Here is a 143070-nt window from a genome sequence, read left to right on the forward strand (position 1 = left end):
TTTTACCGTCATTTGTAATGAAATAAGAAAATTAATATAAAGTAAATTTAATTATCATTTAAATGCAGTATTAATAAAATGTACAAACAAGCATTGCATATTGGTCGGTGATGCTGTATGAATATTCTTATTTGTATCGAAGGTATATTTGTCTTCATTTATATCTTTAATACAAATAGGAATATTCAAGAAGCATCACTGACTAATATATAATGCTTGTTTGTATATTTTACTAATGAAATAGTGAATTATATCAAATACGTACTACCACGTTACTCACTATGTGATATTAGAGGCCATGTACAAGAAGGCATTTCGCGACGGGTAGATTTCTGAGTCAAAGTGACGTGATACTTATATTTTGATATATATCTTACATTGGCTTTGACGATGGGATCGCCCGAGGATTGTTCAATATATCTAGAGTCATACATATATCTTATTGCAAAATCTTGCTTAGAGTCTTGATAATTAAATTGTACAATATTAATAAATAATCAATATTTGCTTATCAATTTTTATTAATATAAAGTCGAGTCACTTTTATTCCAAGAGAATATTAGCCCGTTAGAAGAGAATGAACTATGTAATATGTTTTTTAGTTAGGATTTTCAGGATATTGATTCCGTGTTCGTTGCTCAAACCCTTTCACGTGCCCAGGTGCTACTTGATTGGGTGAGAGCAACGGGGAACGATGACTTGATTTCATATAAATAACATGTGTATGCGACTGGCGAAGTTAGCTTACCGTGCACGACGTATTTTCCACTTGTGTGTATGGTTAGGCAGTGGAATTGCGTCGGTTTCTATTTCTATCAATTAACATTTCATCTGTAATTGTACCTTTGAACAATTTTTTACAATTTCCGGTATCAATCGTACATATTCCTTTGCTTTATACAATGTCTATAATAAAATGTCCATGGAATATGTACTGATTTCGAGTCTCTCGTTATCATGCGAGAAATTTAACACGTAATCGATTTAAAGTATACCAAATATACGTACTTATAATACTCAGAGAATTTCTCTATTTTCGCAATGGATGCTAGTCTTTGCCAGTCGATTTCAGGAAAATGGTACGTACCTATGTAGAGTGTGAAAGTTGTGTATTACGCTCGGGTGTCGGAGGCGTCCCGGGACGTCCTCCCTAGGTGTTAGGCTAATTTGCACCCGGGCGTATGATTGAGAACCGTGGAGTGTTGTGTGTTGGTGAGAATCTGTTTTTTGCCATTTCTTTTTAAATATAGGGTCAGGTAGGCAGGTAGCATACCTTCTTGTGTGTGAATGTATGATTAAATTGTAAGTAGGTAGGGGCCGGGGCAGGCTATCACAGTCTCTGATCGGGTAGGCCCCCCATTTCGCGTGATAGTCCTGCTACCGGGTAATTTGTTGTGTCGATTCGAAACTGGTCCAGACGGAGCATGCTGTCTGCTTCTGGTTTCGATTTCGATTCTTTCAAATTTGTCAAATAGTTTTGTCGCGGTCGCGGTCGGAAGGATAGGAACGACGAAACGAACGACCTGCTCGATTGCACTCGTGGTACGATCGTACAAGACTCTTGCGAGTTCGGTTGATCGTCCACAACCGAGCAGTTTTAGGATTTCAGATTCGGGTGGACCGCCGAAGAAAAGAAGTGGCCCAACACAAACTGTGTATCGAAGAGGGCAGCAACGAATGGCTTTGCATCTTCGGATGCGGAGTCATTACTACTTTGTCACTGTACTCGCTTGTAGTTGTGTAGTAGTTAGTATTTTTGGCCAATGTACCCGGCCCAACGAACAGCAAGTTTGGGCAAAATCGCGGTTTGAATTAGTGCTGCGGATGAGACTAGATCACGGGTTGCATTAGCCTTGTAAATTGTTAATATTGATATTCCTAATTGCTTGGAGAATAGTGTTGCGAATGATGAAATCGTGTTTGCATTAAAATCATTTTTATATTTTCAGGGTAGTGTTGCGAATGATGAAATCGTGTTTGCATTAAAATCATTTTTATATTTTCAGGGTGGTGTTGCGAATGATGAAATCGTGTTTGTATTAAAATCATTTTTATATTTTCAGGGTAGTGTTGCGATAATGACTGAGCGCGATTGTTTATACTTATTATTTGAATGAAAGTCTTGTTGGATTAAAGATCACAATTTTAATTGATTCATATAGTCCTTGTCTTTTGTTGAATTAGTGTTGCGAGATGAATCGATCGGGTTTGTATTAGTGTTGCTATCAATGAAACGCCCAAAACTATGCTGCAACCATTATCAGAACCACAAAGCAGCAGCTTATATTGCTGCAAAGAGTGGTTCACACGCAGCCCAAAATGGTTGCCCTGTTTATTTCAACCTAAAGTTAGTGTTGCGTATTATGAGATGAAGGTGCACGGGAGTTTTTTCATTTTTATATTTATTAAATTAGCGTGGCGAGCAAAGAAAGCACCACTCGCGTTTTTTCAGAATTTTCTGAACATAAATTGATATTAAATGATTAGTGTTGCGAGCGATAAGCACCCTACGTGGCTGCTCTCGGGAGTTTTTTCATATTATATTCCATTAGTTAGTGTTGCGTAAAGAAATATAATGGTCCACTCACGGGTTCTTCTTTGAATAAAATAAAATGTACAGAGTGGACAGTTTTTGTATTTCTTGCCAAGTGTTTGCGTTGGAAATACTGTTGAGAAAAATATATATTTTGCCGAAAGAAGTGTTCAATTTTTGTATAATAACAGAATCATTGTTTTGTAATTTCTTGGACCATTAATGTCTGCTACACACACATTGAAAATCTTATATTTTGATTGAAGATTTGATTAGTTACTGACATTTGAGATAAAAATAATGAAAATTAAGATCACTTGAGATTAAAGTTTAATTAGAGTCTTTTAAAGTAGGCGTGACTATTTGTTGTTAGAGGTGTTAGTAGGTTAATAGTTGAATCGTTATACGTTACTTGCATACAATATTGATATCAAAATAGTGTACATTTTTGTAAATGTTTGGAATCTCTCTGTAAAAATCAAAGTTTCTTCGCGATTGTTGCTAAACATGACAATTAATGAAAAGCTTGCAGCTGAAAAAATATGCAAATGCAAATTCGATACTTCATATTGATAGCAACTTCTCAAGTAGAGTCGCCGTTAATTCGTTATTGCTATCTCTGTACGAGTATAATTTCAATTTCGATACAGTAAAATACGATTATTTCGATTTAAATGCTTTTATTCTGTTAAATATTGATTATTCCATATCACAAATGAAGTAATGGAGTCGCGATAAAATCTATTCTTGTTTCATCTTTGCACAGAGACATAATTCATTTTTTGCTTAAATGCATTTGCTTAATAGTCGAGTCTATACCGTTCTAGTAAATTCATTTTTTTCGATAATAACGACTGATAATCTTAATATTTTGTGTGTACTAACCCGTTTCCTTTTCAGCTTCTTACCCAATGAATTAGTTTGTTTCAGATGATCTACATAAATTCCTACAATGAACACAAGTTTGTCAACACATGAGAAGATAATATGTACCATGTATCAAATTCCTTGAGTTTTCTGTTTCAGGTTCGGTATCGTCGTGGGATCATATTTCAACTCCACCGAAATAAAATGTCTATAAAACCATGCTATTATATTATGTATTATTATTATGTATATGTTGTTATTGAAATTCTTATTGAAATTTATGTAAAATAAAATGTTCGTAACTATGTTTTATTCTGATATGTATTTTGAATTTCTATTATCGAACTAAAATATGTATAAAAATGTGTCCGTATATTTTTATTCTTATTGTATGTTGGTATTGAAATTGTTATTGCACTTATTATTGAAATTGTTATCGCACTTATTATTGAAATTGTTATTGCACTTGTTATTTAAATTTATGCATCATGAAATGTCCATTAACATGTTTTATTGTCATCGTTGTACTTCTGTTTCTCTTTAACATTCTGTTTCAGGAATCATCGTGGATTCAAACTTCAAACCGAAGTATACCCACACCTAATAATAATGTCTCGTTCTAATCTTTCAGAGTCTGTTTCAGAAATCATCATATGAAGACAAATAATAATGTCTCGTTCTAATCTTTCAGGGTCTGTTTCAGAAATCATCATATGAAGACAAATAATAATGTCTCGTTCTAATCTTTCAGGGTCTGTTTCAGAAATCATCATATGAAGACAAATAATAATGTCTCGTTCTAATCTTTCAGGGTCTGTTTCAGAAATCTTCATATGAAGACATCTCTTCATATAATGATCACATATGATGAGTTACTCTTCACGTGAATTTCATACTACGTATCTATATGTAGATGAAGTTCACGAGAAGAGTTCGTGTCATATGAAAATCTTCATGGGGGCTGATTCGATTCAAGCAACAACTAGATTCGTTGGGGAAAATTGTGCAAAAAGCACAACGGGAGGGGCGGTGTAGGCGCGATGGGGGGTGGGTCTCCATTCGCAGCAACCTCCACGTGGTGAGACCTGGGCAATCATTATTATTTGGTATATAATTGACAGTCATAATCATCTACCAGTTGACGAATTATATAGCAAATAATATGAGCTAATTGGCTGCGAGTTTGTTCTTTCGATCAATTGATTCTTGCTACCAGCTTCTTTACTTGGTTAGCTGTACGTGGCAAGAATCTTTTGTTGCCTATATAATCTGTTCTCATATCACCTTAGACGAGGTATACCGAAAAAAAAACCGTGTTCGAAAATCTGTATTATGTAGAGGAAACTTTAAGGAATGTGACTATATTCTGTTCAAATTTTTAACCGATAGTCCTCGATATTTGGTTTCCAAAATATAAATATCTTGCTGTTTAGTCCCAGATTCTTAGAAACAATTAATTGTAACCTTCAGTAATTATTAATTCAAAGAAAATACATCTATGAAAAATGAAAATTAAACAGCCCTAATAGTTATGTGATCTCCATTTGATTGTTCTAATGAAACAGGAGTTTACACAATTTATTCATCTATGTATACATATGTATGAATATATGTATGTACTCAGCGAGATTCTCGTTTGTGGTATATATTATGTATGTATGCATATATTGAGCGTCTATTGTACCTCGTCGGTAATAATACCAATCACTTCTAGTACAGTAATTTGTTAGTAGGTTAGACATTTTACCGTAGATGGCGGCTCCGGTCTCTTTGACTATACTGTCATTCAAGAGGATTGTAAAGGCAATCTGACACGGTTAAAACAATTTCTATTCGCAATGGGTAGATTTTTCTTTTGTATTTTTTCGTAATCTTTATTTCGTGAAGTATCACGACACCAGACAGAACTCCTGTTGTAACTTAATAACTTTCAAATTGTCAGAGTAGGATAGGCAGTTTTTTTAACCGTTATTGGGTAGACGTCACGTACGAGTCGTTGTCAACTTTTTGTCCTTTCGTTTCGATTCAAAAGTACAACATCTAAGAGACATTGGAGATACATACTTTGCAAATTATCATTGACAGTTACATTTACCAACAAGGGTATATGTAACTGTGTGTTTATAATTTTATACGATGTACGGAGGAACCAGTGAAAAATTGATGGTCGTCGTTCTATTGGTGTGCCAAAAGTGCCCGTCAGTGCCTAGAGGTACACGATAGCTTACTCAACACAATAATGCATTGTTTCTTGGTATGTAGAAAATGAAAACCGTAGAAGGAAAAGTTGTTGCTTTAGGATCTCAGGGTAAGTTGTAGATCACGAATAACAGTAAGAATTATTTGTAATTTTGTGAATACCGTCTGCATTTTCCTTTTATACTTGTTGCATTTCATTTTCTGTATAATGTTTAAAAATGTCAATTTTTCGTTGCTACCATTTTCCATTATTTTCTCGATTTTCGTTGTCTGATTTCAAGTTTTCAAAGAAATTTATACACTGTAGTACCGTATAACGTGTTGGTTACTTTCAGAATGGTATTTAGGTTAGCTTTCGGTTTGTGTGTGCGTATATGTATATGTACACACATTGGCACACGTGCGTACATTAGATTCTAGCAATAAATTGGATACACTTGGGTCACTTTTTACACGGTGGATGCATACCGTGAAAGCAAAGAAACATGCAAAAAAAGGGCTGGGTTAAAGTTCATGAGTAAAAGAATTCAACAGTTCAGTACTTAACAATTTAGATTTTATTATTTTATTACCCTTGAGGAAGAGAGATTGTCTGTGCTATCGCTGAAGCTGCACTAATTACCTGCCAGATGCCTATAACTAGTCACAAGCACATATATAAATCTTATATTCCTACACTTTTATATATCTTGCAACATTATTTTTCTAGATTTTGTACACAGAAAAATTTATTTCTATTTGCTTGTTAACAATAAGGGTACCTGTCATTTAGTTAGTATACTTACTGTATATGTTTTAGGAGAATTAGAAAACAAACATAACTGCACTATGCAGTATATTGAAGAAAAGATGGATTTGAAATCTTCGTACAGCATACGTATGATTTTTATAACATGTTCTGGGCCCTAATTAGTGTGCATTATTGCAACCATGTTAAAGTAAGTAAAACGCTTTAAAAAACCGTGTAAAAGTAAATAAAACGTTTAAAAACTTGTGTAAAAGTAAACAAAACGTGTTTAGAAAACCGTGTAAAAAGAGCCTGGATGTAAGACACTGACATATTCATGTTACCACATTAACAGTACATACATATATTGCCAATGTTAAATTGTAAATAAATTTCTTTGCATGCAGACACAATAATTTTCTTCTGAACGGACAAATGAAGCTCGTGGTTATAATTGACTGCACGACGTATTAATTTTTCAGGTGTCGGAAAAACAAGTATGATCATTCGTTACGTCGGGAAAACTTTAAACGAACATATAAATCCTACAATAGGCGCGTCCTTTTTCACGTGCAAACTGAACGTGGAAAACACAAGAATACTACTACAGGTATCACGTTAGACAAATTAAAACGTCAAACGAATTTTACTATTTTTTTTTTGCTTCTCCCTTCTGTCTGTACTTTCGAACGAATTGCAACACATACGTGACACTCGTTCGGTTATTAAAACTCGATCTCGTAGTAAATGTATATAACCCTAGTCTTGTACAAAAACATGTGTATACATATATCACATATATATGTTTCGAATGTGGTCGTTTCCTCGAAAAAAAATATAGTTAAAGATGCATAGAGTACTTATACGTATAATGAGTCGTTGACGGATTTAACGAGCGTAACTTGGCATACATAGATTGAGTTGTTCTGTTGGGTATATACAGGTCTGGGACACAGCGGGACAGGAAAGATTCAGATCGATGGCACCAATGTATTATCGAAATGCGAATGCCGCTATTTTGGTATTCGATTTAACACAATACAACACATTCAGAGCGATGAAGGATTGGGTAATGGAACTTCGTAGAAACATTGAAGAGAGCATGGTTTTGGTCGTAATTGGAAATAAGTCGGATCTAAAGAAGGACCGACAAGTTGACGCTGAGGAGGGTAGAGTTTATGCAACAAAAATCGGCGCAACCTATCACGAAACATCGGTGCTACAGAATGAAGGAATCGAAAACGTTTTTTTAGACATCGGCATGGGACTTCTCAGACTGTCATCGATCGATCGTGATTTTACGTCTGTCAAAGTGTACGAGTCAGTGAATTCCATTTGGCCTGACACGAACACACCCCTTGTACCATCCCTCGAGGAAAAGCCTCAAAACGTCAGTATTGCGCATGGGATAGACGAGAAACCGTACGCGTGTTGCTAATCTGCTTTCTCGTCGTGCCTGCCAATGATTCGAATACATAATACATACATATGGAGTGTACTCTTCACATTTCTCCCCTTTCTACTACAATGTTAAGAGTACATATATACATATATGTATGTATGTGCATTCGTAATCTTTTTCGCCCTTGTATGATTACACATGGCCCACCCTCGCAAATATAAATACGCTCAATTCGAATGCATTCTCGTTTAATGTAAATATGTTGGAGGCATTTGTAACGACAGCAATATTTTTTTGCATAAATCACATTTATAGTAACAAAAAAATCATTCGTAACAATTCGTTCTTTTTCATGTACCGAATAGTTTTATTACGTTTTTCAAAAAAGTCGAAAATATTCTATGCATTCAATAGGTAGAAACTGTCGTACGTACCGATGAGACTAGGCAAAAGTCCGTTTCTCCGAAGCAAAAAGTAATGCACACACCTCTCGTAACTAAATTACGGATAGAAGAATTCCGTGCTCGTAAGTCGAGACTAGAACGATAATCGAAAGATGAATCATCCTCTCTTTGGGCCGGGCTTCAAGAAGCGTGACGCGTCTCAGCTTTGTTTAACTTATCTCATTCTTCTTACGTAAGTATTCCCGCGGTAATCTTCTACACTACATATAGCGATTCAAAATAAGGACATTAGAATACGTTTCTTCAGTAATCGTGTCAAATCGACAGATTGATTACGTACCAGGCTGGGCGGGTATTGATATTTTATTAAACGTTCAACATATACTCATCGAGAAATCGTATCCACAATCCGATCTATTTATTTTCTATTTAACTACACGATTACAGATTCGCTTGGTTACGTAAAAGTTTGGTCGTCCTGCATTCGATTCCAGGCGTTGAAAGTTACATTTTCTGTATGAGATATTTAAACTCTCTCATTTCGCGCTATTCCAACTTGTACAATGACGTGCAAACTCGACTTCCGCTCGGGGAAAAAGTGTCGTATGGGAAGGGCCGCCTCCTACTGCTTGGTATCGTGAATTACTGAAATTTATATGAAATTAATATTCGATTTAACCTTTATTTCGGTACTCGAAATAAATTTACCAAGTGAGTAGGAGGTCCTTCCCTTACGCCACTTTTTTCCCTAGCGGAAGCCGAGTTTGCTCGTGAGGGTACATATTACTACACATATGCGTGTGCATACCAAAGAAGAAACGAAATCCCGCGAGCACGATCTGTTTGGATTGTGGATGTATGCGAGAAAAAAGGTGCGCGTTACAACATTATGTCGTACCTGCTACACGATCAATTATCACACACAAATACGTATACAATACGTAGTACGGGTGTAGACTGGAGGAGTTTCTTCATGTTTACAAGTAGGAAAGGAGGAGAGACCAAGAACAGAGAGACGATTCTAACGTAATGTTCACTTTAGAGAGCTCCTATTATGTCTTGTATGAGAGAGTAGTCCGACAGTTGGGTGGGAACTTTGGTAAAGTTCAGATCGCTGAACATTCGCAAAATATGTGTACCCCCCTAGTGTGGCACGTGTAATTCTGTCTATCGCGCACGGTGAATGCGATGCGTCGGTATATGTGTGATTGCGAGTGAATGTAATACCTCTGATGATTTTTCCATCGGTCTAATCGGCGTTGGACCATCCACTGTTGATTAACGATCCAAAGAATTCATTGTACAAAATTATCCGAAGCATCGGTGAAACGGTAAAAAAAATGCTTAAACGGAGATTTGTAGTTTTACCGACCGTGCTTCATATTTTTAACATTATTGGACAATGTTTACGAGTGCAATGTCTGACGATCGATAATCATATAGTTGTTGCTGGAAATGGTAAAATTCATCGACTGAACAATCTTCGAAACAAAACAAACGGAAAAGAAAAGAAAACCATTTCATTCCTTAGATTGTTACGGAAGGATATCGGTGGGATCTAAATTGTCTGACGCGGATATCGTATTGCGAGTCGACGTCACGGATTTAACGGAATGCGAGGAACAATGTTCGAAAAGTGAACATGTCTGTAATTCATTTACATTCGGGTAAGAAAAATGCTCGATAAATCATTCATACGATAAACTTGTTACTTGGTTCTCTCCTCAGATGTAAATATTCAGAAGATACGCATAAATTTCTCAGTTTAATTTACAAACTATTTTTCTATTCTCCCTGTTAATGTTCGGCTTCTTATTAGCGTTGGCGTAAAGGGTAATGGTACCTGTGCCATCAGCGCCCTTATACCGGTGCTGGAAAATCTAGAGATTAATCCTGATTACGACGTATACGTAAAAACACGGCACGGTTCGTCGTGGTGTACCGGTGACCCTTCGTATGGAGACTTTCGACATGGAAATGGAAATCTGTTGATGAAACCTAACGATCGATCGAACGCACAAGGACACGTTACAGACGTCGGCGGTAGTTCATTTCGAAAATCGTTCAAACATTTATCGTCGATGCCAATTTACGCCTTTTTATATCCGAGGTAAAATAATCCTGTTCTGTCGTCATCTTTTACCTTCTTTCTTCTTTTCATCCCTTTTCTTCCTCTACTCTCCTCTCGCCCATCCTTCAATTCGACATTCAAAATTAGTGTATGTATGAGTATTCCAACAACGAGTCCTCATAATCGTACTTTTATAACCAGTTGAAATGAATTTGTAAAAAGGAAGACGTGTTTTGGTAATTTTAAGAAGTAAAGATAGCAAGACAAACTACGGACTCGCTAGTATCTACGATCTGTTCATCGATCACGACGGACGTTTTCTTTCCGGTGACGACAACCGTAGGGTCTTGGATATACTCGCGACTAGAAACGAACAGAAAGCATCGAGTAGTCCTTTCGGTAAGTTTCAACACGAGAGAATGATTATTATAATAATTAGTAATCGGGGATATTTTTTATAATAACCGAGATAATTGATAAACCGAATTGAAACACCCCTACTTATATCTATGTATTTTGAAACAGATGAAAATGAAAATTTAATAAAATAAAGCAATTAGAAATGGTTCTTGGATAGTGTAAATTGGCATACAATAGACGTTCAATAAGACTTGTTGGTATTTGTCGTTGTCTCTAATAATCGGCCAAAAACTCCAGCGACTCTAGATGTGCTCCTTCTCCATCATGCGCATAACTCCTCCCACTATTTCCACGGAAACGTTCACTTTTCTATAAAACCGCACGCGACTGTAATTTCTCCATTACTTCTCGCGCCATCTCGTCGAGTTGTTACACGCGTGTATTTAGTATACATACGTCTGTCCTTACAATCGTATTTACAGTTTTGCACGTACTTATCGACATGTAAAATATGTGCGCCAATAAATCTCGAAAAGTTTCCTGTAGCAGGAATACCGATAAAGTCGGTAAAAAAAAAAGTTGTAGGTAATTTCGAACACCAACGTCGACTGCTGACATTATGAAATATCATCGTTTCGGAGGAATCGACAAATTTTGTTACATCGAATAGCGACCAAAAAAAAAAGCAATTTTAATTTCTCGTATCGATTCTACGAATTATAAAACATGTTGACGAAATCCTGGCTGTGGTCACTTCTGATTTCGCTGATCTTTCTTTGTATCGTTCAAAGTTCGTCGTTACCGCGGAAGGAAAGTAACAACGATTTCACGCGTAAGTTTAGCAATGGAGCATTCAATAATCTAGAAAGTAAATACCATAATTAATATATTGAAACACCCCTACCCCGAATGTTTAAGAACATTGTTAATTGTATTGCTGTGTAACGAGTGTGATTCTGATTCATTGTGCCATTTACGTAGTCGTGACTTGTCATCGAAAACGGCAACCTGGTAAGAAGACGATGGAACTGCTTGTCGAACGTGTCGTAAATTGTGAGAATGTACAGGATTGTTATCGCGCATGCGAACACGAAAAGGCATTCGATTGTAAAGGTTTTAACTACAGGTACGTGAGGCAACAATTTTCGTCGACGATGCCTTTGACTTCGAGGTGAACAATTTCATGTCCTTGGACATGATACACGTAACAATGAATCGTTAACGATGGTTGTTTGTAATTTCAAGGCCTGAAACGAATAGATCGAATGGTTTATGCGAACTGACAGCAACACCATACTTTCGCATGAACCTTGACAAGGACTTCATAATCGATTCTCTATACGATTATTACGAAAAGGATCAAAATTGTTTTCGTTCTATGAGAAACGGCGGTACTTTTCGTGAGCAGATTCAACCAAGCATCCCGTGGTCACAGACGGAACAGAAAAATACAAATAACGATATTTTCCGTCAACAATCAATATCGTCGGGTCTCCCGCTCTACCAGACACTATATCCAACGAGTCAAGAGTCTAGTGAAAATTTTCATGATAACAAACACGGACGATTCGATAAACAATTTTCCCAAGAAAGTCTTCGGGGTGAGTAACGTACTCCTCTATATCCACAGAAAACTCCAACACATAAATATGGAGTGGTATACTATACCAACACTTTTCACTGAAGCATACCTTTACGTTTTTCTTCCTATTCACTTTCCTTATTACCTACTCACGTTTTCCTTTATCTTTCTGTTTTCAATCCTATGCAAGATACACGTTGGTCGTTATCGTAGTTTGTTTCGAGAATAGATGCCGTCTATATATACGTCTGTATGTATAATACCTCGGTAACACAGAAAAGAGAAATACATTTTATACTCTACAGAGTTTGCTTTCCATCGAAATGCACCTTCGAACTACTGGTACGGTGACGGGAGAAGTTCAGGAAGTAGTGTTAACGACAAATCTTTCTACGATTCTCGCATTGACTACAACAAAGGATTTTCAAACGAAAGATCTTCAGTTTCTCCCGTGTACCGGCTCGACGACCAGTCGCTACAACACGATTCCTTCTATTCCCGCGGCAAGGAACATTCTTCTGACAAATTATACAATTACGGTGGTGCATTTGGATACAGCGAGAACCACGTCCCATCCTCGAAAGAGTACCCTTTCGAGGAACAGGGGAAAACACCGGCAACACAGAGGTGTTCGATTAGATTCGCAACAGGTTCAAAACTCGGTAGAAATGTCTTACGGAAATCATATCTTGCACGTGATCTGAAACATTGTGAACAGCTTTGCAACATCGAAACGACATTTACCTGTGGAAGCTTCGCTTATAGGTAAGGGTAAGGGATGAAGAACTTGGTCCCAACTTCGTAATATAAGAAGGAAACGAACAAAGAAGCATTGATTTGAACAGAAACACGAAACGACGTTAACGCTTCTCGAATACAGTAATGTCTCGATGAGTCCGACGTGTTCGGGTCCACTTCGGAGCATTCGTGGCTAAGCGGAAAGGTTTTCAGCCCCTCAAAAATATGTTTTGATTGGTTCTTCAGGGGAACTCCTCTAGTGGTGGAAATAACGCCGTTGCTCGTGTCGCATTCATCAAAGAATCACTGTAAAATCACGTTAAATGCCGATATCCGGGCCGATCTTGCTCGAGTTTTCCCGACCCGTGGCTTAGGAATCCCATGACTTTGAGTACCGTACACTCTTAGGAATTCTGATGTGATCGTGACAGTTTGCGATTAATAAGCGTCAACGGTGACTTTGTTTTCTCAGTGCTTCAACAAGCTTTCCTATCAACTTGAAACGCGTCTCAAGTCTTGCGTCGTAAATCCCTATAATTCTCTTATTTTCATTCTATGCAGATACAACGTGTTAAGCACAAATCCCAGCGACAATTGCTTGCTAAGCGATCTCTTGTATCAAGATTTAAATTCTTACACGGATCTCGAGCCAGATCGTGATTACGATATCTACGTGGTGATCCAAGATTCAAAGATTTGTCTCTTAGAAAAGACAACGACTCGTTACCCATCGGAAGAATGTTTTTCGAGGGTGAGAAGTGGATTTGGTATACCGACGGATATAACGAGGAAATCAACGTTCGCGCATAATTTAGGGGAATGTCAGTTTGCATGCACGATGTCGCAAGAATTTATTTGCAAAAGTTTCGTTTTTGTATATGGAACCATCAAGTACCACGAAGAACGCGCTCCAGAGCATGTACACCCCAATTGTTTCTTGAGCGATTCGCCTTCGAGGGAAATAAATCCTGTTAATATGCCCGACATGGATGGCGCTGAATTATACGAAAGAAGTAGCTTCCCCAATGGTTGCGAAACGTATCGTTCGGTAGCATCGGTATCCGATACCACTGCATTATACGAGAAGGAATCTGTTCCAGCCCGCTCCGACGAGCTTTGTTACACTCGGTATCACAGGCCATGCAAATTAATGCCTCACGCAATAGTGTCATCGACACGAGCACCTACAAAGTCGGAATGTCGTCGGGAGTGTTCGTTAATGAGAAACACGGGCACGACAACATGCATGTCTTTCAATTACATGTAAGCACACTTCCTTATTTTTAAACTAAACATGCTTTTCTCTCCTTACGCGCAATACAATTAATCGAATCAGGAACTCTAAACGTACGTCATCCAACATTTATTCATTAGGATTACCGGTGACAGTGCCCAGGAAAATTGTTTGTTAAGCGACATATCGATTCAAGACCTGAGACCAAATTTCGACTATACCTACGACCACGATCATATGCTGTATACGTGGAAAGATCTTGAGCCATTCTGCGGTTTGCCAATGAATGCTCTTTACGAAATAAATGTTGCACCGATACTCGAAGAACAAGGCCAGCCGTTGCCTCCTACACTAAGCCAATCGAACCCACAAGACATGTTTAACAGTAAAACCCATTCAACAGGAACGATTTTCCACTCCGATTCTCGAGCGAGGAACAAGTCCAAGCCGAAAACATACGGACGTTATTACGAACGGAATTACGAGGAGACAGATAATTATGGCGTTGTCGATAGTGGCGAGCCTCAATCGCCATTGTCTGTCGATAGTTATGAACATGAATTCGACTTCCTCCATTGTAAGTAGAAATTAAAAGCAAAGAAAACTTGAACCCACACCATGAGTAACGCATCAGCCGAGATTGATATTTTCCATTGTGTGTCACCGTTATTATTTAGCAAGGATGCTTTCTGCATTTCGACGTTACACAGTAAACGGCCATCCTTGCAAGAATGGCACCGTTTGTCAACGGAACGAGATTGCTGGTTTTTGGTCCTGTGAACTCGATGGAACTGAGTACGGTGACTGGGATTATTGTTGTGAACTTAACCACAGGTGTGGTTTCTCACAAGGATATCACTATCCCTGGTAATAATAGTAGTAGTAATAATAATAATAACAAAGTGATCAAGCTTGTTTTATTTCGACAGTTTTCACTATCAGCAATGTATATTTTAGGTGCTACGTGGGTTCGAATTACGACCAATGGAGACCTTGTAGCGAAACATATTATCCTTATAATTTAACCAGAGATCGTTCTTTTCATCGACAGTCACCAGTATACTCGGCGCGTCATTGGCCGGTCATTTATCAGCATGATACGTTACCGCCAAACTGTACCATCAGCGACTTTACAGAGAAAAGAAGTTATCGTGATTAAAAAAAAAAATCAATGAATAAAGTTTCGATCTAACACATCACAAATGTGTCTAATAATCGTACAATCTCAGACTTTGACCAATGTATTATCCGCTAGCCAGCAGTAATTAAATATTTTAATCCCTACCGGAAATGATTACGATTAAACCTAATCACATTTAAACGCGCTTACCACACACCCGTACTCTTCCCTTTAAAGGAAAAGGCTCATAGCGCTATCTGTAGCGGAACATTCAAGCTACTAATCAATTAGTATGATAATCTTGTTACAAGATGCCATCATGGATCTATTTTCTATATTAGATTCTATATTCTATATTAGAAATATGTGATACGATGCCAATTAATATGTCGTATGGTACATGCGCCAACCATTGGCTGGTAAGACATCTTTCCCCTGTGCTGTTCAGCTTATTGGAGCTCGACAAGTTCAGCTCCCAACTATACACATGTATGGTATTTGTAAATGTGTGTGTATACATATGCATGCGTATATTTTCTATCTCAGTAATAAATTTTGCTTAAATACTCCAAATTAATATTACACGTGTATTTACATAATCGACAATTCAAGTTGCGTAAACAACACTTGTAACGAGTAGCGCTGTAACAAACATGAGCAATACGCTGCCGCTCAACAGAGGCCGCCTCGCCTGTACCTTTCCCATTTCGTCTTTATCGTGACGATTTCATCGTTAGCGTCCTTTTATTATTGAATCGTATTGCTGTCCCCCTCTCCACCCCCTCGTCAACCCGCGTTCTAATAGTTATTGTTGTATGTACATGTGTTGTCAATCTCGTTTTCGTGTATAATCAGTCATTAACGTTATGTCTTTATTAACTGCGGTGATTTATCGAGGCTAATTTTGTCATGGCGGCGTCACCGGCGCCGCCATCGTAACTTATTCCCGAGACATTTGGCGACTCTAGAATCGAACGAGTTATTTGTGAAGGAAAAGAAGAAAGTGTAGCAACTGTGGACAAACAAATATTGGCTTTATATTTTTTTTTTAAGTGCATGTAAACTCGTTGCGCCCGCAACAGTTGGAAAAGTGTGTATGGTAACGAGATATATATATACATATGTATACTAGAAATTTAGTCACGAATAGCGTATGTATGTATGTGATGTTTTCTTTAGAAAGTTTTACCTCGCATCATAAAAATGCCGAAAAATCGGTTAGTTTCACGTGCCGTGGCTGGTGCTCGAGCGTCTCACGTCACCTTAAATTTGGAGTGCACAGAAGAGCCACTCAGCGAAGCACAATTAATGTCAAAATTAGAGCTCAAAGAAAATTACGACAGAGTATGTTTTCCAACTTATCTTATAAAATATTGCCTGTTGAAATATAATTCTTTGTAGGAGGTTTCTACTTCCATAATTTATAATGTCTATTTGCTCCTGTTTAGGTTGCTGCCACCTTAGAAGAAATGATTAAAGATCGTGGAGGTAAATTAATATGTCAAGCTGGCAATGTCAATGGTTACCAATACACATTGTAAGTGTCATTTTCTTTCGAAATGTTGTGTTTTTGCGATTGCTACTTCTTCAGTAATCTTAGAGTTTGTATTTTCTTGTATACCAGGCCTTCAAATGCTCCACCAACAGTCGTTAAAACTAATCCTCCACCCATTGTCAATGTAGTGAGTATTAAGGCAAATGTGTGTAGATCATCCCGATTGTTGACATGTTTCTACATTCCTAACATTTACAGAATCAAAATAAGAGTCAACCACCCATTAAACTAAATGTGTTGAATAACACAAATGGTTCCCAGAGTAATATACAATTGGTTGTGGACTCACGAATGGGAGTTATTCTGGGTTCAGTAGCTCAACCTCAAGGTAAAGAGTTATTTGTTATAGAATGCAATAATGTTAGAATAGCGATTAAAAATCGCACTAATTATAGTAACTTCTATGACAACCACTTCGTCAGTTTCTATACCCACCACCCCATCAACACCTGCATCGACATCCACATCTATGGTAACAGCTCTGCCTACAGCTCTGCCTACAATTACGCATTCACAAACGGAAAATGTACGAAAAATATTATTATTCTCTTATTTAGTTAGATGGAAGATGATATATTAAGAACACGTTAATTTTTCGCAGTATAAATACACGCGATCTGGGCGTAGAACAAAGGTACTTCAACCACAACAACCTGATATAATAGAGGAAGTATGTTATTCATAAATATTGTTTTGCTTAATGTCTTTTGATTGAACTTATTATCTTACTCTGATTGTATGCAGCCTGTATTAGTCACTCGGGGCAGACAAAAAGTAGGATCTTCGACACATGTTGTCACACCGAGTAAGTTACACAATATGGTATTTGTACATGCATTCAATGAAAAAACCAGTAAAGTGTAACAGTGTCGGCGCGAGTGAACGTAAAGATACAAGTATGTTATTTTCAGCTACTACTAGCCCCCAAGGTGTAACCAATCTTAGAATAAAAACAGTAAGCAAGCAACAGATTACTCCATCTGTGTCACCAACCGTGACCACTATAGGCACCAATGCAGGGACAACTACGAGATTATCCATAACTAAACCCACCGAACACACGAGCATCGGTGGAATATCAGTCGGGAATAAGAACGCAGGTTAGAAAGGGTGTCCTTTCAGGATTAAAGCTCTCACGTTAATTGATTTATTTTAGCACGAATATTAAGATTCTTATTGTTCAAAATGTTCTTGTTTCTTTGTAGTAGTTAATTTATGAACGAACGAATAGGGTCAGCCACTTTCAACAATTTAATTTTTGTGTAGCTTGCGAGCAAATTGATGAATCAAAGAAGAATCTTCCAGATGGTAGAGAAGTAATCTTCAACAAAATGAATGGCGGCAGAACATTTCCTTCGTTGGTTGTCATAGCTAGACCTAATCTTCGTACAAAGGATATTGCACCACAAATAGCTCAAAAAGAAAGGTCGGAATTAGGTATTTATCTAAATATAGAAATAATCATCGCTTGGTGTCTTATTGGTCTATACAAACATGCTGATACATGTGCATTTCAGATATCAAAGTCAAAAGCGTACTCATGTTTTCTGCCACTAAGTTTGCGGAATGGTTGATACAGCAAGGATTGGTAAAATCGGAACAGTATTGTGCTCAGCATAGTAATACTTACCAAAAGACTAAGTTAAAATTAGGAATGTACAGCGATCAAGGTACATTTCCATATTCGGGAGGATACGTTTGGATCTCAAGTTGCTGCCCTGATCGTTTCGTGTCCGTTTTCTCCGGCTCTATATTTCAAGGAGCCCCGTATACACCTACAATTCTTTTAAAGTTAATTTATCACTGGGCATGTCAAACGAACGTTCAAAATGTTGTTTCCTGGGTCAAAGTTACGAACGTGTACGTGAAAAACTTCTACACGCATCTGCGTAGCATTTGCACAGCGGCGGTTTGGGATAAATCACGTAAAATGGGAGGCAAAAATTCAGTGATACAAGTCGGTGTGATTAGTCTTGGTACAACGTCGCAGGATGGAAATTTACGGCAAGTTAAAGTCGAAGTGCTTGGTGTGCTAGATTTCACTACCTTAGATTTAAAATTGAGAGCGTGCGATCCTGTGCAAGATGGCGATAGATCGTACAAGAGACGATTCAATAATATTTTACATCCACTGAAGGACTGGGTTCACACAGATTCGAAGATTATGACGGATTTCACTGTCGACAAAAGTACACTCGAAGAAATGGGCTTCAGTAACGTTACGCAATCTGCATTTTCCGATCAGAATCCTCGAAATGTTATGAGTAATTATCACATTATGGAATATTTAAGAAAAATTGTCCCGAGGATGTTTCAAAATACTCTCAGTTTACTTAGTAGACAAATGATACAGCAATTCTTGGACGAGTTAGTATGGAGAGAAATGTATGGCTCGACCACTGCTCGGGCATTCGACAATATTATCGCACATATTGCGGAGCAAACGAGGATAGACTTTAATGAAAGTCTGTTAGATCGTTTGGCTAAAATAGCCGCAAATCCTTTCCAGAATTGGTCCTACTCGAATGTAAATCCACCTCCTTTAGCGCCCCTTGGAACGGCGAACAAAGAAGAAATTAAAGCTGGATGCGATATTTTGGTTCAAACAAATAATGTTGTAGTAGGTAGTAACATCAATCAGCAGCCGCAGCAATCACAAGAAACGTTGTCGTCTTTTCCTCAAGCAACCAAACCTGGACCAAAAAGAGGACGTAAAAGAAATATTACGTTAGTAACGGCAGCGACTGCGAATAGCCCAGAACCCGAAGCGAAAAAGAATAAGTTCGATGCGAAAATTACCAGTAGCAAAGACTGGGAGAAGGAAAGCAAAAATGATCAGATATCGTTGCAAGAATATTACTATGCCACCATGGAAGGAGAGAAAAGTCTACTGTTGAAAGAGCACAAATCTACGTTGTATTTTAAATGCTTCCTATGCACGATGACGATGCGTACCAATACAGACGTGATGGAACATACAATCAGTCACGTTCCACCTCAAGTGCCTGGACAATCGAATTCACCCGTGTGTCGATACTGTTGCACAGCTTTTTCGTCTCAGCATCAAATGGTTACCCATGTTACAGAAACGCACAGTAATTTCGGCCATTCCGACAGTGATATGGTTGTTTGCGCTATCTGCGAACAAAAATTTGGAAATACCGGCCTTTTGATCTGTCATTTATCGTCCATACATTATCCTTCGGAAATGCCATATCGATGTGAGAGCTGTGGTTACCGCACTTCCAGTCACAAGGACGCTATCGATCACTTTTATTCTGTTCACGAAAAAGGTGAAGGTTTACAATGTCCTTATTGCCTGAAAGTAATACAGTTTGTGAACGAAGGCAGTCCTAGTATTACTAGCGTGCACGCTTTCTTACTGCACATGCAAAGGCACGTTATCAGAAGGGAACAAGGACGAGGAAACAAGTGTTCTAGATGCTGTCTCTGGTTTAATCAAAAGGGTGCGTTAAAAGCTCATCAGAGAGAGTTGCATGACTGCGTTTCCGGTCCCAAAGTTGTTCCATATTCGGGTGGTAGTAACGGTATAATGATACCAAAGTTGCGAACACAAACCAGACGATTCGACATTGACAGTCCTATAACGGAATTGCCACACGACGAGAAGGTTAAGAAATGGGCAACGGGTCCAATCACAGTGAACGTTCCAGTGGAAAATCTGTCTTGTCAAGAATGTGAAGAGGATATAGACGAATATGATCATTATCCAGGCGAACAAAAATGCCAACAATGCCGCTATATAACCTGTTGCTGGCGGGCATTTAAAGAACACCAACAACAAATTCATAACGAGCGCCCAATGACCAGCCTCGTAGTTCCTTCTCCACTCATCAATACTCCGTTGGACAAGAAGATGCAATGTGCGTGCGGTTATGCGACCGTTGATGGGAATCAGTTAGCTACACATTTGATCAGGTGTAAAAAGGTATCTGCCTATCCCATGGAACCTACAGCACCGTCCGCAATGTTGGACAGTTTGGGATTGGTTCCAAAAACTATTTCCGAGGACACGGATGTTGATGGGAAAAGGACTAATAATTTACGTTAAAGTACAAAACAACCGCAGGACACAGTGTTAGGAGGTATGTCAGTGAAATACAACTTCCGGACGTGACTATCTAACATGGTGGCTAATCAAATGACGTATCCGCGATTTACAAGATCAGATTGAATGAGTCAGCATTAAGTGCATTACATGCCTGTATTATTAAGTAATGTAGAATGGAGAATGGAATAGTAAAATAGAATAATTCGAATCAGTTGCTTGTTTTACGTACGTACGCGTATAACTAACGCATTCGTTCTCTATTCCGTGCGGGTATAATTGTAATATATAATCTTACCCGCGTTTGTTAATTTAATTCGCAACTCTATCGATTTCTTGTCGCTTTAAGATGCATAAAGTCGAAACTAAATGACCAATGTGTATGCGTGCGTTTAGCTGGGATTACACTCGAATGAATGTACTGAATCTACTTGTTGAAGTACGTTTCATTACCACGATATATGTTGCTGTATCGTGCATTGTTTGGTAATACTGTTACAGTAATTACATTTTCAATAAACATATTTTATCGATAGCATTAGTGCATCTTTGAATTGATATTAAATTGAAAATTGTACCATTATAGAGCATAGTAAACGAGTATCTGAGATTATGTGCGCGTTTAGTTACGAAATTTATAGAAAGACATACGATGTCTTTATACGCATTCAGTGCAAGAGGTGCTTGGTTTCTTCCCGTTCTTTTCTATACAGGTTGGTAAGGGATACATACAGACGTATGTACAATCCATACAGAAACAATTTATTTTCTTAACGTTTATTTAGCACGTACGGTTTTTTGTACGAACGATAAGTGTAGCATACATGTATTTTTTACGTGGTCAAATGTACGAATATATTATATATATAATACTAACTGATAAAATAAAACGTACGGAATAGACGTTTAGTTGGGGGAAAAAAAATAAGGCAAACTTGAAACTATCTGCATTAATACATAATAGTCCATCACTCTGTACTTTACATATCTATATCTGTAATAATAAGCTAGTAACTCCCTTTATTCTTTTTTTTTTACATTTTGTTTTTTTCTGTTTTCCGCAATATCGTCTGTTATCGAGTCAACACTAAAGAACATATCTATTAGCAAAAACTCTGCAATGTTAATTGATCGGGGATTACGAAGGACATTCTCTTTCATCAATGCATTTGCTATCCTTAATATCTTCGCTTACATCTAAATATAATAAACAAAAATTTACGCAATAATGACTGCAACGATCCACGTCAGTGTGTACGTGTGTCCGGCTTACCTGAGAACAAATATCTCGAAAAATATGAATGTTACGAAAAAATGTTAACATTCTTTTTACATTACATAATATCGCGTGGAGTGTACTGTACTCGTGTCTATTTGACCTTGCGATGACCTTGAAACGTTCTGTAAAGATCCATTAAAATTTTTAAATTAGAACCTGCAGTTGATATCGTACAATGTTTGTCTGAAACATTTTTTCGTACCATTCATATTTTCCGAGATATTTGAGTGTTTTCAGATGAACTGGACGCACTGTGTGTGTCTCTCTCTCTCTCTCTGTGTGTATATATATATTATATATATGTACACATTGATCACGTTTCGATGTCACCACGTGTACAGTACAATATGCAACTAATAATTGTTTTTTTTTTTAAGATTGCAGGCAGTTGAATGTATAATCTTTTACCAATAATTTATACGTGACGGCTGATTTATATTATGGTAAAACCGATTGGCATCGCTTGAAGATGTTCGACACTGATCATACATCGTTACGTCGTATGCATACAGTATATATTATCGATATTGATAGTAATACTTATAAATGATATGAAGGTATATAGTAATAAAAAATAAAGCACGATGATACCCAATTTGTCGCAATTAACATTGAGATTTATCGGTAATAAATTTCTTCTACAACTTGACGGTTCGTTGTCTTATACGTTAAATGTTAAACGTGAATACCGCCAAATTGTTTCACGTGGGAAAAGCTTCGTCAGCTGTTTACGTGCTCGTAAGAGAATCATTAACATTGTATTCTTAAGAGAATGAATTGGTATCTTCGACGATATCTTTATCGAAAGCCTGTGTTAAGGTACCTGTTCTACGTGTTCCTGACTATTAACCTCAGTCATTACTTATATCTTCGCTTCTCTCCGTGCCCATGTTCGTCGTACGTACGAATCTATAGACATATAAACGTAGTACATTCGCGTTTCTCTTAAATTTAACCGCAAAACTGTGTTAAAACATCGAAAGTGTTACAGGCTTTTAAACTTAATTCACGCGTCGACTGTAAATTTTAGGAAGAAAATCGAAATAATCAAACCAAAAATATGGAAAATATAATCGATAACGAGATAAATTATTTCAGATGTCTATTCGCGGGTGATAGTACGTAGCTTGTTCTATTCGTTCCACTGGACCGAAATTGTACTTGTCTTTCGCTAGTATTGATACCTGTAATAATAAAGAAAAAAAGGAATCAGGATAACAAAAATTATTATGAAACAATCAAAGATGAAACATACGGATATAATAAGCAATTTATTCGTGAAATTGTACCTACGCGTTAAATTTGAGAGAGAAGCCGAACACCTGCTAGTCAATTATTCGATGGTATAGAGCATGTAGAGATTGCCAGCATCACTGCCCGGTGGTACCAAGGCGTGAGTTGGCGGTAGAACAGTGAAGCCCAAAAACATGAAGGTACGAACCAGCATTGCTAAATCATGACAACAAGGTGTTTTAGACAGGAGAATGTTATTATCGATGGCGTAACCGCTTTCATTGATACGAAATAACGGTGGACAACAAGTACCTCGATCCGCTCTGTCTTTACGTAGGCAAACTATGACGTTCATGCATTGCAGTGTTTCTTCGGCATATTCCAGGAGAGAAACGAAACCCTCTTTCGAGCCCTCTGGTAGGAGACAACTTGGCACACGAATGTAAAGACAACGGCGCCATACTACTGTTTCCCACTCGACGGACGTGCTCTCCGTTAAGTGTAAAGTGAAGGTTAGGCGTAAAGATTCGCTATTTTTCACGGCTTTCAATAATTCATCCTCCTACAAATGAAATTTTAATTAATGGATCGACACACAAATTTGATGAAATATTGTTTACTATCATCGCAAGAATGGGTGAAAAATTGATTTCAAGATTTCATCCAGGACAAACAAATAATTATACCAACCTAAATAAAACTGTGTAAAATGAAAAAATTACATGTCGATCTGTCGTAACAGAAAAAACCAATTGGGAAACGGAAAGAAATTTGAATAGTAAATTATCGATGAGTTTGTAATAATACATATTCATTTCGTTAATTCACAGGGAACCCTGTTTGTATAGTACGAAGATCATGCATCGATCAATCTTTAGAGTTTTGCAACACTTACTTGTACAATGTGGGAGCTCACAGAGAGCTGACTCTGCTTGATCCCCACGCCGCGGCTCTCTGTGTTGACTGTAGATACAGACAATGCGGCATGGGGCACATCAGGACCACCACAGAGGCCCTACACCCAGCGTTATACAATAATGTTGTTGCAGTGTGCAACTTTCTTCTAAGGTCTCCTCCATACACTTGGTTGACATTTCACTGTAATAGCGAGCTCAACGATAGAAACGCAAGAAAATTCTTCACAAGGTACAGCAAAGATAAATCAAATTCTTGACTTTCAAACATTCATTAAATTATAGTATAAATGTAATAAAATCGTATTACAAGGCAAAGTGAATATATTCACTACAAATACTTTCAAATGAGGGACAAAGAAAGATCCGTATCAATGGAAAGATTTTGACTTCTTTTTATTTATCGAAAACGGAATATGATTAGCTATCGAGTAATGATAGGAATGATAATAGTAATGTAAGAATGTACTGGCCGTGTTCGACAAACAGACGCACACACACACCACATATATATTGGCAATCAACGAAACACGACGACGACGTTACGAAACATTCCATGCCCCCCCCGCCCCCTGCCGCACCGCTAACTCGGCAGTGTACCATCGTTACATGAAAATTATATTATATGCCGAGTGTTCCAGCAAATATCTGTCGCAGTTTAGGGACCATTTTTATTAAAACATTACGAATGTTTTCATGTGTAATATGAATGCAACAGTAACTGTATACAATACAGCAATGTGTACAACAGGATTTATGTAGGTAGTGTACAAACAACACAACAGCTGACGCATACCACACGGTATAACATGAGGGGATGTGTGTGTGTATGTACTCCCCCCCCCCTCCGCATACAAACATATATACGTTGTCGATCTACGTCATACAATTGATATTTAAATTCACGTGGCAATGTAACGGTGTTTCCTCGCCCCCGACCCCGCACAAAATTCAAAATCTATTGAGGGAACAGTATGACACACATGCCTTTCTTTCCGCCATCGTATTACTCTTTTGCTGCACTACTTTCAATCATTCGATCCTATATATCGTACACATTTATACAACGTATTGTATCAACTACGAATATCAGAGTTATAACAGTACAAAAGGAAATTAATGTTGAATCTAATGGGACGTATGTGTCTTCTTATTCATTATCAAAGCTGAAAAGAGCATTCAAATCGCAATAACGTGTCAATCGTTGGTAGCCTACTTGTGCATACGAATTCAGAATTAATAATACGCGAATGACAAAACAACAGACCACTTTAAATAAATATCAATACTCATAAACTTGCGAATTAATTCGTGTCATCTGGAAACGTTAAAGGAAATAAACGTGTAACAATAAATAGTCTGCAAGATGGAGGTAACAAAGTCAAGATAAAAATGGCGCAGTAATAGTCGCACAGTACTTACCAATTGCTGGATATTAGACTCGGTATTATTATGCCCTTTTTACTACTTTCGCAATTACTTAAGGGTAAACTGGAATTAATATTCATACTTCTTTCTTCGTAAAATCTTGACGGCCGTAAAATTTACTCTTTCTCAAGAAGACGCGTTCGTTGTCCGAGCGATGTTGCGTGATAAGAATTATTGTAGAATCACCACTCGCAAGCAACTGCTCACTCCGAACGAGCGGAACGTACTGAACGTTGCTGCTTGTCGAATACTAATCTCGAATTTATCCCGTCGTCTGTTTCGATACGATTTAATTAACTTCGACTCGATAAAACTCGATTTAACTCGAATACAAGTTTTGTTTTCTACTTGTTCTCAATTTTCATATAATCTACATGAAAAGTAAAAGTGGTTCTGTACAATGTATTTTGACCCCATCAGTTTATATAATCAAATATGTAATGCATAAATGGGACATTTATATTATAAAGTGTGTAAATTGCCATTATAACAATTGCCGATAATGTTAGCACGAGGGATACGTATATATACATTGGACACATTATAATAGCTATAATAAGAGACTAGACTTGAGCCAGCCATGAAAATGTTCAAACTTCCAGCAGCATTCATATTCCAATCAAAGCATTTTCAGAATAAGGAAAAGGAATCTAAAGTAATTTTCAGTAGTTCCATACATCTTTATCTCGAATAATTTTCTAAAACATTCAAAGTACAAAAACATTCAAAGTACTAGACATTTTTACACTTTGAATCTCATATAGATTTCTAAAATAATCCAGGTTCGATGTGATATAGAACGTCGTTTTATGAGATAGTGTGAAACCATAGTCTCGGTTCATAAATTAATATCTATATTCTAAAAATTACATGAATTGGTAACGTATATATAAAAGACCCCGTGTGTGAGAACGTGAGGTCACGGAGCCCCCGGTGGAGGCGCCGTAGACCCTGCGCGGTGAGAGCGTGGGGTCACGGAGGCCCCGCTGGAGGCGCCATTGATCACGTGGGCTCAGAGCGTGGTGTCACGGAGCCCCCGGTGGAGGCGCCATAGACCCTGCACGGAGGCCCGGTGGTGGCGCCATTGATCACGTGGGCCGCGAGCGTGGGGTCACGGAGCCCCCGATGGAGGCGCCATAAACCTGCACGGAGGCCCGGTGGTGGCGCCATCGATCACGTGGCCCCAAAAGCGTGGGTTCACGGAGCCCCCGTTGGGAGGCGCCCTAGACCCTGCACGGAGACACGGTCGTGGCGCCATCGATCACGTGGCCCGAAAGCGTGGGTTCACGGAGCCCCCGTTGGGAGGCGCCCTAGACCCTGCACGGAGACACGGTCGTGGCGCCATCGATCACGTGGCCCGAAAGCGTGGGTTCACGGAGCCCCCGTTGGGAGGCGCCCTAGACCCTGCACGGAGACACGGTCGTGGCGCCATCGATCACGTGGCCCGAAAGCGTGGGTTCACGGAGCCCCCGTTGGGAGGCGCCCTAGACCCTGCACGGAGACACGGTCGTGGCGCCATCGATCACGTGGCCCGAAAGCGTGGGTTCACGGAGCCCCCGTTGGGAGGCGCCCTAGACCCTGCACGGAGACACGGTCGTGGCGCCATCGATCACGTGGCCCGAAAGCGTGGGTTCACGGAGCCCCCGTTGGGAGGCGCCCTAGACCCTGCACGGAGACACGGTCGTGGCGCCATCGATCACGTGGCCCGAAAGCGTGGGTTCACGGAGCCCCCGTTGGGAGGCGCCCTAGACCCTGCACGGAGACACGGTCGTGGCGCCATCGATCACGTGGCCCGAAAGCGTGGGTTCACGGAGCCCCCGTTGGGAGGCGCCCTAGACCCTGCACGGAGACACGGTCGTGGCGCCATCGATCACGTGGCCCGAAAGCGTGGGTTCACGGAGCCCCCGTTGGGAGGCGCCCTAGACCCTGCACGGAGACACGGTCGTGGCGCCATCGATCACGTGGCCCGAAAGCGTGGGTTCACGGAGCCCCCGTTGGGAGGCGCCCTAGACCCTGCACGGAGACACGGTCGTGGCGCCATCGATCACGTGGCCCGAAAGCGTGGGTTCACGGAGCCCCCGTTGGGAGGCGCCCTAGACCCTGCACGGAGACACGGTCGTGGCGCCATCGATCACGTGGCCCGAAAGCGTGGGTTCACGGAGCCCCCGTTGGGAGGCGCCCTAGACCCTGCACGGAGACACGGTCGTGGCGCCATCGATCACGTGGCCCGAAAGCGTGGGTTCACGGAGCCCCCGTTGGGAGGCGCCATAGACCCTGCACGGAGGCCCGGTCGTGGCGCCATCGATCACGTGGCCTGAAAACGTGGGGTTACGGAGCCCCCGGTGGAGGCACTATAGACCCTGCACGACGGCCACGGTGGTGGCGCCATTGATCACGTGGTGTGCGTGCGTGGGGGTCACGGAGCCCCCGCTGGAGGAGCCATAGACCCTGCACGGTGGCCCCGGTGGAGGCGCCTTTGTTCACGCGGGGTGAGAGCGTGGGGTCACGGAGCCCCCGGAGGAGGCACTATAGACCCTGCACGACGGCCCCGGTGGTGGCGCAATTGATCACGTTGGATGAGAACGCGGGGTCACGGAGCCCCCGCTGGCGGCGCCATAGACCCTGCACGGATGCCCCGGTGGAGGCGCCTTTGATCACTTGGGCTGAGAATGTGGGGTCACGGAGCCCCCGAAGCATGCTGAAGAGACCCCGTGTGTGTGAGATGTATGATGTACAATTAGAATTTCAACGATTTTTAAATAAAAGTAATCTGGAGTAATCAATAAATTATTAACAAACTTCAATATTCAAAATTAACGCGCAAAACTATAATCAAGTCCCGACATACATATTTATTTATCGCGTATATCTTATATGACGGATATTGTTTGGAATTTTTACATATGTTTATGTTTATATATTTTAAATTTTATATTAAATATTTAAATAAATAGATAAAGTGTAGCATTGTATTTTATTGTCTCTCAACGCAGAAACAACTTGTGTGTTGGGCGATAGGATATCTCATTGAGGTTGAATCGATAGCACCAAGGTATCGATACTTACTCGGTATCGAAACTAAAGTATCGATACCTACTTCTATCGAATATGCGAACGCTTGCAGGTTGTACCTGTGTCAGGTAGTACACACGACACACGTGACTTTCTGGCAGCGTAAGCAACATAGCTAATACAATAGAACTGACGTGTCCTTAATATAAAACAACGTGGCAATTTCGAATAATTTGAAGTTATTCTTTTTAATTTTGAAGTCATAAAAAGTGAAGTATTTTTAAATACTTGATTACCACTGTTTGTTACAGCAGAGACTAAAGTAAATTTATTTAATCATTTTTAAAATTATACTGGTATCTTTGATAAACTATTGATACAAAATATTAAGGTTATATATCAATGATGACCACGTCAATGTTCATACTTGTTACAATATAAATAATTCATTTCGTTGTCGTGTAAGTTGTTCTTCTGTTGGGAAATGACTTTGTGTCATTTAATTGAAAGATGTATCTGCATACGTATAATGGTGGAGTAGCCGGTTGATATTTAGTTATGGTCTAACTCATGAAACACGTAATATTGTTGAAAGTAAGCGTGACAAAAGCAGGCAGTTGACGAGTGTACGAGTGAAATCCTGATTCGTCGAAAGTTGACTCTGAACCTGACCATTTTCGTCGTCCTCCATGGGTACAAGAAGGAAAATGACAAAGGATGGCAGGGTGGAGGATGGGATCAATGAGTCCAATCACGTATACGAACATTCGGATCTACGAGGTGATGAAAAGAATATTGCAATTCTCTTGTTTCTGTACCTGCTGCAAGGCATACCACTGGGATTGTGTGGTTCTATTCCCATGTTACTACAGAATAGAGATGTTTCCTATCGTCAACAGGTAATTCTTATGATATGGCTTCAGATATACTGACTAAATTAAAAGAAATGATTTGCAATTTCACATTACTTTTTTGTTGCTAGGCTGAATTCAGCTTTGTTCAATGGCCATTTTCATTGAAACTGTTTTGGGCACCTATAGTAGATTCTGTGTTTTCTGGAAAGTTTGGAAGACGAAAAACATGGTTGATTCCTACCCAATATTTAATGGGCTTCTTTATGTTACTCTTATCCAGCCATATAGATCGGTGGCTAGGTAATGAGACTAGGAAGCCTAATATAGAAATGTTGACTATATTATTTTTTGCTTTAAATGTTCTCGCTGCAACTCAGGATATTGTAGTAGATGGTTGGGCACTGACAATGTTAAAAAGGTATGGAACGATCAATGTGTATAGTTTGTAACAATCTGCCTACAGCCAATTATTCTCTTTTATATTAAGGTGTAATGTGGGTTATGCATCAACGTGTAATAGTGTGGGACAAACTGCTGGTTATTTTATTGGATATGTCCTGTTTATGGCTTTAGAATCTGCTGAATTTTGTAATAGCTACCTAAGATACACTCCTTCTAAGGAGGGTATATTGACCCTGCCTGGTGAGCAATTTTTAAAGTTGAATAACATTTCATAGGGGCAGAGGTTGTATATTGTTATTTACTTGTACAGGATTCCTTTATTTTTGGGGCTGGATGTTTGTAATTGCAACTACACTGGTTGCATTGTTTAAACACGAGGGTTTAGAGAAGGGACACAAAAACGAAGAATTAAACACAGACATCAAACACGCGTACAAGTTACTTTGGAATATTGTCAAGCTACCATCGATAAAGACAATTATTGTACTTTTGTTAACTGCCAAGGTCAGAAAGTGTATAATGCGATGTGAAGTATAGGTCAATAACAGGAAATAATACGATATCATTACCGATTTTAGATAGGATTTTCTGTTTGCGATGCGGTAACGGGTTTGAAACTAGTAGAGGCTGGTATACCGAAAGAAAAAATTGCTCTTATGGCTGTACCAATGGTACCCCTCCAAATTTTATTACCATTAGCGATTTCAAAGTATACGGCTGGTCCGAAACCGATGGACGTGTACATAAAAGCGATGCCCTACAGGTAAACAGAAACAGTGTACGAATTATGTTTTGGTCTAAAGAAGGTATTCAATGTACTTACCTAATTAATCTTATAGATTAGCTTTCGGACTGGTAGCAGCTTTTTTGGTGTGGGTCACACCATATGTAATAACGGGTGGTCATGTTCCAGCCTACTATTTTGTTGCTCTGATAGCTCTGTATCTTGTACATCAGGTAAACTAGCAATAAGTATTATAGATACGAGGAGATAATAATTTCAAAAGAAGGAATAATACAAGTGAAGTTTCTTTTGCCTTAGGTTTTCACGAGTAGCATGTTCGTGGCATCTATGGCGTTCTTCGCCAAAGTTAGCGATCCGACGGTCGGTGGTACTTACATGACACTACTGAACACGTTAGCTAATTTAGGAGGTAACTGGCCAGCAACGGCAGCACTTTGGTTCGTCGATCCGTTAACGTTTCGGCAATGCAGCACCGAACCTTCGAACGACTGTAGTACAATTTCGAAGAGAGAGGTAAATATTTTATTTTTATATCGAATTTCGAACCACTGACCCCTATATCTGCAGATGAACTCCCAGGTTACACGGTATCCGATTAGTTTCGGGTTACATGAACAATTTCCATTTTCAGCTCTGCACGGATACGCACAATGGCGTTTGCAATATGCAGCTCGATGGCTATTATATAGAAAGTGTGTTATGTTTAATCATTGGGTTGGCGTGGCTCAGATGGGGTCGACGAAAAATTGAGATTTTACAAGCGCGACCGATATCTGCTTGGAAAGTTATACTTTCGAAGCAGAACAGATAACAGTATTAATTCGATGTTAAATATTATTCACACGGTACCTGTAACTATACTAGGAAGTTGTACAAATTGATTTTGCGTGGGTCGATCGCGTAACCGGCTGTGCGTCCGGGTAATGTTCCGCACATTTATCAAGTGTTCCAATTTTCTCAATGCAACGGGAACCGGTGAGGGTGTGGGAGGGGAGGGGGTCTCCTTCGGGTTCGCGTTTCCTCTTTTTCTCCTCGTTGCCTTTCGATCGAACGGGTATGTACTTTTGGCAAGGAGCAGCTTTCGAATATGTACGTCGGAAATACGAATTACAGCGAGTACGACACCGTCAACCGAATAATCCGATGCCCAATTTGTATCGAAAGATTTCCGCGATCCCCATCCGCATCTGGCACAATATCAATCCGGCGTTAAAATAAGTACTGTGTTCACTACGAAATTAGTTTTGTTTTATTCGACTCGATTGCGATGTATCGTTTAAACCGTGGTAAGGTCAACGCGCGTTACGGTGTTTAATGAAAATGTAAATGGTTTTTTTTTTTATATGCGAACCCGATATAGAGAGTTACCCTTCCATGAAGGTTAATTATTCTCCATTACTTTACGTTGTAATACATTGTACTACACATGTAATCCATTGCACCGGTTCATATTTAACGATATATATATATATATATATACTATTACTGGTCTTTAACCGGTTCTGATCTGATTGTTGCGATTGTTCGCAGTACCTGTATAATGCAGTACATGTACTTACATTATATACGTATATAATGTTAATAAAAGTTTTCCATGCGAAAAATTGCTCTATTGTTTCATTTTCCATGGTTTTCCTAAGCTTCCTCGCTACGTATACTTACACGTTTATTGTAGGAACTTGAACCACGAATCACGTCTACAGGAGTAACAGAGAGAGATCAGCTCAATCATGTTTAAGATGAGAATAATTTATTTTATTCCCTTTAATGTCTCATCGTAAGGGAATCGACGAAAAATACGGGCCGACATCTATCTACCGCAATAACTGAAGTACTATTTATATACTGCGTTTGCACTTAAACACATGTCGAATAATATCTGTAATTCTATCCACAACAACCAGGTCGTATATCTATCTGTCTATCTTCTTTGTAATTCGTTGCTCTCTTCTTTGGGTGTTTCATTCCAAGATGCGTGCTATCATGGTCGACAGCCGGTATTTGGCTCGGCCGTATCGTAGTATTCTCATTCTCGGAAGTTGCAGCCACGTGAAGTACGTGAAGATTTTCTTGCGAGCTGTACTCTGGCGTTAGCTTCTGTTCCATCTGTTCGAAACACGCTTTGTTGTGAGAGAGTCTAGATAGAGAGAGCACTGGTAGTACAAGAACGGTATTTACGGTTTTGCTAGGCTCGGTGTCCATGTCGGTATGAGAACGTAGTTTAACGTGGAGTATCGGTAAAGGTTGAAGTTCACGAGACTCGATACTTCGTATATAAACGAAGCTAAAAATCGTTGAGATTAAAATCAGTCGGAGGAACATGTTTCAAACCGTACTACACTTTCGTTTCTTGCTTCGGAAATCCTTCTGAAGTTCACGATCGTCGAGCATACCTTTTTATCTGGATTAATACCATTGACATTTGCACATAAATCTCGACCGTTATGCGTTCTTCGTAACTCCTGTAAATAGGTCAATCACGAGATCCTGTGTTTCAAGCATTGTTGTTCAGATGTGTCGCTCGAGAGAGTTATTTTCTGATTGAGAAAAGAATAATATCACGCGGTTGCACTACGTACAGTGTAGTTCGGGAGTGTGGTCTGGATTATTGTCGACGATGAAGTGTAGCTTTCTAATCGTAAACATTTTATATTAGAAGATACAGTGTAGTAAACTGACAATAACTTTGCTACCATTAGAACGTAGGATTACGTTATATATACATGTGTATGTATGTATGTATATAAACTCGTTAATTAAACACGCGTATCCAGTCGCACCTCCTAATTGCACTTGACGCGCAACAACGTAGGTATGTTTGCACACATTTGTACAATCATTGTGATCTACTGTACAGTAAGCGTTCAAAAACTACATGTACGTACCAGAAAATTTCGAATACATATAAATTACCAAGGGTTCGTGCGGCTGCAACTGTGCGCAACAGATTTTGCATCCTGTATGAGTGAATCACTTAAAACGGACTATTCGAAAAACCTCTACGTTGATCACTTAAATGATTCACTCAATCTACATATAAGTAACACTCCCTTTGAACGCAGAAACTCTGGCGTTGAACCTTTGTACGATGTTACAGTTTTGTAATGATCTGGTTACAAGTAAAGTCTACTAGTAAGTACTTTGGACATAACAATACTTCAGGTAGGTATACCTATGTACCTGATTTATTGTTACACGTATACTACTATTATTATTCCATCATTCCATTGCTATAATAGTAATAGAAATATAATTTCCAATCTCCCTCGACGAAAGTATTCGTGGAAGATACTTTCCACGTTGGAACAATCGCGAACAGATCGGTGGAATAAGTTAATTCCATTGTCATATTGTATTGTCAACGGCACCTCCACTGGAAAAATTATCTACAGTCCCTATCCCTTTTCCGGTGACTGAAAATCATCAGACCAGAGACTCTTTGGGAATTAGATCGCAACGCAACACATATCCTTACCATTATCTAAAAAACTCTGCTATTGTACTGTGTCATTTTAGAAACTTTGATCCTTATTTATGTACGAAAATATATAAACGGATGCGCGATCGATGCGCGTCTGTAGAATATAAATAGAAAAAGAAATACACTGTTTTGTGCGTAATAAAATGTAAATGAAACCAAACTGTTTTCTACCAACTTTTTAAGAAAGCAAATCTGGTGGTCAGTACCACAAATGTAACTTTCACCACGACGACACTTGGCCAGCGTTCGATTCCAGCTACATAATTCGTTTTTGTAAATTCAATTCAGTATCGAAGATAACGTTGGTACATATATATATATATATACATAGAACAAAGATCCCTAGATGCTGGTATTCTACGCCATCGGTGGACGTATTCAGTTTCGACAAATTCCACGCTACTAGCGAACGAAATCCTCGTCATTTAAAATCGGCGTTTTATCGGGCTTTTGATTGACACGCAACGTTGCACCCCATTTTGCGCCCCTTCCGGCTTCCGAGGTGGCCATTAGAATCGAATACGAATTCGGACTGGTTGCTTCTTTGCTGTAGTGAATTCCATACAGAAAGTATACGAGGAATCGCAGCCAAGTGAGGAGGGACAAGTGGAACATTAATCCCACGTTAAAGAGAATACTCAGAGCCGGTACCAGGGGTACCATAGGTACCCGGAATTTACCATTAGGCGGATTTTGTTGATGCGCACCGATAACGAGCAAACCTATGATTAAATCCTCGATTAGTTTAAGAACTGAATCGGACTTGGTATGGAACGAAAATAGAAAAAACAGAATATTTACTTCCAATCAACAGGAGGACCACATTTGCCACGACGAAGTAATCCCTAATACTCCACGATGTGACGTACGTTTGAGATATCAGCATCATCAGAGTGCACAGGGAAATGCATCCAACAGTGTAGATCATTACCGAACCATCTACCACGTTCCCGGGCTTGCAGTTACCCAAAAAGTTAGCCAACCAGATATATCGTGGTTTCAGTTTTCCAATACCACCGCTCAAATCCAACAGCTGTGGACGAAAAGAATGCGATGTAATTACACGTGTAACGGGTTGCATTTTCTAACCGATCATTTAATTACCTCAGACTCCGCGGATGTAACGCTGCGACAATCGCTATTGGAATCGGCGCTTTCCGTCGGTGGCGATGCCAAGCTATTCGGTGTACCGGCATTCGAGGGTGCAGGTGTGCTCTGTTCAGGCCGGTATCTCAATATAATGACACTAGCTGAAACGATCGTGTAGGCCAAAAAGGTACCGATCGACATGAATTCGACCAAATGTTGGAGATCGAATAGCAAAGCGATTAAGGCACTAACGGAACCACTGATGGCCAGGTTGAGAACCGGTACCTGTGTGCGTTCGCTTATATGGCCCAGGAAGCCAAATAGCAGGCCGTCGTTCGCCATAGCGTACATTGTTCGGGGCAGGGAAAACAGAGATCCGAAAAGGGTTGTCGTCATTCCACACAAAGCCCCAACGCTATGGGTGTAGCGCGCGAAACATTACATTTCCGGTACGGAAGATTCTTCCAGTTAGAAATTTTCGTCAAAGTTACCAGACATTCTTCCTGACCTTATCACGTATTTTGCCCATGGGATTCCTCTCGACGAAAAAGCTTCGGGTAGGGCTGCCGCCGGATTAATGTTCCAATATGGCACGACTAATGTTAAAGCGGCTCCAACCATCACGTATCCGATAGTGACGATCCCCATCGAGAACATCGTTGCCCGTGGTATGCTGTACCCAGGATCGCGCGCCTCTTCGCCGGAAGTTGCAATCGAGTCAAAGCCCACGAAAGCATAGAAACACGTTGCCGCGCCTGTTCTCGGAGACAGATGTTAAATAAATTCTTAACGGATAGGACAACGTCGATTCACCGCGAAAGGGTAGCTACCTGCTAGCACGCCGCTAAAACCGTATGGAAGAAATCCTCCGTTCTGGCTGCTCCAATTCGAAATGTCCGCGTACCAAATCCCCAAACCGATCACCAGTATCATCACAGCCAGATTGACTATGGTCAGCAGAGAATTAACCGTTGCCGAACATTTCACGCCTATCGCGAGCAGCATAGCATAAGCCAGGCATAAACCAGCGGCCAAAAGATCGGGAATACTTCCCAGTGGCTCTCCCATGGTGTAGCCGTGCATTACGTGGCGGGTGTAATTGCTAATCGATCCACCTGCCAAGGAATCGACATATCCGCTCCAGGCTCTGGCCACAGATGCTGCGCCTGTATGGCAACGTAATAGTCGCATGAAATTTCTCGATATTCAATTATTAATTGACGGGTGAACGGCGATCCGATCACAAGAACTTTACCGATCATATGCTCCAAGATAATATTCCAACCGATTACGAAAGCCCAAAATTCACCGACGGATATGTACGTGTAAACGTAAGCACTTCCAGCTTTTGGAATTCGTGCCCCAAATTCAGCGTAGCATAATGCCGCTAATAATGAAGCAATACCAGCGAAGATAAAGCTTAGAATTACGCCTGGACCAGCCGTATTGTGGGCCACTGCTCCTGTTAGAACGTAAATTCCAGCGCCGACCATGTGACCCACTCCTAAAAAGTAAAGGTACATAAATGTCTCGTATGGAACGTCAATCAATGTTATTCGATTTGTACGTAATTAGTGTTTCTTTTCCGGTTGAGGACTACTAAGTTAGCTTATCGCGCGAACGAAGGCGCGATATCACGAGCAGCGGTCGCGTACGTCCTTCTGGACTACCACAATCGCCAATGTTATTTTGCAATGAAAAATATACATATGCGCTTACCGAGCAACGTAATGTCGAACGTGGAAAGGCATCTTTTCATTGGTGTTTCCAGTAAATCACCCTGAAGCTTCTTAGTGCGATTCATTTTGGTACAGAGACCGGACATAACGTGTCCCAGTATCATCCGGCGAACCGACGGCATACTGTTTTAAATATTGTAAAAAGACTTGCTCGGAATGCTGTTTAAATTAACAATAACTCCAACAATCCGTGGATTTTAATACGTTTTACGGGCACAGCTGTTTGTGTATGTATGTATGTACAAAATGTTCCGATTCCTCGGTATACATATGTAGAACATTCGAAGCGCTTTACGTTGCTTTGACAAATCTGTTACGATTCGAATGGTAACGGCGTACGATTATTATTCTATTGTACCTGCACTTGCAATGCGTTATTTGCACGTTGAAATTCGAAGATATTTGTGGAAGTCGATTCGTTGTGACAAAACGCGAACTACGTCGAACGAGATCACGAAGGACGCTAAAATCCATCAAGACGCATGGCGCCTCCGCTAACACGCAAGCTCGAATATTCCGATCGATTCAGCCGTGATAGACCTATTTATGTAACTCAAACGGTATGAATGAAGAGGATTCCCATAATAGTGGTACATATTAGACACGCTCGGATAAAGGGGGCTTTATTTTCACACGATTTTTATGTTTGAAAATCAATACATATTTAAAAGATCGAAAGATCGAGATTGAAACTGTTGAAGTTATTTCTATCACTCGTGGCAATTATTTGAATTTTACTACTAGTTGCGTACTTATTATTATTTCTTGCAAGTTTTTATGATTTCGTGTCATTGTATTTATCAATGTTTGTTAACTTAACGTTTAAAGGATGATGAAGTGTAAGCTACAGCACGCAGGAAGTTTTATTCCCTCTTTCGAAGAACAGTACGTATGGACTTCATGATATGTTAAACAGAAGGCGGTATTGGGGGTATATTTTTCCAAATATTTCCTCTGAAATGAGATGTTCGTTTCATCGAAGAAATTTCGAAAATTTCTAACAATGGTACTTCAGAAGATATAGGGTGTCTCAGCAAATAATGATCTCGTCCCTAATATCCAGGATTGCGCCGTCAGAAGGCAGCACCCGTTCAAGTTGTTGCAGAATGAATTTTACCGTTCGATAGGTACCTAAGTAATCGAGGTATTTGGAATTGCACATTTACGTGAAGGTCCTAAACGTTAATGTGCAAGATATATCCGTCTGATGTGACTGTTTCATAATATCGAGCGAACGTGAGAAACAGTATTTCAGTGCGGTAAATACGTGTTGCAAGCGTTGTAGATCGAGTTAAAGTGTATCGCAAAGGTGTTATAACCTCTTGTTTCGTTAGAACAATAACAATATACGTATATATACTCTTATATTATTATATGTTTGCCATTGGAAATTGATTTTTAGTGCTGTTTAAAAGCAGGATCGCGTGAATTTCCGATCGACTGATACATTTCATATATCATAGGTGTTATTTCAATCGATCCAAGCGATAAACTGTAGCAATAATGTATTTACTTGATATTCGATTTTATAACTAAAAATAATGAACAACATTTCTGCTAAGCCTGTGAAAAGTATCCAAGGGTAATAGTGTCCAAAGATAGTATGGTAGAAAGTGACTTAGAATATAGGTTTTCAATGTGAATCCAGCTTTTGGAACGATATCAAAATAATAAGCAATCTTTAATATAACAAAATTTTAGCGGATAATAAGAGAAACATGAGTTATAATCGTGGAGGAAGTAATAAGCCTAAAGGCTTTGGTTTTGCTGGCTTCCAAATGACTAGCATGAAAAGAAGTGGTTCTAACATACCACCACCACCTCCTAATTCATCTTTAAGCAAGCAGGGTTACCACACCATGAATTCTATCACTGAGAATGCTTTGTCTGCTTGCTGGGGTATGCCAAAAAAGCGTAGTAAAACTGAAGAAGAGTAAGTATATACAAAGAACATAGTATAGCGTTTAAGATAAGGAATGCAAAGTGTCCAAGAGGAGAATGCAAATGCAAAACTAAAACATATAAACTCAGATACTTTGAGGATGATGATGATGCTCCAACATCTTCCCTGGAGTACATCCCAGCACCTGGATCTCCTACTTATGACTTAATGAAGAAACCGACAGCGAAGGAAGACAGTGACAGCGAGGAAGACCCATTGGATGCTTTCATGGCTGGTATAGATGCAGAAGTGAAAAGAAATACTTATGAAGCCCAACTCGCGGAAGACGAGCGCAAGGAGGACAAACCTAAGGGAATCAGAGCGGACATCGACGGAGAAGACGACGAGGAGAGTTATTACAGGTAAGATCCGTTCATCCGAATGTCTAATAGTCGAGGGAAATTAGATCGAAAAACGTGTGGAGTTGTTTATGTGAAAAGGTACATGGAAGAGAACCCAACCGCGGGTTTGCAACAAGAGGAGTCTGACCAGGAGATCGAGTACGACGAAGATGGAAATCCGATTGCACCCCCGAAAAAGAAAGAGATCGATCCTCTGCCTCCCATCGATCACAGCGAGATACAGTACGAACAATTCGAGAAAAACTTTTACAATGTTCACGAAGAAATTGCTAGTCTAAGTAAGCAACAAGTCGAAGACTTGAGAAAGACTTTGGGGATCAAGGTATCCGGTCCCTCCCCGCAGAATCCAATTACTAGTTTCGGACATTTCGGTTTCGACGACGCGTTAATAAAAGCCATCCGAAAGAATGAATATACTCAACCCACCCCTATTCAAGCACAAGCTGTCCCGGCTGCGCTAAGTGGTCGAGATATAATAGGTATAGCAAAGACCGGTAGTGGTAAAACGGCGGCATTTATTTGGCCCATGTTGGTTCATATTATGGATCAGCGAGAACTGAAGGCTGGCGATGGACCCATTGGCCTGATTTTGGCTCCTACGAGAGAGTTGTCGCAACAGGTATTTCACGTTAAGATAGTTTAAGGATCGTACAGACTGTCCCTTTGGTATTATAACGCTGCAGTTTCGTACCCCCGCAAAGAGACCAGTACTGTACGACGATAGATTTAAGTCACACAAGGGGCTTCAATTGTTCCGTGATACTCGTAGATCTATCAAGAAGCAAGAAAGTTTGGGAAAGTGTACAATATTCAAGTATGTTGCTGTTACGGGGGTGGCAGCAAGTGGGAACAGAGTAAAGCGCTGGAAGGGGGCGCGGAAATAGTAGTTGCCACGCCAGGCAGAATGATAGACTTAGTTAAAATGAAGGCAACCAATTTGTCCAGAGTAACGTTCCTGGTATTGGACGAAGCGGACAGGATGTTCGACATGGGTTTCGGTGAGAAAGATTACGACATTACTTCTCCTACAAAACACTTTCGTGGGACATCCGATTCGCTTGTTACCGCTCTGTTTGTCGCGTTGCAGAACCACAAGTGCGCTCTATATGCAACCACGTTAGGCCTGACAGACAAACGTTGTTGTTCAGCGCAACTTTCAAAAAGAGGGTGGAAAAGCTTGCAAGGGACATTCTAACGGATCCGATCAGAATAGTTCAGGGAGACGTCGGCGAAGCGAACGCTGACGTCACTCAACACGTGATACTCTTCAACAATAATCCGACCGGTAAATGGGCCTGGTTGTTGCAAAACTTGGTCGAGTATCTGAGTGCCGGTAGCCTGTTGATTTTCGTAACGAAAAAGGTCCGAACTCGCGACCGAACTGAATTTCAATATCCTATATACACCATGAACGATAAGCTTTCAACGGTTTCTAAAACGTTTGTAATTTTGGTTTTGTAGCTGAACGCCGAGGAGCTTGCGAATAATCTTAAATTAAAGGAATTCGACGTTTTACTGTTACACGGTGACATGGACCAAATTGAAAGGAACAAAGTAATTACGGCTTTCAAGAAGAAAGATGTCAGTACTTTAGTCGCTACTGACGTCGCTGGTAATTATGTTGTTGCGGTGTTTACGATGTCGACCCGGCCGAGGATGCGGTAAAAAATACTTAATTTTTTCATAGCCCGCGGTTTGGACATACCACATATCAAAACCGTCGTGAATTACGATGTCGCGCGAGACATAGACACACACACGCACAGGATAGGTAGAACAGGACGAGCCGGGGAGAAGGGTACCGCTTATACCCTCGTGACGGAAAAAGACAAAGAGTTTGCTGGACACCTGGTTCGGAACTTGGAAGGAGCGAATCAAGATGTACCAAAGAGTTTGATGGATCTCGCGATGCAGAGCGCATGGTTCCGAAAGTCTAGGTTCAAAGGAGGAAAAGGAAAAAGTCTAAATGTCGGAGGAGCTGGACTTGGCTTCAGGGGTAGACCGGACGTATCCTCGACCTCGGTATTTATTCGTAACGTGTTAGTTTTAGGCTCTTTCAGGCGAAGATAGGATATTCTGAACTGTTTTGCGCGTAATTTCAGAGCGGTGGTTCTTCGTCGCAGGCCCCGAAAGATATAAGCGAGGTCGTAAAGAAGTTGGAAAGGCACGGCCCTGGTAGCGATCGCTTGTCCGCGATGAAAGCCGCTTTCCGTAGTCAGTACAATACTCAGGTAAGTTCTGTTCTTATTACCTCGCGGAAGATATGTGTGTTCTTAACATGTGTAAATCATACGGTGGCAGGAAAATATGACTGAGTTTATACATGTCTGATTTCAGTTCCGGGCATCGTCGGATCACACGTGGGAACAAACTATTACGCCGCCTTCCGTGATAATGCCACCACCGCCACCCATGCCACCGAAACCGAACACGGAGCAACCGCGGAATCAGGACGAACAAGCACCGAGCGCAACAGGGGAAAGGAGAAGAGTGAGAAAGAGTCGATGGGAATAATTGGACGTTTGTGAACCTCCGATTATTTTGTGTATACTACTATACAGCGATAATATTCTAAGAGTCGACGATACCGAATTGTTTTATATTACAATAAAATTTAATTTTACCAATTCCCGTTTACACATTCTCATTACGATTACTTCCAATGTCTCGTCACGTTTAACGAAAGGATTTTTATTCGCATATCTTCGATACAAACGTCGGACGGGTCATTCGAAATCTGACGAAAATAAAAAAAATCGATTCGTTCTAATAAAATACTAAGTTCGAGGAAATAATTAAATTAAATGTTTCCGACGAGCCAATTGAATCACGACAGCTGATAATAATTGGTACGTATACGAGTTTCGGTAGACGGAGGAGCGATAAAAGTCTATTGGGGTTCACGAATTTTGACCGGAAAAGGAAATAAAGAATTATACCATACCGTATCCGAAAGCTTCATATTTTGAATGTCTGTGGGGCTTGCAAGAGACACGTATAAATACAAAGAATCTCTTATATGTTTAAGCTACGTCTTGTAATAGCCTATGGATGTATTGCGATTCGATATGACAAGAATCAAAGCACGCGTAAGACCAATGAGACGAGAGTCGAATTTCTCTTGATCACCGGTATACAGAAATACATATGTACATATCTACGTTCTTCGTTTCGATGGTGTACAAAACTTGCAATGATCGTTCGCGTCGTTCCGCGGGCAACTCTGTACTCGTGTTCATTTAACTCGTAATTCGCTTAGAATGAATCACGTTGCAATTATCCTCGTAAGGGTATCCTCGCTGCCACGGTGCTTGTCATAATTATATCGTTGCCTTCAAGCGGAATCATTTCTGTCTCTTCGTTGCCACTTGTACATATATATGATATTTTACGCATTACAATAGAAAGCTTCCATTATGCATCTATTTTTTTTCGATTTTTATTCTTCTTACCATCGAACGAATAGATTTTCTCGGTCGAAATAAATTACATTACCGGACGTGTGTACTATTCAGCGTTCATCGATGCTAACTATGTAAGTATGTATGCACTTTGGGAAAGAATAATTCCCAAAATTTATGTACTCGGCAAGTAAGGAAAGGATACTGTGATCGATCGCATTCAGCCGCTTTTCTCAAAGACACATTCACTGGAAGACAACTGCATTATCATTGTCGTTGCACGATGTTATTTCAGCGATGCCCGTGAACGTTTATCAAGGATCATGTTCAGAATGGATTACATATCTCGTTCTCAGTCCGACGAGGTATTCGCGAAAAGAAGGATTTACTTGGCGGAAATATTCTCTTCCGGCCTGAGTCACTGTAATTAGGAAAGGCCAAACTCTAGATTCAGTCTTCGTGTACTTAGGAGATTTCTATTTTTACGGGCTGACGTGCTGGTGCATCGCAGGGCTGCTTTTACGTCTAGTTTTCTCGTTCTGTTGCGATCCGTTCACTTGACTGACAGGCTTTTTAGTCGTATCGCTGTTCTTACTAAATTTCTCCATCGCTCTGCTGTAAGATCCCGTGCAAACTCTACCCCACAGCCTTTTATCGTCTGTGCACTGTTTGTTTCTTCTCTCGTTGGAAATTCTTTGAATGTCGTTCCTCTTGCGATACTTGCCAGAATCTTCCTTCTCCAAAGGGAGGCTCGAGCTTGCTGTGCCATGATGAACGTCCTCCCATGAGATATTCGTGTCCGACTGTATGCTGGAAGGTGTTGGGCAGCTGCTGTCGCTCGACAAGGAGGACGATCTGACGAAAGATGGTGGCACGTCCAGTTTCATCTTATTATCTTCCTTCGGACACGAGCCCGCAGGTGGCTCGCTTCGAGCTCGAGAACTTCCATTCGCGTCGTGACTGTCGTACGGCGGTGTGTTGTCGTTTAGAATTGTCTTGGCGATCGATGTCCTTTTACGTAGATTTTCCAAATTTTCTTTCGGTGTATTTTGAAAGCTGTCAACCCTCTGCAAGATATCTTTAAGATTCACGTTCGCGCATGCTGGATTGTACATACCTTTTGACCGATCTGTTCTCTGCACCCTTGAATTACTTTTCCCATTCGAGATCACGGAACACGTCTTCTTGGCTGTGTCCTGAGGGACCTCTTTATTATGGCACGTTATTTCAGAGTAGATATAATTAGGCAGTCTTTCTTTCGGACAGACAGACGACGTCTCGAGAAGCAAACGTGTCTTTTCACATTTCTCCACCGTTTCGGTCGCGTTCATCGTTTTAGCACCTTTTACGCAACGTTTGTACTTCTCGTCGATTCTGGTATCGACGTTCTCCCGAACATCCATGTTCTCCGTAAAAATGGAATCGCCATTGATCTCGATAGACGGTAAAACTGACCAACGATCGTCAGATGAGCAGATATGGTCCTTGTCGCTTTTTTCGGTCGTAATTCGAACGTTCAATATCGTTTCGTTATTCGCGAAGTCGCAGGTAGCGATCGTGTTGGCCTCGTTCGTCGTTTTTTCATGGGCGTCGTTGTCCTCGTTTTCCTCGTCGTCGTCGTCGTCCTCGTTGCCCGAATCTTGATCGAAATTCTTCAATATCCCCTCGTTTTTCTCGTTCTTCTTCCGTAACTCTTCCCAGTTCTTTCGCGGCTTGTAACTCGTCTTTCGTCGAACGATTTTATTCTCGGTGATGTCGATGTCCGGTATAAACAGCCTCAGTGCTTTCGTCCCGGTTGGAAATGTCAGCTCGTTGATTCTCTTCTCGGTCATTATCGCTTCCAAGCTCGATTTCGAGGCGACTTCCTGGTGTTTGTTGAACGCAGACACGAGCTGCGCCACGGTGTACTTTGGCTCCTCGTTTTCGGACTCTGTCGATCGGTCCTCTTTGTCGTCCGACGTCGCGGAATTATTCGAATGACTCGAGGCGTCGGAATGTTGTCGTTGGCAGGTACGTTTACCGGCGATTAGACCCGGTTTCGCATCGCGATCGACTGTTGGCGCTGTTTCATCCGAATCTTCGGTCAACGTGTCTGATTCTATGGATTTCAGCGAGTCGAAATTCTCCTCGGACTCGAAGGTTAACTCTCTGGATTCGTCCCGGCAGTTCTCGATGTCCTCCATGGCCGACGAAGTTTCGTTGTTCGGAAAGTTAACAACAACTTTGATATCATTCTCTACGCCCGGATCTGGTAACTGTAGATCGGACACATTCTCGTTCTTGTTATTATCGCGATGTATCTTCGGTTCGGCTGAACGTACATCGTCGCCAGCGAATCCGTGGATATCATTGAGGTCACAGGTGGTCGTAATCGAACCGTCCGACGTATTCGATGAATTCGAGGTGTCGATCTCAGCGCCAAGTCGCGTAAAGATCGGCAACATGTCCTCGGTTTTCGCGCGTTGATAGCTCTTCCTTCTTCGTCTGAGACACTCGAGGCTTCTATATATGTCTAAAACCCCTTGAGACTTGGACAACGATCGCAAACCGTAAAGCTTCTCGCGCGAATGGCTGATCACAGGATTTATCGTCGTTCGCGTTTGCAGCGAGTTCGAGGCTTCCGCGGAGTTTCCATTGAGCAAACACGCCTGGGACTGTATACGGTTCAGGCTTCGTATTCTAGACAAGAGTCCTCGATTCGGACCGTGATTCAGATTCGCCTGCGATCGACTCTGCGCGCGACTCAACAAACCTTGCGTTTGCTCTTTGTTCAGCAAGCAGCTCTGACTGGCGCAACTTAAATTGGTCCTGGAGGAGTTCAAACTGGTGCGTGATTCCGCCGGACTCGGGAAATCTTCGCTACCCTCGAGACTAGATCGACTTCCGGTGAGACGATGACTCAGACACATCTCGCTTTGACTCAGCATACAATCCTGCAAGCTCTGATCGCAGTGATTCGATTCCTGTATGTCGCTCGACAGGTTCGCTTGACTGCTCGCCTGGCTCAAAAGCGCCGCTCTTCGAAGATTCTCACGGCTGACAACTCGTTCCAATAAAATTTCTCTCGATTTCGACAGGTATCTTCGGAGATGCGGCGAGGCCTGTGTGGGTGCGCCGCGCAACCAATCGTGACGCAGACATTGTTTTGCCGTCATCCGTGCACTGAAACGACCAGACGATTTCCGAATGTACACCTTTGTCTATGTGTGTATGAACATTATGTAGACGCATACGTATGTACACCCACGAGAAAATGACCAAGATGGCGTAGGGAAATTTATGCCAAATTAACATTCGATTTAAGAATTATTTCAGTACTTGAAATAAATTTATTAAGTGGTATGAGATTTTTCTTCTACGTCAATTTTTCCCATAGTCGAAGCAGAGTTTGCTCGCGAGGGTACATATGTAGCATACACGTCTTCGAGCAAAGACGAAGGGGTCGTAGTCTCTGATCAATTACCATGGGTCTAGCACCAGAAGCTTCGCGACAAAGTCTTTAGCCTGCGCCGAAATATCTCCGAAAAGTTCGTCGGGATAGTCCACCTCGGCCAAGGATATATTTTGGAACGTTTCCTGGTCGGTTTCACCGCCGAAAGGGGAAAATCCTGTCAAGAGAACGTAGGTCGTCACGCCCAAGGACCTGAAACGAACGATTCTAATGGATTTTTCTCCAGAGGATAAAATAAAGGTCCGGATTCGATTCGCCTTTTACGTACCACATGTCGGCGGCCAACGTGATCGGTTCGTAGTGAAGGATCTCAGGCGCTGAAATTCAGAAACGCGTGTATCTTAGCTTGGTTTTACCAAATATGTACTCGTAGGTCGTAGATACCTATACGGAACGCGAAAACATTTAGTTACGCGGATGTTATTCGGCTGAAGAACCTTGTCTGTATCCGTGACATCATCCTTGGACGACGTAATTTTTATCTACAATAGAAACGAAAATTGGTCGTTCGGTGGGCGTCGCGTCGGTTGATCGAATGGAAGGGATCTCGTGTGTCTCTGAGCGACAGTGGATTTGCGGTACAATGGGTTGCTTATTACAGTTACTGTTGCTGGTACTCGAGGTAAGTACTCTAAAAGATCTATAAAACCGCGATAAAAGTTCAGCTCGGCGAGCTGTCTCGTGGTAGGCAAGAAGGCAGAAGCCTTCGAGATACGATCGGTTGTTTCGAGAAACATCAAACTCGTTTAACATACGTAACGTCGCGATACAATCTCGTCAGTCCGGGGCCCTATTATTCAGCGAACGGATAGGATCAGAGAGAATAATGTCGCTGATCCTGATCATGATCAATTATATCGTTAACTATGCTGCCTACGTTACTGATGTTTCTCGCGGAATAAATCTCTATGCGAGCAGCGAGACGTTTCGCCGGTATGTACGTACACTGACGGGCAAACTCGGCTTCCGTTAGGAGAAAATGGGGAAATTATGCCAAATTAATATTCGGTCTAACATTTATTTCAGTATTTGGAATAAATTTATCAAGCAGTAGCAGGCCCTTACCCCTACATTCCTTTTTCCCCTAGAGGAAGCTGAGTTTGCACGTTGGTCTACATACTTGTACCATTGGGAATCCGCTGTCGTGTTTCCGTTTCCGCGCGTTCCCGAAAGCATGTTCGTTCGTTTCAGTGTGCTTACTCGTTCCGAGTAGGTTTATTAAAGGTCGCCATCGGCAGCTACGACAACAGCATCGCGCAATGAGGCTAACGCGTCAATTAATATCCATTATATTCGCGGACTCGCTCGAAGCGGAGATCGTCAATTAGCGAGGCGAGATATCGATCGGTGGCGATTAAGCGGCAACGAGGAGAGCAAAGTGCCGACACACCTGTTTACTGCTTCCATCGAGGACCAGTTCCTCGGCGCACAATAATATGCCCCCGTGATGCGACAACGATTTATATTATTTTTCAAGGGCATCGAATATTTGGTTCGCGCAAACCTCGACACTCGAAACTAGACAACGTAATCCGTCAATTTTCTATTACCGATTCGAGATTAAGCCGCGGGATCGAGGCGTCGACTCGAACGAAAAACTTCGGCTTACCCACGTAATCCGGCGTCCCAAGAATTTCTCGAACTTCCGTCCCTTCCAGTATCACCCTCGAGATTTCAAAGTCGCAAAGCTTAACCTCGCACTCCGGGAAGCTGCCCATCATCACTAAATTCTGCGGCTGAAACATGAAACATGGTCGCCGCCATCTACGATTACATCGTACAGACTCCTCTCGATTATCGTCTTGTCCAGTCGTTATCCCCACCACTGAACGGAGGAATTGCTGTGGAACCTGTCAAGCGCATACTTTGTTGCCCTTCCGTTTTTATTAAAGAAAAAAAATTTACAAGGGTCTGAAATATTTCTCCCTAGAAGATTATTGTCGGGAGATCGAGTTCGGGACAATAATCGCACGGAGTCTGTAATCCCGGCTTCCGGCAGTAATTAACTGTCATTAATTGAGTCGTCAATGGCCAAGGCTTGGCTTTTTCTTTTTCATTCCATTAATTGAATTTCGCCGGTGTATAAGGTATAAAACGACCGGAACAGGTCATCGCAAAGCAGCCGCCCAACCAAGCGGCGCACACTGTTACTCTGTACCGAGGAACGAAAACTTGTGTCGTTAATATTCTTTACGCGTCAGTTAAACGCTCAACGGATTTCAATTATGAACACGATCGTGTGTATCCGTTCAACATTGATTTTCGTTCAACACCGGCGCTTGTTAACAAGTAGCCTGACGTCATCTACTACAGGCCAGGTATATGTAGATCGCGAAATCTGCATATACTCGTTTCTACTAAAAGCACTTTCACTGGGAACGCCGATCCCCGCGATTTCGTTGCACCGGTTGAACGTACACGCCGCGTGCATTCGCTCTCGATCTATCACGATTCGCGTGGTATATTTTCCGTCTCGTTCAGGTACAGATTCTCGCGTCTGGAGGCTACCTTGATTCGAGTAAACGACGTCGATTTAAGCAACACTGGGCAATTAACGACCGGACAGTACGGGATCGGGCGATCGTTCTTTTACGTTGACGTCCAGCACACCGTCCTGTGCCTGTCGTGTCGGTCCACGATCTCCTCAATTTCATTAGTTGCAGAACAACGCACCGTAGTCTGTGACTTTTTCCATCTCCTTTGTTACATTTAAACGACGCGGTGTACATCTCCGAATACTGCCCGTTCCAGGATTCCGACGCTTCATCGACAGAAACATCGTGGCCGCAATTTACATAAACACGGCAGATACTGTTACGATAAATTGAAGCGCGCACACGTTTGTGTAATAGAACAGAATACATATTAAGTTTCTCGGTGAATACGCGGGATCGAGGTTGCGATCCTTGCTGCGTAGCTATCGCCTGCAATATGGATAGAGGATTTTTTCATTTCAGAAGACACGTACGCGACGCGTTTTATTCGTCCGACGAGCGCCGCATATTCGATCCTGCGCCGGTTTCGCGAACCTTAGATTCCTCGAAGGCTGATTCCTCGTTACGTTATCCCGTTTGGCATCGCGAGGAGGACATCTCCGAAGTTTCGAGCCTTGAATTTCAGCTCGTGGAGAATCGAGCGAAAATGTTAGTTATGCAAGCGACTAGTCGCGAGACAAGAAGAAGAAGAAACGATCGTGCACTCGATCCGGTAGAATCTTCCTGGCTTCAACGTCGGACGGTCCTTGGCGATCGTCGTCGCGTGGGCGAATCTGAATATTCAAAGTTTCTCTCGGTAGTCCCGCCACGCCGTGCTACGCAACACCGTGGCGGCTGGTAAATAATGACAAAAGACGTAAAAATAATTCTGGTCACGCAAGACGCGCAATTTCCGCGGGAATCGACCATTAAAATCGACGATTCGATGGGTCCCAGCTGGCCGATCGAAATCAGCCCAGGACGCGATAATTGACCTGGTTTCTTTATTCCGAGCGGACAAACGATTCACGAAAACGGCCGAGCGAAACCACTCGGAAGTATGCCGTCGGGAGAGTCCCACGCGAGACCAGACGATCGAATATTGGAGGACGGACGGGGACCGCTGACCAAGCAATGGCGTGGGCCGAGACAACGTGTACCTACATTGCCGTGCATAATTATTTGGACACTCGATGGAATTTTACTAAAATGTTTATGTAATTATATTGCGATAGTTTAACAATATAATTAATATCAGTAAATTTTTTTTTTTGGTTACAAAAAATCCGGGATGTATTATATTGTAAAATGATTTTTAGCAAAGAATTGAAAATGATTAAATATTGCAGTATAGACACATCTCAAACAAGTGTTAGAAGTCGTCAATAATCGGTTAGCGTCTCGCGATTCCTTGCCGTCTCTTTCGCGAGAATTTCACGAGTTATCAGGAGTTGCTCCAGTTATGGTGGTCAGGCATAGGTACCGGAGCGTTCAGCGAGATAGGGACCGGGTGTGATTCACCGACAAAGTCAGGGCGTGGTCGTTCCACCGCGACGAGCGTGGGGTCTCATAGAGCGTGCGCTCTGTTTTTCTTCAATTCTGGACACGATGATCGGACGCAGTCGCGAATGACGATCTTTTAGATTCCTGTGGAATCGATACATATTTTTCGGGGGTTCCTGTCGACCGAAATTCTTCTGTACGTTGATCGAGTAAGTTTGGTAATATACATAGGGGATCGGTTCGCGAGCGAAACTCGTATCGACGGGCAATGTAAACGATCGAATTCGATTCGCCGCACAGTGGGCCAAATGACGATTCTAACTGGACAAAAATCATAATTTGTAAATTAACGAAGATATGAAAAAATTATTTCTGCAAAAGTTTTTTGGTACAGAGGGACACATTTCCTAGTGTAGACAGTTTTTCCGTAGTTGTGGAAAATTTTAAGGTCACCTTAATGTTTTAACATTCCACCTATTTTATGGTAATGGCCCACTGTGCGATGGTGGATAGAGAGAGGTGCAACACACCTGGTGCGGACACGTTCGGCACTCTGCGGAGAGTGTGGAAGTGCATCTCGCGTCCCGTGCCTCCTCTCCCCTTGATACGCGCCTCGCTGTATCCAAATACGGTGGTCGAGTGTTTATGGAGCGGGAGAATAATCGTGAATCGTGGCGCGCGGTCGGTTCAACACCGATTCTCGCGATTTATCGTGGCCCATGACCCGTCCGACCCGTGCTCGTGCGACGCCGATTTTCTCGCTGGCCAGAATTACACGATTTTCAGCTTAAAGTCGTTTCCGGGATGCATGCGCGGCGCACGCGACTCGCCCGGAAACAATTCTCCCGTCGTCACGGAAAGGGTAAAACCACCGACGAGGTATAGGAATAGATTTTTCACCTTGTGGGAGTTGGTGGCCCACCTGAACTGTACGTTACTGACCTCTACGTTATGAGAACAGTGAATTTGTGGTGGGTAGTGACGCTAAGATGGAAATGGCGACGTGGCTACAGAAAAGTGGGCCGAAAAAATACATTGGATGAAATGTCCAATACCTCGTGTGTGGTGAAATTAGGGTAGATTTGTTTCCTTGGAACACCTGTTGGACGGTTGGATGGAAAGCTTTTGGTCGATGAGAAATTCGAACGGAAGTAAATCGACTCGAGAAAGACACAACATTGGACACGGTCCTACGAGCGAGTTTAACGTTTCGTTCCGTTCAACCGATTCTTAATCGGTGCGTCGTCTGTTTCCTTTCCCTTTTGCCGATCGTAAGTTCCGACGAAGGTGAGGCCCGAACATGTTCGCGACGTTTATATCGGTGTTTACGCCCGTACACGAAGTTCCGAAGCGCGAAGGTACGCCGCGAAGTAATCGAATTCGGATCAGCCGACCGTATAAATAACGCCGAAGGTCCGTTAGAAAAGTTTCGCGAGACGATTTAGAGAGAACGGCTGTGACAAAAGTCGGCGGCACGCGCTTCGAGACAACTGGTGTCGGCGGGAACGCAATGCCTTCCGGAGAAGAACGTGGTTGCGTGCCGAAAGCTCGTCGATCTTTCGCGAATTTCTCGCGAAGGTAACGAGCAGGAATCCTTTTACGCGTGACGAGAAACCGGACGGCTTGGTTGATTCGAAACCGCGGAGAATTCACCACGTCGTCGTTGCGAAACATCAGACCGAGGACCGTAAAGGTGTTACCGTCAGTCCGTTCTGTATTTTATTTGTCTTCTTTTCTTTCGATCAAATGTCCCGCGTCGCCCCTTAAAGCTCCGTATATTTCATTGAAATTTATACTCCATCGCAGTACTCGTATCCCCGATTCGTCTTGTCCGCGAGCAAAAAACGTTCCCGTTACGCGTAGAGTTCTGCGATGGTGGTACAAAAGGTAGCTTTGCAACGAACCGCGCGGAGAATCCTCGAGACGTTCGACGAACTCTTAATTACGCCGACGCGATATTTTATGGTCGATCGGGCTGTCTCGCGGTGCAAAAATCGTCGGAAAGCAAAGTCCCCATCGAAACAACGGGACGGCGAGACAGGTCGTTATTGCTCGTTAAAAAAGACGGTTGCCGCAGCGGCACCGTGGCGAATGGAAAGACAAGCTGAAAATACGTGACACGAGACTTTACTTGGACGACACGCGGCGAGTCGCCGAGTACCATAAGCACAACGAAGCCATCTTTTTGAGTGTTCGCGAGTCGAGTCGCGACCGCGTTTCCGTGATTGCTGAAATAAAAATTCCAAGTACCATTGACTTTTTCTTTCACTCGTCTCGCCGGTTCAGCGGAGTTTACACTAGGCAACTTTTGGTCGGCTGACTGATTCGATTGACTAAAAGGTTTACACTATAGGAAGTTTCGTCGTCCGACCTTTTTATTGGTTAAGATGATTAACAATGCGCTGTATAATAATGTTGTACGTGTTATGTGAGCAATTGCAATCAGTTTGATAGGCGAGTTGAAAAAATTCATTAGTTCGAAATATAACAGAAAAACGCCTCGTTGGTGGGTTAGAGTAAATTAATAATCGGCGGTAAATTGTCGGTATGGACTTAATTTTGTCTTTTACATTAGCAACGGTTAATCCTTCTAAATCCATTTCTGTTGTTATTGCTTTTTTTTTTAGATTTAAATTCTGGTATGTATCACTTGTACCGTTCCATAGACATTCCTGTCGTTGATAGAGGTCTATAAATTTATTTATATTCTGTGAATTCCAATCGAATGCCATGAAACTATGCTCCAACTACGATTCTACGGTGTTTACACGGTCAACTACAATTGAAACTACCAAGATGTTCAACCAAAATTGCACCATAGGGTACCTTTTAATTGAACGACTAAAAATCGTTTCGACTTGATTGGAATACAGCAATTTTGGATTTCGAGTCGATCGACTCGGTAAACCGACCAAAAGTTCCCTAGTGTAAATGCTGCTTCACGAGGAGGTCCTCGACGAACCGATCCAGCGAATGTACAACAGCATATCGCTCCTTTGTCCGAGCAAGACGTAAATGGCAATTCCAATTTGTTTGTCGAGCGTGTTTATCGCGGAATCACCTTGCCTGACGGTCGCGACCCGAACGATCGCAATTAAAGCTCCTGCTGGTAGTCGTGGACCGGCGAACGCGTCCTCACGTTACGCGGCGTATTCGCCGTTTCACGACGCGTTCTAGTCGTCCTCGGTTCCGCGCGAATGGAAACCGCCGAGAGCCCTGGAAAATCAACCCGCGACTCGTCGAACGTTACGATCCGTTCAACGACGCATCGAACACGTCCCGAGAGCTTTATGCGGAAAAACCAAGCCTCGTCATCGCGCCGATTTATTTTTAGACGGCAACATTACCGCGGCACTTCGGCGACGGACTGAAAGCCACGGATTTCTAGGATTCACGTGGATACCCCTACATAGAAAGACGCGTTAATTGGCCGCGTAAACGCGAATGGTCGCGGTCTTTCGTTCTCGAATCGTGCTCGATTGTGCTCGAATTCTTTCGCGATGCTTCACACACGCTGGACTTTGCGAGCCGCGTAATGCTGGACGCTTTTGGGTTTTCGCGAGCGTTGCGATCGATGAGAAAAAATCGTCGGAACTATCGCGGTGACGCGACCCAGTCGCCGTTGAACGAAGTTGGTCCACGGGATCCGGATATATACGAGAAACCTGGCGGGTTTTGCTTCGACCTTTTATGGGTCGAACTTACCTTGATGTCCAAATGGGCGATATTTCTCTCGTGGAGGTAGGCAAGTCCTTCGACTAGTTGTCTCACAAAGTGCACCACGTCGCCTTCGAGGGGCACCAAATCGCCGTCGATGAGCGTCTGAAGATCGCCCCCGGGTGCGCTGCGTAAAAGGTTATCGAAATTTTTTATTGTTCGTGGTTACGTCGAAATGATTCGATAGGGTGTGTACTCACTATTCCATCACCAGGATGATTTCCTTGGGCGTTTCGTAGACGTCGTGCAACCGTACAACGCGCGGGGATTGCGAGCAAAGGGACAATAGCGCGATCTCGTGTCTCAATTCCGCGCTGCAATCCGCGTTGAAACGGTTCCTCGAGGAGTATTTGGCAGCGTAGAGAATGCCAGTGGACCGCGATCTGCATCGATACACTTTCGCCCATTGTCCGCTACGGAGAAACACAAAGTGGCGATTCGTCAATCGATATTCCCCCCGAGTTAATTGCCCTCTCTTGGGGGACGAAGGTGCGATCGTTCGCCGGCCATTGCCGTGCAGAACCGTGAAAATATTCGTCGAATGGAACACGGATGCATAAAAGACGAAAGCGACCACGAAATTTCGCTGGCCGTCAGCGAGGGATTTTTACGAGCATCGTGGAGGATTCCACGCGTCTCTTCGGCAAGGTCGACGCCGCGGCGCCTCCGAAGGCTGCGCTCGCAACGCGTGTGCGTCTGCCCAACGTTCCGCTGCGGACCGACCGCTTTTACGCGCCTCTACCTCGAGTATCGTACACATACGGGGAGACTTTATTACGCAAACATCCCACGCGAGTGGCAAGTTCGTTTTCAACTTCGTCTGCGTCGTCTGAGAATTCACGAAAACTGTTATGCGAAGGGACTTTGGGCGAACATGCGAGTAATCCAGGTTCCACGTCGATGGTAGCGAAACATTATTATCAGTGGACTAATAATAAATACCTACGCACACGTATACGGACCAGGACACCGACATACGACGACGGCCTTTAATCGGCAGAGGAAGACATAACCGGGTAACTCGTAAAGAGCATCTGATAGCAAGTGCAATTAACTTTAATCATCGATTCGGAGAGCGAGCCGGTACGGCGAAGAACCACCTTCTTCCAGGCATCTCACGAATTTTGCACGTCGTTCGCCCTGGATTTCAAGGCCCGTTTCTAAAAGTGATTATCAACCGTGCGCGCGAGCCCCATTCGGTCGGCGGACCGTTCTTATTTGCGATACCGAATACGTTACCTACAAGGCTCGCCGTGGCGAGATTATCGGTCGTTGTCCGATTGAAACGCTCGTTATTGTCGGAGCAATCCGAGGGTCGATTAATCGTAGGAAAATGGGATTCCAGGCGACGCGAAAGGGACGACCGTTGGATTTATCGCCGACAATCCGAGGCGTTGAAATCGGCGGCTTCGAATCCGTTCACGGGATAATTTATGAAAATTTATTGCCTCCGTTCCTGGCCATTTTCATCGATCCCCCTACCGCCCCCGCGACATCGAGCAATTAACCGTCGACGCGGAGTTGTCGTTCACCAGCGGATTGGTCGGGTTCGCACGATACGCAACGTTTACCTGCTTCGTTTTGCTCGCGGAACCTTTGTTCGCCTTTCGCGACACACTATCGGCCACCCGTTTTTGTCCCGAAAATGCGTGCTCGTTCGTTAACGAGGCAAAAGAACCGGGAAAAAAATTGTGAATTCGCGGGGTATCCGAAAAACGAGATACTGCAAGTAAAAAAGGCGAATCCATGGGCTCGCAGAGTTTCAACGGTCACGCACACAATCACCGTTCGCGGTAAATTCGCTTCATTAAGAATGCAAACGCACGAGAAGGGAATTGCGGTTGATATCGAGCATCCAGCAAATTAGCGATGCGTGCTGACAGTAGGTAGTTAGGCAGACTATCGAAACCTCCATTACCATGTTCGATAAATATGAAACGAACTGAATTTTCTCGTGAAACGTTTTCACATCTGACACACGCTCGTGTATGTATTTGGAATCGAGTTGAACGGAACATTTATTTACGACTACCGTGTGATTTCGAACGAAGTTACTTTTAATTCGCCGACTATGCACAGTCCAATTTGAGTAGCGAATACTATTATTTCTCCGAGGTATGATTCCGCGTTAGACACTTGTAATTCGTATCGTTACCGCCCCGGATATCGTGTCGAATGACATATCTTATATTTGCAGACATGTCACCAATATAATGTAATCTTACTGTAAATTAATAGGCTTTGTCCCGTGGAAATAAATATTATATTATATCGTGTATGAAACGTTCGTTCCACCCGCACAACTTCTAGCTCGATTTGCTTCTCGTAACGCGTGGAATGTCCAAAATCGTCGACGACTTACTTTGCAAACGGCTTCGGGTCGATCTCGTAGTGCTCCGTGATCGGTCCCGTTTTCACCACCCTGGCAAGTTGCGATTCTTGTACGAGGACCAAACCCTCCTTCACGTGTTTCTCGCTCCATTGCACTCTGCATCGTCCTCTGCACCTATCCTCGTTCCCAGTTCTGTCGTTTCCACGTTTCGCTTTCGCGTTCACGCACTTGCCCGGCGACGCTTGCATGTTCCGTCGCTGAAGCCGGGGTGAAGTCTTCCTCGCGGACGACATGGTCGGTGACTGATGGTTCGGCTGGTAGATCATGTTCTCCTCTCTTCGATTCGTCGACACGTTGTAAACAAAACACGACAGTTTCACATCGAGCAGCCACGAACCGACGGCCAACACGGTCTCGCGTCAAGTCGTGAAGGGTTTGCGGTACCTCGGTGATCGCGACGCGTGTGTAAGTCCGAGGGCATCGAAGAGGGCACTGAAAGAAGTGGTGTCGATTAAAGGAAGCTCGAAATGGGGGAGGGGGGACTCTCCAACAGTCCCAAAAATAGGTACCTGAATCGATCTCCCCAGGATCAAAGTCGACCGCCGATCGAACCAATCCGAATCTTCCCGATCTCGCAGACACCGACGAACGTTTCTTCGGCTTGAGATTCGCGCGGAGAAACGGACACGGAGCACCGATTCGAACGCGCAACGCGGTCCGTCAGAAGTTCATCGAACAGACTAGTTCATCGTCGCTCGGTGGGATCCAGTTCCGTTTGATCCGCACGCTCGAAAGCGTATCGACGATGTTTGCATCTCGAGTGCGGTGGTCGCCGTTCTTGCGAAGGATCACGAGCCTGACGGTCGGACGCCGCGACTGAAACTGGCCACGGCTCGCCGAGAGACCACACGCTTCGGCTCCGTTTCAACTCGCTCCTCTTTTCTTTCTCGCCGCGTACTCGCTGGACCATAGACTATCGTTCCTCTTGTTCCCTCCAGTTTCCTTCGAACCGTCCTTCTTTCTCGCTGGTCTCGATCCTCCCGCCTCTCTGGTCGTCGAACACCATCGCGGATCTCTCCTCTCCCCTCTTCGCTTCTCAACTCCTCTCTCCGCCACTTTTCACGGAGTGGGACCTTCCTTCTCGATTGGACACGAGTACGGTTGTCGTTGTTGTCGCTGCGGCGCGCCGTAGCTGCTTTTCGTTGTGTTTATGACGCTAGCAATGGTGGTGTGCACCACTACGTCTCTGACGTAGGTGGTATCATGTCCAGGCAAAAGAACGCTGGCACAATCGCAGCGCACATGCCCGCCGACCGCTGTGTCTCGTCGGTGCATTATGCATGTACAGTGAAACATGCGATTGTACCCGAAAATTAGGACTGGAGCTCGGGTAATTATTTACTAAGTAAACGAATCGATTCTAAATATGAAATCAACGCCGAATTTAGAAAAGGACAACGAATGAAAATAAAAGAGGGCGTGTGCGTCGCGACGAATAGATAGTAACGATAGTAACCAAACAAGATTTCGTTCTCCACTCCAGAACAGAAGCTGCAAACATGCATGCAAATGAATACGTAGGAGGATTTACCTTCGAGATTTCTGCCTCCTTCCGATGATATCTTTTCTTGGATACGAGACGAATCGTTGATCTCGATTTTAACGGAGGATGGGAGCAGTATCGAGCGTTTATTAGCGTTTCGTAGACGATCATATCCCCCGGAGTATCGATCGTCGCGAGAAGAACCGTACGTGCAACTATCCGCGACGTCGAAAGGCGAGAACGGTGACAAGCAATTAGTACCGACAATTAGTAACGACGCGTTCGAGCTGGTACGTGCCAAGGATAATTGCCCGCTCATTCGTCGCTCGTCTACTTTCAATGACAAATTCGCAAACACTTTTTTGCGGCTCCCCGCGACGTTTACCTTCGTCGCGGGAGAATATTTTCTTTCCCGCTGCGCTCGTTGGCTAACGCTCGGATAAAATCCATTAGAATGAACCGATGGAACTCTGCAGAGATTGGAGCGGTCGGTCAGTCGTCGAAGGAACATACTATACCCACATACATATGTACACAAATACAGGATATAACAAAAATGTTGAATGACCCGGAAATGGGAGGAAATGGAGGCTTTGTTAACGAGATATTAACGAAAAACCCTGACCAATCAGAGCGCGAGTCTGCCAGCCGATTTCACGCGGTAACGTTGGCTACGCTCCAACATTTTTGTTATACCCTGTATGTACGTGTATATTTGCGCAAATAGGTGCAATCCTTACCCGACTGCTGCAGTGCAATTTACAATAATATTCTCCACAGGACGATTCACGAAGAGCGTGTTCGCTGTCCCCTGAGGAAGCCTTAGTTTGCGACGTGCAATTAATGACATTCATGAACCTTTCCTAGCTGCCGGCAGATATTAAGCTGATTTTGAGAGGTTATTTCGCGCCAATTTCATCGAACCAAATCGATTGGCGATCCGATGGAAAATTCACCATTTACGGAGAAAATCGGTGAACGCGAGGTCGCCACTCTTTTCTCGCGATGCTCGAAATCAATTATCCGACGTCGTTCCGATGGTTCTCGTGCGCAACGCGGTATCGCCGACGAGCCTAATGATTTCTCTTTATAGATCTACCGGGAGTTGCAATAAATTCAAGCCACGCTGTCATCGCTGACTTTGATGGCTCGTTATTTGCGGCAATGTCCTCGACTGGATCCGTCGACGTGTCCGCGGCAATCGAAGTCGGTACATCTCACTTTTATCGCGGGAAAAATCAATGGTCGGTAACGGTTTGCCAAGACATTCGCGAACTACATCGGTGATTCCGGAGGAAGGGTTACATTTCGATGGGCGAATCGAAGAAGTGACTCCGAACCACAAAATAATGGTAAAAGTTTTATATTGTTTCACTAAAAACAATTTTCATAGGTAGAGAGCACATTCTAATCGAGGATCATTAAGGATTTTAGGAAGTTCGAGGAAGAAACCGGAGAATCGAGTAATAGAAAATTATGAAAATTACGGGCTTTTCGCGGTCGGATGCCTGTTTCGAAACATTGTGTGCGACGATTCCGACTTGTTAGATCCACGGACCAAGCATTATTTACCACGACGAAGGAGAGACATGCGCCGGTATCCGCGGAGAATGCAAATTACCGACTACCATAAAGGAGGGTATGATGTGTGCACTGGTTGCTCGTAATGCTCGACGTGCACAGCATGCACGTGCAAGTTCTCTACGATTTACGATCCGAGAATTAGACACAATAGGAACGACCGGCTCGCGTCTAATAATCGAGTTACAACCATACTTGGCGACCGATTAATGCCTACTGGCTCGGTTACATTGCCAGAATTTACAAGTTCCACGTTCGGTAAGGTCTCAGAACATTTATCTCGGGCCATCGTTAAACCGTTTTTACTCTCCGAAAACCTCGACAGCCCCTCGAGATAGGCCTTCCTTGTACCCATTGACCTCGAGACGTCCACGGTAGAGAGATCTTGTCGCGTCGTTTCGCAGGGTTACGTCCTAGGAAATCCTGTATCGGGAAATTAGTTGGGTCCGCCAACGAGAGATTAGACGGGTTTTTGCATCGAAATACGAACTAATCCGATGTGTTCTTCGTAGGTATGTGTTTGTATATCGACGATTCTATTGACTTATCCAGTGGAGAATTTCATCGTGACCAGATGCTGCTGTTTCCGTGAATGGAGAACGCCGCAGGCACGTGCGTCGATTGCCCGGCAATTCGCGGTGGTATCTAGGAATTGCTGAAGCAACACACCAGTGATCACCATCGATCGTGGACATTGAAGTCATTCGAAGCCGCGTGATCACGCTTTCCAATGACATATTCGTTAATTAACGCGTAGGCCAACGCGCGAATCACCGACCGGCAAGTTCGACATTACGAGTCGAGAGGAAAAAACAGTGGCGGCTCGTCGCAATCGCGCGAACATTAAAACGGGCACCGTCAAAAGCGGCGAGTCACCTGTAATTACAGGCCACCGCAATTCCATCTTTGTCCGCGCTACTTCGGCGAATTTATACGCGATTATCTGCCGTTCGCCAGCCTCTCTCGGTTACCCTTGACCGACCAAAATTCCATCGGCCGGGATTCAATTTATATAGAGCAACGTCAGGGTACTTATTTGCTCTCGTTCTCTCGACAGGTTCCACTGTCATCGACGTACGTTCGCAAACCAGAGCGAGCTTTCAGTAATAGCTACCGAAAAAATAAATTAATTATATGGCCCTTGCTGCCAATCCGGATGTCTCGATTAAAGTTCAGATGTTCGAGGTCCTAGAACGTACATCATGTGGGCGCGTTGCCTGGAGGCGAAACTAGCGGGTATGTAAGTTTGAAGCTGTATATTCTCGCCAGGTTTCATTCAAACACGTTTTTGTTCGTTCGTTCCAGCTTAAACTATAGTTTCACGACAACTTCTGCGTTCCCCGATCGTCCCGCGATTTTCGGTGTACAGCTCCGGTCGGTACGAATCGATCGATGTTATGCAAGAACCTCCTTGCGGATGAGGATTATGCAACGGTGACCAAGTTGAGCGGGAACAATTATATCTGCAATATTTTTCGTATCAATCGATTAAATTACCCGCCCGAAATCGACGTTGAACGAAAACGCGTGTAAATACTACCACATAGATTCCCTGAGGTCGCGTTCGGATTAGAATGGGATTAGCGGTAGCTTTTGTTCTGGCAGGAAATCTCGACGGTGAATCATCGCGTCACCTGGCTGCTATTAATGCTCGTCTATTTATAGGATGAAAAGAAAACCGACGTTCTTGGAAATACTTCGTTCCCGTGTATGGGAAATCTCGGATTCGCGCGGTGTTCACACCGAATATGTAACGAAACGCGAGGTTTCGTGCATGATTCTACACGGGACAAACGATCACTCTGTGTTTCGACTGATCTGCGGTATTTATTTCGCACGTTGTTAAAATTAATACAGAATGACAGAAGTATTTACAGGAGATTTTGATAGCTATATGCGCGACTGTTCTAACCGTAATTAATCTCGATATTGATAACATTACAGCGATAACGTAATAGCAGTAATAATAATAATAATAATAATAAAATAATAATAATAATAACTGTAAGAGTAATTGTAATGATAATAGTAGTAGTAGTAGTAGTAGTAGTAGCAACGGTAGTAGTAGCAGTAGTAGTAGTAATAGTAGTACTAATAATAATAATAATAATGATAATAATAATGATGATAATGATAATGATGATGATGATGATGATGATGATGATGATGATAATGATAATGATGATAGTTGAATAAGTCGGAGAGCAGGGCGTGTCCGAGTAACAGGGAGATACGGCATGCTCCTCCGCGAGACCTGTATGAACGAAAGAAACGGCAAAGAAAAGGAAAAACGCGAACGCAAAATAATTAAATATAATATCGGACAGAGAGTAGACGGTAATAAATAACGACGAATTGGCCTCGAGGAACGGTTGAACAAACTCTCTCGGATACACGCCCTTCTCTACCCTGGTAGCAAAACTATATTACAGGTCTCTATGAGTTCCTTTGATTCTCGGAGGCATTCATTAATTCACACGACTCACGCGACTCACGCACCCGTTTCTCGATTTTCACGTTCGTTGTTCATTCGTTCGTTTTGCACACATCATTCAAACAGGATATGGTTCGTTCAAAACGTCTCTTCCGCGCTTTTATCATCGTGCGTCTACGGGTGACTCCGTGTGCGTCTCAGAATTCCAACGGACGAGTGCATGTAACAATGTTCCCGGTTTGATGCTCGTTAACGGTCCCTCGATCCACGAGGTGAAACACCGCGAACGGTAGCTGCGATTTTTGTGCGTGTGAGCTTCTCGAAAGTTTGCCGCGGAACAAGTTCCAAGCTTTATTTGTTTCAACCGTGCGCAATTGAAAGTTCGAATCTTTTATTCGGCATCGACGCGCGATTCGTCGTTTCGATCGTCCGCTCGTTTCTTCTCTTCCGAATCGATTCGTTTCGATGCAACGGACTCGAGCGGGTGAAGATTACGGAGAAACGAACGAATTCGTGAGGAGTTCGACGAGCAACGTATATGACTAGCATTCACGAAGCGCTCCCTTCGACCACCGAAGTTGGCACTTCACAAGAAATTTAAGCGTTCCCATTATCTTTTCGGCTATGCTTCGCGACACATACGTTCGCGAAACTGATATAACAATCTCTCCCACCCTTCCCCCACCCCCATCACTCTTTTTCCCCCGCTCGTTCTTTATATATATTTATATTATATATAAATTATTATCATTATATTATTGTTATTCACGCGCATATACGTACATATATAATATGTTCATATATGTACATGTATGAATGTACCTATATTTGATTTACAGGACGAAAAAGATCCCGACTTTGTTCGACGAGTGAGCAATTGTAGCAGTTCAAGATTCGTCTGCGGATGTGTTTCTCATTGGTGATATTTTCTAGATGTACGTTTACCGGCAGTAGAATCGGCGCATATTTCAGACGCGTCGAAAGGCAGTAAATAGATTTTAGGTGCATAGACGATGAAAACAAAAACGGTAAAAAGTTTCAAAGTTTTAAAGAACCGTTCGATGGTGTGTAATCGCGTTATCCAGCGCCGATAGGACTCGCGATGTCTAATTAATCTCCCGAACGAGATCGTATCGAACCAACGAGAACAATTGGAGACGCCTAACGCTAGTTTAGGCTCTCAATTTCGATCGACGCCACGATTTGTAAAAATCTCTTCGTAAACTATAGATAAGGCACTGCAGCAATAAGGCGAATATCGAAGAGGCTTTCTCTGCTCGTTCGTCGAGTTTTTCTAATAATTGTATCGCGTCACTCGGTCCGCGTACCTTCTTCCATCGTGCGACCGATAGATTGTTCTAAGATTCCGCGACGTGTATTTCCACGGTACAGACACGGTGGGGCAAGTGAGAAAAATAGAACTAGGCACTACGCTTACTGTAAAGGCACCGAAGTTAGATTTCCGCATGATTCGCCGCGCGAACCTCCGAGGCGGTTTTTCGTTATTTCTATCGCGACGATCAGCTCGAACGATCGATCGATCGATCGATGATATGGCTAGTTCGACGAATTGACTGGTCGGCAGAACGGACCCGCGTATTAACGCGAGCCCGGCAGATAATTATCCCGAGCAAACGATCGACACTACTGGGGAATTCCGAATAGAGTCTGACATATGTCCGACATTTTCCACTTACGTAATAATCGCGAGGTTCGAACCCCTGGGTCGATCGTTTGCGGTATACACCGACATTCGTTTCGCGAGCGACTCGATGTAACGCGCGTTATAACTCGCTTTGCTTTTTCTTCAGGTCGAGAGGACGGCGGTCAGTCTATCGTTAATGGCCGACAATGCCAGACTATGCGTCTCGGTCTCTATCGTTCGATCATTCAAACCCCTTTCATCCCGAACTCAATCTCCCTCTTATTTACAATGTGGAATCTAGCATTCGTTCTTCCGTTAGTATACGAGAAATCCGTCTGAAACTCGACGCGTGGGCAACAACGCCCGTTTACTTGTCGTTGTTCTCCTCTATCGTCGTAGAATCTCGGTTTTCCGAATATGTACAACACGCGTCTCGAATGATCGGCATTCTTCTCGCAACCCATCCACGTATTTACACCTGTTTTCTGGCACACCGAACAATATATATACACATATAAACATATAATTCCGGTCGTGCCATACCGATTTTTCGTAACGCGTACCATCCAACTATACTGTACACCGTAAAATATTATAATATGTACAACGAGACACCGCGGTTGTCTGGACGATCGCGGACTCGGGACTCCAGGCCCGCTGATGACCGAGGCTGCTTCGATGAAACCGATTCCGGTCAAGAATCAGAGATCAGACGTTAGATCTACGAGGCTCCGTGGACCTGAAATCGTCTGATTCGTGCCTGCACCGATTCGCACTGTACTTCGCTGTACCTGGTGTACCTTCCAGCCCGGACAGGTTCGCGGATCACCACCAAGTTGCCACCCCTTTCGCGAAGCGCTTCCAAACCAGTCTTTCCGTGGATCGTCGGGGGGCTCGAGAGTTTCGGGATCTTTGCGCTCGAGGTTTCGGACGTGAATCGGCTGAGTGCCTTGCTCACAACCCCGTTGCACTCTCTCGGCCACACCCTGGCATGGTGCTGTTGATGATGCCTTTGGTCCCACCTGTCCGACGAGGATTCCGTCGCCGCGAAAGGAAAACTGGCCCTACCCTGACTCTTCCCGAACATCAGAAAGTCCAGGGAATCGTCCGAATAGATGCTGCTTCGATCGCTCGAGCTGTCCGTCGAGATTTCCGACACGGTGTCGCTGCCGCTGTCGCTGCAGTGCTGCTCCTCGCCTAGAATGAACACAGGCGTGCATTTGAACACTTCCCCAGCGGGCATTGTGTGCGTCGCCGTTGCCCTTCTTTGCGTGACGGTCGTCGCGTTACTCGCGACGTTCGCACCCACGGCGGAGGCAGGCTCGATTATCACAATTTCCGTTCCGGAAAACTTCTGCGCCAACGAGTCCATGTTCCTCTTGAAAGTGTCCCTACGGTCGGGGCTCAAACCGAATCGAATAGGCTTCGCCGATAACTTTGACTTGGAGTACAGGTTTTCGGTGTGCGAGGAGACGGCTCGCGTCGATTTCGTCTCCATGCCTTGGCAAACGTTCGGGTTCGAAGACCTTTGGGTGTGTTTGTCCGAGTCGTTTTTCGGTGTCGACGACATTGTGGCTGGCTGTTCCGTTGTCGTGCCAACGGATTTCGCGAATGATTTTGAATCCCGTGAAGGCGACGACGTCGTTGTTTTTATCGTCGTTGTTTCGTTCGCAGACTGATCCAACATCGGGCAGGTGATCGTGGAGAGATCTGGTTGAGGGTCGTCGAACATGCTGAACCACGAGTGTTGGAGGCACTCCGTGACGGTTAGACGTTCGCTTAAAGAAACAGAGAGATGCGATCAATGAACCATCCTGTGCGTCGTCTTATAGTATCATACGGCTCAGGAAGTGTCGGATTTAGGAAACCAGCAGGACAAAGGATGTTCTATCTTCTTGTGTCTGGAGTGTATCTTCGTCGGTCATAGGTATTCGCGTATCGGGCGAAACGTCAGGAATCGTAAAGCAACGGTTCTTGGATCTTCTGTCTTCGGTGAACGGATCGACTGGTTACATAACGGGCGAGGACAAAATAGAACGATTAGGAAGAAACGCGCGACCGGAGGTAACGAGGACAACGACCAGGATGGAAAACAACACAAATGGCGTAAAGGCGAAAGGAAGAATGAAGGGGAGAGGAGGATACAACGCGGGTACTCGGGACGATAACGCGATCACCGCGCCAGTAACGAGATAAGCCAGACATTGCGGTAGAAGGCCGAGGATATTCCGGATGGGGACTTCCTCCCAGCTGTCCGACTGGTCGACGATAAGGAAATCTACGAGTTTTTCAGCGGAACTCGTTCCATACGCCAACGTATCTCTTCCCGTTCCGAAGAAAGTCGTCGCGAGCTGGAATGTCGATCGTTACGCTTCCACGTACGGCCAACGTTCTCCACCGATGCAGGAAGTTGGACGATCGGGTTTCGAGAGTTCGTACCCATCGGGGACGGGTATATCGCGCGACACTCGAAACGTTAGAGTTGACTTCGACAGAACGTACGCACGAGTCACGAGTTTTCCACGGGGTACGCTGTCTCCGATTCATATATACCACGAAATAAATCCTCCCCTCTTTCTTCGTCGACTACCACCGCCCGATAGGATACCAACGCGAACCGTCGCGGTCAAGTATTGTCGGAAGGGTAACGGGTACTAGGAATTCCGGCACTGGCTAAAATAATACCTTCGAAGAAGCATGGAGCGGACCTACTAGGAACGTTTACCGCTTACCTCGAAGCGAAAGAAGATAGGTTACGGATAGGCGCGAAGGCAACGCGTTGGATCTCGGGAACGTTGTTAGTTAGGTCGCGTACGTTGGCATTATTTAGCTTCTAGGAACGAAAGTAATCCGTCGCGTTGTATCGCGGACGCATCGTTGGATCGCGCGACATTCCAACGACGACGATGCACAAGAGCCCCGGTCGCGACCGTTACACGTTTTCCGTGTCGAATGCGATCGGGCGCAACGAAATGGAGAGATCGGATGACTTACTTTGGATCCTTGACCATCAGCTTGCGCATCAGATCCCGTGCCTCCTCGGACACATCTTCGAACAGGTCGTCGGGAAAGTCCAGTCTACATCGACTGATGTTGCAGAACGTTTCCTGCTTCGTGTCGCCACCGAACGGGGAGCATCCCGTTAACAGAACGTATAGCAGCACTCCGACGGACCACATGTCGGTTGCCAAGCTAATCGGTTCGTAGTTTAACACCTCCGGAGCTATAACCAACGCGATTGATCCGATTTAAGGAAAAGTTTTAGCACGATCGATCACACGATCTGTGTTCGTCATCATCGACTCACAGATGTATATCAATATATCTGGACCCCAAAGCCAGAGTGTGTTAAGTCATCATTTTTAAACTTTAAAGGAGAGCAAATTAAAGGTGCAAAGACATTGTAACTTTGGAATCGTTTGGGAAGAATTGAGCGAGAAACAATCACTACCTTCGAACTATTGAATTGATTTAAAACAAGTCTCTATATGTAGATATGGTGAACTTTGCATTAATTCTCCTATGTGGTGGACTTTACACTGTTTTAAAAAATATGAAGTTAACATCATTTGTAGACTATTATTTACCTATATTAAAAACTATACGATTTAGAGCGAAATAATTTTACGATCGGAAGGAGTGAAATATTTTGGTACAGAAAACATGTGAAATGTCATTTTTTAAAGAGTGGGGTTAATACACTCTGGCACTGGTGTCCAGATATACATATATATCTGTACTCACCAACATAATCCGGTGTTCCCAGAATCTCCCGTATGTCCGCACCGTGGCTAATGTACCGCGAGATGCCAAAGTCGCAAAGCTTCACGTCGCAATGTGGAAACTCACCGGTGAGGACGAGATTTTGAGGCTGCAAATGAACAAAAAAAAAAAAAAACAAACGTAACGTGAGAAACAAAACTCCTGGATAAAGAGGCTATCGTAACGATAAGAATTTCCTGGCTGCGCACAGAGCCTCTGGACGACGAAGGGAAACGTGTTCTCCGGGTGTGTAAAAGCAATCGGACGCAACACGGCGGTGGCAAGTAGCCGCGGTTCCGAGTGAACATGCATCGGTGCAGTTTTTTCCACGGGACGAGGGTTTCAACGATCATTACATGGCCCCGTGCCTACGCAAGATCCCACTTAATTAAACGTATTTAATATACGACGGTTCAAGAGGAGCGCGACGTGGCGCGACGCGTTCGTCACGCAATCGGGGCAATTAATCGTGCCGTGAGCAACTGAGCACATGTACCTGCATTTTTCTCTCCGCCGTATGTCTCTCCCATGCTCGGAGGAAGAGAGTTCGCGAACGGTTCGAAAAACTCTGGGGATGGTTCGCGCGTGATTGCGAAAATGTAATAAAACCGTCCGTCGACTTTGCTCTCCCCCTAGCGAGTCATCTCCATGGATGATCAGCGATCGCTTCAATTAGCGGGACGCGAACACGAGCGAAGACTCGACGAAAAATTGATGCCATTATCGTCCCGCTCGCATTAGGATAATTATCCCGTACGTTGACGACGAATACGCAGAATAGATTGAAAACACGTGCTCGTATCTACATGTATATACAGTGAACCCTCGATGAATGCGACACGAGCAATCACGTTATTCCCACCACTGGGGGATTGCTTATTTGGAACCAATCAAAATAGAGTAAATAGGAGTTAAATAGATACTCGGCTTCAGACAAAAAACAAATTTATGAGGGGCTGAAAATCTTTCCCTAAATGTACTTAGTCGAGATTGCCGAATGTTTCTTTAATTTTTTCCGATAATTTTTATCCAAAGACAGATTGGAAGATCCATTGAACAAGGGGGAACAGAGGCGTGGTTGTAGGAATCGTGGCGTGTAGGCTCGTTCCGCTCGTGAATTCAGTTTGCGCGTTACGTTTCGTTATACCGAGTTACGAGTCGAACGTGACCGGACTGCATTGTAAGACGCTCGACATACGACGAGTAACGCGCGATTCAAAAGTGCTCCTGTAACGTTCCCAGGTTGTGGAACGTTTTGTTCGTGACCCGTTTCTCCTTTCCAAAACTCGTCCCCGGTTGGTTCAACCTCGTCCAGCGAGTCCTACGGAAACGCCACCGAAACCTTCGTGGGCTGTTGCCCCCCGTCGTGACGTTTCACCCGTTTTTAGACCTTTCAATGTTTTTTACGAGTACGGGTCAAGGATAAATTGATCTGTCGCGAGGCGCATGTTCGATCGTTTCGACTTTCGAGCTTCGAACACGCCCTCGACGGTATTGCCCGTCTTCGACGATTACCGGAAGTTGTACAATAAGGAACAAAGACATTTCCATAATTACCCATTACGAAGTTCGTACGTCAGCGGCCGTTTCACGGATGTTCCTCGATCCTCGACGCGAACGATGTAGGCGTCGGGATCGATTACAGAGAAAATTATTACGACGCGAGTACGCGCGTGGATCACCTTGGCAAATAAGATAGCTCGTTTCCTCATTGGTTAGGTGAATATTAAACGCGTCTTGCCGGTTGGATCGATTCGCGAGAAATGAACATTTTTGGCATGTCTGTTGGAACGGTCGCCTTTTCACGGGGTGAACGATCGATGGAATCTTTGACCGAGGAATCGTCCCGGCTAGACCGAACGTCTCGATCAATGATCTCACGCGTAATATATACACGTATAGGTACTTATCCACGATTCGTGCGGCTAGGAAAGTGTAACGGGTGATCCTGTTCCCGGAGCACGGTTTGTCGGATGTCGCCGTTTAACGTGGAGCGCATGCAAAAACTGCAGGAAGGACGTAAGCCATTAAATCAGGGTTGCTGGTATGCTCGAGTTCTCGAAATAAGAACGTTCCTCTGGGGTAATTCTCACGATACCACGCGCGCGCATCCGACCGGCGATTCGACCTCGCGAAAAAGTAGTTCCTACGGGGACAAAAATTTACACCTCGTAACGGGGTGCTGGCTAAAAAGTTCTGAAATTTCCAGGCGGACAAACACTTCGGTGACGGTGGGTGATAATTAGACTGCGGATTTTTATGGAAAATAACATTTTCTAAAGTAATTTATATATTTTGTATATTATTTGCCTTTTATTGTATTTCACAGTGGTCTATGGGCTATAAATACGTAAAATCGACAGTCTAGTAATTATAAATACTTTTTCACGTTGTCAATACACCCTTCAATCTGCGTTTCCGTGGCATGCACCGTGAACGTGTAGCTCGACGGCAGAAAAGACAACGTGAAAATGGCTACCCCGTAGTTAGAAGGCAGAACGGTTTTTCGCCAACGGACAACAAATTTATGAGGATCCGTCTCTCGCGTTCATTGAAACTTCCGGCGGTTGAGCGAAGGGGGAAGCGACCCTATGGTATACGCGCTGGCAGACGCGAGAGCGTGCAAGTGTACGTGCGTGTGAAGCGTCAGCGTGAACGTGGACGGGTGCGGCATGAATGTAATAAAGTTCTGGGGAACGACCGAGGGAATAGCGAACGAGCTCGAGATTCATGGTACGCGAAAGCGTGCCGCTATTGATTCGACTTGACCCATCGACAAACCAGTAGATATTAAAAAAAAAATCAACATAATCGCTAATCCTTGTGTTTTTTGTAATAAATCAATCGATTTCTAGAATAACTTTCGTCGGTGTTATTACTAGACAGTGGATTTTATGCATTTATGGTCCATAGGACTCTGTGAATAAAAGACCAAACTTTCATTGGATCCAATGAGTTTTCTATTTTAGTCTGAACCCAATAAGATACTTAACCCTCATCTGTCCCTCATTTTCCCAACTTAATTTGTCTCTCGGCGTCAAATTGACCCAGTGGTAAAGATTAATACAATGAAGTGATAAATAGTTAAACTTGTAAATTCTTTGAAATAAAATTCACGAAGCCTCAGCTAAATTTACCTACAGATGACGGAACAAGGACGGAAGAGGGTTAAGAGGAAAAATAAACTTCTACATTTGCACCTGTCTTTATAGATTACCTTAGGAAATGTTATTTTGCATAAAAATCCGCAGTCTAGTTATTACTTTAACCCTTATGTCTCACTTTTCCACGAACATCGATACCGTTTTTCGTTGACTCGTTTCGCGCTCCGCAGGATACGGCGACGAAAGAAACCGCACCACGGCTTCTGCGCTTCGGACAGCTCCACTATCCCATTAACAGGCCAATGAATCGATTTCATCTCGAGCCCGCCGCGTCAGTGTCTGTCTAACGAACGAACGAGCAGCAGACGCGTGCATCGATGGAGGGAACGCGAGCCACTGACCACGGCTGAAATGGAATTCTCGGTACGAGCCTGATGCTTCAACTGTCAAGGCTGACCGAGAGTTCATTGATGATTCTCTCCCTTTCTCTCCCGGAGGTCGATCGCCTCCATTCCCTACAAAATCCGCTAAAAAACGTGCGTCCGCGCGCGAGAAGATACTGTATGCAAGAAGAAAAATAAGACGAACGTACCACGAGGGTCGTTGACGGCAATTTAGATATCTCGTTATTATAGCGTGTCTGTCGTACCGAGAAACCGTTTCCAACCGGTCATTTTCCCGACGATGACATTCCGTGAGTACCAACACGCTCGATCAACCGACACGATTGGGAACCGCGTATTTGAATGGGTAATCATTTTTGTTGTGCAGCAATGTAAATTCATACTGTAAGCGATTTTTGTTTAGTAAGGTGGATTTGATGAAGAGGTCCCCAGGTGTAACGCTGACTGTTTAATTAGGTTTAACACAATGCTAGAGTCTGAAATTCTAAAGCCAATGATATTTGTTTCAACCGCATATGGCCATTAGTTTATCAAATATTTAATGTTCAGTGCCGAGGAACCTTCCAACACTCATCGAGAATTTACTGTAGCTCCCGAAAAAGAAAGCTATTTTTTAACGTTGCGAATCCGACTGTGGATCATTGGCACGGCGCTGCCCGGCGCCGGAAACGTCGTGGACATCGTCCAAAGAGGCTCCGATTGGAACGGGGCCAAAGAATTCGCTGCATTTTTCCATTCATAACCGCGAAGATCTATATTTGGGTCAGTCATGTAGCGCGAATTCGTGGCACGAGGATATTTTAAGACCAGCCGGATCGGAGCGCCTCTCGAGAGTCCCGTCTGGCGAGACTTGGACGGGCACGAAGACGACGATGGGAAAAGTATCTATCGACGTCTCGAAAAGCGAGATCTTGAACGGTGAAATTGGAAACGTGCGAAAATTATGAAATAATATTCATTATTTCGATCGATTGAGGCAATGTGGTTACACACGATTTTCAGTGTAAGCAGCCACTGTAAACGCGCAGAGTAGCCTACCTTTTACCTGGTTGCCGTTTCATCGAATCGTTTCGCGCATCTAGAACGCGGTATTATCTTATCGGTTGGAAAACAAGCCGATAATTCCGACGGGTGCTTAATCGTCGTTGGTATCGGGACAGAAGAGCCGATAAGACCGAGCAAAGTACGTAGGTACGTCGCGGCGGTTTAACGCGTGAAAGGTAATTTTATTGCGTTCACTGGCAATTTGAAATTGCGTCTGCTCGTGGGTAATTCGATTCTTTTACGATTCGACGGCTCGTAGACGCGAATTTAATAACTCCCCGTCTCGAAGCCTCCGCGTAGTCGAGCGCGCGTACCTGGTAACCTGCATCTCCGCAAATTGCTATCAATTTGCGAAAGCCGGGTAATTAGGTTGCATAACCGCGATCATAATCCGAGCCGCGTTAAGAGGAATATAAAAAAAAAAAAAACAAAAAGAAAAAAGTAGGAGGAAGGCTGAAATACGCGACCCGACGCGTGTGTCGCAGAGGGAGTATTATTAATATGACTCGTTCGCCTTGGCTTACCCATATCGATCACTCCGATAATCGATAAACACCTATACGTACGACTATACATACTCGTATACCTACGCCCAGCCTGGCTGCCTGCCTACCTGCGTCGATCTCGGCGTCGCAAATTGCAAATCGACGCTATCGCCAAATAAGAAAAACGTCTTCTTGGTTGCAACGCGTGTGCACTGAACTTCGTGACGCGTGTACAAAAGCGCGCGGACTCATCTATCGCCTCGAAGATGCATCGATCCCATCGCGACGTTTAACGCAATTTAAACCTATTTACCGGCGAAATCGAGATTTATCGTTGGAAGAACCGATTATGCAAATCCGACGACGGTTCTTTTTCGTTCGAGTCGCAAATGAGACTCTTCGCCGTCGCGACCCGATTGGAATCCTTTCTAATTGAAAACGCAGGATGATCTAGCCTTCGCGATGCAGCCCACGACATCGGGTTTCCCTATGAAATTTCCACAGGATGGAAGCATTCATCGTTCTCCGATGTAAAAAGTTCAAAGGAGGGGACGACGACACCATCGAGCTATTCTCGACCGAATGTTTCTCGGCGAGACAAGACTCCCTCGAGGATGGTGGTACCGAAATAATTTAGTAGTCTGAAACGGAGTACATATCGGTAGAGTGTGTTTCGACGGGATTCCATCGCGATGACTCGTTTTCGGTCTGTTCTTCGCGTGTTCGTCTTCTGCGCACATGCTATGCCCAACCCAGTGTTATTTGTCCCTGTGCAAACAACGGTTCGTTGCCGTTCGAAACGAGCCCCGTGCGCGGAAAGACGCGTCCCCCTTTTCCGGGCTGCTGAGGAAAGCGTCGCCGCTTTCTACCAAACGGTTAAAATTTGCGAGAAAGTCGATTGACCAGGCGCAACAATGTAGACAGCACACGTTTTCTGGGAAAACGCCGTTCGAATTAATACCGTCTCTCGTAATTTCAGCTCGGTGTGCCACGTCGATGACGGGCGAAACGAATGGCACACAGGTGCGAAAATGGCTGTTAACGATGCGGATCGTATCGCGGCGGTCTCGATGGAGCGCGGAAATTTCGTGCTCGGCCCGAGTTTTGGCAAAGATCATCGTGTTACATGGATACTTTTACATAACAATTTAGGTCGTTTGCACCAACCGCGGCGCGGGAACACGTCGCGCCGCCGCCGAGAAACTGCCAGCTCTGCCTGAAATCGTCGTCGTTTCGTTGCCAACCAGTTCCTTTCTCTCCTCGATCTCCCCCCTACGTGTCTTGCAGAGTAGCAAAGCTGTTCTATATTTTCCCCCGCGTTTATTATCCACCATCCACGAAGGAACGTGTAGCTCGAGTGAACTCGCGAGCGCGCATGCGCGTCCTCGTGCCAATTCCGCTTAGAGATTTTTGCAGCTCACGAAGAAAAATTCAGATAAGCATTATTTGCGGGAACGACAATCTTTCAGCTCTTATCGAGTACTCCGTTGTTTTTAACGACCGCGAGATAAGAATCCGACCGCGATCCTACGTTCCGTCGTGCTCGCGAATTGGTTTTCGTTACGTCGCGTCGCGGAATATTCTGGCTTCCGTGGCTTACCTTGATGTCCAGATGGGCCACGTTCAGGGAGTGCAGGAACGCTATACCATCCAAAATCTGCTTCAATAATCTAGCGACTTGTCGCTCCTCTGGAACTTCGTCCCTGTCCAGTATCATTTGTAACTCACCACCAGGGGCCCTACCGAGGCAAAGGAGAAAAAAATAACATCGACGTTCTTATGTACCCTCGCGAGCAAACTTCTGATAGGGGAAAAAGTGACGCAAGGGAAAGGTCTATTACCACTTGATACATTTATTTCAAGTACTGAAATGAATGTTAAATCGAACGTTCATTTAACATAAATTTCAGTAATTCCCGATACCAAGCGGAGGAGGTCCTTACACCTACATTGTTTTTTCTACCAGAGGAAAATCCTCCTATCCTATTGAAATAAATTTACAAAGTGGTAGGAGGGTCTTACCTTTACATTGCTTTTTCCCCTAGAGGAAGCCGAGTTTGCTCGTCGGTGTGCCTACATCCGAACCGTTTGATAAATTTCCCATCGAGTCGCGAGTATAGAAACGAACATTTGCGCTCGCGAAACACAGCATAAGCTGTTCGAGAAAACGTCGCTTGGAATTCAGCGCGGCAGATAACGATTTCTCCGAACGATAAGAGTGGACTTACAATTCCAGAACCAAGACCATCTCAGCGTTCGTCTCGAACACCTGATGAAGGGACACCAGCCGAGAACAATTCGCCGCGGCATCCAGCACCGCGACCTCGTGAAGCGCTTCCGCCCTTAATTCCTGTGCCCTTCGTCTCTTTCGCAGGAATTTGGCGGCCCATTGTCTTCCGCTGGATCTTTCCCGACATCTCCTCACCGTTGCGTATTTGCCTCTGCGAACACAAGCGAACCAATCATAGTTTTACAGGCAACTGTACGGCGAACGAACATGTGTTCCTTGAATTATGTACACTGATGTGCAAACACAGCTTTCGATAGGGAAAAGGTGTTGCGGAGGGTGGGCCTTTTACCGATTGATAAATTTATTTCAAGCACCGAAATAAATGTTAAACCGAATGTTAATCTGGCATACGTTTCAATAGTTCCCGATACCAAATGGTAGGAGGCCTATTTCCCACGTCACTTTTTCCCCTAGTGGCATGAATTGAAATGTATACCACATTAACATTTTTTCCACTAGGGGAAAAAGTGACGTGGGGAAAAGGCCTCCTACTATTTGGTATCGAGAACTATTGAGATGTATGCCAAATTAACATTCGGTTTAACATTTACTTCAGAGCATGAAATAAATTTATCAAGTGGTAAAAGGCCCTTCCTCCTCGACACGTTTTCCCCTAGCGGAAGCCGAGTTTCCACGTTAGTGTACATACATATAATACTTGGTAAGACAATCAGCCACGATCCCGACAAGAGGCGCGTATTTTTCTCGGGGGACCGTGACGAAGTTACGCGTGGAATCACGTTCCGCGAGGAGGATTGCACGCGTAAGAGAAGCTTCACTTTCGCTCTTCCATTAACGACCGGACAACAGACACACACATACAGATTCATTTCTCGTGATTGTTTAATTACGTGGAAATTATGCCACCATGCGGACGGCGCACATTTGCAGCTTCAATTTTCCACTCGATAAATAACAAATGAGCTACATTGTTGCTAGTGTTTAACAACAATGCATCCATGATGATCCTCGATACCGGGAGCGCGCTCAACGATCGGAGTCGGTGCAGCTCGGTGTAATCCGATGATCTAAACAGCCTCTAGAAAGCGAAGTTGCGCCGCCGCGGCCAATGCTCCTCGCTGCCGACCGACTCTTTCGATTCCCGAGCTCGAACCGTAGGAACGAACAACGGTGAAAGCACACCAGCGCAAGGCTCGGCGCCGCCGATCTTACACGGAGCTGCTCGTTTCTTTCGAGCGGGCATAGACGGCCGTTTTCATTTGTTTCATTTTGTTTAGCTGGACCGATTCATCGCCGCGTCACTACAAACGATCAACGGACACGATCAACGGACCCTCGATTTCACAGGACAGCTCTTTTGGGATGAAGAAAAAAAGACGAAACTGTCGGATTACGAAGGACAGATGTCGTCATTAACGAGTATTGTTCGAAGGTCGGTGCACCCCACGGAGTCGTCTCGATCGAGTCCTGTACGAGCAACATTCCAAGCGAATACTTCCGATCGGAAAGCATGCTGCGCGTCGCTTTAATTATCGGCGGTCATAAAATTGCTAACGACCGCGTCGAGAGTTTGTGGTCGGGAAAGTTTTACGGTCCCGGTCGCAGAAGTGAGATCATCGATGCAATTATCGATGGCATTAGCCTGGATCGGTCGGTCGGCTTGGTCTCTTGCTCGGGGAGACCCAGCCCCCCATCCAGCAAAAACTTGCGCGATACCAACGATGATAAAGTTTGTACAGTTCGCGTGCGCTCCGGCTTAGAGATTTTTCTGGCTCGGCCGGCTTCGACCCGCAACGTTCTGGGTTGGTATCGCCGTCCCGGACACTTTTCTGCCGATAAACTGGTTGCAAGATCGACGTCGCGGAACGGCTTACTCGTGTCCCACGAACGAGAATCTCGAGCCTCGTCTCCGTCGTACCGTGTGCAACAACAGCCGTGGCAGCTCGTCCAGGTACAGTGGACTCTAATTATATTGCCACTAAACATATTGCCACGCGAGGCACTTCCCCTTCAGGCGTATTTTCGATGCATACACCGGTGCACCAGCATGATCCAGCTTTTGTGCAGACGTCGAGGCTATGACGATAGAATTTAGCATGGAGGGGGCTCCGAACTCATTGCCATTTTACTCCCCTACAACCCTGAACATGGCAATATAGTTAGAGTCCACTGTATGTACACACAGTCGGTCACAAAAATATTGGGACACCTTATATTTTTGTGACCGACTGTAGGTTGGCAAATGCCGATACAAGTCAACTGATCATGGACAGACCTCTATCTGTGTTAACTGCGTTCTAATGACCAAACTGTTACAACAGCAGACCTATCCGATGATAGGATGGATCCTAATGATCCATTCCTAGGCGAAATGGTACCTATACATATACCACGCAACCCCTTTCATGGTACACTGAATAAATCTTCGTCGACGACGCACCAGTGGTGGAAAGAAGATCGTTTCGAGGGGAAGATCGGTGCGTCGAACGAGTAACGATATTGCGCGCGCTGTCAAGGGGAAATGCAATCGTTTTCACGGAACGAAAAATCACTATAATTGCGGGTTTCTTGGGTAATTCTTCGACTTTCGTTTAACCGAGGGTTTTAATTTCGCGAGCGACGTCGTGAAGCGCATCGCCGCGACAATAATAACATCGCAATCGTTGTCGCCGTACTATCGAATTTACAGTTGCGCCATTAGACAGGGGGAAGATTGCGAACGTTCGTTCCGGGAACATTTCTTGCCCCTCGATCCATTCCGATGGCTTCTCCACTTGTCGTACGATTCGTTGAACTCGATTTGGTGAACACTTCGGGAAACGATTTATCGATAAGCATTTCGGTAGGGACAGTTACGACGGTGCCGCGTGGAATGCGAATCTCGAAGCAAAGGAAAAAGCTCGATGCTCGTTTACGTAACCGTGGCAAACGTTAGGAAACAAGTTCAGAAGTCGAGGAAGTGAACGCAGCCGGCCATGTGCGCTCACTCGTTCGCTCGCGCGTCGTGGCTGCATTACCTATGCACGTGATCTCGATTTCCCTGCTCGAGTTCAGGTCGAACTCCCACGCTCCGTTGTTGTTGCCGCCGCGTATGCACGATTCTCGTAAAGATCGCGCGTTCACCGAACAAATCGCATCCAATATGCAGCCTAATTTGTCTTGGAAATGCGATGCAGCCCTCCCCCGTCTGTCTTTCTATTGCGTATGAACTAGTGTTGCGTCGACTCGCTCCATCGATATTCCACCTAGCTAGAATTTTTGTTCCTAAGCGGCTCGTGCCAGGACGACCAGGACAAGAGGTTGTGTTCACGTGCAGCATCGTATCGACCGCAAGAAATTGAACTTGTGGTTTTTCGTTGCCACGAAACAGCATCTGCGAGAGTTCTGTGTTCGTTACGCTGCGCGGTGAATTCCCTGGAATAACGAAGGGACAGCTGCCCTGCAGCCAACAGCTGCCGCGATGAAAAACGAGGCTGAACCTTGTACGCGATCGTTACAAGCAGTCCTGATTTTAATTAATTGATAAAGAAAATATTAGACGTTTCGAAAAAAAAAAGAATTAAAAAAAAACGTCACCTGGATCGGGCCAGCGTCTCTCGAACTGCGATTCGCAGAGGAGAGAGACCAAAGAAACTTTCGCGTATACATGTACACGAGAGTGCCGTGACATTAATAGGGTCAGCGCGAGAATCGCTCGAGCGAGATTAATGTCCGACTTCGGTGCGTCGATAAGGCCTCGAGATGCGGTGAATTTTAAGTAGCCGTCCGCGTCCGATGGTAAACGGCGAGGGCGCACGTTCAAGAAAACGAACCTGATACGAGCTGGCTTCTAACGAGTAGTCAGGTGTACCCGTCTGAATGCTCATCGTTCCCGGATTTCTCCGCGAAATGCAAAACCTTCTGGAAGGGCACGATTCGAGTTAATTCAGCTAGCGAATCTAATACCGATCTTGAATGAAAATTTTACTATCAATCAACCACATATTCGTGGATACACGAGTACTACGACAATCTGTTGCGCGACGCTACACCCTCGACGTCAAATAAGGATTGCAATTTCTACCAGCCACGGAAAGGAGAGGCGATGCTCGATAGAAACCGAGTCTGATCGGACGGGTTCCGACGAGAAATCGCGAGAGTCGGACGTTCTCCGGGGCTCTGCGCTTCGGATTTCTCCGGGAAAATGCAAAGCAGCCGGTCGAAGTAAGTCGATAGGTGGGTACACGCGTCTCTCGATACTGCTAACGAGGCTTGGACTCTTCTCGTCGACGCGTCACATCGGTCCGCGTGTTCCCTGTTGGATGGGAAGACGAATCTTTGCAGGATAACGAACGTTTTTCCCAACGTTCGCATCATTAATAACCAGCTGGTAAGAGAAGCTTTTCGAGGAGGCCTAATCGCGAGCCGCGTGTCAAGACGATGCATTCGTAATTTTATGACGTTCTTCCGAGAAGAGACCGAAAGAACGAGTTATCGCGAAGGAAGCCAATGATGGCGAAGCGACGACCATGGCAACAACGGCGACACCGGAGAACCCAGGAGGCACGTTTAAAGATTCTACTGGCCACCGCAAAGCAAGGACCCAATTTTCCGCGCCAAGGGGCAAGTCGGAAGCCAGGTCGAAAGAGCAACCGATCGAAGAAGCGGTCGCCGCGTCGCGCTCGGTTTTCCAGGAGCCATCAACGTCGTGGTGAGCAGCGGTTCGGATTTACGAGCTCCTCGAATCCCAAGCTAAAGTTGTTGCTCGTGGTACCGCGCCTCGAAAGTGTACCGAGCAGCAGGAAACTGGACCGTTCCACGGTCGTGACTGTCTACTTAAAGAAACTCGTGGTAGCTTCCTGCTCTTCCATTCGTGCGACCGATATATTCGACGAAATTTGTGCGCCTACGAATCGATAGAAGGCCTGAAAAATAACGATCTGTTTGCGAGTTTGGGTTTTCAATCGAGGGGTCAAAGAGTATCGTCTCTCGACGCATACTTCGAGTTCTTCTTCAGCCAATTGAACTTTCATCGAATCACTTCGAGTAGAGGGATTGTCTACATAATAATTCAATGTGAGATAAAGTTTCGGTCGCGAAACTACAGTTCTAACCGAGGCTGAAGCCGGTAATCCTCCGAACTCTATAGAAAGTGTGCACTTTCACCGTGGTGTCTCGGGTGCGCGGATTTTAGTGACGACTGACGAGCAACGACGAAACGCCTAACCCAATCCTTGCGAGCTTGGGTCTTCTAACACGTTGAAATTGATACATTCCGAGACCGTCATAGGGGTGAATTTTACCATAACCTCTTTTACCATAATCGCCATCGTTTCAATCCTCCACCCAATCCAGGTGGTAGATGCTACACAGACTCGAACGAACAAAACCTTCTTTCCCGTTTGGCATAGCGGGTTCTGGTCGATCGTACGGCGAGATTCATATCGCGTGAACGTTTCGGTGGTCGAGCCTCCAAAATGGGAAGTCCCTCGTCTCTTCCCACGACCGGGGATTGACCGCGAACCTCGGAATGGCGTGTTACTTAAAACTACCGAGCGTAGACCCATTAAAACTGTATACGTAGCCTGGTACAAGATCAACGACCCAGGGTCAAGAGAAGAGGTAGGGAAGTAGTCGAGCAAAGAGCGTTAAGTGCTCGTTGCCCTCTAGTGTACCGTGGCGGACCAGGAAATCGGTACTAACACCGGGATCAGAGTCTAACGTCGTGGCAACACAACCTTGTTCATCCCCGTCGTCCTTTAAGGCATCCATTAGCTTCCTAACTACCGAGCACACCGGTCGGTCCGACGACCCCGGTTGTACACAGGACGACCAGTCCACGAGGAACCTTCGTCCGTCGCTTCTCGGGAGCTTGCCGTTTTTTATATCTCTTACTCTCTTCCGTCTTCTTCTGTCGCTTCTCCGTCTTCGTCCTCTCTCGTTCCATCGTGTCCCCGCCGTCCTCCAACCCCCGTTCGTTCCGATACCACCGTTCGAGGGTCATCGACATACGCGCTCGGAGACATTCTAACGCAACCGAACGTCGTTCCTCGGTTACCGCGGTTACGAGCATGGTCGCTGCACCTTGCACGATTTAATATCTTGCATTAGCTCATCGTTCTCCTTGTTACATTCGTCATTGAACACAGTTTATCGTTTATCTTTCGAACACGAATGTACCTTCGTTCCACCATCGAATCCAACACAGGGTTGATCAGGAAAATGTCGGGGGTTGTCCCTGAGAAGAGGAGGTTGCACAACGTTGTGTAATCGGCTAACGAGCCGCGAACGCAACTGGAACGAATTTCACCGCGCTGCTAACGCTGGCCTGTTGCAGTTGTTGCACAATAGGTATTTGCATTCGAGAGAGCACCGATGCAGCCGACTGGTCGGGTGGACGTCGTGGTCGGTGCAGCTACCCGCCGCTGCGTCTACGTATCTGCTAATTTCTTTAATTACCGACCGAGTTGAGCATAATTAATGCCGTCCAGAGGCAATGAGTCGCTTCGGTTTCCGTGTTACCTGCCCCGTAATGAGATAACCTGGGCATCGCGAGTGCTCCCCCGAGAATTAAGTGGCTCGCGAGGAATCGGATAAACTTTCGAGCTGCGAAACATCGTAGCCACCCGGAAACCTATAAAAATGTCCGAGGCCCGCCACGTCGATTAGACGCGACATTTTACGAGCGATCTCGCGTGTTTCGTACACGCGTTGTATAATTATGTATTCTCGAACGAGGGATGCAACATTCCCCCCGCTTCGTTCCGTGGTAAAAAAAGAAAAGGTTAACGCTACCGTGAGAAAATTGTTTTTCCTACCTTGCGAGAGATTCCAGAAGTTAAGTCACGTCAACGAAACCTGGAGAACTCTACTCGCCAGTGATTTTTATAGGTCCGAAACGTCTCGACGCAGTCGACGACCGATTCGTTTGCAGTTCCCGACCAATTACAGTAGCTATGTACGTTGGTACCTATCTATATCGTTTCACGATAACTAGGCTTTTTACCCTCTACACGCGTTTTACCCGCCGCGCAAATTACAGCTAATCTCTGACCGAGAGAAGCCAATTAAAGTAATGCCGATCATAAGAAATCCCAAGTAATCATCGGGGACCGAGCGTTTCGCGGAAGCTTCGAACGAAGAAGAATTCATACATATCCGCGGGACGCCACTCACGCGTTCTCTGGACTCGTATATGTGAGCATCAATTACTCGAAACGCGAGACAGTATCGCGCTGCTGCGTGTCTACGGTTCATAGGTGGCAGTGGCATGGAATAAACGAAGATTCGGCTCGCGCAGAGTGCAACGAGTTACAGCAACGGCTAACGGAAAGGCGTTATTGCAGCGGACGCTATTCGCGACCATTTCGTCGATTGCCGTTCGTTAACGCCATTGTGCCGGCCGTCTTGGACAAGCATCGCCGCGTACACGCGTTACATAATACCACACGCACTTGATACGGCTTGCGGCTGTCCAGGATGAACCGAGAAAAATCCAGTTAATATCGTATCGCGTGCTTGTCGCTGCCGTTTCAACTGTCGTCGACCAAGTGTGACTAGATACCACGGAAGAGGATGAGCTGTAGCGAAATAAAACGCGATGATGTGAATTTTTATTTCATTCTGGTCGCGACTACTTGTAAATATTTCTATGCAAGAGATCGCGGGGAAAAAGAGAAGACGAAGAGCTGGAGAAAAAAATTCCTACACCGTACATATTCAACTACGAATGATATTTTTCTGAAGCGAACTTGTTTTCTGTCCGGGACCAGAGTCTGACCCTTGGCCACGGTCTCTTTCCAGCTTTCGATACTTCATGGATGTCACGGGAGAACAAAGGATCTACGGGACGAGTTCTTAAGTAGGCATTTGGATTCCATGCCCCGAGGTTCAGGGTCGCGTTCAGGGGAATTCAGTTAGGATGATGTCTCGAGAACGTACCTTCGGAACATTTCGAAAAACCAACAAACGACGAATCAACATGAGAGCTATGACGATTCTGCTCACAGGTAGCACGGCGTTCGAGGCAGCAGGAGAACTTCTAGAATTTTTATCGTATCGACCGCATTCCCCTGGACCGCTTCGAATCGTTTCATTTGAAACCTCGTGCGGTCGACCGCCGTAACAACATTTATCCGTCTGCCCGAGGTGATCGTTACTGCGGCGACGAACACGAGCCAGGAAATTTTCCAAAGAATTACACGCTTCCTCGGGATCATGTAAAAATACGTCGTGTTTCTGTCTGATTCGATAACTTTGAATTAATTATGCAAACGCGTGGATTGCACAAGGACAACTACCGGTCGTGTCGGGTTGTTTGTGCATTAGGATACTTCATCGGTCTTCTAAGGCGGTGAGGCGGTGCTCAAAGGTCGTCGAGGATCTTGCAATTGTACAGTCGATAGTCGAAAGACGAGTGACCGTGGCTACCGTGTTCGCCGCGAGTTCCATCGAATCGTTTTCTCAGCAGGATTTCCACAATCCGTGCCACGAAACTTTCACGCGAATCAGTGAGTGGACTCCGACATCGTTCCTACTCCTCGTCGGCGAACCAACTGTATGATATTCAACCTCCTCCCAGAACGATTGCAAAACGAACCGATCCCGTTCCCCACGGCGTTGTTTTCCTCTCCTCTCGCAGCCACGGTTTGCGACTCTTGGTCAGGGACTTCTACCGAAACGTAAATACCAGTATTTTCGGTTGTACTTCGCTCTATATAATCCTATATAAGTCCTACACTTATAGAAATCGAAAAAATATCGGTATTTATTTCGATTTTCGGTAATATATCCATTTCGATATAGCTTTGATGGCATACTACCGGTATCAAAATCATACCGGTTTAAGTCCCTGCTCTTGGTAGCGATCGACTCTACGAAACCAGCCGAAGTAAAACGCGCGGATTTTGGCGGCGTTATCAAACCTTCGATCACGCTGGCCATCATTGGTGCTAACGGCTAACCTCCATGGCTGGTTAACCTTTCGAAAAGATGTACAGTACGTCGTAGTCCACGAGACGTTTAGGCGTAGTCGTAGAATTTGCAATCCAAATGAGAAGTACCGAGGTCAAGGAGCGAACGTTCGTTTCCCCAACGAAAAGTTATCGGCAACAACGTCCAAGATGCTTCTCGCGTACGACAGGGCTCGACACGAATATCTACGAACTACGAGAGAAATTCCGTCTGCGCGTTCCATGAGTTTCGGAGAATCGAACACGTTCCGTGTCGAGCACGGATGATGGCAAATCAGATTCGATCTACGTGCCAATATATGGAGAAATTTATTTTGATTTTTTTCCCATGCTAGCTTCTATACATATAGATAAGTACATATAATAAAATGAACCAAATATCAGTGTATACAATGTATAATATCTAAAACAAGCAGAGGTGAGTTTTACATATTTGCGCGTGCCAACAAAAATGTTTTCCCTGCCAAGCTTGGCAAACCTGCCACTTATTTACCATCCCTGGTGTACAGGTAGAAATACGGAAGGAGAAACAGAACTCAAAAAATCGTATCGCGAGACGGCGCGGCGCGCAAAAAAATTGCGAGGGAATATCGAACGAGCGTAATCGATTGTCTCGGTGGTCATCGGTTCGAGACCGTTTCGAATTCGTCGGTTGTTTCTTCGATGGTCCCGATTTAGCCACGGAACGACGCGAAACGCCAATAAAAGGACAGCTTGCTTTAATGCTCATCACGATCGAACGGAGAGACAGTCGTCGACTTCCAAATTTCGCGAGGAAGAAAAAAAACCGGGCGAGAGAAACGAAGGGGAAGAGAGGGGAGGTAGTTGGCGAGAGCACGAAACCGAACGAAAGCGAATAAAAAGGAGGAGGAAGCCCCGGGCAAAAAGGAGAGGAGAACACCCTTGGCGTCCTTCGTCGGTCGCCACAGTTTGCTGACCCGGTTCGAAAAGAGCAAAAATCGATCGTGATCCGAGAAGGACGAATACAAGGGATAGGGTGGGGATTGCTGTTCCGGCGAAAATCAAAGGACCGGCTGACCGAGCGCAGCGTGCATCCCGCGATGATTTCTCCGTTCTCCGTCCGTTATAAACGCTCGGAAGACTTTTGCCACAGACGAGATATAAGAATAGACCTAACATGCAATGTAATTTTCTGTCCCATGCTTCGGGGCCGTCAGAAGCCCTCGTACCATATCAGTATTACATTCCTTGCTAGCGAAACCGAAGCAATAATCATGGATGCGTGTGTGCTGTCCGTTATCACAGTGTCGAACGTAGTTCCTGAAATCGGAAACTTTAATGGAGAGGTGCGCTCGAACACCCATAAGACGTTAGGTCTATTCTCTCGTCTGTGCTTTTGCTATACGGGATAAACCAATAAATACCTGTAAGACGAGGATGAGGAAAGAGTTTTCCATAAACGTCGTAACTCGTCGATGGCCATTGTCGATGAATCATAATTAACCGAAGAAGATGTTGCGTTAAATCAAGGTGCGCCGCGCGTCCCTCCCGCATGAAAACCAAATCAAGTCGCGTGAGTCACGCGCGTGTAGGTACCACGCATCGTGGTCTTCTCGACGAGCGACGCGGATCGGCGTGAAACGTGGGCGATTCGGCGCGAGCGTCCTCACGAAAGGCCACTGCCTCCTCCGCGTCGTTCTGCGCCGGGGTTGCGTAAATCGTGTGCGCCGACACGACAACAAGCTGGCAAGTTCGCGGTTTCCTGCTTGGGAACTTTCGTTCCGGCAACTTTCGACACCGGCTAACGTTGCATTCCGTTCGAGAGCGTGTCAGCGTGCGTTTCGTCGTTTGCGAAAAAAAAGTGGCGCGAAGACGCGCAAGCGGAGCTGATGGAGTTGTTGAGCAAACTAAAAGTTTCTGATGATTTTCAGTATTCGATAAGACGACTATAGGCGAACGAAGGGTCTGGTTTTCTGTGAATACAACGGCCTTGGATATACCGTTGCCAGAAATCGGTGACTAATAATATAAATTAACACCCACCGATGCGTTGCGTCAGGGAACGAGGAGAAGCAAACGATGGAAGGAGAAAACTCGTTTGTAACCTTTCCCTCGCTCACCAAGCCAGGGAGATAATCGTGAAGCAATCTCTCGACGCCTTCCGCGCAACGATAACGAGTTATCAGCGGCGACTAATCGTAGGTACTTTCTCACAATGGGGAACCCTGTCGCAATATCTCTGGCAAATAAGTCCGTGCGATACACGTTCCTCCTGCAGCAAACACGAAAATGTTCTTCGTTGGTGTGCCAGGCGCAAACGCGAAGAGTTCTCGTGAAAAAAGAAAAAAATAGAAATACGATCGTCGAAAACCACGTTGCGTTTTCTCTTTCGAGCGATAAATCGTCGCGGCGTCGAGAGGGTTAACGACCGGTTCATCGAACTTTGTCGAGCGCGTCGCGTGCGAATCGTCACGGAGACGAGAGAAAAAAAAGAAGAATATTCGCCGTTTTACCGAACGAACACGTACCCTTTCACATGTTTTAATCTCATTCCCTTGCAGCGGACTGCGCTGCGAGAAGAGACCACGCACGACCACGACGCGTTACGACGCCGTGTACGGGACGACGTGTACCGAAGCAGCTATCGAAAATCTCAAATCCCACTAACCTCGTTGGCGAGCTACCAAGGCGATGGTGCACGCCTTCGGTACCGATTTCTTTGCCGTCTGCTGGGAATTTATTTCTTCTTTAGGCGAGACGGATATATGTTCGCGATAGTTGGCCGCCACCGTCTCAGGTAGCCGATGGAAACGCAACGAGAGACGTACACCAGGTGTGTTTCGAGTTAAAATGCGCGAAAAAAATGAGCAAATCTCCGTCGATTCTGCCCAGGCTGTACGTTCTACAGTAATATCTCGATGAGTGCGACATATTGGGGTCCACTTCGGAGCATTCGTGACGAGCCGAAAAGATTTTCAGGCCCACAAAAGTTAATTTAATTTAATTTAATTTAATTTAATTTGTTTTGATTGCTTCCACAGGGGGACTCCCCAAGTAGTCAAAGTAATGCCGTTCCTCATGTTGCATTCGTCGAGGAATCACTGTCTTTAGATTTTCGAAACGAAGTGCTGTTCATTGGGTAATGCTTGCCCGACCAGACACACTTAAATCTTTATTGCTGGCGTGACTGATAAAGTGCGCGTTCGTTCTTTTACGCGTAGATGAAAAATGAAAGTGTGCTAATGGCGCAATCGATGCGGCAAAACGCGTCGACAAAGAAACAGCAGACAGACGTATCCTTGGCAGACGATCATCCTCTCGATCCTCGTAGAAATTGCCCCTGAACGAGTCGTCCTACGCGCCGAGCATAATAATTCGTGGTTTCCAATCCGACGATGCACACACACAGAAATTGGATCGATGCAACGGCCGTTGTGATGCACGAACGAAACATGTAATAGTTAACTACGAGAAGGGTAATCGGTCGCGGAGTGGCCGCAACAATCGTTCGCCGTTAAATAGATGCTAGAAACTCGGTCGTGTGACGTAACGTCGACTTGCTCGAGACTAACGATCATTACCTTCCCCCTTCCTTATAGCCTGTCGTTCGTCGTTTGCCATCACCGTCGCTGTCGTCGTCACTGTCCGTCGTGGCCGTGGTCGTTACAGCCAGGCGAAAGCAACCGACCGCGTGAAATTGTGACAAGCGTTAAAGCGTGTCGCAATTACTCGGACGACGCGAGCTCGCCACTCGGTTTCTGTATCGCACGCGCTTTACAATTTTCTTTATCGTTCTAAACACGAGTACGGCCGTATTCGAGACACGTACGTCAGCGGAGCGGAACACGACGAGTATACATATACATACATTCATATAACGTTCAAAGTCTGTTCAAGATCCCCGAGGTATTGGTCGACACAGACGAAAACGATCACGAACGAATAGGTGAGCGGAAACTCAGTTAACCAGGCACATTACGAACAAGCAGACTGATCGATACGAAACGGTGGTTGCCTTTTAAGCGAATGCCAACTCCAGAACTGGTTATCGCTTCCTCTGCCGATTTGTGAGTCCGTTCCCGAAAAAAATAAAAAAACGAATCGGTAAAAAAAAACGATCGCGCGTGGGCATAGCTTAGCGACGGGCTGTTTTCGCTTGCAAATTCATGGTGTCCTAGATCTGGGCTATCCTCGGATTGCTCAACCACACTCTCTTGCGGTGTTATCCAGGTAATAATTTTATCGTGTCTGCAATTTTGCTGATTTCAATTCGATATTATATCGTTGGACGCGATAACACCCATCGGAACGAATACAGCGAGCATATCCCACCGCGAAGCAAACAAACGTGCAAAAATATCATCGTGATAATAGCGCCGGTATAGCGCCCAGATACGATATGCAGCCGAGTGGACAGTTTTGCTTTTCGTTTTCCAATGTTTCCGAGTCGCGACGTGAGAAGCGGCTTTTTCACACGTTCTCGTTGGACGGCACGCTGCAACGGCGGTCGATGGGAAACCAGGATGAAAAGCAGGAGGTAACATTCCAGGTGGGGTTAGCCTCCTTAAGGACGCTCTATTCCTGGAAGTTGGATCTACCGTTCGTTAGCCGCGATACCCTCCGTCCTCGATGAATCCGCCGATAGTTTGCCGAGCGAGCGAGCACCAACGTTCTCCGCATCGTCGTTGCCGTTTCAATTTATCGCTTTAACTAGACTTCAGCCGCATCTCGATCGTTCGCGTGTTTTAATTCACGATGTTTCGCTTAATTGCTGGTAAGAGGTTCCCCGTGTCCTCGACTCGTCACGGAAGAATACAGAACGGTCGAGAGAACGCTGGGGGGTTCGAGATGGATGGAAAAGGGTCTAGTGTCTAGGCAAAGGGAATGCATCCGGCGCGAGAAGGGACTCGTATCCGGCCTGAAAACGGATGAGGCCCCGGGGCCTTTCAAGTGCAAATCGTTTCGCAGCATTGTGCTCGAGACCTCGAGACGGCGCTAATTACAAAGTCGTTCTTGCCGCTCTGCCATCGTCTACGAACCGTTGAACAAATATATAAGATGGAACGTCCACGCGTACCGATTGTTATATTTCTTACAATTCGTCTCGAGTATTTTCTGGATAATTGCCAGAGCTCCGATGGGCTAAAAGTTGAATCGCCAGGTTTTACGGAACCTAATCGATCTGTAGTAAGTCAATTGGCGCGATGGTAGCGACTAGACAGAAATTATAACGGGTGCCAGGCTTGCTTGGAAACAGCAAGGGATGTGGGAAGAGGAAAAAAAAGAAAAGAAAGTAGGAATGAGGGAGGAAGAAGGCGGGACAAGGTAAGGGCAAACGGCGAACCTGCCGAGGAATAGCTTCACGCATGCTTCCCACGTGACTCAGCCCGGTCGCGCATAGATACGCATCGTTCGTGAGCCCTCGGTGCGCAACCTGCACGCACAATGCGTGGCAAACGATAACGTTCAAACGAACATGGCCCGCGCACCGCCTCGTGACTCAACCTGGCCGAGCCACTAACCTTCCCCGCATTTTTCCGTTTCCCTTCATTCTGTTCCCCAACCTTTTAACCTTCTCCTTCTTACTCGCGCTCGAACAGACCTCTCAATGTAGATTAGAGGTTTCTGTCGCGTGGGATTCGACGAAGCTAGGCTATAATAGCCACCAGAAATCAACCCGTTTGCCTGACCTCTACCGCAAGTTCTTCGATCGATTACATATATACAGGGTATACAGTATATACAGGGTGTCCCAACATAGCTTCAACCCCCTGAAACACTGGGTTCCTGTGATGATATGAAACATCTTTTTCCTTAGCAAAAATTTTATCCGAAGCTTTGTTAACTAGATATTAACGAAAAACCCCGACCAATCAGAGCGCGAGTCTGCCGGTCGAGTCTACCGCGGAAGTTCGATCGACAGACTCGCGCTCTGATTCGTCAGGGTATTTCGTTAATATCTCGTTAACGAAGCTTCGGATAACATTTCTGCTAAGGAAAAAGTTGTTTCAAATCATCCCAGGAATCTCTCGTTTCCGGGAGTCGAAGGTATTTCGGGACATCCTGTATAAGTGTAGATATAGTATAATGAGCAAAGTGTCCCCCGGTCGCCATCACGATCTCGCGATACAAAATTGCGAAACAAAAGTCGCGCGTTCCTTTCTCTCCGGATCACGGTTTTGAACCGCACAAGATCGAGAAGCATGAGTCACGTCTCGATCCGTACCATCGAGGCGAGTTCGCGGTCGTGTGATTCAACCGTCGCCTGGGTCTGCCTGCCTGGTCGAAATTCCTCGAAGCAGTCCCACCGCGTGCCTTCGTCGCTTCTGCATACAAAAGGCAGCCCGTGAGAGCCGTCCGATCCCCTCGTCAACCACGAGTTTTCGAGGAAAACGTGAACCATGGAACGAAGAAGACATGCCATTCGTCGATGGTGTATCGACTTCCGTCGCGATCGAAAGAATCATCTCCCGTTTACCATTCGCGAAGAAACGATCGTTCGACCTCGGGACACGGTCGTTAAGTTTGAGGAAAGTCAACGCAGGATTGAGGGCAATCGCGGTGTGCTAGAGCGTTGTCGGATTACACAGAGAAGCAAAGCGTGATTTACAATCGGCCCGAATTCTTTGATTTTTATTTCCATAAAAACGTCGCGATGGAAAGTGTCGCTATCGCAATTCTCGCGGGGCGAAATAAGGTCGATTCCCGAGCTGAGACTGCGAGAACCAAAGTGGAAGGATTATTATTTCCTCGATCGTACGACCGATACCCGGATCGATGGAAACCAAGCCTGTAAATCAAGCAGCTTTCAAAACTGGTTACACACCGTGGACATGCTCTCATTAATACCGCACTTCGGTCACGGTAATTGGACAGTCCGGTGGCGGTATGATCGACAGCGTTCGGCCGGTATCACGGAACCCACGCACGAATCCGCGTTATATCCTGAATCGTGACACGGGGTCGTTGTCGTGGAACGCGCTGTCGCCGTTGCACGTTAACGACCGTGCCCTGTAACAGTTCTGTACGCTCGTGACGGAACGAGAAAAGGCCATTCCCGGTCCCCTTTGAATGCAACGGCGTGGCAGTTATCGTTGACTGCGTTCTCGATGTAATCTCTGTCGTTACCAAGGATAAGAATATCGGAAGTCCTGAAACTCGATTCACCGCAAACGCGCGACGAGATGATCGGTCAGCTGGCGAACACCGGGAAAAGACGAGGAAGGCGAGTCTGTTGCGTTTCGAGCTGCCATCGCGATTTATCATGGTCAACAGGGAGGATCCGTTCTCCCGGAAACGTTCGAAGAATAACGCGAAGATTTATTGCCGGATCGTCGCTCGGTGGCGTACTAGAACGAGGAGAACGTCTCGCGGGAATAAATGACCGGAGGGAGGAGCGAGCGCGCACGCTTCTTGAACTCTGCTCTTTGATCCCATTAGCGAACCGATGCGCAGGTATTCTCTCTGCCTTTCGAACGACCGTTCTATAGAACGCGCGCGGGCCCGTGTCTCGCCGAGGCGGAGGCCAAGGAGGATAGAAGAGGAGAGATATGCCTTCTCGCGAGACGCGTCTTCGTTCGCGAAAGAGGCCTACTTTGCACGCGGCCTACTTTGCGGAAGACCGACGCGACGGTCACGCGAGAAGGTATCGGAACCGACACGCGTCTCTCGCGAACCAGCCGGCTTTGACCTCGAACCATCTTGGACTTGTAGATTTACGTCCGATTTCTCGGTACCTGAAATTGGTCTCACCCCCATTGGCCCACTCCACGTCGACCGTTGGGGCCTTCGGACCCTCGCTAATGAATACCCACAAAGTTATAGGAGTAGACATTTCGTCCAAAGTATTTTTTCGGCCCACTTTTCTGGGGCGACGTCGCTCCATTTACATTTTAGCCTTACTACCCACCGGGGATTCAACGTTCTCACAGAGGTCCCTGAAATCATAGGGTTTTTAAGGTGTCGGTACTACAGTTTAGGTGGACCACCACCTCACATAAGATAAAATGTCTACTCCTATACCTCGTCTGTGATCGGGCGTTAACACTTATGATTTTCTTGATGTCTGCAGTCTCCCGGATTACATTATTATCGACAGTTTCCCAGAAACGAAAGGAATTCTGTACTTATCGCAGCTGTACGTTTACTGTATAAATTAAATATTAACCCCTTGCCATACCATTTCTGTTACAACTTCACAATCAAGAATTACTTTATCGTTAATATTTTCCCAAATACAAAAGGAATTCTATTCTTATGACAAGTGTTACATTTCACACCGACCCAAAGAAAACTGAATAAAATTCTTCTCTGTTCTGACACGATGTTATAGGGTAAGGGCTTACAGAGGCTCGAGGGACGAACGTGTTTGCCGTTCGAGAGAAACCCGTGATTCACGAGGGGACTTCTGATGATGTTGAAGCGCACGCGTGCAAAGTCTCAAAGAGGGCGGAGAAGGAGGCTGCCGACGCGTCTCGCGTGAGACGTCGGGTCCTCGGCACGGTGTCGCGACGATCGGGGACCCAGAGACCTGAATAGCCGTAGCCGCGGGGCCCGACAGGGCAGAGTAACGGTCCACGGATGAAGGTTACTCGCATTATCCGCGGAACGGTGTTCATCTGGCGAAGATCGTGAGATCGACGCGTCCTAGGGTGGGCCTTACCCAGATTTTTCCAAGTATCGACACACCGGTCGTACGAGTTTCACTCGTAACGTAGACACTGTGCTTTTAGCACTGAAATCTGCAAAACCATCATCCCCTGTTTGGGTTCATGAAAGTTTTCCCTCGATTTTCATTCGCTTACGAGGGCTTGAAAGCGGTTGAAATAGAGGATTGATTTTCTTTTCTGGCGTTTCGCCAGTCGCCGCTGGTATATATCACGAGGTTCGTGGGGAAAAAGAGAGAACCAAGAGTGGGGATTTGGCGTGGATGGTCAGAGAAGAGATCGGAGTAGATGCGTTGAAGAAGGATGTTGGCCCGTTTCAGAGGAAAGGCCACTTTTCGAGCGAAATTCCAAAGGGATTACTCACCGACACGACAACCGTCGGAACTGTGCGAGTAAAAGGCAAGCCTACCGTTCGTGTAGAGAGCGTCGAAAATGCTGTTTCATCCAGGAGAATCTCACCGACAAAAGAGGAAACTCTCCGCGTGAATGCATTCGTTCGACGAAATGCCTTCCGCGAACGGAGAAAGGGTGTATCCGAGCATTTTGCAAGGCTCGTTGAAACTCGCTTCGTTTTCTAGAATACTGTATACTCTGCTGGCAAAAACTCTAACTTCCTAAAACATGGCCGTGAGTTTCATAAAACATTACATTAACACTCGATTATTTGTCAACCTGATGCATATCATTCAACGAAAAATATAAATTTCAATGAATGTTTCGTCGATCGTCTTGGCCAACTATTGCCTATCTCGTTCGTCAAATGGTTAGACAACGGTTATCGAATTGTCGGTGATTCGATAATACCGATCACGGTTCAAGGTCCATCCTGTGCTTGCAAGCAAGCTTCTCCGGCTTCGCGAGATAAGACGATATGTAATTAGTCTATCGAGCCGAGCCTGGAGTGGTGGTCCAATTTCACGGTAAGCGAAACGACGAGCGAGAAAAAGCTTCGTGTACCACGTGCTTCGCGACTCGGCAGAAACACGATGGCCCCGATGAAACCGCAAAAACGGTCTTTCCGTCTAGGGTGCATCGCTGGCTTTTCTCTCGAGTCGAAGCAGCGCTGGCGCCAGCGCTAATGCAGCGCGCACTCCTCAGGAATGCACCGCGGTCGCAGCCAAGGGAATGCACGAGTGTGCACGCGTCCGCGATATATTTGTATACGCGTGCATTCGCCTGGTTCCTCACGAGCCGACCGAAGCCAGCACTGCTTTCGACTCGATCCGAGGCACCGCAGACGAATCTGGAAACGAGCCGAGCCTAGAGCTCTTTCGAGCAACTGCGGCGATTCAAATATTTCGATGTTCTATTTCAGCAGCGAATCGCAACCAGCATTTTTTCGATATTTCGTAGTTGTTAACAACGTTCCTTTCGATCATCCTCTGATCCGTCAGAGTTTCCCGGTGATCCGAGTTTTTCAGAAGGCTGACGAACAAAGGGACCAACGAGGGAATCACCAACCGAGTAACGTGTGTGGCCATCGAACAGGATATCCGATTAAAATACCTGATTCGATTAAAAACTGTCCTACGAAAAACGTGCACCCCCGGTCCGTGTTCTCCCACTGTTAGCGTAACAGTCTCAGACCAGAGACTGACAATCAGAAGAATTTGCACCGATTTTGATCGAGCCAAGATGCCGCGTAGAACTTTCCCGAGTTTGTTGGAGCAATTTTTGCCACAAAACCACGGCGAATTCTGTCGCTGCGATAGCAAACCCGCGATGATTGGGTGACAAGCTCGAGCGGACTGCGGATGGCACGAAGTCGCGAGTGGCAACTGTAGCAGGCTCGATAGGAAAGGCATGCAAACGGTGAAAGGCAGTAAAATTTCACTCCTCGATTCGTTTGAGAATTCCCTCTCCCTGTTCCTCGTTCGACGCGTTTATACGCTGATTTCGCGTCGCTCGGACCGAGCCGAGAGAAGTTTCACGTAAACAACAGGGACTGGTTTGGCTTCGCTTTTTAATCCGTCCGATCTTCTCGCGGCCATCCACAACTCGAACTGGAAATTATCTAGGTTTGTAGAGCTACGACAAACACGGTCGCGGCAGGGTTGACGGGACGCAGCCCTATCCACTTTCGTTTCAACGATCGATCAAATTCCTTCGACGGGAATGCTGTATTGTGAGATCGGGATCTCCATACCCAACAAGAGGAGCAATAAAATTAAGCAATAAATTTGCGTGGAGAATAATGTTATAGAGTCTCGACTTTCGACGACAGTTCGTGGGTTCGAATCCCACTTGGGCCCACATTTTTTCCAACGTTCCCACAGTATTTTCCCTTGGACGTTTCACGACGACGTTTCATTCACCGTGGGTGATTCTATTTTTCATTCCCAAAACCGAGCTGATACGAAATCAGCAAAGTATTGCCGAGCGATGTGGCAAGCAGGTAGACCGAGGACGACCGACTGACATCAATAGGTATTCGCTACTTGCTACCACGTGACGCGTATACGCCACGGCACAATTAAATCCCACGTGCTAGTACAGAGGGAAACGCGAGAAAATTTTTTCTCCTCGAACGAATCGCGTATCCGTGAAGAGTCCCAGAGGACGCGTAGCATTCGATGATGATACTCTCGTCGAGGAAACGATTCGTATCCATTATTTCCCGATGACACAACAACAACAACAACAGTCGCAGTGATCGAGACGGGACGCTTGCGCAAGAACACGTGGAAGATAGGCCTTATAGTTTCGAAAGCCTCGGACAAACGGAGAAGCCCGAAGAACAGTGTGTAAGTTGCAGAGTTCATTTTGCAATGCGACGTGAACGCTCCAACGTGTCTATAAATCCCGCGGCTCGAGGGAGCAGTGGTGCGCGGCACGGCGTTCAGTCCGAGTGGAACGGAGAAACGTTTAGATCGGCGCCGTGTCTGCGGCCTCGACGACGTTCACCGGTCCCCGAGTGGAAACTACGCAAACCCAAGTGTAATCCATCGAGTGCGCGTGCTCTCGCTTCGCTCGTGGCCATTTCCGTGTTTTACGTATCGTAACGCAGAGTTAAGACAGGATTCACGATTCGCGCGGGTGGTACCGGGACTTGCGAGCTAAACTCTATCGGTTATCTCCAATTTACACATGTTATGGCTTACCAAAGTACAACAAGGTAGCAAAATGCAGGCTTCGAGATTCAGACACTGAGGAACTCGCGACTCACCTGTAACAAAAGAAGAAGAGAACGCGTTAGACAAGCGCGTGGATCTCGATCAAACGTGCGATAACGAGGGAAAAGTGAAACCCAAGCAAACGGGGAGGGGGGGGGGCGTAAAAGGTGAAAAAGATTGCGTGCTACCGATGGTAACCGTCGCATCGACGCCAAACGGTTTGTCGCCACACCATGGCGACGACACTGGGAGACCAATAATTATGCGGAATAGTAATTCGTCGTATGCGTGGAACCGGACGAAAGGCCCGCGAGCGACGCGCGTCCCACACGCCGATTTCACGGCATTCAGGTCATCACCGACTAACCATCCCACGTCAACGCGTTTCGTGTACGCGTGGAAGTTTGGTGCGTTCGCGACAACGCCTGGTATCTCGGGAACTTGTCGACAACAGTTGGACGATAGGCGAGCGCGATGAACCTCCGAGCACAGACGAGGTATAGGGGTAGACATTTCATTCAATATATTTTAATGTCACTTCCCTACTGCAGATTCATCGTTCTCATAACGTAGAGATCGCTATAATCACAGGCTTTTTAACCCTCACCCGTCCCTCATTTTCCCATCTTAATTTGTCTTTCGCTGTCAAATGAGAGATAAATATTTAAATTTGCAATTCTTTAAAATAAAAGTTACGAAGCCTCAGCTAAATTATCCTACACAGAATAATAACATTTCTTAGGAGAAAAATGTGTGAAATTGACACAAGGGACGGATAAGGGTTAAAGTGTCGGTACTATAGTTTAGGTGGGCCACCAACTCCCATAAGATGAAAGGTGTAGTTTTATACTTCGTCGGTGCTCCCAGTCGACGAAACTCTACGTGTCTCCGTAACGTAGACACCTAGAGAATAAACGTCTGTAACTGGCCAAGAGGAGATAGGCACGCGTTTTATACACGCTGTTTCAAACGGGAAACGAGGTTGCGCGCGACCGCCCGTTAATTTATGCAAAAACGTTCGCTACAGCTATCGGAAGATTTCAAGGAAGGAGGTGCCGAAAAACGAGGACACGTCCGAACCTCGTAAACGGGAACACTAAAGCGTGCGCGGCTCACGAACGAGGAAGCGACAGTTAGGCAGTCGGTGTCATCCTCTTCGGTATATGTATACCTACGTACTCCAGACCATAGACCTCTCGTATGAACAGAACGAGAGCTCCGATTCCGATCCACTTTTATCGTTTGCCTAGCTCCGTGATTTTTTCTTTCCGTCATTTCGACGATACTTTTCCGTCAAGGTAAATTTTGATACCGTGAAATTTGGAATTCTCGATTGCAACAAGTATCACGTTGGATCACGTTTTTTCTGAATAATTAAAGTACGTTCGAATGCAAAGGAAAGCGATCGAAAGGCAAGCAAAACAATTCTGGTACAGCAAGACACGTCTTGGTTGGCTCTTGCAGTATATATGGCGGCGGACGAAAGTACGAGAGCAATTTCGTCCGGGCAGAGACGAAAAAATAAGAAGACGTGGGTCGAAAAGCTGTCGTTACGGCGCTGCCAATATCTTTCGCTATGCAGCAATAAACGAAGAGGGCAATAAATCGAGCGGAATAACTGGCCACACCTGTGCACGTTACGGACGGTAGGTGGGCACGTAAAAGTCTTTCGAGCACGATTGCCACGTGTTTGACTTCTAGAAAACTGTATTTCACGTTGTCCACGTCCCACGAACCCGTTCGTCCTGAATCCCTGCAAGCTCGCCCCAGCAAAGGTTTTTGAAAAGTTTCCAAGGAACGCGAACGAAACCCACCCTCTAGACTCTAGAGGTATTACACCCACTCGTACGATGTCGAGCACCTATATCCTCTATACTTGGCGTCTTTTCCCGAAGTACTTACGACGAAACGTCATATCCTGTGTCACCGCAGGTGTGACTAACATTTTTACGTTTCATTTTGCATTCCCCCAGAGAAAAGTATACTGTTGCTCAAACGTTTCTGTACCGGTAGTTACAACAATGTCTCTATGAGTGCGACGTAGTCGAGGAAAGATGTTCAGCCTCTCATAAATTTGTTTTTTGCTCGAAGTCGAGTCTCTGCTTAGCTTCTGTCTACTCTGTTTTGATCGGTTTCAAAGGGCTACTCCCTCAGTGGTGGAGATAATTCCTGGACAATAATCGTGTAGAACAAGCCAGACGATAATCGTGAGGAGTCTACATACATTTCAGCCGACAAAAGCCGCCTTTCCTGTTAGGTACTAACGTCGGAAAGGCCAAACCTCGTGCACCACGTAAACTTTTCATGGCATGGCTTTCCGGCCACGTTCGCGTGCACCGACCACGTAAGCGGGATATTGCGAAAATCACCGCAACCGCTACCAAATATAGTGTTGCGCGTGCTTTGTATCTGCTGGTGATTTTCCCAATGATGTGCAATGACTGCACTATGATACGTTTCAGATCGCGAATAATATATAAAAAAACAAGCCGTGTGCACCTTCCGTCTTGCTCCCGTAAAGTTTAAATGTTCGGACGACCAATCTGCTGACCCGCCAACCGCTGCTCGATACCCTTCGCCGATTTGGGTCTTAGGCGCGTACCCGAACGATCCAAACGCGATTCAATTGTGATACGAGTTACGTGCACAGACTTTCACATCGCTCTGACGTCATTAGCGTAACATGTAAACGAAGATACTCAAAGGCAGTATACGTATCTATGTGGAAGCCTGAACCGGTGCGCGATGCGGCGTTTCATTATCCTTCGTAAAGCTATTTCGTCACTGGTTGTCTAGTCATCGCCTTCTACGAATCCGCGTGCCCCACATACTTTTTGAATCACGAATTCTTGCCGCGTTTCGGCCGGCTCTAATCGTTCCAAGGGTTCCCGGGTACCTAATAAAGCCTGACAGGTAGAAGACGAAATCGCGTCGTCCCGTATACATCCTACTGCGAGAACGTAAGGACCCGAATGGATCCGCTCGGTGAGTCGAGCAATTCGGATCGAATGTTCCCGATCGATTGACCCGCATTACGTTACAAGGGCCGTGCAGCTGGCCCTGGTGTTTACAGCTCCACGTATCGTGCATCGAATCTGGGGCAGGGAAAAAGGAGAGGGCACGCCGAAAGGTAAAGCGACATCGCCGTAGTGTGGTATCGATCGCGGTTTCTCGACGGCACGAATTCGCCGCCCTTGGGATACTTGCGAGGCGTGGGTGTTCCGCTTTTTTTCTTTTCGAGTAGCGATCGTTCAACGATCGAGGCGCGGTTTACTCGGCTCGAATTGGATATATCGCGAGAGTTTCTTTCTGCCCGACCACGAGCACCGGATCGTCGTCGATTCGGATCTCTTTGCGGTCCGCTTGGATCGAGAAAAAGAATGTAGATAAGTCGACGATACGCGAAGAGAACGTCTCAGTATAATCGAGGCATTCCATGAATCGATGTAATGTATCGTTTTAAAAACGAGGGAATAGTAGATTGCGAATACGATGCTGCCAGGTGGTATTGAGTATCTTTGCATGGTAATGTCCGATGGTAAAGGTCTCGTGGAATAAGGTAAACCTGAACCAAACGAACGAAAATGTTGTTCAAGCTTGGAGATTAGTTCAACCAGTTCCTGTAGATCGCGCGATAACACTGCAAGAATCCGAGATTACAGAGTTTGGCTAATTGTGTCCTTCTTACGGAAAGGGAAGGACGACTAGAAAGCTTGAAATCGGCCGGTGATGACTCATCGCGAACAGTTGGTTATCCTGATCTGCATCGCGTGGACACCTATTTCGATCGGACGTAACCAGAGAAGTCTGGATACGATTAATCGCTTTACTCCGGGAAAACGAGATATATCCTCTTAGGTGCTTAAAGATAGCGGTCGGTTCGATTAAACGGTACGCGAGTCGAGATACGGTACGTACAGGGGGTGGGTATCTTGCGACACGATAGAAAATGCGGGCAAGGTTATTCCCTTTCAAATGCACGCCACAATGGACACACGGAACCGCAACGATCGACGATATGGCCCGCGAAGTAGGACGCCTCGAAGTGGGATAGCTAGACCGAGTTACTTTCGAACGATTTCTGGACTTGGTCGTCCCCGTCCAGTCGGGACAAATTCGAACGTTGCGAGAACCAGTCGGTGGAACTCGTAAACCGAGGTCGCTTCCAACGCTTTGGCCGTTAACGTGTATTGTAACGTGTACAACTTCAATTCGTACGTGTCAGGTCTCTGGGTTATTCACTGGTATTCGTGGATCGCGAGTGTGTCTCAGAACAAAGGAAAGGGAAAAAAAAAAAAAAAAAAAAGAAGAAGACACTTCGTGACTCGAAGGATAATTGAATCTTCGTATCGTCATCTTCAATCACGGTTTCCTCTCTCGACGCGTAAGGACAAGGTTAAATACCTATCTTCCATCGATCGCGCTGTAGAGGACCGCAACGATATCGATGTTTTAACCCCTTGACATATGATTTTTTTTAGGACATCCCTCTCAAAAAATACTTTATCGTTAATATTTTTCCAGATACAAAAGGAATTCTATTCTTATGGCAAGTGTTACATTTATTCCAAACCTTAAATGTTAATACCAGCGAAAGAGTATTAAATAAACTTAGGTTTGAATTACACTGAATTCTCTATGATAGGGTAACATACTTATTTTTACCATTATTAGGTTAAGTACCAATGTATTTTTACTAACTGAATTCTATTCTTATAATTGTTATATCTCATTTACCTCATTTGATTATTATTGTATTAGTGTGCCGTAACGTTTTAAATCAAATATTGCAAAAATGGTTTCTCACCCGTGTGAATTAAATTAACGATCCACTACAAGACGACTTTTTCGATTCTTTGCAAGTAGAAAGAAACCAAACGTCCCGGCGATCCGATCGGTATCGTATCGTATCGCACCGTATCGTACTGTATCGTCGTTTGTGTCGCTCGCTCGACTTGGCCGACCTTCACCCGACTACCGTCGCCATTATGCTCGTTACACACCGGTCGCGATTGTAATTTACGGTTAGCCGAACGGAAACCGAAGGGGAGCGACCGCGTTGTAGTAACGAGGTCGTCGTGTACAGGGTCTTAACGAACAAACTACAACTCCCTCTTTCTCTTCTCGTGCAGTCGGGTCTACGATGACCGTCGATATCGCGCGAATAATTTCATCTCTGACTCTTCCCAGGCGGTCCTCCTGGAATTCCAATGATGCCAGACGAAGGAACAGCATCTCCGTAGACATGGATCATCGCGATTACCTCGGAGATTCCAACGAGTTTCGCGTCGTTACGTTCTTTACGACCGTCTGGTTGTCACGACGCTTTTAAACGAAAACCGCCTTGTATGCCCAATTCGTTTCAATCGAGATAAACATAGCAGGAACGTGAGGGAAGAAGAATTGGAAAAATCTAGGAAAAATACATACACACGTCGAGTTGGTATCGATGGTACCACTGTTAAACGTACTTTATGCGCCACAGAGAGAAAATGGAGTCAAAAAACTCTGGATCGTGCAAGTTTCGTGACGCGCGTGGGCGTTGAACAGGCCACGGAAAGATGCACAATCTGATTTTCGAGAGAATAGAACATGGCATACGAGACAACAAGGTGGCCCAAGATCGTGCGTGAATAAAAAATTTCTGCTCTGAAATACTCCACCTACGCGTTTGATATTGAGGCGCGATCCATGGGTAACGATGGTTCGCGAAACGTTTCGTATCAAATAAAGTAAAGTGTTCAGATCGGAGCAGCATCCATTTGCCCTTCCTCGCTGAGCCTAACTCATTGCAGAATTTTGTCGTAAGTCGTAATATCTCCACATTCAGGTAGATATCGTTTCTCGAGGAACGATCACAAACCATAGATCATTTAATCGGGACGTTTCTTGCTGGTCGCTTGAGATTCCATAATTTTCCTGCCCCGGTTAGGTATCGCGATCCAGCAATCTTTCCCTTTGGAGAAAACGGATCAAGAATGAGATTTCATCGAACGGTTCACGATATCTACATACGATATATTCATGGATCGAACCGTAGAAAAGCGTTCGGTGGTCCGTGTGGGTGGGGTGTACCGTTGTTCATACCGAGCAAGAGTGACTGCCTACTTAAATATGATGTCGGTGAATAACGATCGCTGGAATTTCTCGTTATTTCTCGAGAGTCACGGGGCCCCATCGCGACTCTGGGTGGCTTCCCTCGAGCCGTAGAACACGATCCACGACTCGGGAAAAGAGTTATCGATCGGATGAGCGAGCAACGTGGCACTGAACGGGCAATGATCACGGTGACCTTGAGAAAGAAGGCAACGTTTGTTCGGCGATGCAACGCGCGCCGGCATACCATCGTATTTTCTCACCCGTGAAGATCGAGCAACCGCACTTTTTTCTATCTCCACCCGAGAGGGAGAAAGGGGTTTGCGAGGACGATCCAACAGAGAACGCCGTGGCGACCGTTCCGATCGAGCGATCCGATAAATATAATTAAGGCGACGGGAAGCTGAAGAGCCCTCGACACGGAATGCCACGTCCGCCTTTATCATCCGCTGTATCTGTATCACCGATAATCGCCGTCATCGCGTACAGGGGATGTTAATAAGACGTCGAACCGTTCTCGCTGCCCGAACCTCGCCGAGTCACGATGTCCTCCCCGCGTTCGACCAAATTAACGTTCGATCGCCGGACTGGAAAACCTTTCTGTCCGACTCGCGAGGCGTTCCACCCGTCTCGATACAGTTCAAAACCTGGAAGTGAAACGCGAAGAAACAAGAGCTTTACGATACAGCGCGAGCTCCACGTGAAACCTGCATCCTTTTGCTCGAAAGGAAGCATTGTTATGTTAAGTGAAAAGACACGCCGGTATGGCATGGGAAGCATCGTGAAAGGCGCGGGACGAGGAGACGAGAAAGAGAACGAGACAGGGAATACCGTCCACAAACGGTTCGAGCCAATGCTAGCACGAGGCAACCAGCTGTTGCTGGTATGGAAGCAGCTGCGTCCTACGAAATGCAAACGCTCCGAGCCGAGCCGAACCGAACCGTGCCGAGCTATGCGACCCGAAACCCTGTCGAGGGTGAAGAACAATCTTGAAAGAATCGATCCCCAACTGCACTCTGAACGGAAATCTGTCGAAAACATGGTACTATTCGGGGGGACGGAGAATCGAAACCGACACGCCTTCCCCTGCACACACGAGGTGTGCACGAGCAAAGGTTCGTTTACCGTAGCCTCGTTTACCAGATATGTCACGTTTGCAATTTTTCCGATTTCAGGAACAAAAAAAAAGGGAAACTTGGCGCTCATGCGTGTCGCGTCTTTGACACGCGGTTCAGAACACGACGTCCTTAACAGTTTCGAACAAAGGCCACGGAATACAGCAAACCGGATATACGCGCGATCTTTTTGCGAGTAGATCCACTAACTGCACACGATCCACCCCGAGATCTCGTTTTCCCCCTTCGACGGAAGGTCATCGGCGACCGGATCGCGATGCAACGCTCAAATAAGTAGGCAGCCAGGCTGTCGCGCTAATTGCAGGTGCCGTTACCGTTACTTTCCAGATGGCATACCCGTTTCTGTCGCGCTACCTCGTCCGTTCCAATCGAACAACGTTCCCAGATCGCTACCGTAGCGATCGAGTTTTCCTCCGTGTCTGCTTAACCCTACCCTAACCGACTAAGGTACACCGAGCCCCGACAAACTGTTACCTTCCATGTATTCACCTAATATCGGAGTATAAATATCGAGGTGGCGAGTGCATAGGGAACGGTCTCCGCATACTCGATCCAACCACAATCTATTTTCAACCTACGTTAAACTCTCTCGGACTCCTCCGCTCTGCTCGTCCGTCCCCACTTATCCCCTGTGTATTCTAAGACGCGACCCGATACCATAAAAAGCACCTGTCCGCACCCTGCTGCTCCGCAAGTACAAAGTATCGTTACTGTCGATCGAATTTACTTCTCGACACGGCTCGGTTAACTACCCTCGCGAGCAAACTCGATTTCTGCTTGGGGAATAATTGACGCGATCGTCAGCATTGTTTAAACCGATATATTAGGTCGAGTCATAAGTAACCTCCGATGCAGCTAAGTAGAATCTATTGTTCGTATCTACCCGCTATGAGTTACCATGACAACAAGTTTTTGTTTTCACTATATAGACGAGGCTTCAGTTAATCTTTTGTCAACTGTTTTGTGTGAACACGTTACGATAAACTGTTTTTTTTAACCTCTGAAATGGAGAGTCAAAAAGTACATATTCGTCATGTAATGCTTTGGGAATTTAAACAAGGCAATAGTGCTAAGGCGACAGCTGGGATGGTCTGTTTTACCAAATCCACCTTACTCCCCGGATCTTGCCCCGACAGACTACCACCTTTTCTGTTCCTTACAAAACTTTTTGAATGCCAAAAACCTTCTATTCTGAAGAGCAAGTCAGGCAGGCTGTCGAAAACTTCTTCCAGTCCAAACCAACCACATTTTACAAGGAAGGAATTGATAAACTGCCAGGAAGATGGGAGAAGGTTATAGATAATAGTGGTGAATACATAATAAATTAATATAATTTTGTTATTCAATGAGAGCAAAATAAATGTCTGATAAAAAAACGGAAGTTACCTATGACTCGACCTAATAATACCGGTATTTTACGTTTCGGTAGAAGTCCCTGGTTTAAAGAGAGCATGATTGGACACCGGTTTCCGCGAAAGCACCAGAAATTCGTATGTCCTGTGAATCACTCTTTCGGTACGAATTTAACCGTGTTCGGCGATACTACATTCTTCTCGCGAGGATGTTTTCTCAAGCGATGGGACACTATGTCCGCGTCGTAAAATACCGTGAACGTGATTCATGAGTACCGATACCGCGATTTTACGAGTTCACAAGCCGCGACGCGGGAAAAACCTTTCGAGCACGTTCCGGCCGAAGGAAATATCTGTATATCACTCGAATATCCTCCTCGACGTATCCGGCCGCGAAGTCGGGTGGCGAGGATCGCGGGAGTCATTAATAACTCGTAGCTTGAGTCATCGCGAGGGTCGCGAGGAGGAAAGAAAAAGCGAAAAGTGAGCCACGATGGTCTTGACCTTCGCGGTGATCTACGTCAAAGTTCGAGATCGTGTTAACGATCCAGATAGGAGGAACGTAAATGTTCTCTTTGTTCTAAACGGGTCGCGCGGAGGGTCTGCACTGGGAACGCAAAAGATCCATTCGCCGAAGGTGGAAAAACGTCTGGCAAAAGCCGTGCGTGGGGCAAAAGTAAATCGACGTTAAATGCTAAGACCGTGACGAACACGAGGGACGTTTAAGAGAGCCGCGAGGGCAAACGTTGTGTAGGCAATAGAGCCCAGGCTGGTACATAGGGGAGAGAACGAGTATCGATCGCGAGCGCTGAATCGCTTAATTGGTGGGAAAAGGAACGGAGCGCGTATTTGCTCGAGTTTATTTACATTCGCGAATAATCCCCCCATAGGCCGATATAGCCATAATATTTATACCGACAGCCCTTTCTGCTTGGACGTTTATGGCGTCGCTCCGACGATTCTTGGCTCGACGACTGAAACCGTCACGATTCGATTCCGATTTATCTTCGGTTCGGCGAATCAATTATATACAATATCCTTTCCGAATCATTACGCAATTAAGACATTTTCAGGGAATCGCGTGATGGCTGTTTGCATTCTTCGGGCTAAATAACACGTAACTGCAGCGTCGTCGGGAATGGAGCGCAGTTGGATAAACAATCTGCGACATCGTTTCCTCGAAATACACGTACGGTTGATACGAATCGAAATTCGTTCCATTTGCAAGTAGAGCAATATGTGCGTGCCCGTCACGCGGAACCACGATACCCGATACGCGTTTCGATGCAATACATGCTACGCGCGATTCTGATTGACGGCTGCATAAATTCTTGCAGCGATCAACACCTTCGTGTAAATATCTCAAACGTATCCGGTCGTCGCGAGAATACTGATACGGTGTCGTCGCCGAAGAACCGTCGAGTCGCGTCCGACGATAAATATTAATGCTATCTTGCAATTTACCAGTGAGCCTGTTGGTCGAAAATCACGGCGACTCGACTACGCTATAGCATAATGCGTGCATTATGTATCGATGCAGCAGCGACTTACACGTGCAAATAACATACAGGTACCACCGCAGGCACGTGTAACGACAACAAACATCGTCGCCAATTGCCTATATTGTTGTCACCAGCAGTTGGAGTACACTACTGGCTACGCACATTCAGCAAACAAAACACTTGCCGAGGAAAACGGTAATTCCGTCGATATTTTCCTTGATATTCCAATGGAAAAACATTTTCCCTGACGTACGCCGTCTGAATAACTCTCAAGAAAAAATTACTCTTTCGCAAAGGAATTCCATCGGTTCGTACGCAGGTACGTTCCGCCTAATTACTCCAAACCGATTTTTGTAAATATTGACACACGTGCGTTGTGCACACGGCCACTGTTACACGATTTCGCAATATCTTGACCTTTATAATCGCGTTGTTATGAACTCTACGGTTTTGTTTTTTTTTTATACAATGTCACCGGAGAAAAAGTAACGAATGTTCGATGTACATATCATCGGTGTAACGGTATCGAGGAATCAGTGCGCGCGGGATGATTAATATTAGAAGCGAATTAACTGTGTCGCGTGACCATCGAGCGACCCGATTCCAAGATTTCTCTTCGGCGGTTTCTTACGATCGGCGAGTCATTCAGGACACGCACCGAACCGTCTTCGCGGATGGTCCTCGACCTTGTACATATATGAATACAGTTTCGGAAGAACGTCTCGAGTCTTTCGTAGTCTTTTCTTTCGACTCTCCCCTCCGCCTCTCGGCGGGTACCAACGGAATTCTTGAGGATAAAGAGAAAGAGAATGCGAACGAGCGAGCGAGCTAGCTAGCTAGCGGGAGGGTGGGAGAGAGAAAGAGAGATGCGTTGGTAGACCGAGGTCGTAAAAGAGTATCGGCGCGCGAAGTCTCGACCTCGATCTCTCGCGGTAGGGGCACTTTCTTTCTTCGGGAGGATACAGGAGCGAGGAGTCAAGGGTGCCTCAGGCCTGACCGATCTTCTACCGAACGGCATAGACCTCCCTTCCCCCGTCCGACCGCTTTTTTTTTTCTATCCGTACTCGAACCCTATGTGAAATATTCTTATGCTTTATCTACTTCGGTTGGCACTCGACAGAAACGTACACGCGAAAAAAAACGAGGCACCAGATGGAACGAGAGCAAAGAAAGAAATTTAATTAGCGCAACGCAAAGAACACCGCGTGTCGAACCGGTGACCTCACGAGGTCGTCAGAGGAACGTGGTGCTATTCCAAGTCGGAAGCAGTAGACGAAGACTACGATGACGACGCGCTGTAACCTCGTTACACAAAGAGACGGAGGAGATAGGATACGGCGACGGAGGCGGGGCGAGGTAAGACGAAACGAAGAGAAGAGGAATGGAGAAAAGAGAAGACAAGTTGAATTTACCGTGCGAAAGGTTGTTCCTCGACCTCGTACAGTTCCTCGAGGGTCTGTTTCGAGAGAAGCCTCTCCAGTCTCTGGGGCGTGGGAGCGAGATGCCCTGGGATGCTGGTAGTCTTGAACAGGCTGTCCGCCGTCATGGCCGCTGCCGGTTCGACGATGCGTCAACCGTACGAACAACTCCAAACGGTGGACGGATAATCCAAAATTTCCGTCGGTTCGCGACGACCACGGTTCGAGCCAACGAACGAACCGTTCGGTTCGCGCCTATACGTATATGTGTATATACAATATATATATATATATATACAAGTCACACAAGAAACGGTATCAAAAATTTCACTCGTTGCGATCACAGCCAGCTATTTATCCTGGTAGAGAAATATCCGTTGCGGACGAGAACGATCGCTGGTAGAAAGGGAGTACAGAAAAACAGGGGAGAACGTGTTTTCTCTGCTTTTCTCTTCGGTCACTGCGTTTCCACGGGCTACGGGGATTTACACGCGTCGACAACGTAACGGCGAACGAATCACCACGTCACTGTCGCGATAGTAAACGGCAACACGCATCTCCGTAATCGAAAATTCTCCTCTGTATCGCGCACTGCGGAGCTTGACGACCCCCGGTGTCTGGAAGGCCCGAGTCTCCTCAGAGTACACGCACCGATCGCGATACGAAGAGGCACGCGCTTCTATAGTGCGAGCCTTATCACGCGCGACCGTCCCTCGCGACGGTTCACCAACAATTGAACCTTCCGCCGCGGCTTTGCGCGAGGCCCCCACTCTCAATTCTCGGGTTCCTTCGCTATCTCCACACGCCATGGAGGGGAAAGTATATCCCCTCTTGCCTGGCTAACCGGTGACAGTGTATAGAGAACCGAACCGAACCGAACCACGCCGAACTACTCCGAAACAAACCGAACAAGCTTTTCTGCTGCACCGACGGCGACTCGGCGAATGCAGCATGAAAGAGAGATGCACCCCGACAAGTATGCACCCGAGCAACCGACCGCCAGCCACTTCCTCTTCTCTCTCTCTCTCCCGCGGTCACGAGCCTCCTCGATTCGCGCTCATTTCGTCTCTGCTGCCCCGTTCTCCTCTTTCCATTTTCTATTTTCATCGAAATTCTTGCAATGCTAATTGCATACCTACTGCCTCTCTGTTACGTGGATTTCAAACCACACTGCACATCGGTTCCTTCCTATTATATTCCACGAAAGTAAATGCAACCGACAATACAGTTGCCTGTTTCAATAAATCGATCGCGATCGACGAAGTACAATCGTCTTCGCGATTTTTTTTGGAGTATGTACGACTAGTCGGTTACTCAACTGTGCCATTGTTACGGCACGATACAGCCGCGCGGAGACTTCAACGCCGGGCTTTTCGAGCAAGATACGAGCGTTTCCTGCGAGACGAGATTTCTCTGATTCGTGCGAGCTTTTGAGAATGTTTTGGAAAATCGTAGAACAGTGGTTAATCGGCGAACACGCGAGAGATTGTGGTAGTAGATTGAATACCCCAAGGCCTGTAGAGTAACCAGGAACTTATCCAAGGACCAGCGAATATGACCGGCGGAGAGCCAGAAGGCTTGTAAAGCGTGGCAGGATCTTGTCAACTACCGTACACGATTGTGGCGACCGAGCATGAATAATTGAATGCATAATTCATCGATTTCGCGGCGAAAGAGTAGCGGTAGCTCGCCAGCAGTTGGTGAAAGAGAGGGGCCGCGATCGTAGTTATACGCGCGCCATTACATTATAGATCTCCTAATAAGTCGGTGCAGCTTCCAATGCCGAGATAAATCAGCTAATCTCGATAAGGATAACCGTTCTCTCGCCGCGGCAAACTATGATGTGGTTCTCCCCGTTTCGTAGCAGTAACGCCTCGTTTAGACTCACAAATTCGCAACGCGATGTCCACGAAAAGGCGCGACGAAATGGAAACAGAATCGATGAATCGGTTGAGCACGAGTCGCAGCTTCTTCCCGTCCGATGCCAATGCGAACGACTCGTGCTCCGAATGATTTTCATCGTCGCGCAACTCCGCGATGATGTTCTATTAGGAAATTTGACCAGTCGAACGAGTTTCCGAGCAGGATCTTGCGAAACCCTTCTGGACGAGCTTCTTAATCGAGCTATCTCCCGTTTCCGATGTATCTGGCTGACGCAATTAACGCATACTGCAGCGATAATGTTTCCGTTTGAATTAAGTTGATTTGTAAAATACGAGTTCGCGATGCGTCCAGGGTAGCTGGTAATACAAGAATCAAGTAGGTTACAGATAGCTGAGAGACCAGTTATTGAGCTGGTTAATAGACTTTCGGTGGCAGAAGTGGATTTTCCGAGGCTAATCTAAATCCTTCGATAAGTTGACCACCCATTTAGCAAAGAATTCTGTCGCTTTTTGTTCACTTACGAAACGAAAGGAAGCAAAAGAGAAAATCTTCAAGAATGGCGCGCGTGCTAAAGGGTTTATGCTCGTGCTCCGGCCTGTGTCCGGTAATTGCGAGCCACGATCGAGGAATGAAAATATGCCGATGGAAAAGAACTCGGAGGATCGTCGAGCCGGAAACGTGCCGTCAGTGGGGGAGAGGTCGAGGTCGCGAGGTGGTGTTGAGAGTTTATTGTGAGACCGTTCAAACGCACGTTCGAAAGGGTTCCGAAAAGGTAACGTCATCGCGTTTATAGCACGTACGACTTTCGATGATGTTCCGTTGATTCATCGTTGCTCGAGTAATCCACACATGCAACGAGTTCACTAGAATAGCAGTCGTAATAGGGTTCGAGCGAATGAAACGTCGTTTCTTTCGCGTCACCAATTTCACGGGAATTCCAGCTCCGAATGGAACCTGAAATCAAGGTGTCTGTTCGTTCTGCGATCGTGTATATCGGACTTGCCGAGAAAACGGTGCCAGTTGGGTAACAGAAGATTGTTAATTGGCAAAAGAACCACTCTTGCTCGGTAATGACAGGTTCCTCGAAGAAAGCGCATCTCGCCGCGGATCGGATGAAACGGAGCGACCGGAGATCCCTTCGTTTCTTCGTCGATTCATCCTGGCGTGATTCCGGGTGCGTTTTCTCAAGGATAATTTGGCACGCGATCCCACGCGTGCCGAGAGTGCGTGCTCGCAGGAAACGAAGGACAACGAACGCGGCTGGAATCGGTCGAAAGTATATCCGACTCAGCGGTATATACCTACATTTCCTGCCGCTTCTTTCGATCTTCACTGACGGGTATTCCGTACGAGTGGCCGAACACACTCGTATCCGACTCGTTCCGGTTCGTTTTTCTGAACAGATGTCGATCGTCCGCGTCGAGGACGCCAGCAGCAGCTTCCCGTCCTCTGAAGGACGGAGAAGGATGAGGTGGCGAGCAGGGGATCCTGGTAACTTTCCCTCCTACGCACATAACACAGCGACAAGGAGAGAGGTAAGTAGACAAGAGGAGAAGAAGGCACTGGCATGCGAGAGAGCCTTTCTAATCCGTCCGTGGAGACGATGTTTTCGTGCCAGTCAGTATCCTGATGAAGGTGTGCTGCCTACCTCGAGGGGCAAGGACGGCCGAGGCCGAGCAAGCTCTGCAGCGTGGCAGGAAGTCAATTTGAAGAAAGAAAGAAAGAGGAAAGCCAATCAACCGAACAAACACTGACAACCTTGTATAGGATACACCTTCGTGTGCTACACAACTGTGCATCGAGACAAGTCTAGACGTATTACCGTTTCGATCGTAATCGTCTTGGAAAGACGAAAACAGTCCATGTAGATTTCCTTGGAAATCCTTCGATTGGATAGACATGATTTCTGGTTATAGGTTTCGAGCTGCTTTTCCTTCCCACTTCTCGACTACCGATCGTCAATTCTACCGATCGTGGAAACAGGAGACTCAACGAGACGCGAAAAGTCCTGATTTCTCACGGGTTTATTTCGCTTATTGTAAGTAAAGAAGGATATTAGGATTTCCAGCAAAGAATAGCTTCGGTTCCCGGTATCGCGCGGTCGAATGGCCCAGATTCGTGGCACACATTTTATCGCTTATCACGCTGGTTCTGGTAGCAAGCAAATACAGCAAATGTCCTGCCCCGTGGAGTATTTGTTCGTTCCACGGGAGATACACGCCTCTGGAATCGAGTATCTTGTGTATCGAGAGTTTCTCTAAAGTCTCTTCAGATTCGGTAGCACCAATTCCTATTCACGTTAATCCACTGTATCTGGTAGGCCGATTCGCCTCGATAGCCGCGAGAATTTCTGCTTATTACGTGGGAAGTTATAATTTACGATCGCGAGTGTACACGTCGGAAAGCTGGTACACGAGGGCCCTCATAGGCGTTTGAAAAGCTGGCTTCTTTGTGCGAGACAGGAATCTTTATGCGGCCTTGCGAGAAGCGTCGAGAATCTGTTCCGGATCCTTTGTCCGGCATTCTGTGGCGAGCAGCTTCCTTTTTGGATTTGCAGTCGGAGATAAGGATCCAGATGCCGGAACATTGTTCGTTGGGTACATAGTCCATTTAAAAGCCCGTGTTTACCGAGCCAACGATCTTCCGTGATCTCTAACATAGATCAGAACGCTACGTTTCCGAGGAAAGTAGACAGCAATTTGTCCTTGTCTAAGGAGATAAGAGGAGCCACGACGCCATTCGACGAAGCTCTCGACCCCTTTAACGTTTCGCCCGAAACAAAAAAAGCGAAAGACGAAAATCTACGTTTTCGACGAATCTGTAATTTGCATTTCAAAAGCGGTAAAGGTAAAGAAACTCGTCGAGTGTCGCGACTCTCTGTTTTCGATCCATGGGTTTCTCGAGGAACGATTTAACGCAGAGAAATTGTTGGACTGTCTCGAGCGACGTATCGAACTTACAATCAGTGGGGTTCAACAGCTAAACACGATTACGTTGGTAGCGAAATTTGTGCCAAGGTTAATATCCCCGCGAAATTTAAGAGTGTACTTGAAACGACTGCGAAATCACCGTTTATTATACTCATTCGAACGTCACGACGATCATCATCGTAGTGTGCATGCAATATGATTGCAATATGATGCAACGAAAGAAATCAATTGAACAATTCGCGTGTACGCGTAACTCGGTTACGAATCGCTGTCAGATTTATCGGAAGCGAAATCGCCACACGGAATACATATGGAAGATCGTAATTATCCAGCCACGTGGCTAGTAAAACGTCGCGTAAAGAAGCCTTGTATCGGAACGGTGAAAGTATTTATTACCTATACCTTCAAAATAAGCAACCAGAAGAAGCACGTGCAGATAGTAAAGAAGGCGACAGATGCTGCCCGTGCGAATGCATAGTTCGAGGTTGCTCGTCGCCTGTACAATAAAACAAGCCTGGGCTCCGTCTGGCGCGACGTATAATCCGTCCCACGTGTTCGTAAGAGGATCTTTTCGGAGGTATAATCGTGAGTCTAGTTCGTCTCGAGATTACACTTATCTTGCACTACAACAGGAGCACAAATACGTGGAGAGTCTATCTTGACACGAGACCTGGAAGATTCAGTGCTCGATATAGGCCAACAAAAATTCTATCGAAACTACCGAGGAAGAAGACACTATAATCAAAGTATTTATCTTATTTAAATGGAACGTGTCTTCGTGAAAAATCTAGATAATGAGACGTTGGGAGGTACTTATAAGGAAAGTACCTATCCATGTTACGTATCATGGAAAGATGGTCCGATTTGGGAGCAAGTTCCTCGAGCATGAATCGTCCAAATACATAACCGCAAACTATCACGAATTCGCGTGAAAATAGTTCGTCACCGAAATTTTCCAAGTAAAATGAAACGTCGTCGCCCTCGTTAGGCAGCCGGTTATTAGTGTCCGTTAAACGAGTCAGCTCTTCCCGGTACTATTCACGGTACCAGTTTCTACAGAGATCCAATTAACGGATAGAACTTTTCTATCGAGCCTGTATACCTATAAATTATCGGGTCCCGTCGCGTGTGGGCGACAGGAACGAATATTTCCAATGAATGTAATCCAGTGAAAGTGCAGGGGACTATCGATCAAAGTTGAATCGATTGATGATAAAATTAGCTTTGTGAAATCTGTACGGCGCATTCAAATCGTTTCCATTGAATTTAAATTTCTTCGGGGCGGTTTCCTCATCGCGAAGAGGTATAATACATAGGTTACCCACTCGATTGCAACGCCAGGCGGGTGGGCTCGTTATTTCTACCCGTTGCGCGATGCCGAAACGCGCAGAAATGTCGACGAGTCGTGGAGACCGATGATTGAAATTCTCTATCGGTTCATTAGGCGATCGGTTCTCCTTGATCTAGCAGAGTTATCGGGAACCACTGTTCCCATCTGCACCGTCTCAGGGATCTTCGAGAGGGGCTGCAACGTGTTTCTCGATAACGGGCGCGATCTATTTCCGGCCGCACGAGCCACAGGCGCCAGACATTAGGCATTCCATCGCGTCCGTCCGTGCCTACTAGCGATCGGTTACTGACTTCTCGGTTATACGGAGGAGGACACGCAGGCATATGCGACGGTGTACGGTGCAACACCCTGTCACTCGGCTCGTTTTCCTATTAATTCCGCGCGGCTCGCAAAGGAAGTGCGCTGGAGTCGGATATGTGGCGCCATGCGTCGCCGGGAATATCTCGCGTCTGAATCACCCGACTCCGTGCTTCGAGGACGTCACTTTCTTCGACGAATGGTTATCTCGCGTCTGTTTGCCCAATCGATTCCGTTTGGTCCCACACGCCAGGCGGGATCGTTTCGGAACGTACGCGATCGATTTTCCTCGCGATGCAATCCATCTGTCTCTGGTCACGTGTTTCCGCGAAGAGAACCAACGGGATCAAACGGTTCATTTCATTTATCGATGCATTGGTCTGTAGAGGAACGAGAGGTAAGATGCAGAAATACTCGATTCAGCTGGGCAACCGAGACAATTGTAGAGGCAAGCCCGACGACGCGGCCCAACCTAAATAGGAAGTGCATCCCGACGGTGCACGATGACGGTGTCATCGGTGGTGGCGTCCACGACCGTGGTCGCGCCGATTTCAACAGCTGGCAGAATTCGAGCGAACATACTCATCGTCCCACCTAAAATTACGCAACCGTATTTAGAGAGGTGATTCAACTGCAGGGCCAGAGCCAAAGACCATCTCTATCTCTCTTTCTCTCTCGCTGGAGAGCTACCTATACCTGCTTACCTATACGTGGGTCGAGAGCGCGTGCGTTACACACGGGGATGCGCTGCGCGTTATACAAACGCAATGGAAGCCTCGAGAAAACGTACACATCCACGGGACCAGAGCGTGCACGCGGTCTCGCGTAGTGATTCATGCCGTGGAACGCGAGAAACACGACCTAACCGCTTCGTCCATTAGAGAGCCGTTCTATTTCTATTTCGGGCAAACCGCGGTGTCCATTCGGTCTGTTTGTGATCGTTATTAGAAGCCGACTCGCGGGCCAAGCTCGTACCTCGCTGCCGAAATCTTCGTCCTTTCCTTCGTACTTGCACGCACTTATACGGTGCACCTCGACGTGCTGTTCCCCACTTACTCGGGACGGCTCCGATTTTTGCGCCTTTTTTTTCGTATCGATTGTAAGCCTGAATTCCTTGCGATCTTCGATTCGTCGTTTCCAGTTACGCGAAGAGTCATCGGACCACCCCTTCAGCCTCATCGCGTATCTTGTTTCCACCGACGCTTTCACTGACAAGGGAAGGCACGGAAGTATCCTCCTCCGATTTTGATGAAACTTCGTATGTCTGTTAAGCAGTCAAAAATAAGGGATACGTATTTTTTTTTATCGGCTGAGACACGACTTTAAAGGGGTGAAACCACCCCTCGAATATGGAGTAATAATTATTTTTGGCTGAGAATGAGTCAGAATAGAAAACCGTGGCTACGGGAACGCGAATTTAGATTCCGAAGTTATTGGTCAACTAGAGGAATGGCTGGAATATTTCTTCGCTCGATAAACCATGAAGATTTTTGCATTCCTTCGAGACCGATATATGACTGGTGGTCATATTTCTTGCGACGCAAGGTCTCAGCGGGCTCGATAAAAGAAAAATAGAATAGAAGTGTCGATCTGGTCGATCACGTCAATAGCTCTGGAGTGACCAATCGATTACGACTCCACAAACGTGATTGTTCAACGTGTAACCAGTCTCTGGCGAATCGTTGGACGTTCGGTATACGAGGTTATTTTAGCCGACTATTTGGCAGACCACATACTTGTCGAATGTTTCCCAAGTTCTATTAATGTCCCCATCATCCGCGGTTTTTGAACCTTTCTCGGCCGACAAGGAGTAGCCAGTACCAAACGATAGTTTTATGAACGACGACAGAGAATAACATTCTTGGAACTTGAAGTAGGTAGGCACCGAAACGTTGAGCGACGTAAACTTCCGGTTTCCTGGGTGGTTTCTCCACCGTTATATTGGTAACACCGATCACGCGCCGAGTTTCCGGTGATTGGTAAGCACTTTAAAGCCTGCGCAGCTTTTAGGACGTACGAGAAACGTATGTACAAATCACACAACACGAATTTTCACTCGACTATCCATGAATCTCTGCGTGACAAAAAAAAAAAAAATAACTGTACGAAAAATTTGGTTCGAGCCGAAAGCGCAGAGGTAACACGAGACCATAATTATTTTCGCGTTCATCGTGTTACCCGGAGATGATGGTTTTGGAGTATTTGTGGCACGAGGCTGCCGCGACTGTTGCGAAACGAAAATGCGGGCGCGCACGCACAGTAGAAGCAATCCTTTGGCGCACCTGGTGCAGGTGTCAGGACTGCGAAACAACGATGCACCCGGGTACATGAATGGTTTCCCTGAAAGTCGAACAAAGATAGCACGACGCGCGCATCTGTCTCGAATAACCAAGGAGAGCAGAGCTCCAAAAATCTTTTACAGGTATCTACTCATCTCTCGTGCGAAGAATTTCATCGGCTCGGATCGGCCGATCTAAAAGAAGGCGGCAATACGTATGATAAAAGAACCTACGCAACACGACTGGATGCAATTACGCCGAGGTTCCCTGCGCAGTTGTTTATACGCCCCCTCGATGTATTAAATCAGCAGAGCGGCGAACAGGGGTTACTTTTTACGCTACCGTTCGCACGGAGCAGCATGCTCGGTCATCGGTCCTTGTCAGAGACCCTACGATTGTTATTTTCCACGGGGAGACTGATTCATTCCGCGCGTGCGCTATTTGCGCTTTGCTTTCCTCCTTTACTTTTTGCAGGTTTATATACAGGGTGTCCCAAAATAAGTGTAAGTCCTTGAAAGGGGTGATCCCTGGTGTGATTTGAATCAATTGACGTGTCTTTGATTACGGGGCTACCGACAAATTGAAATCACCGGAGATGCCTGTACAAGATCGTTATTTTACGACACCGATTATGCGGCGATGTAACTAGACCGCTGTGATCGTTTCCGAGAGAAAACCACTATCCCTTTCTTACCTCGCGAACGAGTTGTACAAAGCTTGAAATGATCTAGCCCCGTTTGAAAGACGCTTTCTGCGTATTTTCCGAACGATTATACGGATAATTACAGAGCTCTCGGCCGAGTTCTTCTGTGGATCAGAGAATAGTTGGTTGAGTTGCGGCCCATGCATCGTCGTTGACGCGATTTTGTGATCGGCAAGTGGCTAGTATTGGAGTAACAACTTTCGACCACAACTAGAAAGGAATCGTAGTGACTCGAAACCAAAGATATGTATCCTATCACGCAACTGTCATCCGTTTACTGAAATCATACATGTATCGTTCCTTTCTCATGGGAGACATTCGTTGAACATTTGTTCGCACAGAGAACCTTAGGATCATGGGGCGGTGTACCCCGAGAAATAAGCTCCCCGTTGAACGAACTATCAATATAAGGGGAGGCCGACCAATTGGGTTTTAACAACCGAAGCAATTTCGCACGATCTAATAGAGGATCGTTAAAGGTCTGCGTAGACACCTACTTAACTGGCCGTTTACCGATGCCCGTTGCACGCCAACAAATTTATTGTCCCGCTCGCGATACTATGTTACTACACAGCGGTCCAATTTGTGATAAAATATTCACCGTGTTGCCTGATAAACGCCGGCATCGGTGGTAATATAAGCGACGCGATAACGATATTTCAAACGCGGATCGTAAGCCCGCGGTATCGTAAGCGTACACCGTCTATGTATTTCCGTATATTTCATTCCATCGCGCTTAAATAAACGTTTTTTCCCGCCAGATTTACGAAACGCTCGACGTACGTTTACCTGCACGGAAACCACGTTACGAGTCGGAAGAATGGGTAGTGTTCGGCGAATACGATCGTAGATTCCTCGGGCGATCTGCCCGCAGCGGGGGTTGTTCAGGGCGGCAGCATTTTAAAAGGAGTTTGGCGCGTTAATAACATTACGCAACAGTTACGAAGGCAAAGAGTTTCGCGCGTGGAGAAGGTCGGGGTCAAGGCGCCCCGAGAGCTTCCAGCTCAATCTCGAGGAAGGTTGATGCGTCTACCCCGCTGGGATAATTAATATAAGCATCTTCTTCCTCGAGGTATCCCTTATTTATCGCGAGGTTTGAAGGCAACGCTAGCGTGTAATACCAGGCAGTGAAATATAGTCGCCATAATGTCGAGTATTTTATATTCACGACCGAGTCCGGCGAAGCTGGTAACCTTTGAACGCGAGGTGGCTTGCGAGGCGGTTACTTGCGATGATGCTTATTAAATCGAGTACCCGCGAGCCTAGTAAACGATTATCGTTTCTACCCCCGTGGAAACGTTGCGTATCGCCCGTACAGGATTACGCGAACTTCGCGGCCTATGGAGCGCCAGATGTCCACGACGATAATACGTTTCATGGCCAGCGAGCGGCACAGTGTTCGGCGTGCTTTTTTCAAACTTTATCGTTCGCTTATAGGCGTACGAGGCGTTCAGCGTGGACGCCGAGCGAGGTCTGCATTCTTGAAATTCGACGGGGTACCGAGCAAGGCCAAGGACGCAATGCAAGGAACGCACGGTGTCGCGTCCAATTACAGTCATCGGCCGCTTGCACGAGACCGTGTCTCGTTCGTTGCACGTCGATGCACGGTCCACGTCTGAAAGTCCAATTTACACCGCCGTAGGGATTGTTGAGGATCCAGTCGAATATACCGCCGAAATTTACCCGTGTACTGTTTATGGATTTTTGTAAATTTCCCTCACTCTTGTGTTATTCAATACCCCTCGCGAAAGACTCAACAGGGATCTTGGCCAAAAAGTAGACTCTCCGAGAGCGTGTAAGTTCGATGACCCGTTGTTCTATTTTTCTTTCTTTTTTTTTTCGGCCGGAAATGTTCGCCGGAAATGATAAAACACGGGGGAAGAAAGCGAGGTATAAATTTCACGCAGCTATACACGGTTCCTGGCGCTCGGTAACGTGAAAACGAGTGGCACATGTCCCCTCGGGCCGATAAACCGAATGGAAATTTCACTCGCGATCGCATACACTCGATACCGTCGTTGTCGAAGCGATCCTTCCGGGCAGTTGAGAAGATCGTCGAGGAAACCGAGCACACGTCAATGACCGTTTCTCCCCTCCTTCCTCGAACGATCGTTCGTGATCTTGATCGAAGCAAACTGTCGAGAGTTTCAGTTCGAAGTGGCATCGACGTAGATCGCGTGTCGATAACGAATGCGATTCCGTTATGCGTGACAAAGGTACACTATGTGTGTACATACCCGGCTGGATCGAACGATCAGATCGTGGATCATCATGCCTGAGAGTTACCGTTTTCAATGTCACGGTTATTAAACGAAATTCGTCCGTTTCTCGGAACGTGGAATAAAAAAAAAACCGGGGCGCACTTTGATTCTTTTACGTCCGTGTAACGTTCTCGAAATTGTAGTTTGCAACGGGGCAAATCGAACGATATTTTATAGCGTGACGTTCTCCGAATAACTGTTTAGTTTTGCGGATTCCTGATCGGCCTTCCGCTTCGCTGTGGTCCCCTCGTAAAAATGATGCTCCGTGGAAAACGGTTACGCAAACTGCGCGCGCTCCAACCCACGCAATTTTCGTTCGCGAACGGGGTGCATCCTCCGTCGTAAAACACGGGATACCCGAGACGGTAGGACGTAACAGCTGCGATAACTAGATAAGAGATCGTGGCCAAGTATGTAGACGTTGGCCCCAATAACGGTACGGATTTCCCACACGATTCTGACATTCCTGTGCTCGAGCACGTCGCTTCCTGCTTCGCGGTGGAATGGATCGGAGTAGCGGCTGCATATGGAAATCGGATGAGAATCGTTCGGCTATCGGGATTCTCCGTGAAGGACGGTTAAACCGTGGAAGAAGAGGTCAGAACACCCGGATAGAGACGGCAATCCCACGGCTCGCGATTATCCGAGAGATACGATACGGTGCATTATCCTTCCTCGAATTAGGTAATACCGGTGGCGATTGTCAAATGGGAGGGGGGCCTGGTAACACGAGAATTCATCGTAAAACGCGATCTATCCGGAAGCGATGGGTAGTCTTCCTCCTATGTGTACTCTATTCTACCTCGTCTCTGAGGCACCGAACGATTTTCATGGAAACTTTACACCGATACGCGGCTCGTTTCCGATATTATCGAGCGAAATTGTCCACGGGCCAATGACACGAGGAACTGTAAACACCGGGAATGACATTCTTCGGCGATGATTCGAATCAGCATCGTGTGTTCGATACACGCGAGTACGCGATTCCTTGCTCGGATTGGCCATGCTCGATCAATTCCAAGAGGACTCCATTTACTCGTTATACCGTGCAGAATTGAATAGCGTAACTTGGATTCGAGAGGCAAAGAATTCATCTGTACAATTCCAATTGCGAACCCGGTCTCGAGCGCAGACATCCAGTGATGGTGAATTCGTTACGGTTTCTACGGCGTTGGTTTAAAAGACATTCGATACCTAGGCACGCCCCGTTCTTCCCGAAGACGGCTTTGAACGCCCGAACACGTTCAAGCACCGATCGTGAAAGGTAAGTTTCGTTTCTGTCTTTCTCTATCCCCCGACGTCGTTGAGAGTACGCGCATTGAATTCGGTCGAACACCATGAACGATTCGTATAAAACGTCAGCGCTAGAACGAATCGAGAAACAGCGATGCAACAAACCGCTTTGTACATTTTGAAATGTATGCGGAAACCGCGACACGAACAGACCTAATCACGAACGTTTTGTTCCACGACGAACCTATCCAGTCGAGCATTATCGTTGTCTTTTATGCATTATTCTCCGGCAAGCATCGCAGCACATTTCGATAAGGTATCGATCGGAAACATCTAGGCGTATGAAATGATAATTGAAGCTGATGGATTACTAAGTAGGTTTTTCTAGCCGACGACTATCGAGCGGCGCAATTAAATGGATAAAAGCCGCGGTAAATTTGCAACGGTAATTAGAGGAGACGGATCTTTAAATAGATTGTTCGACGCGACCGTTCGCGGTCGCGTAACCGTTGAAATTGCGCAAGCTGGTATCTTTGATTGGTCGTCCGAGGGAAACCGAGTGTATTTCGAATGAACGTTGACTTCGATGCGCCCTTCTCGTTGGATCCAATTTAGAATGCAAAACTCCTTCGTTAGAGCGGTCGATGTTTAAGCACTATGTGTTATTGCGGTATAATGCGAACGGTGGAAGAGACGCGGCAGCCGCACTTTACTTCGAGCAATGGCAATTTCATCCTTCGTTTGCGTAGCTCGGGACACGCTGTTGCCTCTGACTGACACCTAATCGCGACCAAAAGGCAATTACCATATTCATAGAATCCCATTACTATTCGCGCGCGTCCTCTTCCCTCGGCTTCGCATCGTTCATTTTCTGCGGCGACTACGCGCTGCTACGAATAATCATATTAGGGATCGCTTGGGCCATCGTCCGATGTACGACTCGTGAGTTCGCATCGATCTTCCTGGAATCAAACTATCGATCATTCCGCGCCCAAATGTACCCGTCGAGTTTCCTAGTCATCGCGATTCGTTGGTGTTAGCCGAATAAGGAAAAGAATTCTCACCAACGAGCTTTGGACGCGTTGCGTTATCCCTGTATCGCGGCACAGCTCCATGGTGTCCGGTCGTAAATGAAAGTGAAAATAAATTGCTCGGACGACGGTTCCACCACAAAATGTAATTTACTCCATTCATGGAGCCGGTCCTTCGGGTGCGCAGAGATGCATCGAAATGGCTGACCTCGCTCCCAACCACGGCAGACACCTAAATTACGTTTCGTTTTCTTTCTCGCCTCTGTTCGGCGCGTCTTCGTTCGAGTCGCTTCGGCGAAATCGGACGTTCCTCGAATCTCGACTGTTCCTATCAAATATTATACGAGGTGGATACACGCGAACTTTTATTGAATTCGATGCACGATAGTTTGTAGAAGATTTTACCGACGCGAGCTGAATCGCCCGGATCGCTCGAGGGAAGCTCTGCCTTAGGCTAGTGATTGTCTTTTTATATAATAAATTAGTCGGACGGCATCTATGGTATTACTATGTTATTACCGTTAGATTTCGAGGCACGGTAAAACGTGGCTTCACACGGTTAGATTTCTGATCTATGTATTAATTTATCATCGCTATGCAAATTCTTTTACAACGCGTAACACCCGAGGGTCGCGGCCTCTATAAACGGATGCTTAATAGCCTCGGTGCCTGGTAGACAACGATTATGGGTCAAATTTCTCTACGTTTGCTTTGGACCTCGATATTATCCTTTTAAATATTACTTTTCATACGGTTCGATATCGAGTGTGTGAACTGTGTTTACGATGCGCACGAGTACAGGCTCGTCGGACGATAATATCCAATGATCGAGGTCACATGTTAAATCCTCTTCCATCGTCTCCTTCTTCTTGTTCGATATGATCCGGACCCCACGATTGTGAACCGTCTCCTCCTTTCTTCCGACCCACCTACGATTCTCCGCTCGATCGCGCGCGTTAATATTAAAAGTAACGTCGCGCGAGAGGCACGCGTGACTGCGTGGGAGACACACGTAGTACGAAATGTCCATCCGGAGCAGTGGAAACCGCATTCCAGGTGACGTCTGGCGCCAAAAGCGGTTCCCAACCGCGGCTCGTCTTGCCGCGAGCCCAGGAAACGTTACAAAGACACGCGTCAACTCGAAAAGAAAAAGTCTTGAGCATCGGAGGAGAAACAAAATGTTTTCAGGGAAATGTTCGTGGATCGTTGCGATCGATTCTCGATGCCAGATACGCACCGCAGATACTGCAATTAGCAATCGTCGACTATACTCGCAAACACTGGACCGAGTCGAGGTCTTCGGTTCACGATGATGTAAACACGAACGAGGAACAAGACACCGTGCACGATGAAATGGACAGCGTTAGCAATAGAGATTGATGAGGCCGCCTCTCTTCAGTTCGTGCCCGCCTTTGTTTAATCATCCGGTTATCATTTATCATTCGTTTAGCAGCGTGAGTAGGTGCGTCCAGCTAGGTGATTAAGCGCATTGTCCTCTGGAAGGATCCAGTGGATGTTACGATGCTCGAGTACCGACGTTTCACGTCCTGTACGCTTAGTTATCTGCTCGCTGGTAGTTTACGAACGTAGAAAGAAGAGAAAAGATGCTTTCCATTCCATTGCCTTTAATGATCCCGATCGATCGGGTTACAAGAATCTTCGCGACGCAAGCGCCGAAAAAAGGAAAAAAAAAAGGAACAAACAACTCGAGACGACTGAACACGAGAGACACGCTTTCGCTTTTCGCGTTCGAGTGTTTGTTCGCCGAGAGCATTTACTGCCGTGACCAACGAGAGATATGGTTCTGCGAGCTGGAAATAATCCGAGCTAAGTGTTGGAATGCGCGATTGTATATATTTCGCGAACACGAACGCGAATGCGAATACGAACGTTCGCGAACTCGTCGAATACGCGAGCAGGGCCGCGAGTAGGTGTGCGTATATATGCCATCCGCATCGATGTTACCCCTTCAGATTCCAAGATACCAATCCGGTTTATGAGCCTCGGATAGAATCCGCCGTCCTGGGCTGTGAAGTAAAAATAGAAATACCTCTCCCAATGTGGGATTGAGTTGTCAGACAGCTGCCCCTTGAACCGTGACGTGCGTGTGGTTCACGACCAGATAAAGGGATGGAAAACGAGAAGAATTGGAAAGGGAGAAAAAGAAAAACGACGGTGGAGAAAAATAGAACCGAGGAATTATGACGAGATGCGAATGACGAATTGCGACCGATTAAAATCGTCGGAGTTTACGGAGCGGTCGAGTTTCACTGTTCCAAGCCTGGTAACTTGTACCTTCCAGGTGTTATTGTTCTCCAGTTTTGCATACGAAAAACGAAACCGGACTGGAACACGAATACGTTTCCCGTTTCAAAGACCGCACGAACAAAGTGGTACCAATAAATTAACCCGTATGTTAAGATCGTTCAGATGCTCAAAATTTACCGAGGCGAACGATAAAAGTACAGTTGATTACGCGAGAGCCTTGTTTAAACGATCCAAGGACATTTTATTATACTAGCGCGTGCTTATTATTCACGGAACACGTTGTGAAAGGGAACCGAAACGATGTTTTACATAGTTTCGCTGTCCATTTCACTGTCCACTTCTCAAAGTTCAGGGCACCGATACGATCGTCTACAAGGGGCGAACGCGTAGACACAGAAATCCGGATAGTCACAAATGATTGCACCGAGGAAAAAGTTGACGGGCGAATATAGAACAACGGTGGTCGAGCGAAACATTCTTATGCGTCCGTATCGTACCAAGGACGGAGCTCGAGTGCAAGACCCGCGGATTCCGCTTTCCTCCTTCTAAGTATTCGCGCGGAGAGGATGCTTCGCGTGTCGTTGACGTCCGAAGTAACAACTGTACGAGGGTTTTGTGTACCAACACATTCGAGGTTTTACAATACCACAGTGACCCCTTCGGGATATTTTCCGTGGGGACACGGTCGGAACCAGGTCCCGTCGAGGTCATTCGAATGACGCTTTCGATTCTTTTCTACGCAAACGATCCGACCCGACCCAATCAGATCCGATCCGCCAAGGATGTCTCTTTACGTTTCGTTGCTTTTATTGGCGAAAGATTCGCGGGAGTTCAAGCGAACGGGGCAGATAATTTCCAAGTTATTTCGGGAACCGGTTGAAATGTGTATTTATGCAGCGAGTACTCTTTTGTCCCCCGGATCGTCTCGTTGGAAAAATCATTGAATATATACGCCCGATAAATTTCCAAGCGGTCATTGAAAACGTCGGGTTGGTTTTCCATTGAAGTAATTACGATGCGGTACATGGTTAATGCGGCGATTCGACGTAAATGGTAACGATACCGTACCTATATATCTCTAAATATCTCGCGGACGTGTTTTACCATAATTAAAAGCGTTCGGATCGGTTACGATTGATTTACAATCCATCCATCCACTCGCCTGTGTTCCTTTGCAACCAGCTAGTAGCTAATGCAACGACTTTGATACGATTCCGCTTGCCACCGCGGAGTAATTTTATTCGCGTTATGTAACAGCGTAATGCCAGCTCGAGCGACGCGGACATTTAACGTTCGATAGTGTCTGAACGTGACGACACAAAAGAAACTTTCTAATCTAACTAAATAAACATCTGGGGATACCATCTGAAATTCGCACTTCCGATTTAATTGCCGATATAGTAAATATCTAGATAGCACCGTACACCCAAAGGACGTCCGTTTCATGTTGTTTATATCAAATTGTCCAACGTTCATTTTGGACATCCCTAGGATGTTCGTAAGACTTAAATTTCGGATGTTCTTTCACTTTGATTGCCGAGACTCGGACTTGGGACAAAAAATGAATTTATGAGGGTCTGACGCATTTCTCCTTACAAGATTATTGTCCCCGCGAGGACTCGAATTCGGGACAATAATCAAAAGGAGTCTGTATACGTTTTCGTGCGATTTGGATATTAAAAAGTAGGTACTAAAACGTACGTAACTCTCGACGATGGGTATCAGAGACTGGGCTACCAACACAACTAAAGATCGACGATGTCACCCTTGCGTACGTTGGTCTCGTAACGCTAAATGGTTCGGTTAATGGATCGAGCCATAATTCACGAGACGCGCGAGCGTGATACAGTTTCGCGGTCCGATTGCGTTAACGCGGCAACGGGTATTATACGCTCTCCGATAGAGTCACTCCGCTCGACTCCGTTCTCGTGACAGGCACGACCGAAGACGGTAAATGTGTTCGATGTTGCAGAAACCGGGCGAACGAGGGACCGTCGCCGCGAAACATTTCTCACGCGAGCGTCGAAAAAAAAAAAAAGAATCGGCGAGCATGTTAACCGGCTCGCGATAGATCAGCCGGCGAACATTCGCGGACTTCTTCGGAAAGGTTCCACACGCGCGTTGCTGCTGTTGGATAAAACCGATAAGCGTGCCGCCGCTGATCGGGCCGTGTAAAATCCGAGAGGCGAGTACCTAACATTCCCGCGTGCACCTGATTTCTGTTCGTCATTCTACGATCGAATCTCAACGATTGCTACGCCCGTAGTTCCTTGTCACAACGACCGTTCCTTGCAACGTCTCGCGACGTGAAATACCAAGAGTTTCCAGTCGCTAAACGGTCTCGTCTGAAAATCGTAGAAATCTCCGTTGAATATCGGGCTTTTATACATGTCTCGATGAGTGCGACGTACCCGGGGCCACTTCGGAAAATTCGTGACAAGGTGGAAAGGTTTTTAGCCTCCCATAAATTTGTTTTTTTGTCCGAAGCCGAGCCTCTGCTTCTACTTACTCTGTTTTGAGTGACAGTGGTGGGAATATCGCCGTGGGAGGATCGCTATACGCAGTAACAATGATAACTTTTAGTTCTCTTTAATCGGTACCATCGATAGAAATGTCTTGTGAAAGCCGACGGGGAACAGGCAAGACCTTTCGAATGTGAATGTGTCGATACACCGCCAAAAATTGCGCAGGTATCCTATTGTTACGCTAAAACAAAACTCCTGTCTGGCGAGTGGCTGTCTCTTTATACTGGCGTCTGTTCGTGCTCAAACGAAACAACATTGTGACGACCCGATAGGAAAACACGCGGAACGACTCGCACACTTTTCCGGCGTGGTAGACGAGATCACGCGTCACGATCTTTGCCCGGTGAGAGGAGAAGAGAAGGAAACGTTTGTGTGGTTACGAAGGCGTTCTCGAGCGTTGCACTCTAGCAAAGGTCGATCGTACGGTACAAATTTATGATCCTATGTAATTTGAACGTTGCGCAATACATCGAGGACCCGTCCAAGAATGGACAATATTCACGGTTCGTAGTGTTCCAAGATAAGGGATTGAAAGATCTCGTACAAACAATCTGCACGATTATTCCACGATACTGCTTTTTACCAGAACAGCAATTATACACTGTCGCGTGCCTTGATCACGACTATGCTAGCTCGTTTCTGTGAGATTCGTTTCATTGCTGCCAATTAACGCGCCTCGATCGGATCGGGACCGTTTTGATCCGCATGCCCGTATCGCTCGGACGTAACGGTTTCGCAAACAACCGTCGGTGGTGTATGCGTATGTATACGCGCACGTTAAACGTTGTTTCATAATTGATATCTACTGGCCGTTCCGCATAAACGAATCGCCACAAAGACACGTTTCCGCGTATCGATGCACGTACCATTTATACGCTAGAATAGATTGGGATTTAACCCCGTTCGACGTGGATGAACCGCGTTACGACATCTGGCTCGCGTTCGACGATTAAAGAACGCTACATATTCGACCGCGGGCCATATGGTGTATCGCGACTCGGTATCGGCCAATTAATTCGCATGAATCGAAGCGCAGATAAGAGACGTTGATCGTCCTCGTTCGAAGTCCCGCAGTCTCGCTGGTTAATTGCTCTTTAAACAACACGCGACGTCACGATGCAACGATATAGGACGTACACATAGATACATACATACAGATGAGTACCGCGAGACTCTCGAAACGGAAAGTCTCGACCGAGTAAAAGGGAATGCGATCGTTCGTCGACGAACAGAGTGTCGGTCAGAGATGAACTTTGCGAGAGAAACCAGCCTCTCGACGGCCAGTCAATTGAGTCTCGATTCTCGAACTACAGACTCCTCTCGATTATTGTCTAGTTTCTTCTACAGGATTATTGTCCTGGGAGGCTGTGAAACCTGTTAAATGCATACTTTTATTTGTCTTGAAATCCTCTAACAGATAGGCGTAAAAAAATGATAGGTGTATTTGCAAAAATCGAAGTTCCTGAAATCGGAAACTTTTATGTGGAGTGAGTTCGATCCAGCGTGTTTTTCGTGGGACACCAAGTCCTATAAGATGTTAGGTCTACTTTTATATCTCGTCTATGGTTTGGGACGATAATCAAGAGGTATCTGTACATGGTAACCCTGGTTTCAAAAATCCATGCTGCTCGCAGAACCAGTAGGTAGGTATACGCAAGGCAGCCAGCGATCGCGTAGTAACTTATCGTGCAATTTCCATGGAATCTTCCTGTTTGCTCCAGCGCGGAGGAAACACGAGCCTGCCCACGGCAAATTACTCGTCGTTTTAACGAACCTGTTTCATTTCGTCCCGTGGATCGTTGATTCGTTCCCCGAGGAATCGCCTCTCTTTCGTTGCTCGCTGATTGCGCTCTCGAGCGGTGGTCGAGCCGTTCGCTCTTCTATTCTCCTCTAGCTGTACGCATTCTCGGAAACAAATGTTCGTCTCCTACTCCGATTAAACTAGTCGTTAGAAACGACAAACGTTTCTCTGTCTTTCTCCCTTTATCTTCCTTGAATGAAAGATTAACCAGGCAACGTTACGAATCGCTCGCGTGAATAACAGAGATCGTGCATGTTCCCGGCGATACCGATTTTTCGTCGACAGTTTACCAGGCTCCGAATAGCTCGAGCAAAGACGAACGAGTGAAAGCAAAGTGATCTTTGAAAAAATCACCTGTTCCCGCGCGAATCGAGGTGCTCCGAAGCTGCATCCTCGAATTTTTCCGAGGAACGACGAGGTTTAGTTTCACGGTGTACACGTTCGGTGAAAGCGGAGGCGTGTACGTACAGTTGTGTTATAATCAGGGGCGAAAGTGTCGCGTCCTCGTGGTTCGCGGACGACCAGGAAAAAGTGTTACAGCACGTTCCATTATATTCGTTTTTCCGTTTACACGCATAATCCACCGTCGAGACGAGATTTGTCATAAATGATTCTCATCCGCGCAACGATAGCTCTCGTAGGTATTCCCGTTCTATCATTAGAGGTGATTTATTTCAGGACCTCGGCCCTCTTCCTCTTCCTGGTGGAAACAACTTGCCCGACCGACTGGTTCTCGGTTCTTTGTCTCACGCCTATCTCAAGTTACTCCGTTGATGCGAAACTTTCCCAAATTCGTTAGTCCTTGCTAGCTCGTTCACGTTCAAATTTCTTCACTGTTACACGCTCCTTTCCCTCGCGTAATCGTAATGCCAGCGAGAGAAGCGGTCCTTGTAATAGCGGCATTACTTTATGCGATTCAGTCCATTCTTTCGCTATGACTATGACAAATGAGCTGTCCCATGGGGCACTGTAAAGCTACCACCGTGCCGGGAACGAGCGTTATTCCCATGCCAAGGACATCGTGCGCTGTTTTAGCCCGCGGTACACAGACGCGCCGCACTTCCTGGATCTGAATCGTTGGAAATAATTTATTTTCCGCTTCTAAGCTGGTACCGTATGCAAATTATACCGCTGATCGATTAATCGCAAAACGACGGGAGCTTCATCACGTCGGAACAAGACATCGTCGCGACGTGGCGATTATTAAAGTGGACTTGTATCCTGCAATTAACGAGGTTCCACGCTCGTGTTATTCGCGCGTTCCGCGACGAACCCGTCTTCGATGGTATCGCGTCGTATGGCAAAGTGCTCGACGTCGCCCGGTGACCTCGCCAAGAATGTAGACGAGTTCTTGAAGCAGTCATAATCACTGGAATCATGTTTCTTCGTGGTTGTTACGGGGCAATCAAAAGCAACGATTGGAATTCCGAATAAATGGGATTTCCAATTTCGCACTGTGGAACGGCAAACGTGATCTTCCAGGTTTGTTTCTTCAATTGCTACATCTTAATTTTCTTCTCGTTCTTATACAAATATACGACTCACTCGAGTGCGGTTTTTTGCCGTCGAAAGGGAACAATAACGAAACGAACAATGTAACGTTAAGGGAAAAAAAGGGAAAACTGTAAGTCCATCGTTTCCAGGAGCAATATCACTTTCGCTGGCAAAGAGAAAGAGATTCTGTATCGTTGACCCGTGACCTGCCTTTCGCTGCTGCACGATGTGACAACACCGTGATGATAAATATTCAATTGGAATCGTGACGACAGATCCTTTTTGCTTGGAACACAACCGACTTTCCTAATTAATTAATTGTATCCTAGTTAGCGCACGGGACGACACGGTTCAGCCTTCCTTGATTCGCCTTCCTACTTGGAAATGCTATTTCCCACGCGAAAGTTTTTGTCTCTCGCAACAGCTCGCTAGAACTTCTCTCCGCGGATTAATCTAACGAAGGAAACTCGAGCACCATTGACGAACATTGCCCGAAACGAAACTCTAACGATGTCACGAAGAAATGCTCGGACAATCGTGTAGAGAACTATCTTATTATTAATTTTGATCGGACCTCATTCTGATCGGAAATTAACACCTAATGTTTAGTAGTAGCGCAGGTGTGTACTTACACGGAATTGATCAAGAATAGGTTTCCACGTGAACCGATTTCACACATGTCGGTGCACGTGCAACTGCGAACGCAGCATGTGCATTTCTCTCCGGCATAACTCTCGATCGCGTGGGCAATGCCTTATAGGTATTGTGATCGACGATTGCAAAAGATCCGCGACCTCTTTTCAGAGCAATTGCTTCTAGAGCCCGGATCCCGTTCGATGGTAACGTTTCGCGAAGAAAGGTCTCCGTAACAAACATTATAGATATGTTTTTCTTGCGAACAGCAACGACATTTCTGAAGTCTAATTGTCGTGAAAATTACGGTTCTTACCGTTATAGATACTTTTAACCGCATACTTCTCGATTTTTCATAATTGCCATCGTTCTCCAAGTTATTGCTCCCGGCTCCGGCACGATTCCGGTCCTGCCAGAGGATGAATACTTTCTCGTAGCAACAGGAAGAAAAGGACGAACGAAACTCGAAGGCAGCTCGAAAGGGAGAAAGGAATGAAGAGGGACGAAAGGTCCAGACCGGTAAAGGGAGAAAGAAGAACCGTGTTGTTTCACGATCAGAGAGGGCCGCATGACAAGAGCTGAACGAGAGCTGAGGAAAGAAAGAAGACGAAATGAACGCAGAGGAGGGTGAAGGGGAAGAGCATTAGAGTGAACCTTGAAAAGAACCTTGCAAGGCCGTCACGCTCACCTCCGGATCGTCTCGAGCTGATGGTGATGTTGACGTTGCGTCTACATACTGGATCTTATTCGAGATACGATATGGAGAAAGCCTAGGAAAGTGCTCGCGGCCTTCCGCGCATCTAGTATTACGGACTCGAAATCGATCGGATGGACATTCGGATCTCTAACGGAATTCCGTTCTATCATGGAGACAGTCATGCTCGATTAGAATCAAGTTGTTTTCAACGATATATCTCTTACAATTGAAACACTGGGTGGTGCATAAAGTCTCGAGGCTTCTCAAAGTAATATCAGTGAATCGTCATATCTGGTCTTTTATTAACAGTATGACAAAGCGCGTCGGTACGCAGCGAAAAAACATTCTCATGGAAAACACGATCTGGTGTAGAGACCTTTGGCTTCCACAGAGAGAGATCGACAAGTGGTTTTTTATGATTTCTGAAATAACCTGTTTTAGGTACTGCGTAGCGGACATTTGACAAATACGTAAAATGAACAAGACAGATAAAGCCGAGCAACACGAGCCGCCTTAATCATCCAGGGAACGTAATACCACGATGAAACAGCTTATCGAGTTTCCTTATCGACCGATGACGCTCGCAAGGCCGACCAACGTCCTCGAGCAACAGTTTGTCGAACGGAATGTACGAAAAGTCTGTGTTGTCTACGCAAGTATTTATGTATAACACATACCAACGGTTCGCGTAATCGACATAGATGGATAAATAATTGCGTCAGCGTAGTTTGCTATCGTCGAAACGGCTGAGCAAAACTGTCGTGTGAAATTTGTGAAAGTAACGTACAACATAATGTCGCTTACCGGCTCGAACAGTTAGTTTCCCCGAGTTGCCAAACGTCATTTCGGTATCTAAATCATGCACGTTGCCTGTTGTTACTCAATGGGTTACTCAAGTGCTCGTGTAACAAGGTCGACCGGCGGAGCAACATGCAATACAGCCGCGACCGCTTTTTGTGGAAATCTTCGACCTGTCACTTGGATTCGTACAGTGTCCCCCGTTGGCGTTGCAAGTTGCAACGAAAATGCATCTTTGGATTGCATGTGTATTATTGTAAAGTTTGCAGAATTTGTCGTGGAAACGTTTCTGACTCCTAATCTCGTATGCCCAGAGTCAGAACAAAGGCACTACCGTTGAAATTGCACGTTAACCCTTGTGTAGGCAACCGGATACCCATTTCTAATTTCCTTTCACAATTTTTTACATTCTTGTCTAGAACATCACTTGGTATATTACAAGAAAGAAAAATTAAGAGTTTCGAAAAAGTATGAAAGTAAAGTTATCTATGTATGCCGAATCTGTCAGAATAGGGCTACTCCGATTGCTCAATAACCGTGAATATTTTGGTTGCCCGGACAAGGGTTAAACGGAGCTACAGTAGACAGGATGCAAGAGGATGAAGTAGTACACTGATCGGGAATTACGCAAGATTTGGTTGGTCGGTTGCTACGCCGAGTTATTGGTCGTTTAGCAGTTGGTTTATATTTGTTGGGCTGGTCTGGCGGGTTAGTTGCCGGTGCGCCAACACAGCAATACGGCGACTGCGAAGACGGTCGCCCAGGCACGAGCAAGAAGTAAAGGAGAACGTCCTTGCAAGGCCGGACGCCGACGCCCGAGAGTCAAGCCTCTCTCTTTCGCTTTGCTTCGCCTTCTTCCCTTCCTCTTTCGCTTGCTCGCTCGCTCCTTAGCTCGGTCCCTCTCTCGATCTCCATCTATGCAACACCATCGTTCAGCAGCCTCTGCAATCCTTCGACTGCACCTTCGCCGGTTACACGCGGCTGTGTAACATCCATTCTACCATCCTGTTTGCTTGTATAGAAAACTGTCGTCTCACCTATCCGGGTGTAGTTACCAACGTGCATCCTGCATTCCAATGCTGATGCGCCGAGGCCGGGATAAGAGTCGGGGGGGGGGGGGGGGGGGGGGGGGGGGGGGGGGGGGGGGGGGGGGGGGGGGGTTGCCGCGAGTTTGCGTGAGAAAACCGGAGGATCGAGTTAATTCGTTCGACAATGACTGGGTAGTATCTTCGTGGAAATCCCAGCGCAGCCTATCGTATACCAGGTTTCCCTGCTCTCTCGAATATGTAGGATTCGTTGAAATTTATTGAAATTCACAGACGTAAATGGTTCTAACGGCTGCCCGGTTCCAGTGCTATCGGCATACAAAATTCAATTCTTTCTCTCCATCCGACCGGTCCGCGAGTCATTTCTTTATCCGGTGAATTCGCAGACACGGCGAAGATAATACGGCCGTACACTAGCGTTCGCGAATAAACACCCAGGAATATCCGTGTTTCTGTTGGCAGTTAAAAAATTCCCCGTGGGCGACCGACCTCGGTTCCACTCCGTCCAGAGATAACTTCACCGACGATGCCGTTCCTATAAATACGCAGCATGTAGGTATATTTTGTTGGAACACAAAGTTAAAGTTTGCAACCTTTCTTGACCACTGGTCGACTGCACGAAGGACTTTTAGAGTTCGATATCTTTCGTTGAGAACCATCTTCGATTGTTCGTTTTCTTGGGACGATGATAAATTGTCGTTTACAAGTCATTGTAGCGAGAAAATTGTTCTTTTTTTTCTTTTCGTTTAACACGGATCGTTCGTAGCAAGGTGTTAAACAGAACACGACGAATCTCGAGACGATCGTTCGCGAACAAAAAACGACCGTTGTGCATAAAGGAACACGTCAATTTCCCGTATACGCGACAAGAGCAATCTTTAAGGAGATAACGTTATTCTTCCGTCATCGTCGTCGACACGTCTCGCTCCGTAAACTGGTGTGGTGCGTGTACATGTACACATTTTTTTATCCACGTACATGTTACGTGTCGTGCGCGATGAGACATTTGGTCGCAAATACTCGAGCAAATTCCTGGACGTCTTATCCGTCGACAGTCGCACACCTTTTGCGCGAAGACCGACGTGTTTGGCTTGGATCGAGGTCGCTTCAAGTACGAGCGTTACACGCCGCGCAATGATTCAGTCGTTGAGAAATTTCACAATGATCGCGTGGCGCGCTCGGCTACCAAGAAGATCGCGATTTTTCGTGGGTGTGTGAGAGAGACGCGTAATAGGTTTACACGACTACGAGTAGGCGCGAATCTATGAATGCAAACGCCACGCAATATGCACCCGTTCATGCCCCGACGTCCCACATTGTGCTTCATCGCCGGCAGAAATGCGCATGTGCACTTGCGACCGGTTGCGCAGTTGCCTGCTACTATCGAAACCGTGGGCGTTTTGATCCTGATCGATCGGTTGTACCGTTTTCGTTCGCATGAATCGCGCCTTTTATAAATAGCCGAACTGGTGTTCAACGCGTGACAGATTCATATTTCATACGTCGCCGAACAACCATGTTCACGTTTCTCTAGTACAGTGGACTCTAACTATATTGCCATGGCTGTGGCTCTAGGAGAGTGAAATGGCAATGAATTCAGAGCCCCCTCCATACTAAGTTCATTCAAGTACTCCCCCAGTGGTGGGGATAACGACTGGACAATAATCGTGTAGAACAAGCCGGACGACAATCGAGAGGAGTCTGTATAATATATCATTTATCGCGCTAATTACCAACCCTTGCAGCAGATCACCGTGTCTGTAGAAATTCGATCGATTTGCAGTTGATCGTATACCTGTTTATTTATTTCAAGTGTCGCTTGTTAAATAGCACCTCGAGGATGTAACATTGCTAGATCGTGGATCGATAATAACTATGTGATTTAACTCGTGTCGTTGTAACCTCGCCAGGTATTCGAGAGCATGAGCATAGATACAAGAGACAGTCCGTTCCATGGACATTACGCATTGCAGTGAGTCTTGTAGTCAACGATGCATAAAATAGGAACGAGCGAACGCTCCGTGCTTCGGATACTTTCCAATCCTAGCCTCTCTACGCTGTATCGCGATCGAGCAAATTATTCGAGTTTATTCCTTTTCACCGGGATACGTTTCGGAAACGGTCATCGTGTTGCAGCCACGAGGTCTTTTCTCATGGACACAGAGCAGTCCATTTAGTCAAACGATACCTACATTTGCACGATGATCATGAAGGAAGATCCCCCTCTTCGTACGATTCGATCCTATTTATTATCTCGCGCAGTTCCATCGAGTATTTTTGCCTGTATCACCCCTGCACTCATCTTCCGAGAGCGTAAGCGAATCGAATTTTTCACACGTGTGATAAAATGATCCATTGCAACGATGTTGCAACTAATGCGAAATTACTCGGAACCTGACACGCATGATCTATTATTACGTTTATTAATAATATCGTCCGGCAGCGGAACGTTTGCTTTATCTTTGTATCGCTCGACGAGAGACGATATTAATGCGCGCTAAACTTTTCCGGATAGGCATCTTCGCGACCTGATAAATCTCTGGCGGCTCCGTGGTTCGATACGCTCTGTAATTACGGCACGTAACGAAAGTATTACGTGTAGGTGCTCCGAAAGCCTTGAGGCTGAGCGTCAGGTATCTAAGGGCGTGCCCAGACCGAGGGGACTTTTATTGGCGGCGATATCATTGACCGTATCTGCTTAAGCTTTTTCTTCGACGAATGAATAATCGTTACTCCATTCGTTTCGCGTCACTTCCTAAGATATATTCGAGCGAAACGGACAGAGAGATCCAGAAAAAAAGTACACTTCCATAGGAAGAAAACACATCGAGGCTCGATCGATACTTCTTCCCGTGAACATCCAGGCTCGAACGCAATCGAAAGTGACAAAGTTGTGAAATGGGAAACCGGAGGCTAATTTATACGTGCAGTATGTAAGTATCGTGGTTCGCTCTCGAGCTAGTTCTTGTTCACAGATCTTTCTCGTGTAATTTCAGTTTGAAAGTCAGCCGGTGTGGCCGCTACCAACGTTTTGCTCGTACACTTGGCACTGATAGTTTTCTTGCTTGTTGTTCGACACGCGAACATCAAGATGAATTTATCGGAAGAAACGAAATATTTCATAGAAATATTTAGTCCTCGTGGTGTTACCAATGTGAAAACATCACTTTACTTGGTTTCTTTTTCAGCACAGTAAATTAAGTGGAACGAGTCCAAAGATTTGTCATGTAACATCTGCCATGAATCGTCGAGTTGCGTAAAGGTCGTTCCGATAGCGTTTCACGCTCCGATAACTAATCATAGTAAGAGTTAAAAATTCAAGTGGTGTACGTGCGCAAATAATCTCCTCTCAACATCCTCGATGAACACCCGATAAGACAGCGGATTCGATGAAACAAGGCATTTCCTCGTTGCTGGTTGTACTTAACCCTTTGGTGACTCACCGATAAGAATCTTTGAAAGTGAACAGCGTCTATCTTCCGGCATACCAGACTGTTGCCACGCAAAATCGAAAACTAAAAGCTGTAGAAGCAAATACAGTTCGCGACACGTTCGCGGTGCCTGTCAACGCCGTTCTGTAAACTCGGTTGCGTCGATTCGTCGTTGTAGGAAACTTTCAAACAACTCCGAAAAACAAATAAATTCAAGGGAGCAGCATACAAGATGAGCAGTGGAATCGAATGAAACAATCGAATCATTCCACGGCTCTCCGTATATCTGGTAGTCTATTCGATTTTACGCAACCCACGTCTCGTGGTATTTATCGAGGCCGAGTCGATCTGCGTTCGAAGCGTGGGTCTTAACCTGTCACAATTCGATCGTAATTTCGCGATAACACTGTAATGAAACGGTAGGCGCTGAGGGGAAACGTTTTTGAAGAATTCGAGGATCACGTTTATCGAACGCGATGTCAATCTAGTGAACTTTTCCATATTATTATCAAAAGAGGCTTAAGGCTAAAAATAGTCACGACACGAGATACGTTTTATTGCTCTTAACCCTTTGAGATATTAGTGCCTCGTTATCCTTTCATTCTCAGTCAGAGGGTTGCTAACGTGGCAATATCTATATTTATGGACAGTGGACTATTATTTTCATGTCTCATTAACCGTGTGCACTTTCTGGCTTTCTCGCATGACTACTATAAACAGCGTATCTATAATACATGTTTCTTATGGATGATTTCTCTTAAGCAAGTTATGCAACATGAACTTTGATTTCGTCCGTTTGGAACACTAGTGTGTTATAGGTGAACCATCGTAAAAGGAACATTGAGTTCTTTTCACGATAGTCGTGGTTAATACATTATACATACTATGTATATTACCGACCTATCAAACGTAGTCGCGTGGTCGAAGTTAAAATACAATGCTTCGATATTAATCACCGTCATTTCAAGCTGCCACTCAAAACATGCATGTAAATTTTGATTTAATGTGCGCACGATCAAATAGGATTTATGTTTGCGGTTAAATTGTCGAAGGGGCACGATTATCGGGTTCTTGGTACTCGCGGGGGACATAAATGATCGATTATCTCGCAGTTTTCTTACCCAATCATACAACTTCCTTTTTGTTCTTTTTTCTTTTTCTTTTCATATACCGCACAGTCATACGCCAATCGTGTTCCAAACGTCTATTATAAAAACCATTTAATGAGAGACTCGGAATCGAACATAAACGATTTGTAATATCCAGTTATTCGTTGAACGCTTCACAATTAATGGCTATCGGATAAAATTGCTCGGCAATTCTACGTGGGGGAGCATCGTACTCGTTTACCTTCGAACACGAGAGTATTCTATATTTTTCGCGGTAAATTTAGTACGAAAGCTACGCTCAATACCTATTTTATTCGTTCTCGATGAACACCTTGTCTTTAATCTTTATACAATTTAATCTTGTCCCTACGAACGCGTGTTTTACAGGTCGACATTTTTATAGCACCCTGTAAATCTCGTATTTCTACCAAAAGACTGACCAAAAGACTTGCCTGAAATAAACCTGCGCGTACAAGTGTGCGATTGTATCGACACTTTAATCCACTGGTATGCCTTTCGGATCGAGAGGATTCTTTTACACACGATCAAACGTAAAATGTGTAGCTTCACCGATGGTCATAAAATTCCGGGCGATCGAGGCAGGTTAAAAGTACGGAGGAAAATGAGCGTGCACGGCGATTCGCCGCGAGAGATTTATCCTCGTAGCCGGAACAAAATCGTGATTCGCGCTTGGAGGCTCGAAAGAGCTCGTGTTGTAGCGCGGTCGAATTAGTCGTACGGTCATAAAGAAAGATTTTTCTCCGGGATGATGACTTAAGGGGGTCTAAAGAACGCGGCGGGCGAATGATGTATATCAGGCGAAATGACTAGCAAAAGACTACGAGAAGGTAACATGGTAGGCTACTGCTGTAAGGGCTCTCTCTAAGCCTCCCCTTTCGAACACATGGGACGTGGAACGAACGCAGATTGCAAATTACTGCGATAGCTCCAGCTGCCGCGACGATTCCTGCCTGCCTCACTGCCTACCTACCTACCTATCTACCTACCTACCTACCCACCTACCTACCCACCTACCTACCCACCTACCTACCTACCTACCGACCGACCGACCTACAGCTACGCTAGATCTTCGCGTGCAACTGCGTTCCGCCTTGAGCTACCGGCGACAGTTCAATGATGGTTTCGCATATGTTACGCAGAAACAGAAGGGAAGATCGATCATTGTCGAATTCGATAGTTCGTTGCCAATTGCGACACATTGAAATCTAAGGTTTATCAACGGATTTACATTCTTGCTATGTAATTAGAGTCTTGACATCACGGATATGTTTTCCATGCGAGTGAAAGAACGATGAAAACCGAACAAGAATAAGGGTAATGTTTATTATAGAGCACATCGAGAGGAGAGAAGGGAAGAATAAGCAGAAGTACTGTTACTCGGACAAAGGCTGCCCACGTTTACGGTCAGGATGCTATAAAAGCGCTCGATTCGCGCACACCCAGTTCTTCCTGCAGTTTATTGCTATTGGAAACGGTTCAGGATATCTCGTTTCTGCGTAATGCATTTACAGAATGATGCTTCGTTTTTCCTTATCTCCTCTCGTTTTACCGATGCGACGTGCCTCGTAGAACCGCTACGTTCGCATCGTTTCGCACGTACACCACACACGATCAGCTAAATGATTTATTTACGTTGCTTTTATTCGAAATTACAATGCATTCCGATCGGCCGTCCTAGCTCACTTATTATTCGCAGCATTTCTAATCGAGTAAAATCAGCAAAAATCGAAACGTCTTCTTCTAACGGAACATTGTTTACCCGAGGTGCGCGGACTGACTGGAAATAATAGATCTCCTTGAAATGTGAAACTTTAACGCGATAATTCAGGTGGATCGTGTATTGGACGCGTCGTTGCACAGTGTCGAAGGCTAAGCCTCACCTTGCGAACAGAAACACCGCGAAGTGTTCGACGGGGGATATACGTACGTACGTGTCGTTTCGACTACAACCAGCCGTGTCAAGTAAAATATGTTACACCCGCATATGGGACACGGATCTCGCGTTACATGTCGGCCACACCGCAAGGTCACCGACAGATAGGATCTAATACAGAAACATGGCTGCCGACGAAGCTGCTCGACCACTTTGAACTCTGTCTTCGACCATTATGGAAGGAAAAAAGCCGAGAGAAGAATGCGCAAGATACATCGCCCTCTGGAACTCCTCCCTGACACGCAAGGGTTACGCAGTTAAATTTAATTAGAACGCCGTTTAGAGATTTTCACCGAGAAATATTTCAACCGTCCACCACTAGATCACGTTCAACGAATAATTTATCCTATCGTAAGGAACGAAGGGCCATCAACTTTTCACCGTATCGTAAGAGTCGATCTGTATTTAAGGTAAACCTAGGGGCGAAGGGGTTGAAACCGTAATGGAACAGTAGTAACAACAACGGCTGTAACGTGGCATTGTGCACGTCAGGTGTACACAACGCTAGAGTAACACCAACAAGATGTAGTAGAATAAGACAATACTCTACGACCACCAGGAACCAGAGTTTGCGTTCTGGCACTGCATCCGAACCATTAAACCCCACGCAATAAAGGCTACTCGTATATACTTTGTGCTTTGGACATAAATTCGCTTCTGGTTAAACAAATCGTTATTAAAAAAAGTGTACCTCGACCAAGACTGAGGAGAAGTACGATTAGCAAATGAAATATTAAAGGCTCTTTACTGGCAATTATGGGAAATCGTTACTCATTGAATACCTATCGCTGATTATATCGTTACAGCAAGGTAACGTATTTCATTCGGAGACCTTCCGCTCGAAATTCCTCTGTGCACTGACGCATAACGCGCGCAGTGATTTGCATATTTGAAAGTGAACGAATGATTTCGCCCGAAGGGATCGTGTAAATAAAGGTACAAGCAAATCTGCTTGGCTACCTTTTCAAGTTATGTACATTGCCTCAAGTTCGCTGGAGTATTCGAAAAGTCTCGGAATTGAAGAATTTTCAGGGAATGTAAGTCATTCAGCTTACACCGAGATGATCCCCCTACATAAGTACACAGGACAAACTCGACTAATGCGTCCGTAGAATCTTACGTTACGGTGCTGAATTGTGATACGTTACATCATGAAAAACATTAATTCGCTGATCGTTGTTGCAACTATGCTCGACACATCTCATGGTTGCATGATGCAACGACGGAACGAATAACGCAACTCTGTCTTTACATGGAAGATCTGGCTCGGAAGCTTCGTTATTGCAAGTTTTCCAAGGAACAATACCATCCGTGGCAAAGAAGCAGGCGAACGAAGGAACCGATAGGTGACTGAACTCGTAAGACAACACGATCCACGGTACATGGTAACACAAGCGTTACCAAGATGTATGTACACAGGCGTATCCTCGATTTTCAATTTCGCCATAAGGCTCGGACTTAAGATACCACCAAATAAACCAGTCAACCTTCCGACAGCAACGTAACAGTGCATACCACCGGCTGGCGAAGACCTAACAAGCACAAGTCTTCGAGCCAAGGTAACACGAGAGGGCCACCAGCGTCGCGGAGAGTCTCCGATTTCGAATTTGTCTAAAGTAATTAAAACCCTGCGCGAGGCTTTGCTATACGTTATACCTGCGAATCGACATACCTCGCAAGGGTGGTTGTCCCTTTCGCGAACACGACTCTACGATTTTAAGACAGCCACGGGCCTTGCTTGGCGTTTCCCTAACAAGTAGTAAGATAAATCATGAGGAGGACAAAGTCATACGCGTACCGTTTGTAAATAATGTTAGAACCTGAACAGTAAAACTCCTGTAATAATTTATCGTTACACTGGTATGGTTAAAGCAAAAATCGACCGGGCTATTTCTATAGAGAGAAAGCAGCAAGTAGCAAAGCATCGTGGAATTTCGAAAGAAAATTTTTATTCGAATAAGTTTACATGGACGGGACCGGTACCGACGACAGTACAAATCAACGGAGAAGAAACGAAGGAACAAAATAAACGTCCACCTGTTTAGCAACCTGTGTCGGTCACCCAGGTGGGATACGTGATGCCACGCGTTGTATCTCACCGTTACGTCGAGGATTGTATGCAGAGGTGGAATTCGATTGTCTCCAAATTGAGGAGCACTTATCTCGGAACGTGACTTTGTACGCTCGAAAGGCAAGCGACTTGTCTTTTTAGGGTATTGTCCCTTTCTCGAAGAAACGTGGGCATTATAAAACCTTTTTAGGGAATCAACGATCGTAACACCGAGAATAGAGATGGACGATGGAAAGAATCCGAGTGTCGAAATTATTGAATTTATCTATCTATAATTTAAAGTACGAAATTTCTACGCGAGTATTTCGACACTTTGGTCCGGATGTATCGAACAACGGGAACCCTAGAATCGGATATCCTTCGGAAATGGAGGGGTTCGAGACATGTCTAGCCTGATAAGGCCGTTTAAAACATCCACCTCGTGACCGTCACGCCCTGAACCATGTCCGGCATAAGACGAACCGACGTGGTGTTCCTAGAACGGGAAACGAGAGAAGACAAAAGCGAGCCGCGACGACTGACGGTACCGATCCCCTGTTGCGCGAGACCTTAGGTTCATTTGCTTGTCTGATCACGTACGCGTTTAATTGAATTCAGGAACGGCGGGGTACGCATGAGGGAATTTAACGGTTATCGTGTAGCAAACAATGTTAACTTTAACCGTTAAACAGGTGAAAGAAAAATTACCAAATCTATCTAAACCATCCAACGTTACGACAAAGATGTTTGAAAACCAACTGTTTGTAAAGTGTAACGTTTCGGCGGACAGCGTGTGGGCTGGTGAAAAAGCTGAAGCACAGAGACGATAGTCACTAGTGTAAGTACTGAATGGTTCGCGCGTAACGATGACAAATGGCTACGCGCATCATACGACCGGCCGGACGGCATACATTATCAAACGTATACATATATGTACATACGTACAACCTCCGGAGAGGCCACTGCACGAGATGATTTCCACGGGAACCGAATCGCCGCGGGCGGCCGTCCGATTCCACCAGCAAAAACACCAATATAACATCGACAAACTGAAATAAGATACCGATTAAATCCTCCGCTAGGATAAAAAGCAGAAACACTAAATTCGTCGGGAGATCATGTTTGGGATCAAGGTTTACGGCTGTGTTTTGAAACGTAAAAACACAGTAGGGGGACACAGTGTTTGTGGGCGTACGTGGCACGATTATCGAAGGTGCCGGTCGCAGATGAAGACATCAGGATTTGACGGGCCGACAATAGGGTATAAATTACTGGTGGTAGAAAAGCACATCGACGATGGTAGCGCAAACCTTCTATCGTAGAACGAAGACGCGCGTCTGCGTTTATATGCGGTTGCACGGACGATAAACGTTGCTGGATCCTAGGGTTTTATCTACCATTGGCGAGACTCTATTCAACGTCGAAGGGATATCCGTAGGCTCTCGAGCATCCCAGCAAATTCCTGGAACGCCCACGAACTGTTCGACCTCCGAAGACGACGAGCCACGATCGAAGAGGTCATCGCGGCACCGAGGCTAGACCTTCGTGCACGACCCTTTCGGTCCTCCGAGGACAATGAATTCGTCGTCGAGTCTATAGATCCTTGGCGAATGTTCCTACAAAATTCTGTGACAATTTGTTCTCGGTGGACATGCCGAAATACACGAAAAAACGCACGCATAAACGTCCGAAAATACTTTTTTCGATGGTAACGACGTACGCACGATCTCTCGCGTGTAGTCTTGTAATAAATCGTAAAACGACCGAACAGTTTCACACGACATTGCTGCATGCGTGGGCAGCTTTGATGTGGCAATATGGCGCCGTGCCCGGCCGTCCTTCCGTCCCACCTGGATATATAAAACGGGCATTGCGGTTAATTAACGAGCATTACGTTAGGTGCCAATCTGCATAATTAGCGGCCCGCGCGTTGCATCGAGTGCGTTAGTCATTTGCATGGTCCCGTGTTCGATATCGGTCTAAAGGAATTGCCAATCGGTAAAACGAATTTCCACGCGATCGGTCAGAAAGATTTTTTCAGGATTTTATCTTCCACGGCCGGAAATACTTCGACGGTAGTCAAGATGCATCGTCGTAATTGTTGTGGAAAGTGAATCGCACGAAACACGAAGATTCCGCGCAGAAATAGAGTAAAGAAAATGCATAGGGGGAAAAGACCGCGACCCTCTTAAACGAGATTCCTACCGGTTACTGCCTCACGTCTACCCGTTATTGTAGCTACACGGCGCAACACGGCTACATTCCAGCTGAATCTAAATGCTTCTGTCACGGCCTGCAATAACCCTAATGGTAGGAACACGATGTTCCTGCTTCTGGGTGAGCAATTTCTACGGATAGATCGTTTTCCACGCAAAAGAATACTGATTTTTTCAGATCTTGCGACAAACACAAACCACCCTGGCCGTCTCGGTCCCGTCGATTACGTACGACTATTAACTACATCCCCGTGATAACAACAAGCCCGTGTCGTCCGATCGAAGAAAACGGGTGCCCAGTGTTGGCGAACCGTGTCGTTGATATCGGAACGATCGTAATGCTAAATCAAGACTCGACCGTTTCGAGATATCAATGATAGAAGACTAAGTAGTCTAGGCGCGCATACGCCAG

At 45.4% G+C, this 143070-nt stretch overlaps 9 protein-coding genes across 11 annotated transcripts; 5 read left to right on the plus strand and 4 right to left on the minus strand.

Moving 5' to 3' along the window:
- Nucleotides 1-5418: 5418 nt before the first annotated feature.
- LOC107188568 (ras-related protein RabJ-like) lies at nucleotides 5419-8048 on the plus strand. Of its 2 annotated transcripts, none has more exons than XM_015576876.1 (3): nucleotides 5419-5708; nucleotides 6809-6936; nucleotides 7270-8048. In XM_015576876.1, exons 1-3 carry the CDS (start codon nucleotides 5666-5668, stop codon nucleotides 7762-7764), a joined length of 666 nt encoding a protein of 221 aa, XP_015432362.1. In that variant the 5' UTR covers nucleotides 5419-5665; the 3' UTR covers nucleotides 7765-8048. The 2 variants fall into 2 exon arrangements, with proteins under 2 accessions (XP_015432362.1, XP_015432363.1); XM_015576877.1 differs by lacking the exon at nucleotides 5419-5708 and adding an exon at nucleotides 6418-6537.
- A 1424-nt stretch (nucleotides 8049-9472) lies between these two features.
- Nucleotides 9473-15276, plus strand: LOC107188529. Its single transcript, XM_015576831.1, has 11 exons — nucleotides 9473-9590; nucleotides 9664-9799; nucleotides 9952-10242; nucleotides 10451-10602; nucleotides 11545-11689; nucleotides 11809-12164; nucleotides 12451-12910; nucleotides 13445-14146; nucleotides 14258-14694; nucleotides 14795-14984; nucleotides 15075-15276. Exons 1-11 carry the CDS (start codon nucleotides 9473-9475, stop codon nucleotides 15274-15276), a joined length of 3189 nt encoding a protein of 1062 aa, XP_015432317.1.
- Nucleotides 15277-15932: 656 nt separating this feature from the next.
- Nucleotides 15933-20962, plus strand: LOC107188550. 2 transcript variants are annotated; one of them, XM_015576854.1, is made up of 11 exons: nucleotides 15933-16336; nucleotides 16417-16581; nucleotides 16686-16774; nucleotides 16862-16919; nucleotides 16991-17120; nucleotides 17188-17318; nucleotides 17394-17462; nucleotides 17537-17597; nucleotides 17704-17892; nucleotides 18059-18229; nucleotides 18310-20962. In XM_015576854.1, exons 1-11 carry the CDS (start codon nucleotides 16334-16336, stop codon nucleotides 20862-20864), a joined length of 3621 nt encoding a protein of 1206 aa, XP_015432340.1. In that variant the 5' UTR covers nucleotides 15933-16333; the 3' UTR covers nucleotides 20865-20962. The 2 variants fall into 2 exon arrangements, with proteins under 2 accessions (XP_015432340.1, XP_015432341.1); XM_015576855.1 differs by having other exon boundaries at nucleotides 17215-17318.
- Nucleotides 20963-29133: 8171 nt separating this feature from the next.
- LOC107188554 (acetyl-coenzyme A transporter 1) lies at nucleotides 29134-32321 on the plus strand. The gene is made up of 8 exons (XM_015576858.1): nucleotides 29134-29626; nucleotides 29710-29999; nucleotides 30069-30223; nucleotides 30294-30487; nucleotides 30562-30746; nucleotides 30823-30940; nucleotides 31026-31241; nucleotides 31360-32321. Exons 1-8 carry the CDS (start codon nucleotides 29417-29419, stop codon nucleotides 31537-31539), a joined length of 1548 nt encoding a protein of 515 aa, XP_015432344.1. The 5' UTR covers nucleotides 29134-29416; the 3' UTR covers nucleotides 31540-32321.
- A 294-nt stretch (nucleotides 32322-32615) lies between these two features.
- Nucleotides 32616-33080, minus strand: LOC107188590. Its single transcript, XM_015576902.1, has 2 exons — nucleotides 32907-33080; nucleotides 32616-32834 (listed from the first exon to the last, which is right to left on the minus strand). The coding sequence occupies exons 1-2, from the start codon at nucleotides 33048-33050 to the stop codon at nucleotides 32616-32618; spliced, it is 363 nt and encodes a 120-aa protein (XP_015432388.1). The 5' UTR covers nucleotides 33051-33080.
- Nucleotides 33081-34303: 1223 nt separating this feature from the next.
- On the minus strand, nucleotides 34304-37159 carry LOC107188581 (cationic amino acid transporter 4). The gene is made up of 7 exons (XM_015576892.1): nucleotides 37018-37159; nucleotides 36554-36802; nucleotides 36129-36464; nucleotides 35807-36053; nucleotides 35314-35713; nucleotides 35011-35242; nucleotides 34304-34931 (listed from the first exon to the last, which is right to left on the minus strand). The coding sequence occupies exons 1-7, from the start codon at nucleotides 37157-37159 to the stop codon at nucleotides 34612-34614; spliced, it is 1926 nt and encodes a 641-aa protein (XP_015432378.1). The 3' UTR covers nucleotides 34304-34611.
- Nucleotides 37160-38691: 1532 nt separating this feature from the next.
- Nucleotides 38692-42961, plus strand: LOC107188604 (ATP-dependent RNA helicase DDX42). Its single transcript, XM_015576920.1, has 9 exons — nucleotides 38692-38970; nucleotides 39069-39341; nucleotides 39420-39960; nucleotides 40111-40339; nucleotides 40429-40703; nucleotides 40803-40953; nucleotides 41029-41363; nucleotides 41444-41572; nucleotides 41679-42961. The coding sequence occupies exons 1-9, from the start codon at nucleotides 38756-38758 to the stop codon at nucleotides 41853-41855; spliced, it is 2325 nt and encodes a 774-aa protein (XP_015432406.1). The 5' UTR covers nucleotides 38692-38755; the 3' UTR covers nucleotides 41856-42961.
- Nucleotides 42962-42996: 35 nt separating this feature from the next.
- On the minus strand, nucleotides 42997-56846 carry LOC107188603 (serine/threonine-protein kinase GIN4-like). Its single transcript, XM_015576919.1, has 8 exons — nucleotides 56789-56846; nucleotides 56250-56711; nucleotides 54088-54300; nucleotides 53876-54014; nucleotides 47803-47929; nucleotides 46462-46510; nucleotides 46206-46385; nucleotides 42997-45904 (listed from the first exon to the last, which is right to left on the minus strand). The coding sequence occupies exons 2-8, from the start codon at nucleotides 56543-56545 to the stop codon at nucleotides 43225-43227; spliced, it is 3684 nt and encodes a 1227-aa protein (XP_015432405.1). The 5' UTR covers nucleotides 56546-56711; nucleotides 56789-56846; the 3' UTR covers nucleotides 42997-43224.
- A 7113-nt stretch (nucleotides 56847-63959) lies between these two features.
- LOC107188551 (serine/threonine-protein kinase 17B-like) lies at nucleotides 63960-107379 on the minus strand. Its single transcript, XM_015576856.1, has 6 exons — nucleotides 106662-107379; nucleotides 74450-74662; nucleotides 73822-73960; nucleotides 67167-67293; nucleotides 66417-66645; nucleotides 63960-65200 (listed from the first exon to the last, which is right to left on the minus strand). Exons 1-6 carry the CDS (start codon nucleotides 106793-106795, stop codon nucleotides 64144-64146), a joined length of 1899 nt encoding a protein of 632 aa, XP_015432342.1. The 5' UTR covers nucleotides 106796-107379; the 3' UTR covers nucleotides 63960-64143.
- Between the last annotated feature and the right edge of the window lie 35691 nt (nucleotides 107380-143070).

Source organism: Dufourea novaeangliae, unplaced genomic scaffold (assembly GCF_001272555.1).
Source record: "Dufourea novaeangliae isolate 0120121106 unplaced genomic scaffold, ASM127255v1 scaffold133, whole genome shotgun sequence".
Taxonomy (NCBI): domain Eukaryota; kingdom Metazoa; phylum Arthropoda; class Insecta; order Hymenoptera; family Halictidae; genus Dufourea; species Dufourea novaeangliae.

What these genes read in the sequence shown, in the direction of transcription:
- LOC107188604 (XM_015576920.1), top strand. Translation starts at nt 38,756, where the DNA reads ATGAGTTATAATCGTGGAGGAAGTAATAAGCCTAAAGGCTTTGGTTTT. An exon ending in GATGTTCGACATGGGTTTCG is followed by an intron (nt 40,340 to 40,428) that starts GTGAGAAAGATT and finishes GTCGCGTTGCAG; the next exon opens with AACCACAAGTGCGCTCTATA. An exon ending in GTAGTCAGTACAATACTCAG is followed by an intron (nt 41,573 to 41,678) that starts GTAAGTTCTGTT and finishes GTCTGATTTCAG; the next exon opens with TTCCGGGCATCGTCGGATCA.
- LOC107188551 (XM_015576856.1), bottom strand. Translation starts at nt 106,795, where the DNA reads ATGACGGCGGACAGCCTGTTCAAGACTACCAGCATCCCAGGGCATCTC. An exon ending in TGGCCCATCTGGACATCAAG is followed by an intron (nt 67,294 to 73,821) that starts GTAAGCCACGGA and finishes GTTCATTTGCAG; the next exon opens with CCTCAAAATCTCGTCCTCAC. An exon ending in GGGAACACCGGATTATGTTG is followed by an intron (nt 66,646 to 67,166) that starts GTGAGTACAGAT and finishes CGTTGGTTATAG; the next exon opens with CTCCGGAGGTGTTAAACTAC.
- LOC107188550 (XM_015576854.1), top strand. An exon ending in CGCATTCACAAACGGAAAAT is followed by an intron (nt 17,319 to 17,393) that starts GTACGAAAAATA and finishes AATTTTTCGCAG; the next exon opens with TATAAATACACGCGATCTGG. An exon ending in GACACATGTTGTCACACCGA is followed by an intron (nt 17,598 to 17,703) that starts GTAAGTTACACA and finishes TGTTATTTTCAG; the next exon opens with CTACTACTAGCCCCCAAGGT.
- LOC107188581 (XM_015576892.1), bottom strand. Translation starts at nt 37,159, where the DNA reads ATGCCGTCGGTTCGCCGGATGATACTGGGACACGTTATGTCCGGTCTC. An exon ending in TATCTTGGAGCATATGATCG is followed by an intron (nt 36,465 to 36,553) that starts GTAAAGTTCTTG and finishes GTTGCCATACAG; the next exon opens with GCGCAGCATCTGTGGCCAGA. An exon ending in TTTTAGCGGCGTGCTAGCAG is followed by an intron (nt 36,054 to 36,128) that starts GTAGCTACCCTT and finishes CTCCGAGAACAG; the next exon opens with GCGCGGCAACGTGTTTCTAT.
- LOC107188590 (XM_015576902.1), bottom strand. Translation starts at nt 33,050, where the DNA reads ATGTTCCTCCGACTGATTTTAATCTCAACGATTTTTAGCTTCGTTTAT. An exon ending in ACACCGAGCCTAGCAAAACC is followed by an intron (nt 32,835 to 32,906) that starts GTAAATACCGTT and finishes TGTTTCGAACAG; the next exon opens with ATGGAACAGAAGCTAACGCC.
- LOC107188554 (XM_015576858.1), top strand. Translation starts at nt 29,417, where the DNA reads ATGGGTACAAGAAGGAAAATGACAAAGGATGGCAGGGTGGAGGATGGG. An exon ending in ATAAAAGCGATGCCCTACAG is followed by an intron (nt 30,747 to 30,822) that starts GTAAACAGAAAC and finishes TTAATCTTATAG; the next exon opens with ATTAGCTTTCGGACTGGTAG. An exon ending in GTACAATTTCGAAGAGAGAG is followed by an intron (nt 31,242 to 31,359) that starts GTAAATATTTTA and finishes TTCCATTTTCAG; the next exon opens with CTCTGCACGGATACGCACAA.
- LOC107188529 (XM_015576831.1), top strand. Translation starts at nt 9,473, where the DNA reads ATGCTTAAACGGAGATTTGTAGTTTTACCGACCGTGCTTCATATTTTT. An exon ending in TATAGTTGTTGCTGGAAATG is followed by an intron (nt 9,591 to 9,663) that starts GTAAAATTCATC and finishes TTCATTCCTTAG; the next exon opens with ATTGTTACGGAAGGATATCG. An exon ending in TGTAATTCATTTACATTCGG is followed by an intron (nt 9,800 to 9,951) that starts GTAAGAAAAATG and finishes GCTTCTTATTAG; the next exon opens with CGTTGGCGTAAAGGGTAATG.
- LOC107188568 (XM_015576876.1), top strand. Translation starts at nt 5,666, where the DNA reads ATGAAAACCGTAGAAGGAAAAGTTGTTGCTTTAGGATCTCAGG. An exon ending in TGTTGCTTTAGGATCTCAGG is followed by an intron (nt 5,709 to 6,808) that starts GTAAGTTGTAGA and finishes TTAATTTTTCAG; the next exon opens with GTGTCGGAAAAACAAGTATG. An exon ending in ACACAAGAATACTACTACAG is followed by an intron (nt 6,937 to 7,269) that starts GTATCACGTTAG and finishes GGGTATATACAG; the next exon opens with GTCTGGGACACAGCGGGACA.
- LOC107188603 (XM_015576919.1), bottom strand. Translation starts at nt 56,545, where the DNA reads ATGATCTACCAGCCGAACCATCAGTCACCGACCATGTCGTCCGCGAGG. An exon ending in ATCATCCTGGTGATGGAATA is followed by an intron (nt 54,015 to 54,087) that starts GTGAGTACACAC and finishes CCTTTTACGCAG; the next exon opens with CGCACCCGGGGGCGATCTTC. An exon ending in TGGGACGCCGGATTACGTGG is followed by an intron (nt 46,511 to 47,802) that starts GTAAGCCGAAGT and finishes TCTGAATTTCAG; the next exon opens with CGCCTGAGATCCTTCACTAC.